General features: G+C 43.3%; 1 protein-coding gene across 2 annotated transcripts; it reads left to right on the top strand.

The window, feature by feature from the left end:
• Positions 1-6,961: 6,961 nt before the first annotated feature.
• foxp4 (forkhead box P4) lies at positions 6,962-112,756 on the top strand. 2 transcript variants are annotated; one of them, XM_050037173.1, is made up of 18 exons: positions 6,962-7,597; positions 41,429-41,608; positions 60,713-60,802; positions 75,663-75,785; positions 78,789-78,920; positions 84,106-84,244; positions 88,027-88,228; positions 89,222-89,320; positions 90,739-90,837; positions 94,899-94,986; positions 96,176-96,259; positions 98,575-98,800; positions 99,414-99,490; positions 99,584-99,685; positions 103,601-103,722; positions 104,324-104,390; positions 105,333-105,505; positions 107,173-112,756. In XM_050037173.1, exons 2-18 carry the CDS (start codon positions 41,438-41,440, stop codon positions 107,318-107,320), a joined length of 2,142 nt encoding a protein of 713 aa, XP_049893130.1. In that variant the 5' UTR covers positions 6,962-7,597; positions 41,429-41,437; the 3' UTR covers positions 107,321-112,756. The 2 variants fall into 2 exon arrangements, with proteins under 2 accessions (XP_049893130.1, XP_049893131.1); XM_050037174.1 differs by having other exon boundaries at positions 6,963-7,597; positions 84,109-84,244.
• The last annotated feature ends 6,998 nt before the right edge of the window (positions 112,757-119,754 follow it).

The raw sequence follows: 119,754 nt of genomic DNA on the forward strand, positions 1-119,754 counted from the left end.
GAGCAGATGTGGCGATAGGGTTTCAGGGATATTTCTTAAATGTCTTGTATTAAGTTACACCTAAATGGCCAGAGACACATAAAGACAGGCACAGGTCTATCATGTCTGGCTTTGGAGCTCTTCAACCTGCATGAGGCATCGTGGAGGCTTTGTCACAGACTGTCACATGCTAAGAATCAGTAGCTCAAAACCGACCCAGCTTGGATGAATATTGTACAGACGCAGAGCTGTGTTAACTTGACCCAATGCCAGGGTTATTTTCATCAGTGGTGGAGGAGTTATTCAGATCTTTTACTTAAGTAAAAGTACCAATACCACAGTTTAAAAATACTCTGTTAAAATTAATAGTCCTGCTTAGTATCAAAATATACTTTGAGTACCAAAAGTAAAAGCACTCATTATGCAGAATAGTTCATTTTGATACTGATTGATACACTGATGCATTAATATGTAAGCATCACCTATGTTGCAGCTGATAAAAGTGGAGCTAATTTTAACTACTTAATACATTATACTGCTGGGTAGCCGATGCATCATAATTTTTTTCATCGACAAATCGTGTTTGTTATTATTAATTTGAATTTGCAAATAAAGCAATACATCAAATACATGTAGTGTAGTAAAAAAAAAAAAATATCAGCTTCCAGTGTGTAGTGGAGTAGAAGTGTGAGGTAGCATTAAAAAAATAAATAAATCAAGTAAAGTCAGCCCAATCGTCAGAATAAACTGTTGGCAGCGTATGTTTCTGAGAATACAAGTTATGTTACAAATACCTAAACCTGGTATTTTTAACAAGAGGTTGGGACATTTCCAACTGTGTTTTTGGCAACAAAGTGGGTATTTTTTAACGAGAGATTGGGACATTTCCAGCTGTGTTTGTAGCGAATAAACCTGGTATTTTTAACAAGAGGTTGGGACATTTCCAGCTGTGTTTTTGGCAACAAAGTGGGTATTTTTTAACGAGAGATTGGGACATTTCCAGCTATGTTTGTAACAACTAAACCTGGTATTTTTTTTTTTTTTTTTTTTAAAGATATGTTTTTGGGCATTTTGCCTTTCATGGATAGGACAGCCAAGTGTTGGGGGGGGGTGACATGCAGCAAAGGGCCACAGGCTGGACTCGATCCCAGGCCGCTGCGGCAACAGCCTTGTACATGGGGCGCCTGCTCTATCCACTAAGCCACCGACGCCCCTAAACCTGGTATTTTTAACAAGAGGTTGGGACATTTCCAGCTGTGTTTTTGGCGACAAAGTGGGTATTTTCTAACAAGAGGTTGTGATATTTCCAGCTGTGTTTTTGGCAACAAAGTGGGTATTTTTTAACAAGAGATTGGGACATTTCCAGCTGTGTTTGTAGCGAATAAACCTGGTATTTTTAACAAGAGGTTGGGACATTTCCAGCTGTGTTTGTAGCGACTAAACCTGGTATTTTTAACAAGAGGTTAGGACATTTCCAGCTGTGTTTGTAGCGACTAAACCTGGTATTTTTAACAAAAGGTTAGCTGTGTTTGTAGCGACTAAACCTGGTATTTTTAACAAAAGGTTGGGACATTTCCAGCTGTGTTTGTAGCGACTAAACCTGGTATTTTTAACAAAAGGTTGGGACATTTCCAGCTGTGTTTTTGGCAACAAAGTGGGTATTTTTTAACAAGAGGTTGGGACATTTACAGCTGTGTTTTAGCAATAAAGTGGCTATTTTTCAACAAGAGTTTGGGACATTTCCAGCATGTTTGTGGCAACTAAAGCATGTATTTTTTAATGAGAGGTCATGACATTAAAAGGTGTTTCTGTGGCAACTAAACCAGGTATTTTCCAGGACATTTCCAGCCATGTCTGTAGTGACTAAACCCGGCATATTTTAATGATGGGTTGGGACATTTACAGCTGTGTGTGTAGTGACCAAAGTGGGTATTTTCAACCAAAACATCATTTAATTTTCCTAGCCTTAACCAAGTTTTTTTTGTGCTGAAACTTAACCACAGTGTTGTCCCAACATAAAATTAAAACCTTTTAAGTTTCAACATAGCTGCAAATATGAAATGCACAAATTTAATCTATCTGTGGTTTGCAACAAAGGTAGAATTTCAACATTTACTCTGCTGATTGGGTCGTTGAAGTACAAGTACCTCAAAAATGTACGTAAGTACATAACTTGAATAAATGTTCTTAGGTAAATTCCTATATTGGCTTTGACCCAGTGTTTGTGTTATCTTTATATTACTCCTATTTGTCCAAACTAAAATATGGTTATTTTAACCAATTGTTAGACACAATAAGCTCAAATTTCACCTTAAAACAGTCACAAATGTATTGTTAATTGTACAAAACGTTACACATATGACTTTCAAAGCTTTGAAAGATACACTGATCATTAAAGATCAAAAGTAACGAATAGTTACATGTAAGTTTAAAAAGAGTAGATTATAACTCATCTCATCCATCCTCACAAATACGCTTCTTTGATTTGAATCCCAAATTCCTCACTGCATAGAAATGCTAATAATTTGCATATTAAACATTAGTCAGCCATTTTCTCCCTTCCCCTTCCTCCTTCACATGTCAGTGTGTAATGTAGTGTATGATGAAGTGTGTGTGTGGGAATGCATGCATGTGTTTGTACGTTCATGGCATCAGATGTGGTATAATTAAATGACTTTACAGCCAAAAACATCAGAAAACAGGCACAGATTTGCAGACATGAATTTTCATTGCTGTCTGATGCATCGTTGCATATGAGCTGGCATCTTATGTTATTTCCCCCAACTCCAAGTGTCTTCCACGAAAATGTTGAAACCATTTGATTACAGCAACACTGACTTTCATAAGAAGGTTAAAAAAGTGCATTACAACCAAAATCGTTCTCTATCTTTGATTCAAGAATTATTTAATGTTTAATTCTTCATCCATAAGGACTCATTCTTAAGTAAAGGAAGTCAGTGGGGTTTAATATGGTGATAGTTTTCTTTGAAAGAGAAGGATGTTTTGGAGTTTAACTCACTTATTTCATTAACCCTTCATGAACAGCCTTGACGGGTTTTTTTGGTTTGGAGCCTTGCTGATGTATGCGAGTGTGCGCCTGTCACATTCACACACCAAAAACAAAGCCCTGTTCCTGGACTCAACTTCTGGGTCACAAGTGCTTTAAAATGAAGTGAGTCCTTGAGGCATGGAACGAGATTCTCTCGTGCTCTCTCCAGGCTGTCCCTGCATATGGGAAGAAGTGTGTGAGTGTGTGTTAAAACAGCTTGTTAACACATACACCACTGCCTTGGCCGGGACTCCCTAATTATTCCCCTTCCAACGAAAGGCCAAGAAAAGGAGAGAGGAGTGATAAACACACTCTTAGTATGTCTCTCTTTCGCTTCAGTGTGTGTGTGGTTGTGTGATGCGGAGCAGCTGTGACAGTAAACATGTTTATGAAACACCTGCTAATAGAAAGCAGGTGTTGATTGGCTGTGACCCTCTGAGCAATCAGAGTATATTCAGAGACTGATGCAGATGCTACTGTCTGCACTGATGAGACACGTACACACACACTAACACACACACACTCCTCACATTGTTTACAGGTACTGTACTAGATGAGATAAAGAGATGCTTTGTGTTGATGCACGCAGTCATTTATTATCGTAATACACCCAGCCCTGAGATAGCAGTGGTGTTTTTGAGCCACAGTTTTCTGTTGCCTTTGCATAACCACAGAGTTGGCAGTGGTATGCTTGTTTGTGTGTGTGTGAGTGAGTGTGTGTGTGTGTGTGTATGTTTGTTTATGTGAGTGTGTGTATGCAGCCTTCCCACTTTGTCTTTATTTGTAAACATGCACACTCGTATGTGTACCAAAGTGGGTGTGGGCGAATATGAGCGTGTTTGTGAATGTTTGGATAATTTGGTCTCTGCTCTGCTTTCCCGCTCTGGGTCTGTTTATTTGTATATGTGTGTGTGTGTGTGTGGGTTTGAGGCCTCTCTTTGCCTCTCAAGGCATTGTGGGGTTGATTTTTTTTGTGGGGGGTTGTTTGTAAACATCAACAGCAGTACGTTTTATTTTATTGTGGATTTATTTTTACGACATTATTCCCAGATGGCTGCTAAAGCTCGCAGTTCTTTAATGCGTCTACCACACATTCTGCGCTCCCCTCGCCTCACGCTCACCGCCACACATGTGCTTTTGCTCTCGTACGCAAACAAACAACAGAGTCTGCGTGGCTGATTCGTTCAGGAATGAGCAGCAGAGATGAATTTTCTCCCACGTATGCACACAGGCCAGAATCAGCTCTTTTTTTTTAAATTTGAATCAATCCAAAATCCTGCGTTTAAAGCATCAGATTGAGTTATTCAAGTTAGTAGCAGCAGCTTTTTTCCCTTCTTTTTTCCAGCTCTGTGACACTGTGGGTGAGCTCTCCCATATTTCTCTTTAATTAAGCCTGGGAAAACCTTGTAGTACAGCCAACCCAGCTCATGTAGCCACTTATGTTTTAATTTAATTACCTGTCCACTTTGATAATTATTCCCCCTGATTAACAGGGAGAGAAGGGTTCCTAAATGGGAATAGGAGATGGGTGAGAGGGCCAAACAGCGCTTTTTTTCTCCTTTCACCAGGAACGAGAATGAGGGTGTTGACTTAAGATGTCCAAGCCAGCTCTTATTTTGCTCTGGTTTCATACTTGGCCTGCTTCAGCCCGGCCTGGCTCGGCTTTCTTCGGGGCCGTGCAGAACACAGAGTCATGCTGAGCTTCCTGTGCTCCATTTAATCTTGTTATTTTATGCAACCATGAGCCAAAAACAGACAAACAACAAATTCTCCAAACAGGCGGGGGTGATTGATATCTTTAGTCAAAATGTCAACAGTTACACAACAATAAGCTCATGGATGATTCAGTCTCTTTGCTCGCTATGGAGCTTCTCTGCAGCCATAGGAGTCAGGTTGTTTGTCGCTGTAAGGATTTTAAGTTACCACACACACAGCCGCTGGGGTTCGGTTATAAACTTTCCTTTAATAATACCGTCTCATTTTGTCGATCAAACTTGAAAGTGCACCTTCATGATAACAGCCCACTTAAAAAAGCATCACTCATCACCATCCAGTTGCTCACATTAGCACCCGCCACTTCTCAGGAGATTTATTGGAGATATATAACAAAGTGTTCCGGGCAAAAAAATTTGTCAGGCCCTGAGGAGAGGTGAGTAAGTAAAAAAAAAATATGGGTGCTCACACACACACGCACACACAAACACACAACACTTGCACACATACACACACATATTTTTTTAGTGGTATTGATCGTGCTAAATGAACGTGTTGTGATTTACTGCAGCCGTGGCCCATTGTTGGGTGGTGCTGTGATGGACTGCCATCATTTTCCAATGGTAAAAGCTTAGATAGAGAAAAGGCAGGAGGGCAGAATCCCATTTAATGGCCAAAGCAAAATTATTCCAAGATCTTCTCATGAGTTATGGTGCTCTTTTTTTCTTCACCGCCTCACTTTTTTTCTCTTGCAGCGACAGGTATGATGTAATTTCCAAATTTCATCAGAGACAGTAATCTCAACACTGATTATGCTGTCAATTAGTAAATGAATGTGGTGGTGAGGGGGGGGGGGGGGGGGGGAGGTGGTAATAACTCTGCAAAAGGAGTTGTCAAGCTTCCAAAATACATAAAGGACATAGCGAGGTAGGCAGACAGTAAAATGTGTCCAATCACAATATAACTGTCTATTTGCAAGGTAAGTGTACTACAAGAGTGAACCCACTTAAACTGATTTTACACTTCTTTTTTTTTTATTTGTGGAATACAGCTTTTCTTAGGTTCACGTAAATCTTTTTGGCATAAATCGATATAAAGGCTTCCATGCAGTGTACGAGATGAAAGTTGTATCACAATCAGGTCTGCCAAGGGCAAAAAGATGGAAAAAATAAGTTATTTTAATTTTTTTTTTTTTTTTTAAATACCACCACACATGTAAGGTCTGCCAAGAGTGAAAATGGTAGAAAAAAATAAGTTAATAATTCATTTTTTTTTTAAAAAATACTGATACCACACATGTGAGGTCTGTCAAAAACAAAAAGAAAAAAAAAATGTTTTTTATATTTATTTTAAAAAATACCAATGCCACACATGTAAGGTCAGTCAAGAGCTAAACGGGTAGAAAAAAAAATGTTATTTATGGTTATTTAAAAACTTACCAATACCACACATGTAAGGTCTGTCAAAGGCAAAAAGGGTAGGAAAAAAAAGTTATTTATTTATTTTTAAATCTCAATACCACACATGTGAGGTCTGTCAAGAGCAAAAAGGAAAAACATTTAATTTATATTTATTTTAAAAAAAATGCCAATACCACACATGTAAGATCTGTTAAGACCAAAAAGTTAAAAAAAAAAAAGTAAAATATTTTTTAAAAACATGACCAGTATCACCCATGTAAAGTCTGTCCAGAGCAAATATGATTTAAAAAAAAACATGTTATGTATATTTACTTAAAAATAAATGAAATTAAATTTTAAAAAAAATATATTAAAAAAAACAGCACCACACATGTAAGGTCTGTCGTGAGCAAAAAAAAGTGGAAAAATATAAGTTACTCATATTTATTTTTTAAAAATCTACCAATGCCACACATGTAAAACTGTCTATGAAAATAAGAAGTGTGGAAAATCAAAGTGTTTAATATTCGGCCAGCTCAGTTTGGGTGATCCTGCTTTGTTTCGGACTGTTTCTGAGCTCAAACTCTGTGCAGGCTAACATCTGTTCCTCTCTGCCTCTACAATAGCACAACTCAGCCGGGATGCAAAGAGAGGTCAAAAGATCAGTGCCTTCCCCTCTCACACACACACACACACACACACACACACACACACACTGAGAGTGAGAGAGAGAGGGAGAGAGGGAGAGATACCTCTCACCGGCTGCTGTTTTCCTATTGTGCGCCAGGGCTCTGCGAGGATAGGGCAAGCGATGAAAACGCGCACCTGCTTTAGAGGCATTACGGTAGCGCAGCAAACTGTCCCCCTTGCAACACACACACTCTCCCACACTCGTACACTCACACAGCCCTAGTGATTCAACCCTGATTTCCAGCGAACGAGCGAGCAACAGACGGGATGCCAAAAAAGTGAGGACCGGTGGAGAGGTCGTTGGCGCTGAATGAGCCTCATGAAGAGATAGCGGGGGGAAACGCAGACGCAACAAAACAAGACGAGAAGCTGCGCGCTTTCTCCGCGGCAACTTGCGCACAGTGCCAGAGTTTTAGCGGCAGTATTGTTCTGACTTCACTCCAGAGGGGCCACTCCGAGGAGAGAGGACGCACACAAAAGGGAAAAAAGGAAAAGGACTAACGAGCACGCTTTGTCGTTTAAAGTAATGGTCCTGCGGTCTTAGATCCTACATTTCTCTGTCTCTCTCTCCCCTCTTGTTTCTTTCCGTTTTTCTTTTTTTTCTTTTTTTTTTTTTTTTTTTGTAAATCGTCCCGTCGGTTTGTGTCCCCCTTTGTCGCCGCGAGAGAGAGTGGACACGCCGGGGGTTTGAGGAGCAGAAGCGGGGCTGTCCACATGGTCCAACCACTGGCGTGAAAGTTGACTTCTTCAGAAAACAAGAGAACAGGTTGATGCATTATCTACACTTTTCCTTCCCCCCCTTGTTCTGTTACCTTCCTCACTCTTTTCCTCGCTTTTCTGTGCTTCCATTGAAACTCTCTGATGCGCACATTAAAGCCAAAAACACATCAACTTTTTCATCGCACATTGTTTGTGAAACTCCTCCAAGTCAGCCTAATAATATCACAGGGTGTTATAGAGTGTTACACAGCTTGGCACACTCGGAGATCACACTTCCCTCCGTGTATGTTTCATTTGAACTTTGCTTTTGTTGAACGCTAAACTTATCAGCCACGTTTTAAAACCTCTCTTTGAAGTTTCCATCTTTTTCAATTTCTATAGACAGAAGTTAATTTCGATCTCATCGCCACTTTCACACACGTGTCATACCCAAACTGTGCTTTATTTAACCCGACCTTTTATTTTATTGGACAATTTATTATTCCAGCTCTTAAAATTTATCAGAGCATACTTTGGTGGAGTGAAAGGACCGGTGCTTTGGAGAAAGTGTCATTGTCCGAAGTCCTCGCTCATGAGGCAACAAAAAAGTTTGTCTAAACTAAGATGTCGGATTCTAATGGAGGCAACAAACTTCACTTGGCGTCCCCTCGGTTAATAAGCCTTGTTAAGGGATTTGATAATAAACACCGACGTGGGTTATGTGGTGATAATTTTACACAGCCGTGTGAGCATCGTGTGAATGCTTTGTCATCGCTTTATACCTGTTTAACTCCCAGCCGCTTAACTCTGCCTCCAAGTTTAATACTGTCATTTTGTTTGTGATAAATAAACAATAAGGTTTATTAAATTAAAAGACGGAGCCCCTCAGTGGAGATAACAGAGCCCTTGTTTTATCTTTCTTGTGGACATATCAATAGGTCAGGGAACAATGCTTTCTTTTCAAAGCATTTTGACTTTTGAAATTGGAACCGCGTTTTGTGACCTCACTGAGTTTTGCTGTATTTTCTATAGCTGTGCACCGGATTAATTAAATAACATAAAGATGGTTTTACGCAGCAGGGCGTGGAGGAAAGCTGTGCAGTGAAACTTTAACTAAGAAAATTAGGGGTTAGATTGTGATAATTCATGCATTATAACATGCGTAAAAGCTGTTTTTATATTTCACAAAGCAGACTTATTGCGTGGAATAAAACGCACGTGTTATACTTTTAATTATAAAATATAAAACTATTCCCGCACATTAAAAGCTGGCTTTGACGATTTTATAAATTTAGAAATTGAGGGGGTTGAAGTCTGCACCAGAACCTCTGCATGACCCATGTTTTTCCTTTCTTTTTGCAGTCATAAACCGCCTGAAAGTAGGCCCACACCACAGAGGAAAATTATCTTTTCCTCCTAGAGCAAAGAAAAAACTTTTCTACCGGGACGATAATTTTTTAAAATAACATATTATAATGAGGTTAACAGTTTAAATTTGACTTAATTTTGCGCAATAACACAACAAGTGCTGTGAAAATGAAGTTGCTGCTCCTGGGGGAAAAAAAACCATTAATCAAATCAAAGATGAAACATCAGCCACATCATGTCAGATGGACTCAGGTCTCGCGTGATGGAAAGCTGTAGACACACACACAAAAAAAAAAAAAAAAAAAAAGAGGGAGAGATGAAACGACAATTAATTGCTGTTAGTTGTCTGTCATTGAGAGAAAAGCATACAGGCCGTGTGGGTGCACACCCTGACACGGGCATTATTGCCCCGTGATTGATGGGCGCCGGGGCATTTGGCATAATTAATTTTATTTACTGTGTCCCTCTCTCTCCTGTTGTGTCCCCCCCACACCACCACCACCACCCCTCACTCCATACCCACCCCCCCACACCCCCCCTCCTGTCCTCTGTGGTGGCATTTCCGCGACGCGATGACACACTTTTAATTGCACTTTAATAGAAGATCCAGCGGGAATGAAAAAGCTCTTCATCACGTTTTATGACCTTGTCACATTTCTGGTGTCAGACAGGAAAGCAGGTATTTTGTGGCAGCTTGGAGCCTCTGGTGTAAAGCTGATGCAGAATTAGATATTTAAAAAAAAAAGAAGTTTATTTCATGTAGATGAATTACACATGGAGTTNTCACATTTCTGGTGTCAGACAGGAAAGCAGGTATTTTGTGGCAGCTTGGAGCCTCTGGTGTAAAGCTGATGCAGAATTAGATATTTTAAAAAAAAAAAAGAAGTTTATTTCATGTAGATGAATTACACATGGAGTTGCATAGAAATCTGCACAGTAATATTTTTAGTGTTCACAGTTTCATGCTGTGCTTTATTTAAAACTGCAAAATTAGACCAGAATTTTTAAGAATTTGTTAATTTTGAAACAGATTAAAAAAACATATATTTTTTTTGTTATTGCACATCAGCTCGCCTGAAACAAATCCAGCAATGTGACAATAATTTGACCGCAACCCTTCGTGCATCTCACGTAATTCTTTTCTACATGCTAAATTTGCTAAAATGATTTCCCATAAATATGGGACAAAATTGTTCGCACAGTTTTGACTGCTTTTTTAAAAATTCTTGCATTCTTGCTACATGTTGGTCAGCTGCTTCATTTCTCCCTGGCACAGTGAAGCCTCAGCAGCTGAGACGTCTCAGTTACCCTAAAAGAATAATGTTTTGAGTTGCAGGTGAGATTTACAAGAAAATGCACATCACTGAACAATTTAGTTATTTGTACATTTTTTATTAAAATGGCCTGGCTGATAATCACTCGCAAATCTTGAAAATAAAACCCACAATGGAGCTGAGGGAGAACAGTGAGACGCTGCTAAAAGATAGAGGATCTTTTTTGTTATTTCTTTTTCTTTTTAAACACTGCAGCATTTAGCAACAGTGTAAACCCACTGTAAAGTTCTCCTTTCTATGATGTGCTTTGCTCATTGATCACACCAGTGGCAGGCTTTTCATGGAAATATAATAGGAGACAATGATACAAAAGAGTATTTGAGAGGCAGAAGTAGTTATTTGGGTAAAAAAGAGTGTACGTGTGCAGGAAACCAGAGGTGTCAGAGACAGATTGACTCTTTCTGCTCTCTGTCGGCTATTGTGCGTCCGTGTCTGTGTGTTTGCCTCAGCATTGCCACCTTTTTTCATCTGACTTGCCTCAACACTTTTCCCTCTTTGCTTTTTTTCCCCCCTCTCCTCTTGACAGCTGTGTCTTTTCCATGTCCTGTTTTGTTTCATTGTTTGTAAGAGTCGCTCACATGCTGCTGATTTTTATCACTTTCAGACTCTGTTCTCCACCAGACAATTGTTTCTGTTATGCTTACTGACACATTACTTAAATGATGATTTTTCAGCCTCGGTCCTGTGTGTGTGACTGAGTGCCGGTGTGTGACTCCAGCACATGTGTGAGACCGTCTAGAGACGGGCAATAATGGCTATGAATCTCATGCGCTTGAAAACCCCTTCAAGCAGGATTAAAAGCCAGCAACATGATTGTGTTAGTCCATAAACTCACTCAGAGAGTCCTTACCTCCAGCATGAGCGCGTGCAGATGTATGTGTGGAAGAGTGTATATATCTGAGTGCGGGAGTGTGTGTGTGCACAAGAGTGCTTTTTTCTCAATTCACCTGTCCTGCTTGAGTGAAAATGGACAGTATTTGAAGTTTTAAATGTCCTGTGCGTCGGTAGCGTTGATGGCTCGCCTGTCCGTCTCTCCATCTCTCGCGCTCTCCTCATTAAAGCCCTCCTGCTATCCCAAGCCCACAAGTCTGAGTGGGCTTTTGGCTCCAAAGTGATGTTGAAGAGCACCCGTATACGACTCTGCTATACATGTAGGATTTGACCCGTGATAGATACTCGCAGGTTTACTTCTATTGCAGCACTTAGTGCATTACCTGCTCAAAAAGCTGAAATGGTTAAATTTTCAATATCCTTTAGATGGGGTTTGAGGAAAGCAAAAATGTTGCCGTGCAGGGAGCGAAAGCATAAATGGAATTATTTCAAGTGTTGGTCCTGAAGCTGCTGTTATTGCAGGGTGTGTGTGCGCATTTGAGCTGAACATGTTTTGGGGCTTTTAAATGTGGAAACAGTGTAGGGTAAGATTTTATACAGACTGCAACAATTATGTGTTAAAATAAAACATACTTTAATTTAGTATCTCTGAATTTTATAGCTAAAAAATGTCCTTTTCATGTGCTGCAAAAAGATTTAAAAAAAGAAAACGTCTCCATATGTAATCACTGAGTACCATTACATTAGCAATTACGGCTTGTTACGTATTTAGAAATATGTTAATGAAATATAATTGACAAATTAATGGATTAAATGAAGGTGTTATTCTTCATGGGCAGCCAGTATTTAGGGGGGGAGTGTTCTGGTTGTGTATTGAAGTGATTGACTGCACAGTGAAAGTGCCGCCACATTGCTGTAGACTGAGGCCTGATTATACATGTGGTTCTAATTGAACCTGCTATTTAGGAGAAGTTGAGGGCTGAATACATGTGTGTGTGTGTGTGTGTGTGTTTGTCTGTCAGTGTGCGTATATAATAAATCCCACACATTTTTCAAAGATGAGACGTGTTTTTCGTGACGGGTCAGAAGGCGGCGGCGTGCAGGAAAGTTGCAGGATGGCGGAGGAAAGCGAGAAGATGCCTTTAGGAAGCTGACCACCTGTGAGAGAGAGTGTTGTCCTTTGTCGCCTTTTCTTTTGCCTTTTGTGCCTTTTGAAAGAGCTGTCATCGCGTCTGTGGTGACAGCGGCAGTGCTCGCAGTCCCAACTTCATTCCTTCAAATGTACGCACTTTTCTCCCTCTGATTGATAAGGTAATCATTTCGCTTGACACAGTGGTTTAGCCTGTGGTCATTAACATGTCCATGCGTTTCAGATGAGCTTTTCTGATGTGTGTGTGGGGTGGCTGGGAGGTAGGCCGGCTCAGAGATGTTGCTCCAGCTCCACAGAGCACTGGCCCATTAACAGCTGATGGATGTGGGAAGGAGTGACCCAACAGCTCAGAGCGGAAGAGACTGTTTCCTATGGGCACAGGGGGGGGAAAGGGAAGCAAGAGAGGGACGGACAGAAAGATACAGCATATGAGTGAAAGGCTGGTCGAAAAAGAGGGAAACGACAGTGCGAGTGGTTTTTTAAGGCGTGGGTCATTATAGCTGAGGAAGCATTAGATCAGCCTCTCCAGAGTGGCGCTTGGCACCTGAGGCTGGAGCTGAGGGAGAGGGCTGTGGCTGTGGAGTCTGGGGGAATGAGAGCACAGATTGTGAAGTAAGGCTATCAAGTTTGAGTCCACACACAGAGAAAGAGGATCATTAGGTCAGCAGCACAGCCCGGTAGAGGCCACAAGATGGTCAGCGGAAGCAGAAAAAACACCCGAGCGGCGTTGTGTGTTGAAAGTGAGAGAACGCCTGTTGTGTTTGAGCAGAGCGTCTTCATGAAAGAAAAAAAAAAGCTCTCATCGGTCGTTGTGTCCCCTGCTAACTCTGCATTGCTTCTGACAGCTGTATTTGTGTTATGGATTTTCCTTCACTCCGTCCCGTCTCCCTTTCCTTTTCCCCTGCCTCCCTCTCCCTCAGTAGTCGGCTCCCCTCCTCTCCATCGCCTCCACCCTATGACCTTTTTGTAAGCACTTCATCAGAGAGCCGTTGGTGTTTTCTAAAGTGCCGCGACAAACTGACAGGGCAGCCGTCAATCGAGCGGGGGGGAACCGAGGGAGCAGATCAGTGGAAAGCTTCGCTCAGAACAACAATGTGACTAAACTTTCTGCAGCACTGCTTTAATGTGTATTGAAAGGATGGCTGTGAAGGGTAGGTGACAGCTGTGAAGCGCAAGACTCTGAATGTTATGGATACACACACACACACACACACACACACACTCACAGAGACGCGCACATGCATTTTGCACATTTCATAAACCATCTGACTGTAAAGAAGCGTTACACAGCTCTTGAGTACTCGTCTGTCCGTGGTGCTGTGGCGGTAAAAATCTGCCGAGCGCACGAATGCGCGCTCCGATAAAACGCTGAGATTCACAGAAGAGGAGGAGCGCACAGGGATTCATATCCAGGTCCATAAACTCAACTACAAACTGATTGAACTCTCATCACTTTTACGAGTTCTTGGCAAATAACAACACTTCCTCTTTAGATTTCTTCGCTCATTTCATTTTTTGTTTGATTCCTGAGATGTCTGTTTGACTGCAGTTATCAGATCTACCATTAATCTGATTTCTTTTACATTCTGATGTGCATCAGAGTGAATTGCTTCAGCCAGGATGACTTTACATTAACATACAAAGATAGGAAATTAGCAATGCAGTATTTCCCCTTGTCCCTGTTCCTTGCCGTCCTGGACCGGGGAGGTAATAACCATTTAAATGCATCTCATTATGTTTTCTAATCCGTAAAGTATCGGGATGTTGGCTAACGCAGGCGAAAGTGAGGCTGGAGCGTTGGCGTGCACCGCTCTTTTATGGTATTAGTATTTATGGTATTAGTTCCGGGGGACATGGGATGCCTACTTAAGCTATTAGCATGTGAGGCGCCGTGGGATGATCCATCCCCTGACAGGACGAGCTGTTAACCAGTGTTAAACTGAATCACAATAGGCTGCCTGGGTTGACAGATTGACAGAGCTCGCTCTCAACGCTCACTCGGGCCGCCCTTCCATCCACCTCCGCCGCGCGTAACCCCACATGGAGATTTGTTCACTTGGGAGTTAAGTTTTCCAAAAACTTCTGGAAGAAACATCCAGAGATCATTTTCAGAGTAAATATGATGAATGTGATGTGGCCCTTAGAAAAAGGCTACATGCTCTCTTTGTCTCTCGTCTCGTCAACTTCTGTCCTCCGTCTCTTTTCTTCCTCTGTTTCCTCCTGCTGTGGCTCTCAAGGTGAAGAGACTGTACAGGCTCGGCCCAGTGGGGTGCGGACTCTATGGCTTCTATAGTGGCCTTTTCACAGAGGAGAGAGGGAGGGGGAGGATGGTGCCTGCTAGAGCCACTATCGGGAGTCTTGGAGATCGCTCACAGACGAGAGGGATGCTGTTCTGCATGTGTGTACACTTGTGTGTGTGTGTGTGTGTGTGTGTGTGTGTGTGCGACTACAATTAACTGTCAATCATCCGGTGACCCTCCACCTCTCTCCTCCTCGGACAGAATTCCTCAGGTTTTAGGTTTTGTTTTTCAGACGGCTGTCGGAGGAGAAGAAAAGCAAACAGGTCGTCACTTTCCCAACTTGTGTGTATTTTTTAGACGTAGAAAACACTCACTCTGTCATTATTTTTATAGATTGTTTCACCCGTGTCAGACGCTGATTTATAATAAAAAACATTGTTCCCAGACAGAGCGATAGAGAGCTGTGTTGTTAAGTAGTTGGTGCTTGTTCATCAGCGGCCGTTTATTCACTCTGTGGCTGCTCGCTGGGCATTGAAACTCTGTTAGTGTGTATGCGCACACACATGCACGCCTGTGTGTGGTGGGCATTGTTGACCGAGAGACATCTGCCACTAGATTATACCCAGCTGTTATCTGAATAATTGTGTAATCCCCCCCTCCCTCCCCGCTCCCTCCCTCCCTCCTACTCCCTCCCTCTTACTCCCTCCTTCCTTCCCTCACTCCTCCTCCTCCTCTGCTCCCTTCTTGCCCCCACATCCCTTCTTCCTCCGACTGATGAGACGGAGAGTGATGAGTCTTTTCTCCGGGTGGCACTTTGGGCTTTTTCACGAGTGTTTATGAGTGTGTGAGCTTGCATGTGTGTGTGTATCTCCGCAGCCCCTGGTCACCGGTCGTTGTCTGACATTTGTAGAAGGATTTTAGTCCCCCCCCACCCCACTCCTCACACACACACACACACACACCTCCCTCCCCTCTCCACCCCTCCCCGTGGCTCTCGGGGAAATAAAAGTAGCCTAATCCTGCCAGATCAAGATTGCTGTCCACCACAGCTTTACCAGCCTGTGAATTAGAGCCAGCTCTCATGTTCCTGAGGAGACAGAAGGCAGAGTGTGTGTGTGTGTGTGTGTGTGTGTGTGTGTGTGTGTGTGTGTTTGCGTTGTGGGCTGTTGGCCTTTGAAGCAGCGTTAGCTGTTTGCCGGCAGAATGCTGGTCAGGGGGTGAGAGGAAAGGAAGGTAGAGAGCACCGAAAAACAAGAATTAAAGAGCTGTTCAAAAGTAGAGAAGACTTTGAGTTTTTAGATTTTGGGCTCATTGTTCAAGCCAAGGTAATTATTAAAATAATTTTAATAGGCTGCATATGATACTGTTAAAATATATTTACTGTTATCAGATTCCATGTTAATTAAAGAAAAGTTTTCTTATTGTTTTTGTTTTTTTGTTTTTTTTAACGTGTGCCGTAGTTTTTCATTTTCAACTTCAATACATCAATTCAAGTTTTAAATAAATGCCTTTATTTTTTCTTTCAACAATTAATTAAAACATTTTTTTCCTGGATTAAAAGAGAGAAAACATCATTGAAATATTCTGCTGTCACACTCTCACTGTTCCACTGTATCTACAAAGGCACAAAGCAATGTTTTAAACACAGACATTTTCCCCACTTCCACAGACAATTTTGGTCAACTCATGACGAGACATACAAAAAGAAAATGTTGTCCATTTTTAAAAATTATTACTTTTTTTTATGCATCGGGAAGGATGCTTCTGTGTCACTCTTGAGGCTGCACACACACACACACACACACACATACACACACACACACACTCACAGCATGCGTGCCTGCATTTGCCAGGGCTGCCTTCGTTTCTGGTCGGTGGTTGGTCGGAAAGTGTTCTTTTCCCTTTCGGAGCTCCGATAGTCGCTCACTGTGAAGGACTCAACACTCGCTGTCTCTCTTTTCTCCTCCTCGCCTCTCATTCTGTTGCACTTTCTCCTGTCCATCTCCTCTTTCCCCCCGTCTGTGCTCTCCCTTTCTCCCTCTCCTCTCCTCTCCTCTCCTCTCCTCCCTCTCCTCTCCTCTCCTCTCCTCTCCTCTCCTCTCCTCTCCTCTCCTCTCCTCTCCTCCTCTCCCTGTCATGCCTGTTGTCCCTAATTATCACGGCTCTGTGTTTCCTCAGCCTCTTCATTACATCCAAGCTGTCATCACAGTTTACCTCCAACATTTGCTACCTCTCCTCAGGCCCCATTTCAATAGGAATCATTTATTCTATATGACTGAAATGACAAGACTCAATGCAAGGTCAATCACAAGCTCAGTCTCTCAGCAGTCCCTGAGAAGCTGTTTTTTTTTCGTGCGTGTTTTTGTAAAGCATTTAAAAAAAAAACCATTTTCTTTTTAATATCTGTTTGTTGAAGTATTTTGCAAGCAAACTTCATGTAAGAGAAGCAAGGCATTATCACTGTAGTGCATTCACACATATTCCAAATAATTCTGGTTTGTAAACTTTGGCCTATAGGTGCTGTTACTCTTTCAAAGACTTATATTCAGTGTGAGAAGTCTTTATTTAGTCTATTTTGTGATTGTAGTGAGACGTGAATGTAGTGTTTTGTCAGCACACCTACTTGTCCCTGGACAAGGAGAACATGGGAGAAAACAGAGATCTTAGCCAGATTCTCTGACAAAAACAACTAATGACAAGGGACAAAAAAATAGACTTCTACTTTTTCCATTATGAGACTTTTTTGAAGCACAATCACAGGAATATTTTCTTCAAGGACTGAGGGCATTTGTTACCAGGTTGAAAGGCAGCCTTTGGGGTGCTGGATTAGCAGACACCACAATGCCCATTTGCTGAGTGAAGGTCAGCGCTGCCGTATGCAACCTGTAGCCCTAATCGGCAACTTCTGCTGTTGCAGGTTTCCATTGTCTAAAGGTCAGTCACACAGTGCGTTAGCCTCGGAAAATAGTCAGCGTAAACGAGGGAGGGGACTGCGGGAGGAACGAAGGACTAAAGTACAAAAAAAAGAGGACAGGAGGGAGGGGGAGTGGCAGTGAAACCCTGCCATGCTCCGTGGTGTCAGGCAAGCGTACGGCTTCTGGGGGCTTTGTGAAAAGTTTGCCTGCAAAACTTTGCTGAAGGCTGGGTTTGGTTTGAGTGGCTCCCCCAGGGGTTCGCTCAGAGAGTGGGTGGAGGGGAGAGGAGGAGGAGGAGGTGGGAAGGGGAAGTTTGAAAGCAAAGGAGAGGAGGAGAGGGGAGCAGAGCACAGAGAGCAGGCATGCCGTCACAGTTGTCCGTTGTTGCGGCGCGCAGGCCCTTAGTCGCTGATCTAAGAAACACAACTCCTGAGCTCACGCCCCCTCCTAATCCCTCCCCTTCTCCCCTTCACCCCTTTTTCTCTCCCCTGTCTTCCCCTCCATCCTCCTCCTCGCTGCCCTGCCTCTTCGTCTATCTCTCTCTTAGCTTTCGACAGCTCTGTGCTGTGATTTCAGTGCTGGTTATTAACACACAGTCTGCATTAGTGGAGCAGTGGCTGGGCCTATTTGCTGGTAATGAGGATAGGGGGCCTGTGCTGTATAGTAACTTGTTTGACCTCCAGTGGCGGGGTCAAGTTCATCCCGAGGAGGTGTAATTCTCTCCCTCCTCAGCCCAAACACATGACTGCACCCTGGGGGGAGGACATGAGGGAGGAAGGAGGAGGAGGAGGAGGAGGAACGGAGCGAGGTGGCCCTCTTCATCCCAAATTTGAATCTCTCATCCCCTTCTCGGCTCTCTCCTTCCTCTCCCTCGTCCCCTCTCTTCCCACAGGGTTAATTGAAGGGGAAATTGATAGTTCTGTGCGGTAATTGTGGCTTTGAGAATTCTCTGTCTCCCACGGAGAAAGATGAGGGCAGCTGTACCAAAGACAGGATGACGTGTTGTAAGAGAAAGAGAGAGAGAGAGAGGAATATGGGGAGAGAGGCAGATGGGAGAGCAAATAGAACCCCCCCCCACCTCACACACACACACACACACACACATACACATACACACATACTTTCCCCGCCGCACCCCTCAGGGTGGGGGTTTGATTGGTTGATGAGGGAGCGTGTTGATTGGCTGATGACGAGCGGAGATTTCTGCATAACTTTACTAGCCGGGCTCTTACAATCATTCAATTCATTATCCAATCAGAGGGACTCACCATACTGCTCTGTATCCTCACCGACTCTCCTTTTAATTCTCCTTTTGAACCCCCCTCCCTCCCTCTCTCTCCGTTCCTCCCATACCTCCCCGAGGAGTCGGGGATGGACAGATGAGTGGAGCGCGCTGTATCTGTTCGGTTCTGCTCTGCTGCCTGCTGAAGTAGAGAGAGACAAACTTATATTCCACTGATGCCAGTGCTGAATGGACTCTCTGCCTCCCTCTCTCCTTCAAGAGGGGCTTTTCTTTCCCAGGGGCAGAGCTTTATAATTAGTCTTCTTCCAGAAATAGAAAACTAGTTTTCTGAGGTGAAGTCACCCGCTGATGTGTAGTTTTTAAAGCTGCGAATTTGAATTCATACAGAACAAAGTCAAATCTATTATATATATCGGGAAAATCAATTTTCGCCAGCACCCACCTGCCACGTGCTGTTTTCAAGTTTAATTTGACAAAATAAAGACGTTTATGTGGCAGAAAGTATCGCCAAAATTAAATGACTGAGGTAGTAGAAGGTTTGGGTTCCTGTAGTAACAGCAGGTCTTGTTTTAGCTCCTGGCTTAGTTGTTTAGTCTCAGCTCAGACCACCCCAAGGCTGTCACCCAGCAACGTTGTATGTGTGCGCCCGTGTTGTCTTTATATTTAATTTTCTTCATTGTGTGCTAAAATTTGTCAGTGTATTCATTTCTCCCGTTGACTTTATCTCTGCCATTGGTTCCGTTTTTTTTTTTCCTGCCCTGTTTTTCCCACCTCTTGCCCCCCCCCCACTCTTCCTCCCTCCCTCCTCCTCCCCCTCACTCCCCTCTGCCTCTCCTTACCGCTCTCCTCCTCTCTTCCCCTCCCCTCTCCTTTCGCTTTCTCTGTCCGTTAATGAGAATGTGTTAACGAGAAAGAAAGATCTATTGGGTAAAGCACAATTTATCAGAAAGGCAGAGGTTTGGAAGAGAGAGAGAAAAAAAAAGGCGGCGGGCCCTTCAAAGAAGTCCTATTCTTGTGGTTGTGAATGTTTGATGAGACAGTGAAAAGTTCCCCCTCTAACGTCATGGTGTCTGAACAGAAGAGAACAGAACCGTTCTAATCATGCCGCGCAGAAAAAATGACTTCCAACCCGATTTAATTAACTGATAAGAAACGGCTTCAAATTAATTTTTCAAGGATGTAAGATTTTGATTAAGAAACTCCTAAAAGAAATAGACGAATAATCAATTTTTTAATCAACTTACTCAAATGGTAACTGGTTAATATGATAATTCTAGCAATTAGGGCAAATATTGTCGAGCAGCAGTTTCTATGCATCCTGTTAAAGGAATTATAATATCTTTACATCTAATTATCATGGTTATTTAATTTTTTTGTATGGCTACCTCTCAATTTTACCATTCGTTTTTTTTTTTTTTTCTCATCTGCCATTATAGGGATAATGAAATGAGAAGTTGGAAAGTGTAATAAGATGAAACTTTTATAAGGGCCAACCTGAATGGGGCTTTTCACACACCCTGATTGGATAGATATTTAGGAAAAGGGAAAGGAGAGTTGTTCAGAATGACATTATTTTCGCTGGTTTTACATGCAGAGCTGAGATGGATCTTTAGATGTGTGATTCTTTTATTTCGTCAGCAGATTAAAGTAGCTAATAGCTCCTGGCTTCTCTGTGTGTCTCCTCTCTGATTCATAAGCGAGTAGGCCCGGGCCATGAATATGCTCACCATTTCTAATCCACAAAGTTTCAAATCATCTATTCAGTTAGAGGAGAGGGGGAGAGAAAAAAATCAGCTTTGATTGAAGGAAAGATTGGGCTGTTCACCTGCTAGCAGCCATAAATGTGGATGTATGTGTGTGTGTATGTTTCCCTAATTGGACAGGTATTGTAGCGGAGGTGAAGAGGGGCCAGAGAAAAAGGCTGGCGGGGGGTCCGGGGCTTTAGGAGAGCAGCAGAGAGACAGAGTTCCTTACTTCAAAGAAGGCTTGGACAAACGCTAACCCCCGCTCACATACCACTGCAACACACACACACACACACACACACACACACACACACACACACACTCCATATTCACATACAGTGGCTCTTTTGCCTCTCATGAGATGAATATCCATCCCCTCTCACACTCCTTTCTCTCTGAGTCTCTGCTGTATCCCCTCGCTCCCTGCTCGCTGAACATCAGTGGAGTCGTGCGTTCAGAGGGAAATATTGACAAAGCGTTTGGAGAGATGGAACGGTTCCTTTAATTATATGCTGCTCTTATGATGCATGGTGTTTCTGTGCGGCTGCTTACACACACACACATACACACACGTACACAAAAATGCACGCTGATCAGCTGAATAGGTATTCCTGGCACAAACCCCCTGTATTGAGCGCACATATTCAATTAGCAAAACGCATTAGCAAAACTTGGCATTTGTTGTTGTTTTTTTTCCTCCCCTCCTTGCTCAGAATTAATGGTTTTGATATGCTAATTAGCGGGTAATTTAATTTCAAAAGGCCTCAATTAACAGCAGCGTTGTGGACACGAGGAAGTTAAGCAGCGTAATCTAATTTGCATTAGTAACGAGCAGGGAGTAATTAGTCTCTAATTAGCCACTTCAGACAGCACTTGTGTTTACTTTCCTAATGAAGTGGAGGGGCTTTTTTTTTTTTTTTTTTTTATACACACAGGGAAGCCTGTGTGTGTGTGTGTGTGTACGTGTACAAGTGTGTTTATGAGTGCACGTGTGTGTGTGTGTGTGTGTGTGTGTGTGTGTGGTTTGGCGAGGGGGGTGGTTGGCTGGCACCAGAGGGAGAATGGCATATGGCTTACAGTTTGGCTCCAGTTCCACACATGGGCACCCCCTCACACACACAAACAAACAAACAAACACAAATGAACACACACAGAGGTCAGACCCCGCTGTCTTATGTGATTGGGCGCGTGATAGTTTTCAATCCATTGAAGCATCTCTATGAGCTCACTTACACACGCCACGAGGGATTGATTGTGTGTGTCTGAGGGGTTTTATCTTCATAGTGTTTCCCCTGGTGTTATTTTTTTGTGCTGCAATAGCTTGTAATATTTTCATATTTCTTCCTTTTTTTCTTTTTTCTTTTTTTCTTGTATATCCAGGCGCTTGTTTTCCAAATTACATTTTTTGCATTGTGGAGAGTATAAACTGTTGTGTGTGTGTGTGAGTGATGACGTTACAAATCGTGGTTGCTGGCCGGCCTGGTGCGGGGTTTATTTCTGGGATACAGTCGCCTGTGTTGACAACGTAGCAAAACAGAGAGGGGAAGACAGACAGCTAGATAGATGGATAGATGGATAAACAGACAGCCTCATGGCACACTGTGTTTTATTCCTTTCATTGCTATCATTTAAATTATCTGGAAATATGTCCAAAGCAACACTCAAGGAAAAAAAAGTGGACAAATTAAATGAGCGTTCCAACAGTTGGAACTTTTCCATTCACAGCCGCGTCAAAAACAAGTTGAAAACAACAGGCTTCCCTTCTGGGCTTTTTTTTTTAGGGAAGGGAGATGGGGTGGAAGGGTTGCAAGGGGAACAGCATAGCGGGCTTTAGGGGAGGTGGGGAGGGGGGACAAGCAGCTGCCCTATTAGCCCAAATCTGTTGTTCAGAGGAGGTGGGAGGAGGGTGGAGCAACACCACTGAATTTCCACAAAGGAAAGCACACAATGTTTTCCTCACTTTGTGTGCAAAGAAGCCTAAATTCTCAGATTATGCCACAAATTGACGCACGTTTAACCCCCAACACCTCTTCGGGTGTAGATCTAGTCTTATTTTTTTACCCATAATCCAGTGCAAAGGACAGAGGAGATCACGGGGACCCCATTAACTGACAGCCACTCTGATGGGAAGGCCCTTTTCGAAAGGCTTTTCCCCAACCTTCCCTGGGAATAATAAGAGAGGTCAGAAAGTTGGGTGACTTCCTGCTGCAGCGAGCAGGGGTCAGAGCGCCGGTTGGCAGAAGTAGTCAGCACTCAGCGGACACGACTTGGAACACACACACAAACACACACACAACCCATAGCATAGAACTTGTGTGATTTACACACACCGAGAACAGAAGCTGGAAAGAATTCAATAAATATAATGAATGAAGGCGCTACAGTGATTATGAGCCTGTTTCCAACACTGACCTCTACCCATGCGCACACACACACACACACACAGATTTATAGGCACAGCACACAGCCACAACAGCCACAGATATGCGCACACACACACACACACACACACACACACACACACACACAAACACTCACACGTACACATCCATAAATAGGCAACTGATTTACAAATGAGCTGACCTGTGTGTTGGCCTTGCTCTCAGATAGGCTCACACCCCCGCCAGGATGCATAAATCACAATGGACATGCATATGCATGAGCATCTGAGGAGGTGGGATAAGTGTGTGTCTGCATGTGTGTGTGTGTGTGTATGTGTGTGTGTGTGTGTGTGTGTGTGTGTGTGGTGTGTGTGAGCACCAGCCAGCAGCAGTGTTTGTATCGATCATTGAGGCTTAGTTAAGTGCCTTTTATTTCATTGAGTTAAAGTTAAGGACCGTGGACAGGCCTCTCTCCAGTGTGTGTTGCTTTTGAATGGAGAGACAGCAAGAAAGAAAGAAAAAAGGAGGAGAAAGGACTCTTAACTGTTCTTTTTTTTCCTCTTTTTTCTTTTTTTTAGTGGCATCCAGGGATAGCACATCACATTAATGGAACCTAGATGACGTTTCGCGTCTCTTCTCTCTCTGGAAGAAGTGGTTTTGGCGTTGGACCTTTGCCTGATGTGTGTGTGTATGATGTGAGCTGCTTTAACCTCCTCTTGTTTTATGGACTTATACATGGCTCTGGATCTCACTGCTGCTAGATTAATTTACACACCACTCACACATGCTTGCCAAATCTCCCTCTGTCTCTCTCTCTCTCCCTCTCTTCGTCTTCCCTCTCTCCCTCTCTCTGAAGACAGAGCAGAAATTGCCTAGTGAGGTAAATAAATTACTTCCATCGATTGCTGTAGTTGAAGAGTGACTTTATCACAGTTTGACTTGTCCAGATACACATCAGCGTGTGACAGCGTGTGTTTTTTATAATGAGCCACTGCGTCTGTGTGTGTAGTTTACATGTGTTTGTGTGTGTGTGTGTGGGCTGCAAAAATCAGTGTAAAATCTACCTGATGGGTATCTCAATATATTAAAAGCTACTGCTAGAGCTACAGTACTGTCCATAAGCTGTGTGTGTGTGTGTGTGTGTGTGTGTGTGTGTGTGTGTGTGTGTGTGTGTCTGTGTGTGTTAGAGGTCTAATTGAAACAGGCCACCATGCACATATTGAAAAGCAGATGAATTAGGCTGGTATTATTAGAGTTGGATCTTACAGCCCACCTTGTGGCCAGGTGGGTTGTCGGCTGATTGAGTTTATCTCTGTGTTGTTATCCATCAGCACTGGTCACTGATAGGAGCCGCAGATAGATGACTCTGTGATACCCGCCTCTGATTGTATACGTTTTATCTTCATCACCGTCGGCAACGTGTGTGAAAACCTTCGGCACACCTCAACCCCCATGCCCCTGATGTCACTTCATGGAAAGAGGTTAAAAGTTCACCAAAAAAAAAGCGTCCAACTGCAGAGTGTATGTGTGTTTCTAAGTGTGTGTGTGTGTGTGTGTGTGTGTATAACAGTCTGGGACACATGCTGTTTTAATAGACGCTGTGCTGACGTTACTGCCGAGGCCAAGAAGCCACCGTTAAAAAAGAAAGGATTTGGAAAAAGAGCGAGAAAAGGCCTCATCTGTTTGCATTAAACAGTGGAAGAACTGACCAGTGAAGGAGCAAATGAGCGGCAGACGGCTAAAAGATATCTGCTTTTCTGGCTCCGGCCCTTGCTTCACATTTCCCTCCCTCATTCTCTTCATTTTATTCGGCCCAGATCGCTCAGTATGCTGCTTCCTTTGTTTTTTATCTCTTATTTTATCTCACTTATTTAACTTTTTGTTTCCCTCAGTGAGGTAAATGAATGGCATATGCTTTTGTTAGTGACTTAATGCGTCTTCTGATTAGCTTAACTAGTATTTTTCTCTTTTAAAATATAGAGACAGTTCCATAGAAAAGTAATGTTGCAAAGATCATGAGGAACAAAAAATGCTGAGCTCACAAGCAGGCACAGTTTTTTTTTTGTTTTGTGTTCATTTACACTTAAACACTCGTCCCCGTGGTTTTATTCTGACCAGTCTGTCTGTCATCTACACTATCAGGTTCCTTTCTGCATCAGATGCTCCTGATTTGAGAATTAATTAGGCAGCGCGGTGGCGTCAGGGTTGGGATTTTGGGTTTGTTCGCTAGCTATTTTAGTAGCTAATTACTGAGGGGGAGAGTGTTAATTGGAATTCTCTTAGATAATGTGAACTCCTCTTCCCCTTTTCTCCCCCGCCTCCACTAGAGTTTAATAGAAAACCACAGCACTTAATAGACCTCTCCCTCTCAGTCTCCTTGTATTTTTATTTTTTTATATCGAGATGTTTCGGACAGTAGCTGAGCTGGTGCTTTTGGGCACAGGAGATGTTTATGGGCAATTTGGCTGTGTGGTGTGAGCTGTACTCAGAGGAAGTGATATACAGTAATCCTCAGTCTTCATCAGGATCTTGACTCCTCCTCCTTGACAAGCGTCCTGTATCTCTCCCTGGGCACAAACTTACACACAAAGAAACAAGCAGAAAAGAGCTGTAGTTCAAAGAAAGATCCCCACAAATGCATGATTAATGTTGCGTTGCATTTATATTCTGTGAAAAATAAGTAATGAAAAACATAATTTTGATAAAACTGCTCTTAAGGGCTTGCTTAATCTTTTTATTCATGTATTTTATGCTTAACTCATGTTGCACCGATAATGAACAAAACTGGCCTAACCTGCATTTTGACTTCGCACTTTCTCCATAGCCTGAAGCGCCGGAATGCTAATGCAGCGGTGCGTAAGTACAGAGAGGGAGGGATAAAAACACAAAAAAAGTGATTTTAATTTTAAAGAATGTTTGAAATGAAACAATAGTTGCATTTGGATGTTGTTCTAATTGGAGCGAATGGCTGACTAGATAAACAGACTCCAGTTGCCGGGCGTAGGAGCACACACTTGGGGGTCTTTCCATATCTGCGCTCTGTTTAAAAATTAAAACCCGGCATAAAGCGAGAGAGGGAACAAAATTAATATACAGCGAGAGAAGACTAATCAGATATCTGTAGTTTCATTGTAATTCCTCCGTCGTCCTAAACTGTGACAAAAACATTATTTAACATCTTTACCTCTGCTTCAGCCACTCAGAAAGCCTCGGCGCACGCACACACACACACACACATAAGACCTTACAGTATTTTAATATCACTGCTTGTATATTCTAATCCTGACACCACTTGAAATATAATTCCTTCCCCTATTTTAAATCGCGGATGTGAAATTGCATTAAGGCAAGAGTGTGTGGGCATGAAAGCAGGGATGTTAAATGGACATATGAATGCAGGGGTGAATCCTAACCTATTAAGTACTTTCCTTATTATTTCTGAAAGTGGAGCGTGATAATTAGTTTGGTAGAAATCCTATAGCGGGGTGGAGGTATGGGTCTCAATAGTTGAGCCAAATTAATTTCTTCTGTCACCTTGAACATATGTTCCTCTTAATAGGTTTAATTTATTTCACGGTGATTATCTTTTTTTTTTTTCTTTTTTCTTTAACCACTTGACTGTGATGCACACATTCACGGCAAAAACCACTTCAGCCCCACACACGTGAATGGTATATTCATACCTAAATATGATAGAGCTGCAGAGCGTCATTACTGCTTGGCTTCCTGAGTCTGTGTGATCTGAGAGATGGCACTGTGCCGTTTTCCCAGGGGTCCCTGCTGCTGCGGCCCAGTTGTCATGTGATCCATTTGTCTGGCTAAGAGCTCTGTTTTTCTCAGGAGTCACTCCAAGTCTTTTTAGTCCTAAAAGTTAACAATCATTCCTGATGTTAAATCCATCAGGAACCTCCATGTGCCACGAGGTCGCTTTAATAATCTCCCCTGTGTGTGTGTGTGTGTGTGTGTGTGTGTGTGTGTGTGTGTGTTGAGGTTAGGTTGGACCATGGGAAAGTGGCATACCTGAGCGGATTAGCATGATCCCAAGGACACTTTGCGTGGGACAATATTCAAATACTAATTTCTTGTAAAGCACATCGCCATTTTGTAACACCTCAGGCAACCTGGGCCTTCTTTTCTCTTTCCGAAAGTCACTGTGAGTGTGTTAGTTTCCAGCATACCTTGAGTGTAAGCCTGTGCATGTGTGTGTGTGTGTTGCCCCTCACCCCAATATGTATGGTTTGTTTTTGATCTAGCAGGGATCACTCTAGTTGCCCTGTCTGGTTTCAACTTACACTGGTAAATTACACCCAATCACTGAAATTGCATCCCAAAGATTCTGTGTGTGTGTGTGTGTGTGTGTGTGTGTGTGTGTGTGTGTGTGTGTGTGTGTCTGTTTGTGTGTGCGTCTCCTCATCGTTGACGTCACCTCGCAGAGATGTACTGGATGTCAGCTTTGATTAGGCGGTATGAAGTCCAACTGTTTTTGTGTTTTCGTCATTTAGGGGAAGCAAAATGGAAATGCAGCTGTTTTGTGTATGTGTGTGCGCCTGTAGTCATGCATCTGCACGAGCGAGTGCACAGACATTGCTGTGTTGTGTGTGTGTGGCGGTGAGTGCGTAAGAGTGGTTGTCAGCTGGTAAGCAGTAAAGACATGGCGCGTTGTGAAGCCGATACGCAAAGTCTTTGTTTTCATTTGAGCGGCTACAGTAAGGGAAGCTTGATGGGACAAAACTCAGACGGAGAAGCTGTAGTCTGCCAATTAGTGCACCAGATGTCAGTTATTGTTGGACCGGGATTATGGCAATAACTGCAATTGGCCAACGGTTATGAGCGTGTGTGTGTGTGTGTGTGTGTGTGTGTGTGTATGTGTGTGTGTGTGTGTGTGAGTGAACTAACTGTGCTGTGATAGATTTTAAACAATCTTCTTTTGGGACTTGCTCCTTTCTTTATTACTCTTCTGGCACCTGCAATGTTTTTCAGAATCCTGTCTCTCTCTTTCTGTGTAGTTTTTCAGCATTTTGGAAATGTAAACACTTCTAAAATACATCCAGATGTTACCAGCTGTGCTCCGCCACCACAAACACTGGGCAGGGAGTGTGTGTGTGTGTGTGTGTGTGTGTGTGTGTGTGTGTGTGTGTGTGTGTGTGTGTGTGTGTCAGCCTCAAAGACTCCCTTCCCAACTATTCACTCACAGACAGACAAAATGATTGCCTGATTTTTTTGTCATATATCTCTGCTTCTTTGTCAGAGTGTGAGCAGGTTTTCAAATATTGTGCAAGTGTGTGTGTGTGTGTGTGTGTCTGTGTGTGTGCTGAATAAGACTATTGTAGCTGTTAAAAGCTGCTGCAGGCTAACATTGGCTGAATTAAAGGCGCTATTAAATGCAGAAAAGTCAGAACTGATGCAGTGTGACAAAGACGACGATTTCATAAAAACACTGACCTTATGTATGCCCCATTATCTCTCTCCCAGTCTCCTCCTCTCTCACTCTGACACACATGCATACAGGCTCACACACACACGCAACCTCACATAAAGCAAGACTAGTGTTTTATGGCAAAGCTCCATTTAAATTTGTCATTACGAGAGACTGGACTCAGTTCAACCACTCTGTGTAGGCGAAGTTGAGAAGGGTCTAATTGTGAGGTGAATGGTGTTAATGTTTGTTTATTCACTTTCATACATGCGCACACACGCACACACATACATACACACACACATTTATTTTTAGGGTTCTAATTAGCAGATGTCCTTACCTTCCATAATGATATGATTATTATCACTGATATTATTCTCTCATTCACTTTTACACGTGCTCCCATACACACGCACGCACACACACTTTTCAACAGGTGAACACATTTTAAATGTCAGCCTCATTCTGTTTCAGATGCATCAGCATTCTGTACATGTGTGTGTGGGTGTGTGTGTGTGAGCATGTATTTGTTTATGCACCATGGCCATGCTGAAACCTGGCTCCTTGGGGAGTAATTACAGAAGAGGTTTTCTGGCCGTTTTCTCTCATTAGTGTGAATATGGAGAAAAATCGTGGAACCCCAGTTAGCATATGCACACACACACAAAACACACACAGAGGCTGTGTGTGAGGCAGAAGTCCAGACATGTGCGTAGGGCTGATGCCATGACTTTAGTCTGGAGGTACGTGGTGCACTTCTTTTGCCACAAGTCTATTTCAGCCCCTGCCTTACTGTATACATACACGCTGTGTGTTTCGAGTGTTTGTGTGTGTTTCTCCCGTTCGACAGCATCTGGCCTGAGAGCCTCAGTCCTTCAATTCAAACTGCAGGTTGTTTGTTTGGGTTCGCCCTTACAAACACACCATTAGGCCTGCCCTCTGTACTGAGGACTATTCCGGGCTCTGGCCTCAGTTTAGCTCAGGCCTGCTGCCTGGCTCACTGGAGGTCCCTGCAGGCAAACCTCAGTCCTACCAGAACCCAGGAAGATCCGAACCACAGCGCACCGCCCAGCCACCACAGTGAAACTCTAGCCTGCTTCAACCCGGCTCGCCCCACAGCAAGCCTTAAATGTCAGCTGGAGGGTTTTAGTGTGTGTGTGTGTGTGTGTGTGTGTGTGTGTGTGTGTCCAATAGCTTTTACTCATCATGATGCAACAAGTCCATCTTTCCTGCAAACAAACAGGTACGGACAAGAAAAAAAAGGCCCAAGTCTTTCTGACTCGCGCTCATAGCCAGTGAAAAAGGATTGGGGATTGAGAGATAAAAAGAAAGAGAGAGTCAGAGGCGTACAGGGAGAGAAAGAAAACAACAAAGGTGGTTAGGACAAAAGCAGTATTGTATCATTGAAATGACTTGTGAGTTGAAAGCCTTAAAAGTCCTCCCCAGAGCCAGGTCATAAAGCCCAGAGACGGGGCTTGGCAGCCGAGGCCAGAGCCAGACAGGCCTGGCAGTCGAGCTCAGAGAGCTTCCAGTAACAGGAGATGTAAAAATCAATTTGCCGTGAAAAAGGTAAACAATCGGAAATGACAAATATGCAGGTTCTTTCCATCGCTCTTTTTTCATCTCTTGCTATTTTCACTGTTATTAAAGAAGACAAATGAAGGGGTGAGGAGAATGACTAGTCAGGAGTCATGTGGTGAGGGATCCCAGCAACGTTCAGGGGGAGGGGGGGAGCAGGAGGAAAAATTTTTTTCTCTCTCTCTCTTTTTTTCACTACCTGAAACAAGTCAAGCTGGACTTTTACAGTCAGCAGTTGAAACACACACTATGCATTAGTATGGATGTTGTACACACATGCAAAATGCCCACATGAGGACAAGTCAGCACTTCTGATTAAAGAGGCGGATGTCAATACAGCCGTGCGGATGGAGAAACGATTGAAGGATAGGGGGATGTCAGAGAGTGAGATTGAGGAGAGAAGGGGGAGTGAATCCTTAGGGGCCTGTTTGGTGGTTAGGGGCCCTCGGGGGCCCCAGCGGAGACCTCCATTAGTGGAACGATCCAAGCCTGGGGGAGCCGGTGCAGTGACGGCCCTTCGAGGCAGGGGCCAGTCTGTTTAGCAGCGGTTTGTCTGCATTGCTCATAACATTGATCCAGTGTTGAGCTGCAGCCATAGGAAGGCTCTTTGCTGCTGAATAGGCCGAGCAGCAGCGTATTGATAAGGCAGAGTGGACCAATGGAGAGCCCTGTGCACCCTGTTGGTCATTTGGTGAAGACAGACAGATCTTGTTCAATACACACCCCCAACGGCTGCCTTATGGTATGTTAAATCTGTCGCGTACGTGTCCGCGTGAGTGCAGTCGCACATCTATACGTGCACGCAATGATCTGTGTCTTACAGAACCTAATCCTCTTTGCTTTCTCCGCTCGTCCTCCTCAGGTGAACAGATCTGCTGTGACTAGCTGGGAAAAAAAATGAAAGAGGGGAAAAAAGAACAAGCGAGAAAACAAACATGTTTCCCAGGCCCCAATTAGCCCACTTTTATTGCCCCTAGATATGCTCTCCCACCCTCCTCACTCCCCCCCTCCGCTCTCTGAAGTCTGCTTACACAAAATGCTTCACATCACTGAGAGTGCTTAAACATCAGCAAAAAAAAAAGGTGGCAAAGGGACACAGTGACAGGAGAGCGAGGCAGGGATGAAGAGGGAGAAGTGCCACTTTTGTCCATCGATGTATTTTCTTAAATCTGTGTTTGGAGGTGAACACTAATTGTCTGGGATTTTGTTAAATAAGTGCATTGAAGCGGCGAGAGTTTTGCAACCGTATTCTCGTATCCGTGTGCGTCAGCCGCACTGTGGGATATGTGTGTTTTGCGGTTGTTGTGTTTGTACAACATCAGTCGTTGAACGCGCACAAACAAAACAGTTTGAACTCTCTGTTCAGAAGCCATCAATTCTTAATGAGATAATGACATGCTAACATACTCACAGCAGCAGCTCTGTTTACAGATGAAGACAAACCACAAACAAGACACAGACATGCTGAGCGCTTTAGCTCTCCCCTCCTATACACTTTCTTCTCGCTTCTTTTTCCTGCCTTTATGACTTAATGCGGCGGCCAAAACTTAGCGAGAATAACAGGTGGGGAACATCTTGATGCTGTGTGTGTGTGTGTGTGTGTGTGTGTGTGTGTGTGTGTGTGTGTGTGTGCAATGTGTGTGTGCAATGTGTGTCTGCCTAATAGACACACACATACACAGTAATGAGTCAGGCGCTATAATGTGGCTGCAGACCAGATTCCCTAATAAGAGAAGAATGTTGTCCATGGCATCCAGAGTTTTCCACTGGAATCACACATTCATCCAGCCTGTTTCCTGCCCCGGGGTCTTCCTCTCGGCATGAACACACGAGGAGAGGGAACCCTCTGTCTCCCTCTTCTTCTGCCCGGCTCTCGCCATTGTCCCCCGTCCCCCCTCTTCCCCTCCCTTCCCCTCCTCACCACATCCTTTTTCTCATCCTTTTCATCACTTTTTCTTTCTTCCCATCACTCAGGGTCAGTTAATGTGTGCTGTTGGAGCGCCGTCTTTTCTTTCTCTCTGTTGGATTGTGCTAGTCTGGTTCTGGAGTGACACAAGCACATGACTCACAAAGTGAGTCAGACCAATTCAGGCTTATTGCTGAGGAAATGGTGGTGGATTAGGAGGAGAGGTGTCTTTCTCGGACTGGTACAGGAAAAAAAAACACACACTCGCCCTCACACACATACACACACATGTGCACGCATAAAGCTGAGTAAGAAAAAAAAACATCTGTGGTTCGCCGAATCTCTAAATTAATGGGACTCTTAGTCTAGCTGTGGAGCAACTTTAAACAAACCAAGACAGAAGTTTAAAAATTCACATTCAAATACTTTAACCTTGAAATCTCCCCTTGCCAAGGCACCAGCTCCCTCTTTTTTTCATCTGTTAAATGTTTGAGTGTTTGATAGTTTGAGGTCTATAGCAGAACCCGCCCGGGAATTAATGTCATTCATATGCCCTGCGGAAATTACTTTTGAAATGCATATAATCTAAAACATGCAAATGAGGCTGACTTTGTGCACCCTGTTTAATATGAATTATCATTTTCTGAATACCTATTATTACTGCGTACATTTCTCCAATTATATTGTTCTTTTTTTGTCACTTTTGCATAAGGACGCACATGTGCACATCAGGAACGCCAGAGAGCGCACCCGCACGCGCACACTCACTCGGTTACACGCGTGCAGGCGCACACACACGCAGCAGAATGTCTTTGTGATGGGTGTATTTTAATGAGGAGTAATAAGGATGGTAATGACCCAGTCCACTTCTCCCTCTCTCTCTGTCTTTGTTACTCTCTCTTTCCATCTTTTCCTCTGCGTCTCTCACCCGCTGCCTGGCACACAGCTGTTAGTTTACATGAAGCCAATGAGAGGAGTAAGAGGCATCTCATTTAAAGGAAAAAAAATGCCGACTTTTGCAGATAATGCACAAATTTACCAGTCCAAAAGTCCTTAAACAGCAAATGAAAATAACAAGGCCGCAAATACAAGTGTTACTCATCCAGTTTTCATTAGCTGACTGAAATATTGATGCGTTTTAAAAGTGAACAGTGCATGTTTAGTTTGTCTCTTCCTCTTCTCTTTTGGTGATAAAGCCCTGTTATTAATGTCCTTGTCCAAGAGGCAGACATTTTTTTCCAGCTCTTTTCTCCTAAATTGAAATGAAGGCATCCCTTTTTCAAACGAAATACTCTATTAATTTATTTATACTGCGCCATAAATTATTCTATTAATATTAGCATGTTCCAAATTAGTATGACTTCTCTCAATGTTCCTTCTACTTCTATTAATTAGCATGCTTGTCACTATAACAAAGATTTTTCTTTCTCTGATAAATTATAAAGGAGACATTTTTTAATACAATGAGAACCGCCTGAGAAATTATTAATATTTTAGTTGTGGCCTGTAAGACAAAAGTAAGGAGAAAAGAGCAAGAAGAACAGAAAACTAACAATTGCATGGAATACATTATAGACTGTCACTGCTGTGCAACACTGTTGATTTTTATTTAGCTTTTTTCTCAAAGAAAAACTGTGTGTGTGTGTGTGCGTGTGCGTGTGTGTGTGCGTGCGTGTGCACTCGCACTGAATGCTCAGGGATATCATCTTGTTTTAGCACTTTTGGATAGGATGTGAATTAATTACCTCTGTAACAGCTTGGACCAAGTTCAAAAGTACTAAAATTCAATTAATTTGAAAAGTGGACATGCTATCATTTTCTCTGCATGTCTCCTTTAAAGTCTGGCCTGTTTTTACTGTGGACTTATTCAATTATATTTGATTAAACTCGCTCTGATCCAATCTATTAATTAACTAGGAAATGCAAAGTGCCCGACTTGAAAGCCGATGTATAAAATTATATCATGTCCACTTTGATATTTATTTATTTATATATATATATATATAGTTTTTTTTATGCCACTATTTTGAAAATCCATTGTAACTCTTTTACTATTGTAAGTCACTGTTGCTCATTTTCAGGTATTATTAAATCTATTCGCTTTATCTTGTAATGCAAATTTTGATCACAAATGAAATTATGTCTCACCTAAAGTCGACTACAACAAAGCTACCTCTGCAGAAAATACACTTCCTCTTTATATTCCTTCCACAATTTTGTCTTTTCACGCAATAAAATATAAATCATCCCTTGTAATTAAAGTTAGGAAGTTAGTAATTTAGTTGCCGAAGGTGGAGAATATCAGGAATGAAGCATTTTCTTGTTTAAATGACAGCTTCTCTCCATATGAATTAAAGGGTAGTCCACTTTTTATATGGTTAATAGGACTGAGCATTCATTTATTATTGACAGGTCACATGCACCCACACACACTGTCTATCAGACTTGCAAAGGCTCTGAGACTGAAACTGTGTTTGCTGTGTGTGCATGTGTCACCCATGTCAACCTGGTTTTTGGTACATGGTGGACTGAGGGTCAAACAGATCAGATTCACCGCACACCCTCTTCATGTAGCGCAAATACGACAAATTCAATCTCAATGTACTTAAGTCTCAGTTTACTCTTCTGTTTCACCTTCATGTCATTTGTCCATCTCCCTGCTGACGCCTTTTCATGTGTCTCTCTCAAAATTTCTCTTCTTCTCCCTTCCTCTCTCTGTCTGTGTCGCCCCCCCCCCCCCCCCCCTCACAGTGAAGGTCATTCTAATAAAGAGCTCTCGTAGGACAGAGCTGCTAATTGCTCCGCGGTGCTCTAGCTGGTTTCAGATCCAAATAAAGGCACGTCGCCTTTTTTTTTTTTCAAGCTCCTCTCCCTCTTGCCCTCCATTCCTCCACCTCCCCTCTTCACCTCCGTTCCACCATGTTAAATACAATCTGAGCATTAGCCGTGCGGACTGTCATAACCTGACCTCAGCCTCCATTACCTCTCCGGACAGAAGGGAGAGATGAAGGGGAAAGCGGGGATTTTTCATCCTCATGATCACAGGATGATTTCCAACTGGCACACGGGAGCGCGCACACGCACAAGCTTTACCTCTTTAGGAATGTACAACCCGTGATTTTAGGCTCAGATAAATGAGGTGTGCATGAAGTCCGCTCCTTCTACAAATATTTGTGTGCGCGGTGCGAGCGTATGTGTGTGTATCTTTGTGTCTGTCTCCAGTATTTCGAACAGACAGCAGTCTGCAAGCTGGTAAATCACTTACTGCACTCTAAAGGAAGGGTCGAGGTGAAGGCAGGAGTGTATGTTTGCCCCGGTCATACACACATACGGAGCGATCTCATCGGTGCGGAATGTGCTGTGTGTTTACCTATGGCTCCAGAACCCACCTGACCGAGGGAGGCTAATCTTTATGGGCTCTGTAAACAGGGACTTTGTCTTCAGAGAACTGCAGGCGGGCGAGCAGACACACAATTCACACATGGAAGCGCACACGGACATACACGCCAGAGAGGAGAGGAAGAACATATACGGCAGGTTACGTACTGTACAGCTAAAAGCACACATGCACATACAGAGGCTACATGCACACACAAACACTCTCTTAAATGCTCAGCAAACTGAGCTCCATATGGCAGACAGTCCCGCCGAAGTATAGAAGAATTCCCCATGTTTATATAACAGGGGATTTTCTTATCATCTGCACTCTGAGCCCCTCTCTTCTCCTCTCCACTCCCCAACATCAGCACTGGCTTCGTCATTAGCCAGCTGCACAGCACGCTGGAGGTCAGACTCCAGGCCAGTGCTGCTAGCTTTCCCTCTCCGGGTTGATGATGCTCTTTAAAGGCAGCCAGTGAGCGAGCTAGCCGGTAGTAGATATTGGCCCACATCTGACTGACTATCTGTCTGTGGGATAATGGAGTTCACCTGTTAGCACTGGAGCAGGGCCAGGGCAGCCGCAGACATCTAGCATTAGCCCTTTACTGTTAGCCAACCTGTTAGCGCTGGCCGGCAGCCAGGGTAGCCTGGAGCAGTGCTGTTAGCTGCTAGCTTTAGCTCAGTGTGGAAGACTACCTGGCTGCTCCAGTCTGGTATCCTGATGCAAAGCTGGCTAGCGTGTAGCAACGGCCAGCTGCTGAGGAAACAACCAAACTTGGACAGGGAAGTGATGGAAAAAGAATTTGTGCAGTATGTTTTGATGTGTGTGTGTGTGTGTGTGTGTGTGTGTGTGTGTGTGTGTGTGTGTGTGCTGGCTTGTGTGAGAATATGTGTGTGTTATTTCTTCAGCTTTCCCCTGACCTCATTCTCTTTTATTGAAGCTAATACACGTCAGCTCAGAAATGCCACGCAGATATCCCTCCTATCCCTCTTCCTCTCCTTCTCCCTTCTGTCATTCTTCTAGAGTCAGGAGAGCAGATTGCAGAAGACGTCTGAAACATGGCACTATAGTTGTTGGTTATGAAAATATGTGTTTTAAGCCCCAAGATCAACAAATGTTTTAATACATTTATATTGAACACAAAGATTATAAACTTCAAATGTATTGAGACTGAATTAAATGCATATTTTTTCTTAGCAGTTCTCTGAGAAAATGTTCAAGTCTTCAAAGAGAGCTAGTACAAACTTGTGTCTCAATTAGCAAATTGAAAAACTGAAAGAAAAAAAATCCTTTTGCAACGGCTGAATTGCAGCGATGCGGCAGTTCAGATTTGCTTTAAAAAAAATCATGAACTCTTTGACTGTATGTCATTGAATTGCAATTAGGGTGATGCTGTTTTAAGCGTCAACATGTCTTGACACGCACAGTCTCATTAGTTAGATATCTGAATATCTGCTCGCATGGAAAGATAAAGACGAAGGTGCTTTAGTAGCAGGATATATAGGAGGTGCAGGGCTGTGGTGGAAACTCTGCCCTGAAACTATGCTTATAAAAGAACACCTTGTCTCTCCAATAGTCGCTGCTGCAGTATCACTGCTGGAACGTTGATAACGAAACCCATGTTTACTTCTTCCTTTCTTTGTACACACAACACCTCACCGTACCAGGCAGTTCATTTTTATAATTGCATTTCATTTTGCTCTGTGTTGCATCTGTCACACGAGAACCTAAGGAGTGATTAATGGAGACATAAGAGCCCAGACCTGATAGTTGGGTTTGTTCTGGGGTTTGGGGTTAAAGCAGATTCCCTCGGGGCCAGTGTCACGCTTTATTTAGTGGAGGAGTCTTTGCCAGCTCGCAAGGTGAGTGTGTGAGAACATGGGCGTGTATGTCAGTGTTCATGCTCCTGTCAAAGCAGAAAAATAAAACAGCTTACACTCTTTGTGATACTTTTAAGAGACGAATCCTGGAGGCGCTCCGCTGACAGTAAATAGGACATTTTGTGGACACAATGACAGCAACCCGGGTAATTTTTTTCATCTGTGTTTTTTAGTTCGTGACTGTCAATTATAATGAAATAAAGCCCCTTCGGGTATAACAGCTAAACCAAATATTTTATGAATCCACACAGCCACTCATTGTCAACAGAGGCTCCTCCAAATTCTGTTTCCTGATTACAAAACAGGTTCGAGCTCCAATTCCTCAGATTCCTGTCTCCGGGAAGAGTGTTTCTCTTGCTCACAAATATTGATTGAACTATCAGAGATCATAGAAATAACCTATGTGGATTCTATTTCAGGGTGAAAAACTTTAATGTTTTCCAGGGTTGAACCTGCCACTAGTTACCAGGCATAACCAGAGGGAGAAAGACAGCATGCAGAGAGTAGGACAAAGACAGATAATTCAAGAGTCAGATGAAAGCAGATAGATGATGGAGTGTAGATACTGGTACAGACAATTTTTTTTCCCTCACCCCCCCTCCCCTCCCTCCTCCTCCTTCCTCCCCCTCCTCTCCCTCCCACCCTTATTCCCTCAGTTCTTTGCCTAATAAGCAGCGTTCCTGTGAGCTGATGCAAGGCGGAGGAAACAGAACAGGCGTTCTGGGACTGCTGGAAATATTCCCACATGAGGCATAACATGATAAAGACTTATTATCTCACTAAGCTGCTGTAAACACAGATGCACACATAAATACACACTGTACACAACTCTCTCTCTCTCTCTCTCTCTCTCTCTCTCTCTCTCTCTCTCTCTCTCTCTCTCTCTCTCTCACACACACACACATTCACAGAAAGTAAAACTGGTCCAGCTTTACGGTTCTGACGAGCTGTGACCAGGAGGAATCTGACAGAGCCAATCCCTCCGACAAAGCCTGAGAGTCAGCCGTTGTGAGCCAGCTCACTGGGCATTTGGCTCGGCTCGTTTGAACTCCACACACACACACACACACACACACATACGCACAAACACACACCCAGGGCAGTGGGAAGGAACAGAGGGAGAGTTCTGATTATTATTAGTACTAAATTTTTGGGGAACATCTGAACGAGCTTACGTGTCGAAACAGGATTCATCCCGACTCCTCTCCACTCATCAATCACACCAAGACACACACATAAACACACGCACCTAGCACTTGCTGTGAGCTAATCCATGAAAGTACAAAGGTAGGTGTCAGCCTCTTAGACAAACACACACGTACACACGTATACACCAGAGTCATCAGAAACATGTTGAGTCCCATTTCCCCTCCTCTCTTCTCCATCCCAATTAAAAGGCAAAGGAGGCCTTTTATTTCCCTCTCCTCCAAACACATTCTTTATCTCTCTGATCTGCACCCCTCCCTCCCTCGCTCGGTCCCCTCAGGGTAGTGGGAATGTCTCTCCCAACACACTCTCAGGTCAGGGGTTCAGCTGGAGGGGGTCTGAGCATGTAGAGAGAGCGAGTGAGAGACACAGAAAGAGTGAGTAGCGGGTTGAGGCAGGCCTCTGCACGGGCAGCTCCTCTTCACTGCCAGAAACACTTAAACTTAAAGCAGTGTGTGTGTGTATGTGTGTGTGTGTATCATAGCCCTAATCAGAGACTTCAGGGTAGATTTATGCCCCTGCCTTTTCCCCGACCTCCATTACACCAGCTTATATACACCCATTACAGGATATGACAGAGTACACACCCTTTAGACGAGCATACCACACTGCCTGTGTGTGTGAAAGAGAGGGCATGCGCTCACGTCTTTACGCACTCCCCACTTTCCCATTAGGTCCTTGTCCACCTGCGAGCTCTATCTCTCCGTCTGTCTTTATCTCTCTTCCCTTCATTGCTAATAAGGTCAATGAGGAAGAGTTAGAAGCAGATGGGTGTACAGTACATTACAGCACAGCGCAGTATAGCGTGGGCTAGATAGCAGGCCGGTGATTCATGCTTAGTGAGACGTGTGATGATGCGAGGAGTTTCTACTGCAGTGCAAAGTCAGTGGACTGTGCGGCGGGATCTGTTGATCACTCAGCACTATGCCTTGCTTCATAATATTACCTCAGGGAGCAGTTTGACCTAGCAGAGGTCTGGACGAAGGCGTGTGGAAACGGAAGGAATGGGAATGAAGAAGCGGAGGAAGTGTTGGGAAGAGGGATGAGGTTGGAGATTAAATGACTACCTTTAAATGTCACAATAACGCTCGACTTCTCAGTCTTAACTTAACAGGCGGATGGGTGCCAGGAGGGAGACAGGAGAGAGTCAATGGGGAGGGAAATACCGCAGTGTGATTTGCGGTTGGTTTTCAAATGGTGCTGCTTGTTAAGGTGAAATAGGGAAGTCTGTCTGTAGGTTGCGTTCAAGCAAATAAAACAAAAGTACACCTGACAAAAGCGATCTCAACAATTTTTTTTGCTACCTGCTGTTTCCAGGGTTAATAATGAACTTTAAGTCTCTTTTCAGTCTTTCGCTCTCATGTACCCTCAGTGGTATTAAGCAATCTTCTGTTTTACGGGCCTTAAAAATTTGCGTCTTTCCTAATACAATTATAGTGAATAAAATTTTGAACTGAACTAAAAGAAAATTTTAGGATAGGACATAGGAGACCTCACTAATTTCAGAGTAAAGGCCTTTACACACTGGGGGCTTTTTGTGTGTGTGATCAATTTCTATTTCAATATACTGTATTTTTCTGAATTCTTGTTACCGTCATGATTACTTCCACACCACAAGTGGTGAAAAAGATTTGTAATTTTTTTTTTTTTTTTCCTGGAACAAGGTTAATTTTTCTTATCTTTCATACCACAAATAAAGGCATTGATCAGTCTCATTGTGTGGAACGGACATCATGTCACAACAAACGCAGACTTGTTGCAACTGCCACAAATTTGCATCGCTGCCAGTAAGAAGCCAAGAGTTTGCACGTGGGTATTTTGCATTTTCGTGTCGTGTATTCATCACACCCCCACTGTGTAAAGGCCTTAACTGAGGTATTTTTTTGCCATAGACAACTCGCTGAAGAATCTTCAAGGTATCATTTTTCCAATGCATTGAGTAGCACAGAAAACATTCCATTCATCTCTACTGTATTGAGGAACCGGCAGAACATTCAGTAGCAGGTATACTGAAACCTTGGAAAATCAAACTGTCTGCATGGCTAGATGCCACTTGAGGGAGAATATATTTTGGGGGGATTTGAGTGAACTGACCCTTTATCTAGTGCACCCACCAGCCCATCCACCTGCACACACTTGTATCCCACACACAAACACGCTCAGGTCCCTGTCCCTCTGCAAGCACCTGGCAGCATTCCATTAACAGAGCCAACAGTGCTCTCTCACACCCTCACCTGCTGTCAGAGTCTCACAGAAAAAATATATATGCGCACGCACACACACACACCGACACACACAGAGCTTCACCTGCTCTTGCCTCAGAGGAAAAGAAAAGTTAGATTCTCTCATGAAATGCCTTTTATTGTTTCCCCAGAAGGCATGGGTTGTACGCTTCTGAAAAAAACGCACGCATATACACACACAGTCGCAACACAGACAGCGGGTACAATGCCTCGATGGCGTTTTGTGTACCCACCCTGGGTTGCTGAAATAAAAGCATTAGAACTTTCCCCTTAAAAACTATGCGCTTGTGTGTGTTAATTTCTAAAACTGGATGAGGCAGAAAGGCGAGATTGAGCTTGTCATTAGGAGTTCACAGCCTGCGTGCTTGTATGAAGGTTTGTTTTGTTTTGTGTCAGCTGCCTTGTGTGTGTTCTGCGCACGTATGTGTGTGTCTCTGCGTCTCCTCTCTCCCACGCTCCGGCTCCTAACGATGGCAAATGCGCCTGTGTGTTTGCGAGGCGTTGTTTCTCAAAAACAACAACACATCCAGGAACGGCTCGTTTTGTCAGGGTTTTGTGGAAGGAACACGCTCTAATTAGAGAGGCCCTATGAAGGTGCATCAAACGGATCTTTCTCAAAGACCAACCTGCTCATGGCTCTCACACAGCGCACACATGCCACCTCTGATTATTGGAGAAATGTCTGTGTTATTTAACTATATAGCAGAGTATTAACAGCCTTGTCAGTTTAGATTTGCTGCACGTCTGATCCTAATCCATGCGTACGCTCCTAGACACACATTTACATACAGACAAAAAAAGTGTCTGCTTCAGGTGTTGCTTTGTGGCCATTTGGGCATGTTTGTGTGTTCGGGGTGGTTCATGACCAAAAGCTCTTTTCACAAAGTACACGTGCACCCCCACACACGCACACACAAACACACACACAATTCACTTCTCTATCTCTGCGTGTGTTTACTTTACTTTCCTGCCTTGTTTGTTCACTCAGATGGGAGCAGGCTTTCTGCTCAAACTGCCCAGGTCACTTTTGTTCAATCTGTGTGTTGTCTTGCTCCTCCACCCCTCCCTCCTCTGTGCTCTCAGGTGCCAGTGATGATGGTGGAATCAGCCTCTGAGACCATTCGAACGACACCGTCCAACCAGAACGGAGTCAGCAGCCTCAGCAGCCAATCAGATGGAGGGGGAGGTAGAGAGGGCGGGTCTAACGGAGACACCAACGGAGAGATCAGCCCAGTCGACTTACTGCACCTGCAACAGCAACAGGTGTGTGTGTGTGTGTGTGTGTGTGCACGTGTGAGCATGTTTTTAGGCCTGCGTGTGCTTCCTTGTACCTGTCATGCATGCATCTGACATTATGTTTACATATCTACCTGTGTATATATGTGCTTGCGAGACTTGTTTTGCAGCAACCTCCCACTTGTGCAACTTGTGTGCATATGTACAGTACATTGTCTGGAACAGCATGTACACACCAGGCCGTTACATAATGTACAGATGTGACAACACGTAGTCTGCCAGACTCTGGTAATTGTCAGGCTTGCGTGTGCGAACAGTGAAAAGCTTTGACAGGTTGGCTCGTAGGTGCTTTAATTATCCACTGTTCATAATGTGCCAACTAATTCCACCAGGACAAAGTCCACCATAATAATTCACACGCTGGAGATTCCCACTGATATATTATTACATGTTACTGGTTGAGAAAATATTAGGAGACGAGCCTACTGTTTAAGCTCTGTAGGTGAGAGAAGCCATTTTGTCCTGTTGTGGGGATCAGACACACACATTCTCACAATGTAAACACACGCACACACACACACACACGATACAAGTCTGTCAGGGAGTGTGTGTGTGTGTGTGTGGGAGAGTCTGCTTTATTTTTTTTTCACTGATCCATGAAGTGGTGTTTGTGTGTGTTTGACACGTCAGCGTGTAGTGTCTCCAGTTATGCTGTTTATCTTGCCTCCTGTGCGTCAGTCCTCTATACACACACACACACACACACACACACACACACACACTGGCCACTATGTCAAATGGAATTTCCAAACTTCCCGGAACTTCTTGGATGAAATTCTACATTTTTATTTCTCATTCCCCCAAAAATCCACATAGCTCTGTTCTGATTGCTCTCTGAGGCCTTCACACACACACACACACACACACACAAACACACACATCCAGATCATTTCAAAAAGGTTCTTAATCCAGAGGTCTCTACATTAGTCATCTGTCCATAACCGCACAAGAATGTCCGCCGAGTGTTGTCATCTCATGATGGAAACTCACTGATTCATGTTTTTCAGTCACTGATGTGGCATTTGCTTCAATCGATGAAGAGATTAGAAGACAAATAAAGTCTCCCATTTATGTACTGGCTGCATGATGTTTAACTCTCTCGCTCTGTATGTGTGTGTGTGTGTGTGTGTGTGTGTGTGTGTGTGTGTCGTGTCCGCCCATCACAGAGGGTCAGTGTGAGTTCTGGGCTCTCCGACACCAGCTGAGTTTCTAGTTGAGGAAACCCAGGGGGAGAAAAAATCAGGGTTTCCTCCCTGCTGCTAAAATTATTCCCCCTAATTATAATGATGGAGCCTTAGGTGAATGAAGAACACTCAAGGCCCTTCACTTCTGTCCTGCACTCCCTCCTCCTCCTCCTGACTGTATCCTCACCCTGCTTCCTCAGCAACCTTCATCCTAGGACACACACACACACACACACACACACACACACACACACGGCCACGCACAAATGCACACGCATAAACACCAAACCTGTAGCTCATACAAAGCAGGTCTTTATTCTCTCGGACGTGTCTCTGCTCTCTATGTTTTTGCACCTGTGTGTGTGTATATGTGAGTGTGTGTGTGTGTGTGTGCGCACGCTGGTATTTCCTCTCTTGAGCGGGTTACCAACCACAAACATACCTCCCTCTCTCTTTCCATCTTTTTCTCTTCCTCTCCCTCACTGTACTTCTTTTTCCTTCTATCCGCTGTGGACCATGAAAGACAAGCACAACCTTTCCTCCAGATCCCAGCCCTCACCTCACGAGAAAAAAATGTTACATCCACATATGTAGCTGTAAATACACAGCAATTTATTGTAGCAGTCCTCTATTTAGAGCTTTCTGTTAAGCTCAATTTGCACAGATTGGAAAGATCTGAGTCGTCACGAGGCAGAGGTGTGTCCTTCCTGTACTGCCGATATTTTTTCTGGAACTGTTGTGCTTTCCGCCACAATGGCCTGTTGCTAGTTTAAGGCTGTTTTACTGTGCAGTTGAGTTGTAAGTTCGTGTAAAGTAAGAAGGCAGAATTCATGAGTGAACTTTTATTTTCTCCTGTTGTTTGAGTTAATCTATATTTGTGTGGGTGTCCCTGTCACCTCGGCACAGTATCACGAGCCTTTGGTTACCATCATACACCTTTCTAATCCGCCCCCCACCCCCTGGATAAGATGGGAGTTCTGTGCCACTGAGCACTGTTGAGTGGCTGCTCTGATATCACAACCAGCTGATTTCTTTCTTTGTTAATCTCTTTCTCGCTCTTGCTCCGTCTTTCCTCAATTCACACCATTTCAATAAAAAAATAGTCTTTATTTATTCATTTTAAATTCACAACCTTGAAGAAGTATGGAAATTGTAACATTTATTGAAGTAGAGGTGTTATTTCTTCAGTGTGCTGCATGTCCAATTGTAAATTAATACAGACCAGGATTTAGTTTTCATCACATCAACAACATAAAAGCAAAATTGTCTCCTAACAATTTATTTCCTGTTTATCGTACTGACAATTCCTGTTTCAGCACTTTCATTAATGACCATTACTAAATCAGGCAGTCGTGCCGTGTTACCTTGAATTCAATAATAAAGTTTTGTTTTTCTCACATGCCTCCATAGAAAATGGGCAAGCAAATTGATTTCTTGATTGATTGGGGACCCCGTTTAACAATAGCAAACTACATCAAAACATCTATTTACAACCAGTCACACAACTTATGCAATATAATCCAAGTCTTATTCATTTAGTCATATGCACAGTACTTCCCAAACACATGCATTGTGGCTAAAAAATCTTTAGATAAGTATAGATAAGTTTCTCTTTCAGTTCAGTTTTAAATAGCTTGGTTTCAGCAAAAAGGCATGTGTTAAACGTGGAGGCATGCGAGAGAAGTTTTCTTCAGGATTTCAGGGTAACATCACGTGACAAACTGGTATACAAACTGTCATATTGTGGGTAAAGTATTCCTTTAAATTTATCGGAGACTTACCACTTTACTTTTCTGTCCCTTATTCCATCACACTACTTGGTTAAATTAAGTTCTGGTGTAGTTATGCGGGGTGACCATTGAGGCTGTATTTTCACCTTGTGCCCACCACTCATAAAAATCAATATTGTCTGACACAGACGGCCCCTATACTGACACTGGTCACCTGACAACACTGTATAAGAACCTGCTCTCATGCCTCAACCTTAAAGTCTTGGATATACCTCCTCCTCCTCCTCCTCCTCCTCCTCCTCCTCCTCCTCCTCCTCCTCTTCTTGTTCCTTTCTCCTCCACGCTTGAGTTTCTCACCTGAAGGTGTAGTGCAGACCAGTGTTGGTGCTTAAACACCATGCCAGTGCGCACTGGAGCAAAAAAGACACACACAGAACTCCTGACAGCGCGGTGTTGTCAGAACACAAAGCCGTCTTTTCCTTGGGCCCCTTGGGAACCTGAGAGAAATCACAGCCATCTCCAGACGTCAAATCCCTCCACTGGCCTCCCTCTGTCTTCTGTCTCCCTCTCAGGGTCTCCATCTTTCTCTGACTCTGTCCCTTTCTTTCTCTCTAATGATAGATAGATAGATAGATAGATAGATGGATAGATGGATAGATGGATAGATGGATAGATAGATGGATAGATGGATAGATAGATGGATGGATGCAGGATAGGACATAGGTGATGTAGGTGGTCAGATGAGGAAGTGGGTATAGGAGGTATTTGGGAGATGGGACATTCAGCCGGAGGGAATTGAGGTAAAAGGAGGGGCAAAGCGGCAGCACATTTTGGGGGAAGAGGGGTAGGGGGGCATTGGTGGGCTGTAGAGGAGGAATAGAGGGATGAGGGAGGGGTGTAACGCTGAGACGTGTCAGAAAAGGGCGCCTGGGCCTCCCTGTGGAATGTGGCCTGTCTGCCTCCCCAGAAAGAACAGAGCAAGAGAGAGGGAAGAGAGAGGGAAGAAAGGGAAGAGGGGGCGAAGACCAGTTCTGCCCCATCATCGAGGGGGAGAGAGGAGGGAGGAGAGGGAGGGAAAACAAAGAGCGGAGTTATGGGGCGAGAGGAAGGAGAGGTGGAAAAGTGAGAGTGCGGTGGAGAGTGTATGGCACTTTGTTGAGGTGCCGGGCACGGGTGTAGACATGAAATGATGCATAGCAGAGGAGAAATGTAAGCAGGATAAATCCTAACAAACCTCAAAGTGTGTGTGTGTGTGTGTGTGTGTGTGTGGCTGGGAGGAGGGTGCTCTGACGAGAACCAGGTGTCTTCAATTCTTTCCTTTTCTTTACGTCTCTCACCCCCCCCTCTTCTCTTTTTTTTTTTTTTTTTTTTTTTTTTTTTTGCAGATGTGAGTCCACACTTTGAGCGCCGTCACTTCCCCTCACCCCTCCATACTCACCCATTTCATGTCTCCTCCTTTTCCCTCGCCATCAATGAATCGCTTCCAGCAGCTACAGTAGTAGCAGCCGGTGATGCCGGGAAGAGAGCAGGGGGAAAGTAGGAGGGAGAGGAAAGAGAGAGGGATGGTGACAAAAAGGTGCCGTTTCCTCTTAGGAGTGCCACTCATCGGTCAGCTTAAACAACCAAGGAGAGCTTTTTTCTCCCTTTTCCTCTCTTCCTTCTCTCGCTCTCTTGCCCTTAACTTGCTCTTACGCGCAAATAGAAAGTGAGAGGCAGATTGTAGCGGTGGTCTCCCTTCCCCAGGGGTTTAAAGAGAACATTGGCTGAGAAAAAGGCAGTTTTAGAAATTGGTTCGGAGCTTCGATCCCCTCTCCCATTTGTCATAATCTATTTTTTCGCCAGCACTTCCCTCTTCTTTTTTTTTTTTTTGCTCTCTCAAATGCGCATACACATCTTTGTTTCTCTCCCTTTTCTCTCGCATACTCACACAGGCAGTTACACACATGCACAGAGCTGATGTGAGTTAATGAAGGGTGTAATTAAGGAGCCACAGTGATGACTGGAGATCAGGGGGAACCAATACAGATCTCAGATATACACAAACACTGATGAAAGATAGCTGTTTTTTTCGTGTGCGCATGTGCAAGAGTGTGCATATGGGTTCGATGGTGGGAGCGCTTTGCGGACAGATGTACGAGATTGGTGTGTGCGTTAACAGATGAGGGGAGATGCTGGATGATTCAGATAACGTATGGCTTCCTGTTAGATTGGCTAGACTCAGTAATTATGGCCTGTGTAGATGGAGGCAGGGAGGTTTTGAGACGCATGTGACTCCATAGCTCCGGCCACTCTGGCCTTTGCTAAATTATGGGAGGTGAATTTTGGTCACTGGGACAGTTATGTCCTGTTTGACCTCCAGCTCTCCGCCAGAGTTCACTTTCAGGTCAGGGGTGCAGAGGAGACGGAGGTGAAGGGGTGGCTAAAGGCGGCGAGGAGGTGACGAAAGTAGACATTTTCAGACACATTTTCTACTTTGTCAGTGCAGTGGGATTTAATTTAATTACATTATACTCGCGTATTGTGCATCTGCATGACAGGTTGAATCCCATGTGCATCTGTCTGTCTGTGTCTGTCTGCATGTGTGTGCATGTGTATGTGTGTGCATGTGTCCGTCCATCGTGTGTGCGGGCCAGTAAATCAGTCCCAGGCCTCTCTCTGAGTGCTGTCACCTCCTAAAAGCTTTCCCTCGGTCTGGGCCAGGCCTTCCTCTTTATGTTTGAGGTCAGTATAGTTCGCAGGTCACCAGAGGTCATGCTGAGACAGAGGAGGGGCCAGTTGGGTTGCCTAGCATCATAGAACACCCACTGCTGTTACCGCGGCGATACAATGAGACCTATAGAACACCAACTTCCTCTAGGAGTCTTAAAGGCACCGGCAGGTCCCTTTATCCATCTTCTTTGACTTTAACTTCCCTTTTTTCTTGTGCTGCTGATCTTTCTACACATGAATCTGCCTGTATGGAGTGATCAAAACTACTGCATGCTGAATATTTAGATCTGAGACATCCATTCATACTCTAACTGCTTGTATTGTTCAGGGTGGCACTCCCATGCACTGCAAACACTTTTGCATTCCTGCACTCCAGACATAAACAAAACACCACAAACACACCTGCAGATCTCATGGTGATATATTTCCCATGACTCCCCTTCCTCATATTTCTCATTCAGTGATTTTTTTTTTCACACATTGAGACCTAATTCCAAGATGCAGAGATGTTGTATTTATGAGCGCCCATAAAAATTGTTTTATAGCTTTTTCCAGCCAGGCCACTGAATGTCAGAGAATCCACTGAGTGTGATTTTTGTTCTCACTATTGACGTCCTTTCAGATTCTTTTCTTTTGTATTTCTCTGCTCTGTGACCTCCATATACACTTTCACTCTCTAATTACAGAGTAATGTCTTGAGGAAAAGCCACCGTTTGACAAGTTCTTAAAACCATAGCCAGGGGTGCCCACAACGGGGGGGCCAGTTGCTGGCCCCCCCACTGGCCCCCTCTGGCGAAAATAATTAGAGGCTGACACTACTGTCTTTAAGAGGCTGTGGTGCACTCATTGTTAAAACTAAAATTAAGGTAGTGGTATCTTGCATAGCTTGTTGGCAGGAGGGCTAAATAACACTCCGAAGTTAGTCTAATATTGGCAAGGAAACATCTGGCACGGCCGTTTTCAAAGGAGTTTTTTGAACTCTCACCTCAACTTATCTGAATGATAATGGGTTCTATGGGTACCCAGGAGTTTTACCTAAACTTGAGTAGACTTCCATCCATCCATTCGTAATTAACCTAGCCTACATGTCTTTGGACTGTGGGAGGAAGCTGGAGTACCCGGAATCACCTAACTTATGCATATATAGATACATAACACATTAAAACAGGATTGTTGCGGATCTCAAAGTGTCAGATGTACTGGTATCAGTCTGTGCACATCAGATAACTAGTGGCATTAACTGGAACTTAAAGGAAACCAAAGTTTATCACTATGCGATTCCTTAACTCACTATATTTTCAACTAGCCTATATACTTCAGCAGCATTATTGAATCACAGAAATTTAGATATGGCTTTTGCATCTTGGTGAGCTGCCCCGCCCTTTTCAGTGTCCCCATCCGGCCACCCCTATGAAAGATTTCTGGTGGCGCCACTGATCATAGCCAATGGATACATCATAATTGTCACATTGAATGAAGTGGAACTGTAAAATCAACTTAATGTGTGAAGTTTAAATAAAGTTTATTATCCAAGCTGCTCTGGAGAAGCATGCTTCAATGCTACAGGTCTTGTGGATAAAGAGTAGACGGACAGTAGACATGGTCCACCAGGCCAGATCAGCCAGCATGGACACAGTCACGGTTGGTTGACCCAACCAGCCAAGAGGCTCAGAGACAAGAATAGACAGATACCAACAGAAGGATGTGTGTGTGTGTGTGTGTGTGTGTGTGTGTGTGTGTGTGTGTGTGTGTGTGTGTGTGTGTGTGTGTGTGTGTGTGTTTGTCCTGTCTTTGTTGTGGAGACTGAGTTATACACACATCCCCGGGCACCTGAAGGGGTTTGGTTGGGTTTGGTTGCCATGGGAGTGTTTGGAAGCACTTACACCAGGCAGACCTAGCTGTGCTGTCAGGTAAATAACACACACACGCACACACACACACACACACACATAAGCGGGGAGGGACACTCTTCATGGAGAAGTTTCTGAGGGTGAAAAAGTTGATTGTTGAACCTCGCTCTTAAGAGGGTATCGCCATGGTGACTGAGACCTTTTTAGGAGGTCGTAGGTCAGCGAGCAAAGCTGCATGACCTCATTACTACTTCTAGTCAGTGACACTGGGGTGTGACTGTGAGTGTGTGTTTGTGCATGGATGTCTGTTCACATTGGTCACCGTCTTCTGCTTTCTCGTTCACAAAGCAGTAGCTGTAATTGGTTTTAATTGACGTGTGCTCGGATGCAGTGTTTCAGAGTTCATTAAGGGGCAAAGCATTCAAAAAGGGAAAGAATTAGTTTACAGCCTACACCCTCACAGGTCAGACAAACCTCATTTCTTGGTTTGAGTCTCATCTCTTCTCTTAAAGCCCCTCACTCCCTCCCTCATTCCCCCACTCCGGACTCACAGAAAGTGATGGACGCCGAGAGGGGAAGGAGGGAAAGCGAAGAGTAAAGACAAAATGTGCAACGCTTACAAGGCTGCTAGGCAAGTAGTTACCCTGGAAACAGTCGAGAGCCCGGCGGTGCACACAATGAACGCACACACATACACACCACGCACACAATAGGTGCAGAGGGCTAAAGTGTTGCTAATTAGCTAGTCTGCGCTGGTTCTTTGTGTGAGCCATTTTAAAGGAGAGATTAGAGTCAACAGGGAGGAGGAGAGGAATGTAGCTCTCTCTCTCTTTGCTTTCTTCTTGAGCTCTGGGACAGTGTGTGACGGCCATGTTTTTTTTCACCTGAGAGACAGAGTGCATTTGTTGTCCTGTCGGTTAAGTTTTCCATAACTAAAAACATCTGAAAAACAGCTAGTGTAGTGGAACTTAACTTGAGTTGATGTCTTCTCATTAAGACAATCCTAAAAAGTCAAATCGGCAAATACCAAACTCCTAGATTTCCTTTTCTTGCTGCTATTTAATATTCAGTATATGAATATGGGTATTCATGAAAACTTCATGAGAAGCTTTTTTTCTGTTGTCACTCAACTTAATTAAATTAAGATCATAATTAAAGCCATAAATACTGCTCTAAATTTATGCTCATTCAAGGACAGATTTTCCAAAGAAAGAACTCGTGTTTTATATGATAACATTTTACTCACCATTTTCATTGCTTTATAATTAATATCAGACACGGCAACACTTAATTTAACTCTGTTTAGCTAGGGATGCACCATTTTATCAGCCAAACGTAGGTATCTAATTTCACCTTGTCGACTGATGACAATCACCAGTGTTAATCTGTTGTGTCGCATCAGTTTTGTGCAGGCTTAAAAGTAGGGCTAGAGACTAATGTCGTCCCATCATCCCATCATCCCGGTGACCATAGAAAATGCATTAAGAGGGGACAGAGATCTTCACTGGGAAGCCATCGGGACGAAAGGGCGCAGTAAACTCACTATGAATGCATCTGGAGATGTACTATGTGTCCTGTGATGAAATTAGCAGGAGGAGAGATAGTTAGCATTAGCTGTTAGCAGCAGGTGGCTGGAACTAACAGCTGGTCGAGGTTGCATTGAGTTACATTATGATGCATTCAAGCTCTGTTTCAGTAAAAATGAGTATTAGGTAACGGTAAATTTTATCGTTATCATGATGTTTTCAAATGTTATCCTGTAAAATGTAGCTTTTGGTGAGAAACTTGAATACATACAGCTGTTTGAAGGAGAAATTTGATGATGTTTTTATAGCAATATAAAATCGTTATTAGAGAAGGAAGTAGGAAATATGTAACAAGGCTTTTTAAGCACTTTTTATGTTTTATATGTGAAAGATTATATTAAAGGATGTTTCAGAAATTTATATGACTTATATGTGCTCATTTCAAAGATAGTGTAATAAAGGACTGAATGACTTTAAAACAGTTCAGTTATTTCTTTGTTTCCCTGGCACAAAAGAGGCAATAAATAACAACAAAAACAAAATAAACTACAACAACAGAAAAAAACATCGGTATTAGCTTATTTTAAACACTGGTATCGACTCAGAATTTCCCAATTGCATCCCGATATTGCGCCAATTATTGTAGGAGACAATGAAGATGAAAAACTGTGTGTACACACAACTACATTAGGTACAGTAGGTCAAAGTTGAACCAGCTGTATTGTGGGTTTCCTCACCATAAAAAAAAGTTTAGGTAAAAACATTTCGTGTCTTTGTCTTTGCTCTTTTTACTTGTCCTGATGGACTCCTAACAGTTGTCGAGCAGAGTTCCCACTTTCTCAGAATCTCTGAACAAAATTGTTAATTTAAGAAATTTAATAATGGTGATATAAAGATAACCGCATGAACAAAAATAAGACCCTGTCAAAAAAACGTTATAAAATAATAGAGGTTGGACCGGGCTTTGAGGTATTTTAAATTGAAAAATGTGCCCGCTCACATCTGGTTGTATTGACCCTCTTACTAAATCACACAGTCCAGCGCACGCACACACTTCCCCATTTCCCCTTTTTGGAACGCACCCCACCCCTGCTTCTCATTTGGGGAAGTTAAAGATTTTGTTCTTGTTCAGACCTTCTAACTTCTTGTACAGCAGCCAGCCTTTGTTGTGCCTGCCCACTTCCGGTGTTTGTATGTGTCTGTGTGGCAAGGGTGGGTGCGAGGGTGTGTCCATCTCCATCTCTGCAGCCGCAACCAGGTGTAAAAACCCTCTGAACCGAAAACATGAAAGAGTTTTATTTCCATCGAAGCGGGCAGCCAGGCTAATACTTTTACAGGCCACTGACTAGGAGCGTGTTTTTCTGTTTAACCAATAGGCGTCTGTGTGTGTACATTTGTCTTTATGTGTGTAATATGTGTCTGTGTATGCATGTGCACATGGCAGACAGTCTGTGTTTGTGTATGTATGTGTTTTCCCTCTGTCTCCTGAGCGGAGTCTTGGCAGTGTCTTGCATGTGTTATTAGTTTGATTTTTTTTTTTTTTTTTTGGATATTAATAATAACAGTTAAACGGTTTCCATATGTGAGGCCTGGTTGCCAGGCTAGTGCTATCCTCATCATGGGCTGGCCTCGCACAGTCTAGCCTCACAGGAGTTGCTCTGGTTGGGCAGGAGAAGCAGCTTAAACTCTAGAGGTCACCCAGCTAAGACCCAACACCTAAGTGGCCTTGTCTTCCCAGGAGCATGACCAAACTACTTAACTGTCCTACCTTATACAAGATGAGGGCTAAATATTACAAGGTACACTGTGTGTTTATGTGTGTGTGCGGGCGTGTGTGTGTGTTTTCCGCTGTGGGCTGGGTCTGTCTGGAGTGAGACCTTCCTCCCCTGCCAAACGAGCTGTGTTGAAAACCGCAGGGAAACTGCATATGTGTATATAATGTATGACGTGTATTTGTGTGTGTGTGTGTGTGTGTGTGTGTGTGTGTGTGTGTGTGTGGAAGGAAACTGCTGTAGAGCTATTTGCCATCAATTAGCCGCCTGGACTGAGATGAGGCCTACAGTACAGAGGGAGCTGCTTTTATATTCTCAGGAAGGGAGTTCCTCTCTCTTTCTGTCCCTGCTCACCTCATCATTATCTTTAATTGTCTATCTCTTTATGCCCTTTTCCCTTCACTTGACAGGGAAAAAAGCTGACAACATCTCCTTAGGAAGATGGGTAGATTTCTTTCTGCGTGTGTGTGTCTTAAAGATGTATGATGATGAATTGTGTAATGATATAAAGCAGTCCTGGGTATTCAGTCAGCTCCTTTTTATGACTGTGCGTATACCCCTGTGAATCAATAGAAACATTAGATGAGTGTAGGGACATAGTTGAAGGGGAGAGGTTTTCTCGTTTCACAAAACAGTTTTGAACTGAAGAGAACCATCTGGAAAACGGCAGGGTCCCCGGAGTTTAGAACAGGTCCCTTTTGTGAAAAATAGGATGTGAAAAAAACTCTAAAATCGGCCAGGGTTTTCAAACATTACGGCATATTTTGAAGTTCTTTTGGAGTTTGTGAGTTTTTATTGCGTTGGCTCTTGGACGCGGTCTTTCCTCTCTTTAATGGTCAGTCTGGGCCCAGAGAAGCTTGCTTCAGCCGTTTTAAAACCTCAGCTCTCGAACGGTGCCTTTATATTGCGGAAACATTACATTAAATAGCTGAACGGGATTGCGGCTGGCTGGTGTTTCTGAAGGTGTCCCAGATAGTTCCAGCTCGGCGGCGGCAGCGGCGGCCTAAACAGATTGAGGTATTCAGTGTCGTTTGAGCTCAGTTATATTGGTGGACAACTGGTTTGAAGCCCCCGTTGCTATGAGCGAAAACAAATGGCAGGAAAGCTGGTGAAGGGAGGCCGGAAAGACCTGATTAATACCAGAGAAGGAGAAAGAGTACGTGAGGAAGAGTCAGGGGTAAGGGGCAAAGTCTTGGCAGAACATAGTTTATTTGTAACCCACCGTGAAATTGAGCGGCTTTAGCAGGCTTTGGTTCAGGCTGCCCCTTACCCCTGTATGTTTACCCCTGGAAACCCCTGATCTGCCCCAAATATATACACCACTCCCTGTTCCCTTACACCTTTGACCTGTAGTCAAATTACATCTAACTTTGAAGGCTTTGACTGTGTCGTGAAATCAGTGTATTTTTGCCTTTGTATATAGTTGTAATTATTATAAACAAGTTTTCTCACAACAGTGTTGCTAGTGCTTGAGTTTCTCCAGTTGCTTTAAGACAGTGTTCACTTATTATTATTTTACCTGCTCAGCAGACCTGCTCCCTTTCTTGTGCTACAGAATAAGTTATATTTTTGACCTAACATAATCCTACAAATTTCCCATTAAATTTAACATCCTGTGGAAAACATGAGCATCAGTGAAATTACCTCCTGTTATATTTAGTGGGCATAAAAACTTCCAGACGTTGGCCTTGATGGTTGCATGGTTAACAACTACAACAAGCTACAGTATGAGACTGTCAATCTTCCCAGCAATTGAAACAAAAACTGTATGTGGTTTTTATTGTTAGACCATTTTATCGATGATGTATTCCTTTAAAATGCAACATGCGACAAAGCTATTGTAACTGTCCCTTAAATATTGATGTACTAATCCTACATACGGCTTTACCTTTAACTACCTATCTCAGTCCCACAGCTGCCGTCAAAGCAGTGTGTCTTTGTCTGACAGTCAAGGGGAGGCGGGGGTCCTCTCATAAGGCCAACAGCTGCATTCACAAGCCTTGGTTTCCATTGGCCTGGACAATCTATTTTAGGCCTCCGTCTAACCCATATCTGCTCTCAGAATTTACTGTGGCGAATAAGGGTATGGGTAACAGATTTCGAGAGACGAGAGGGGAGGGGGGCAGGGCACAAGAAAGACAGAATACTTGGAGAAGTGCCAGCCAAACTTTTGCGAGTTATACATTATATAGAGAGAGAGGCAGAGCGAAGGCAAGAGACAGATCGGGTGATATAGACGGGGAGCAAGAGAGTAGGAGTGATCTGGGAAAGCAATCTGGTTTTTGTGGTGAGTGACAGTGATGCATTTGATACGTGAGATTCCACCGCGGCTGTAACCAAGCCTTCACTCACATATGCCCCAAAGTCATATAGCAATCCCGCTAACTGTCACCTCCCCAGTAATCCCTACTTTGTGTACAGCGTGTGTGGGTGTAACTACTCGGCCAGTTTGTGAACACCGGTGAGCTGCTGGTACTGTAGTATCATCATCCTTTTAACAAATAGATTGCGTTACATCTGTTCTGTCTTGTTTCATCCTCTTCTCTGATCATGATTCCCTCTGAGCAACCGGAGAAAGAGAAGGAATCACAGATAAGAGAGACTTAGAGGCAGAGAAACTAGCAGAGAGTAGCAAAGACCAAGAAGGAGAGAGTAAATTAAAGTAGGAGAGGGGTTTATTGGAGTTTGGAGGTGTTTTTTTAGTGTTAAAGTGAGGAAGCTCAGTGCAAACAGATACAAGGGATCACAGGAGGGTGACCCAGGAGGACGGCAGCATCGACGCAGCTTTAGCTTGGCTTTCAGCTTCAATGACAGCACTCAAGAAAGGAGATAGAGAGAAAGAGGGAAGTAAGTGCGGAAAAAAAATAGAAGATCCACCGCTCCTTTCTGAACCCGGTCTCTCTCACTGATCCAAAAATCAGAAAGCGTGCAGGCCTGTAGAGAAGCAGCTGGGTGTGACGGGCTCTTTTCTACGTCTTCACCCTGTATCTATCTACCACTCTCGCCATCTCTCAGTCTCTCCTGGGGAAGAGAAGGGGCTTTAGGAGTGGAGGAGCGGTGCATTACTGGCCTCTCTTCCCAGGCTGCTGAGCTGGTGAGGCTGGAGAGGGGATGCTTGTGTGGCGCTGGAGAGATCTGTTGCGTCCGACGCTGCCCGAAACATCTGAATCACTTGCTTCGTCTGGCCTGGTGTGGCTGTGTCGTGGACAGATGCTCCTTTCTTCTTTTTTTTTGTACTCTCTTCTTCTTGGTCTAAGAGCAAAGAAATGTGATACCACCTGCCTCCCCCTTGCCCTTCCTAACTCCCTTCCCCTCCTCCTCCTCCTCCCTCAAGGACAGCCCACTGTCTGCCCCGGGGCCTGTTTATCTACGGGGGGGAGATGAGGAGGAGAGGGTAGGAGGGGGACCGGTTTGTTTCGTTTCGGCCGTCAACAATGGACCTCAGTCTGTGCTGACGGACTACTCCAACATATGGTACCCACCTGTCTCTCTCCCTCTCTCTCTCTCTCTCTCTCCCTCCCTCTCTCCCTGCCTCCCCCTCCTCCTCTGCTACGTCTTTCTGTTTAGATTTCTTTGCTTATTCCTGCGTTCCCTCTCCCTGTCTCACCCAAACACACTGGGCGGATTAGAGGCCAGATTCATCACATACACAGACCTGTTTGCTTTAGCAACCTGAGCCAGGCCCAGGCACAGGCACACACACACACACACACACACGCACACACACACACACACACACACACACACACACTTTCACATAGAGTATGGATATAGGCATGTACACACACACTCACATACACACATCAAGATCATCACACACACGCAGCAAAATGAAATTTGTATCCTTTTCTTCTAATGGATCCTATAACTGCCCCACCAACCCCCCCTCCTCTCAGAGAAACAGAGTTGTCAGCCATTTTTCGGAATCCTGTTAAGGAGAGAAAGTAGCCTTTACTGTGTGTGTGTGTGCGTGTGCGTGTGCGTGTGCATGTGCATGTGTGACCCTGCTGAATTAAAAAATGCACTGTTATTAAAGGCTGTGTCAGAGGCGATGATTTACAGAGGGGAGCGATGACAAGTCAGAAGAACTCACACACACCGAGCTGACACACTCACACACACACACACACACACACACACACACACACACACACACACACACACGCTCACACTGTGCTCTCAGGCCTCCAAGCTGAGCAGTGACCTCCTCACCCCTCCTTCCCCTTCCTCCTCCTCCCTCCCTCTCTCACTCTAATAAAACCTGTCTGACACCACTGATGTGTGTATGTGTGTGAGTGTGTTTGTGTGCGTGTGTGTGCTCCGCGGCAGCACAAAGACTCTGTTGTTGGGCCTCCCTCTTAGGCCTCCCTCATATTTTCTTTAAAGGTGCAGTGCGCCCCCAAGAATGCCACAGGGGGAGCGGGGAGTTGGGGTTGGGGGAGTCTAGGAGGTGTGTGTGTGAGTGTGTGAGTGTGTGTGGGTGGGTGGAGGCGGGTGGGGGGGAGCTGTAGCATGCTTTACAATGCTACAGCTCACACAGGTCACAGGGAGAAAAAGGCAAAGAGTGAGTGTGAAGAGGAGAAATGAAAGAGAAGGGTCAAAGCAGAGGAGTGCGTCTTGACAAGGTAGATATGAGAGAGTTTGGCTCTGCCCCTTTATGTGTGTGTGTGTGTGTGTGTGTGTGTGTGTGTGTGTGTGTGCGTGTGCGTGCATGCATGCACCAAACCTGTTGTCCTTTTCTCACTTCATAGGTTGAAAGTTCAAGTTTCAAGGTGGAATTTATTTACCTATAAAATCTGTGAAACTTAAAGTCCTCCCATCCCAATCAACCAGTGCTGATTAGAGAAGACATAAATACCCATAAAATAAAAGTATAGATTCAGTTAAAGCCAACTTTTGCATTTGAGTCAGTGAGCCAACATTACTCCAATAACTTGTAGACAATTTAATGTGAGACAAATAAAGCAGTTTTAAATATGTGTTAAATGTATTATAATATATAAGGTTTACTAGCTGTAGTGCAAAACAAGACATCATGATATAAGAATATAAAGGTGGTGGTGGATGAAGACATATCTGTAGCTGAGTCAGTTATTGTATATATTGGAACGCTTCATAGAGTAGTATCACTCATATAGTGCTGCCCTTATCAAAGGAAAAAAATCCAACTATTTAAAGGTCTGTTTGAAGTCTGTTTAAGTAAGTTTCACCTCTGGTATCGGAAGAACTGTTGCTATGGTTACCTGCAATTTCCTATGCCTTACATACTGATTTAAAACAGTGACTAATCAAATCCTGATCATATGATCACATCACATTATATCTTTACAAAAATCTGCCATACAGTTAAAGGAGTTCTTTGTGACATCCAGAGCATATCTATGATTTAGAGTTGTCTCCACATGGTTCTCAACATGGAGGTGGCTGAGCCACTGGCTAGCAGCTAGCGGTGCTAACAGCACAAACAGTGGTAATAATGACAACAGCGCTGACAGAGCTGATGGTGTTAATGGTTACAGAGGGTGGGTTTTAAACTTCTATGACAGCGCCGTCTGGATATCAGCTGTAACTTCCATATGAGCACATTGCAGAGTGGCTAGCCAGTGGGATTCACATGCACCAACATGCACATGCAACTGGGCCGTCTACCGCAACACATAACAGAGAAACTTGAATTACAACACACACAGAGGTAGTATAACTTCATTTTCTGCTCAGGATGCTATTTTTCCACCATGTCTTTACATAGCAAGTTGTTTGCTGCTATATTAATGCTCTGAACGCTGTATACAGCTCCTTTAATTATTCCAAGAAAATGATCAGTGTAGAAGAGTGAGTTTTGTGTGATGTTTTGTGTGTCCATAGTGACACAGATTCAATGCATTACTTTTAGAAAATTTGTAGTTATGTTTCTATATACTGTGTATTTATATCAGCCTATAATAAACATATGTTCCTGTAGTTATGCTATAAAACTACCCTTAAAAAATACCATCTTTACAGTATGTAATTTCAGCGTTGTTTTTTTTCTATTAGCTGTGGCACATCTGAATAAACCAGGATTTAAACCCACGATACAAACTTGGTCGAAATATCTGAAGAGCTTTGTTGGTAGTTGTCTCTCAGTACACCCACGTCCATGCATACAGGCAGAGGAGAGGAGACAGGCATCACCTCTGCTTGGTTGTAGCGTTTATGAAAGCCATAAATGGCTCTTTAATATAGTGGTAATCAGGGTGGTAATTTGGGTGGAATTGTCCCTTATTGTTGCCAGACATGCCTCCCCGACTCCTGCCAACACACACGCATACGCACACACACAGACAAACACATACACTCACTCTTGGGCAGACAGGGTGTTCAAGGAGTAATTCACACCACATGCCAACAAACTGGGCGGTTGTGTGTTTTTTTTGGGGGGGGGGGGTTCTATGTGTGTGTGTGTGTGTATATGTCTGTGCCTGCTTTAATGCTGAGGTCAAACCAGTAAATGGGAGGGGGTTCCCAAGATTTTTGTTAAAGTGTTAAAATACTGTGTGTGTGTGTGTGTGTGTGTATAGGCACGTCCACAGCCACGTCCGTGTGTGTGTTTTAATTGCGGTCTCAGCAAAAGTAGCAAGTGTGCTCGATACAGATGGTTTTCATCACTCTGACTGCACGGTGGACTTCTCTCTCTCTCTCTCTCTCTCTCTCTCTCTCTCTCTCTCTCTCTCTCTCTCTCTCTGCCTCCCTCTAATCTCCCCTCTCTGTTTTTGTAATTAAACGTTACTTAATGTACCCCGAGCTTCTAATTTGACAATTCATTAAATACGTGACAATATACAGTAAGTGTGTGCCGCGCCGTTTCACAGCGTTACAATTTTCTGCGGTTGTGAAATGATGCAGGAGAACAGATTTCTGGTGCTGCATGATTGAGTAAGAGCTTCCATGGTAAAGAACGTCCCTTATTCTGGCCGTTAATTTGCGGTGTCCGCGCACACACACATGCACACACAGGCACAGGCACAGGCACACACACACACACACACACACACACACACACACACACAGACTTTCATAAATCAATATTTACTGAGGAACCTTTCCCCTTTGAGTCAGAGGAAGCAAATGTGCATCCTGCTGTCTCCCCTCTCTAACCCTCTGTCAGGAGTTTGTGCTGGTGTGTGTGTGAGTGTATGTGTGTGAGTGTGCGCTTACAGTAAGTGCAAGGCAGCTCTCGTGTTTTGAGATGGGTGTTTTCTTGTTTTGTTTTAGGAGCAGTTCAGACATTCCAACAAAAATGCCCTTTCCTCAGGGACTGATTTGTCTTAGTGATAGAGAGCTTGAGTCTTTAACGCTACAATAAGCGACACAGAAAAGAGAAATATAAAGATACAAAGAAAGACAGTTTTAGTTTTTAATACAGTTAAGGGTGAGGAGGACAGTAGCTGGGGAGAAAAAGGAGATATGAGAGGCAGTGGGAGGGATGAGGTCTCGTTGTCAGAAGGATGAATCGGCAACACTCAAGGGCAGAGTGAAGGAATGGAGACAGAGAGCTCGAGAGTGATGGTGTCACTGGTTTGAATGGACAGCACTGGAGGGGAGAAAGGGGAGAAATGGGAGGGGGAGGAGGAGGCGGAGGAATGAAGAGGTGGGTGGTGGTTAGTCATAGCTCTTTAGGGCACATCATGGCAAACGGCCCCCTTACATCACTCTGACACACACAAACACAGTGCAACTGACACACATGAAGATATGCTGACACACTTCTGCCTCAGAGGATGTGGAAAACCCTCTTTGCACCTTCCCCGGAAACAGGAGGAGGAGGAAAGGGGTGTGGAAGAGAGAGGGTGAATCAGAGAATCAGAGTATCAAAGGGAAGGGCAGGGAAGCAAAGAATGGAAAGGAGGAGATGGTCAGAGTTTGGAGAAGAGGTTCTGAATGAGCTGGTATGAATTCAGAGACGTAGACACGCGTACAAACACAGATACACACACTCGAGTGTGCTGTGTGTGCGCCAGGTGGACCTCTCAGGTTGAGGAAATCCAACCTGACAGCTTGGCAGAGGGAGAGAGTGCAGAGAGTGGCCAGTAGGAGAGTTTTTGTGCTTCTCCTTTCTCTAATTTGAAGAAAAAAATGTGGCTGAATGGGTGTTTGAAACTCAACGTAAACACATGCATTTTAAAAAACGAATTAACTTTTGTAACTTTTGAAAGGTGTTTCACTTTTATGAGTGGGTTGTTGTTTAATACTGCTAATATTTCACCCCATGACCATGTGTGCATGATGAACATCTGATCATCTCTATTTCTCCCTCGTAGGCGCTCCAGGCAGCCAGACAGTTCCTCCTCCAGCAGGCCTCTGGACTCAACTCCCCTGGCAGCAACGAGGTCAAACAGAGCCCTGTGCAGGTCAGAGCGCACACACACAAATGCACACATGCACACACACAGATGCACAACCCGAGTGTTGCTTTGTCAGAGTCTGTATAATATTAAGCCCCTGGCTGCTGCAGTTTTGCCTTCACCAACCTGCCACGTCAACTACACAGTGTGATATAGGCGCATACTTTTCTCTCTCTCTCTCTTTCTCTTTCTCTGTCTCCATCTCTCTCTCTCTCTCTCTCTCTCTCTCTCTCTCTCTCTCTCTCTCTGTGTGAGTGCATGTGTGTGTGATTGTTAATGTGTGTGTGTGAATGAGGTCTTTGTAGTGATTGGGTAGTGAGCTGTTTTCAGAGTTGAATTCCACAGTAAGCAGAGAGAGTGGGGTTAGCTGGAGTGCAGGATCCCCACTGAAAGACACTTGAGGAGGGCAGGCACACACACACACATACACACACACCGACAGCACGCACACACATTATTACTATCAGTGCACGTTGATTAATATCACACATGACATTACTTCTGGCAGTTCTTTACAATTATGTGATGTGCAGAGTACATGCAGAAGTGTGATTTGTAGCCATGTCTCATATCAATAAAGTGGGGCCATGGGTCTACTAGAGCAGCGAGCAGTCTGGCTATTGCACTGCTCTTCTCATTAACGTGCCACATGATAAACAGACAGCTGGACTATCACTGTATGGGAAATGAAGGAAGAGATGGAAGGAAGGGAAAAGACAGATGTGAGTCAGAAGTAAGGATTAGGTCAAATTTCATTTGCAGTGTCTGAAGCCAGTAAGGTGCTTGTGGACAAAAAAAATCCTTTTGATATTCAAAGATGGTGATATAGTGAAGGCTATCTAGATAAAAGGCAAATGTTTTATAAACTGTAGGGGTGGGCGATATATCCATTAAACTTGATGTATCGCAGCTTGTTCCACATGGGATGTATAAAATGACTTAATCGCAAACATTGCAAACAGCTTTGGCGTTTCGGTTCTCTCAAGTTGCCCTCTTCAGTGGCCATCTCCCTTTCACAGACATACACACAAAAACAAGACTTACATATAATACGTCACACGCACTATCCTGCCCCTCTGGTTGCTTTTTCCTGGAAGATAGTGTGTGAGCAGGCAGGCATGGGTTTCTGTATGTGCGGAGCTCCAGGCCGCTATCAATTTAGTCGCATTTTGTAACCATGGAGCACCAGTGCTACTTGCAAATATAAATATAAAAATTGGAGAGCTGTTAGTTTGTTTGCTGCTCACAGTGAATTAAATCTTTTGTGTAACGGCACCGTTTTAATGGTTTGACTTCTTGCTAACTGCTAACTGTTGAGTAAAAGCTTCAAGTTCACAGCTAAATCATCACCTCTGGCACGAGAGGGCGCTTCAAAAGTAAAGCACCAGTGGTTCAGCTTTGTTTTATTTCATAATTACAATACTTAATTTAACTTTATTTTAACAATACTTACATTTTATTATAACAGTACTTTATTCAACTTTATTATAGCAGTACTTTTTTTTAAACTTTATTAGATCAATACTTTATTTAACTTTATTATAACTGCTTTATTTAATTTTATTATAACAGTACTTCATTTAACTGTGCTATAATTGTACTTTATTTAACTTTATTATAAGTGTACTTTATTAAACTTTAATGTAACAATACTGTATCAAACTTTATTATAACAGTGCCTTATTTAATTTTATTATTGCAGTACTTAATTTAACTTTATTATCATTATTATTTATTCAGTGTCATTGTAACAGTACTTTATTTAACTTTATTATAACTGTGCTTGATTAAACTTTAATATAACAATACTTTATCTAACTTTATTATAACAGTACTACATTTAACCTAATCATAACATTTTCTTTAACATTATTGTAATAATACTTTGTCACTTTACCCTATTTAATGTTTTTTTTACCAGTGTTTTATGTACGTTTATTATAACAGCACTTTATCAAACTATATTATAACAGTATTTTAGTTAGTAGTGTAGTATTTTAGTAGTCTACAGTAGCTTAGAGGAGATTTTTAAATATTGAGATATATATCATGCATTACACTATAGCCTAAAAATATTGTAATATTATTCATTGGCCGTTATACCCAGCCTTAATATGTTGCAACATTTACCTGTAAGTGTTAGAACATAAAATGGAACTGCTTCATGGATGCTTGTACTCATAAATGTTTAGTGTTTGCTCCTGTTTTTCCGGGAAAATTCCTCTGTTGCAAAGAAGCTGCCTTTTATATGACCAGCAGCAGGAAGAGGGTTTTGTTTGAAATAAACAGAGGAAGAGCTGGGTGTTTAGTAGGAACAGGGGTGGCCTCCATGACAGAACAGCAAAAGGAAAAAAACAACAACAGTCACCTAGAACTCAAAACGTCATCAACAGAAAGACCAAAGAAAAAGATTTTGCAGTGTCGGCCACACAGTTTAATTGCCGAGTGACCTCTGGGAAGTGTAAAAATGCCACAGAATTAATGACTGCTTATTACTGGAGATGTCAGAAATGAAAGAACATTTAAAAAAGGGGGATCTTGCGGATTACACTTTAATCAAAACCCGAATTGGAATCAGAATCACTTTATTTACTTTGGATAGAGACTGGCAGTTAGAGAAATTACACAGTGACTTTAACGGGTAAGAGAATAAAAAAGAAACAGTTTAATTTCAAAGACTGAAATTACATTTATACCTGGAATGAACACAAAATGGTTGCACATGTCGCCTAAATTAATATAAAACCACATGTCACAGTAGTTCAGGCATTCACCTAAAAGTGTGGTCTCCTCTGTCTCTGGCCTGCCTTCCTACAATCTTATCAGACCCGCACACATGGTTTAAATCCACACGGCAGTCGATCCAAAGGGGTCAGTTTGTGTCATCGGAGCCTCCCTCTGACTGGGGTCAAACACATATCGGACACTACTCTGTTTTGACGTAAGATGGGAATTTCAACAACTGTTGCTGATGTGTAAACAGTTTTTCTCTCACTGACTCATCTTTAAAAGAACAAAAAGAGATAGAGAGTGGGGAAGTAAGAGGAAGCGAACATGCAGAGGGAAGTGATACTGAAAGTTAGAATGTGATGTAAATCTGTTGTTTAGCAATGAAGTGTAAAGAACTACTGTTGATCCTCTGTGTGAACACTGACAAGGGATTAAGCTGTGACAGTACGCTCACATGAACGAGATCAAATGCAGGTTCAGCTGCCTCATACACAGTCTTTATATGAAAGGAGTGTTACCTACCACTGCCTTCTCTCTTTTTCTGTCTTGAACACTCACACACACACTCACACACACACACACACACACACACACTCCCACACCACGCTACCCCTCCTCTGTTCTCTCCATATCTGTCTTGTTTGTCTTGTTTGTTGGTGCCTGGCCTGGCTAGCCTCTCTGTACTCTCCAGGGCATCCACGCTACATCTCTGTTGTCTGAGCTGTCAGCTCACATGGCCCCACGTACCCTGCCAACACACACACACTTGGATTTACATTCGTGTGTGTGTTTGTACTTGGAGCCTCGCAGTCAGAAACACAGGCACAAACAACACAGCACAAAGCGTTTGTTTGCGCGCAGCAGCAGCACTGAAGTTGTTTACTAGACCTCGTAACAAACCTTACAACTAAGGTGGCGCGCAGAAATCTCTTAATTACTGTCATTTGCAGCTTTATGATCGTTTTTAAAATGGCAGCAACTGCACTCGGTCGCTGTAATTGAAGCAATCATCCCGTCGGCCACAGGGAGGGTGAGTGAGCGATGGAGCGAGTGAAGCCAGACATTTAATCTGGTCATTTCTAAAGGTGGCAGTAAGCAACTGTACAGTGACACAGTGGCTCACATCAGGCACAAAATGGCCGTCCTCAGGTTGGTTCCTGCTGGGCTGCTCTCACACATGCAAATGAGCCTCAGCCAATAATGAGATCTTTAGGAGCTCGATAATTAGATTTTTCCCTTCTCTCTGAGGGAGAACGACAGAGGCAGACAGGGAGAGCGGGAAGACTTCTATTCGTGTCTTGACTTCTCTGGAGAAGCCTTGGTCTGCGCTGACAACCCCCCACCCCCACCCACACCCCTGTTCTCCTCTCATGCCCCCCCCACCCCTCCTTCCCCATCATATTTCTCTTCTTTTCTTTATTTATAATAGAGGGGAGGATCTGAGCTGAGAGCTAAAGAAACTCTGAGATTATATCTGCTTTTTGATTGGTTGTTCAGAGATGGTCTCTGTGTTTGGCTGGCTGTGTGAGATGGTATCAATCCACTCTGTGTGTGTGTGTGTGTGTGTGTGTGTGTGTGTGTGTGTGTGTGTGTGTGTGTGTGTGTGTGCGTGTCACTGTCATGTGTCACATTCAGGAGAAACTCGACAATAGCTCAAGTCTCTAGACAGGCAATTGCGGGAAAAATTTATTGTGTGCAACAAAATTGTAGCTACAGTTGCTGAAAAGCACAATAATCAGAAGAGTGTGAGGGATTATTTGGGAGTTTGACGATTCAAAACTAAAGAGGCGTTTTAATATGACATTAGAAACAAATATTACACAGACAGAAATAATACTCAGTAATGTCGGTAGATAATGATAAGAAAATTGCCATTTTGGATGGATATGTTAAAAAGACCGTTAAGCTCATGGTTGTTGACTCAAGACAAAACAAATTGGGAATTGTTAATAAAGAGGTTAGAAAATCACAGGTTTGAATCCAGTATTAAAGTCGACAGCAGTAATATTTCTTTTGAACTATTTCCTTATTCAGCAACTACTGCTGATGTGCCCTTAAGCAAGGCATGAAACTTGTGGCTGAACCAAAAAGCTTCCATGTAAATCACTTGTTTTGGCATTGTGGAAAACAAGGCAGTACTTGTATTTATATATCTGGGCGGAGACAATCCCCCAATATTCAAATATGCTAACCACCCCCCACAAGTAATGATAAAATACATACTTTAAAAAATGGCTGGTCTATGACAAGCAACTGAGCACCATCGTGTTGTCTGCAGTCCTCATTAGCAACTGTAATCAAAGTCATAAATAAACTGAACAAATTGCCATTATTGCTGCTTGTTCTAGTTTGATGGTGTACTGCAGTTCTGCTTGTGGTTTGTCCAGGTGGTGATACCGTACCCCGCCAGAACACGGCTCATTGGCATACTCAAATAACATTATACTTTCCATTATATTCGTCAAATAGCTGATAATAATAAGTCTGAGAAAAGTGTCAAACATGTTGCACTGCATGTAGCTTTGATTTATTGCGTATTCGCATAGTATTCTGTATAGCTGCACTTGCTAATGATCAATTATATAATATAGCAGGAAATATGTTTTCACACTCAGAGGGGAGGGGGGTGGGGACTAGACAGGGGGAGGTCTAGCCCCAGTGTTGACTCACTGGCTACAGCATTGGTGGAAAAAGAGCATGCAAGCTCAGTCAGTCCTTCCTGAATAAGTCTAAGTGAAAAAGGCCGTTCCTTTGTAAGAGATTACCCTTGAAAGATATCCATACCCTCTGTGGTATTTGGATCATTTCCCTCTTTAGGTGTGTGTTTGTAGTTGGTATCAGACATAATTGGCCACAGTTACCGTAATTGGATGTGGCACGCGTGCAACTGAGTGAATTGGTAGGCACTCAGTTGGCAGCGAGAGTGCCAATTGGCGGATTACCCAGCATGATGCGTAGCATGCCTCCACGACCTGCCACACGTTCCCTACAATGGACACACTTGGCACGCGCTCATACAGTGGGTGGGCACAAGCAGACACATATACACCCACTTGGCAGACGCACGACTGGCACACTTAACACACTGCCACTTGGCATGCACACATACAGATTAACGCACGTGCTTGGCTGTGGCCCATACGTATGTAATTGAATAGCGCGGTGTCCTGTTTTCATGTATTATTGAGGAGCTCGTTTAATTAGGAAAAAAATGAAAAGACTCATTAGAGATATGTTAATTAGCTTGCCTCTCTGCTCTCTGGAGAGGGCTGGCACCAGCACAGTGGGATGGAGGGAGAGAGGGAGGAAAGACGTGAGGAAGAAACTGAGTCATGTCAGTCTTAAAACAGAGTTTATTTCAGTGAAAATACATTTAATCAATGTTACAGCCATAATTCACCACTTTTCTATATGTCGCTAGATAATTTTCTGCCTTCCCCGAGCTGCCCTGTTTGAGCCACTACAGGTTTGTGAAAAACTACTGAACATAAGGATTCGGAGGCAGGGTTCAAAGTCTTTTAACTAATCAACAAAAGTATGTGGAAAGATGAGTGTTTAGCCCCCCAGAGTCTGCGGTACTGAAGCGGTTCCTTCTCTCCTTCTCTTTTATTTCCTTTCAAAGTGTTTTTCCCAAAGCACTCCTTTTGTCCACTCAATGAAAGTGCTTAGTTGGCAGTTTCTCTTATTTGATGTGGAGGGAATTGGGGCTGCATGTGCACGTGTGTGTGTGTGTGTGTGTGTGTGTGTGTGTTGGGGGCTAGTATGGGGTCCTGACAGTTTGTGAAGGGTGTACGGGAGGAGGTTGAGCAGCCAGTGGAATGGGTTTGGCTCTGGGCAGAGGGGTGGACAGACAGAGGGGAAGGATGGAGAGGAGAGGTTTGGGTCTGGCCACTGAAGTGTGAAACTCTTATTTTGTGATTTGAAACATGAGTGAAATCAGTAATGAAATATGGTCGATAACGGCCTCTCACACTTCCCAATGAAATGCCCCGACTGTGTGTGTGTGTGTCTGTGTGTGTGTGTTTCTGGAAATGTGTTGTCATTTTTATTCTGAAGCACTGGGGCGTTAGATGGAGGGAGGCGGCGGACGAGGGGTGGAGAAGGGAGGGTGAGAGGGGGGGAAGAGGAGGAGGAGGATTTTCCACTTGAACTTACTGGTCTTTCACTGTCCTCTCTGAAGTTTTTTTTTTTTTCTTTTTTTTTTCATTTGTCTGGCCCCTGTCAGCGAGAGCTGAGTGTTATGCTCGTCCACTTGCATAGTGTATGTGTATGAGTATGTGCCTATGTGAGCATAGAACAAGGCCCAGCTCAGCGATAGGCCTGCTGAGATCCCTACAGCCTGCATTCCTCTGTGGGCTCAGGTCTCTCTACTGTCCACACACCTCTATCATTTCATCTGTTCATCCATCCCTACACTCATGCATCCAAACAACCAGTCATCCATCCTCTAACCTTCATCTCAGCCTCTTTGATCTTTGATCTCACCTTATCTCCAAAAGACAAACTTTTACACCTGTCTATGGTGAATATAGCCAGATACATATCTCTATATATGATATTATATTTGATATTCTAAATATTATTATTATAAATATGTGAAAACTACCCTATCACTTAAAGTATGCGCTTGTGAGCTGCGAGTAACTTGGCAAACAATTCGATCAACTGCAGTAGAAGCTCAAAAAAACAAGAGAATAGTGCTGCGTTCACATGGAATCAGGAAGACGGTAGACAGACAAACCAGATATCATTTTAGTGGGCAAGAGCAGGACAGTAAAATATGGTGAGGCCAGCAGAGAGTACTGGCAACGAGATAGCATTGCTGTTAACTTTTTGTCATCCTTGACAACAGGATTTACAACTGGATATTGCTTAGCTTATTTACACAAGGTGACAAAAACACAAGTGATGTGAACATTACTAGAATTATTTCATAAAATAATAAACACTAAATAATTTTATTAAATATATTACATTCTGCACTTTCTAAACAACTTTACGTCACCATTGCACCATATTGTCATACAGGTTTCGCTTTACCGTCGTGTCATTCCATTGGACTGTCACTGGACGTCCAGAAGGTGTTGTCGGTGTGCTGTCTACCATCTCTCTGATTCCATGTGAATGCAGCATAAATGTCAAGAAGTACTCAGAAAATTTCTTAAGTAAAAGTAGCAATAACACAGTGTAGAAATACTCTATTACAAGTAAAAGTCAAGTTAACAAAAGTTTATATAAGTTTACTTAAAGTGCCAAAAGTAAAAGTACTTATTATGCAGAGTGACCCATGTCTGAATAATGTACTTTATATGACTGGATTATAGTTATTGATGCATTAATATGTACATCTTGCAGTTGGTAAAAGTGGAGCTCATTTTAATTACTGCTGAGTAGCTTGTGAATTTTCGCCCGAGGATCAATACACACTTATCTTAACCTATTTGTTGATATATTTATTTATTTGTATTAATAATCTGAATCTGTAAAGTAACTAGTTAATAAAGGTATCAGATAGATGTGGAGGAATAAAAAGTACAATATTTTCCTCCGAATTGTACAAAGTAGCATAAAATGGAAGTACCTCGAAAATTGTACTTAAGTGTGGTTTGTGAGTAAATGTACTTAGTTACATTCCACCACAGCCAAAATGTCAACTTTGCACGAGCTAAGAAAAACAACCCCGTTTTCAACTTTGCGGCATTGCTTTTTCCAGACAATCCAGTGGTTTTTAAATGCTTTATTCAGTTTGAGAAGTTGAGGAACCCATAAAGAAAAACTCAAAATCACCACATTTGGCGATACATTGTTTTTACTGAGTAGCGATACTATCAGCTACATAAAGCTTGTGTGAAGAATGATGTGCAGTTCACCAAATAATTAATAAAATACATCAGTCTGTCACTAACACAACACATACTGCATTTGCTTGCACTTGTGGCTTGCACACACACACACACACACACACACACACACACACACACACACACACACACACACACACACACACACACACAAAACTGTGAAGTAAAGGCAATTGGTAAAAGACAGAAACATGCACACAAAGATTCAATAAACCTCCTTTGGCACATTGGGATTTTTTTTGGCACCAGCTTACACACTCACATTGTTCGTAGACACAGACAGAAACATTACTCAGCAAAAAGTCTGAGGCGGTAAGATGCCTGTATCATCCCCAACCCCACCTGGCTTCGCTCATCAGTTCCCCCCAGAGTAATGTGGCCCCTGGCCCCGCTGCAGATTAGCTGGAGGAGGGGTACTCACCACACACAATGGGGCCCTTTTACTTCCAGTGGAGGCCTGGCCCTGAGCTCCAAACAACGCTCTCAGCACAGTGGGCGCTCCTTCTATTTCTCTTCTTCACTCAAATGCTTTCCTCCTTCACTCCTATGCTTTTCTCTTTCTAGCCCCCTTGCTCTCTCCCCTCAGCGCCTCCACCTCCCCCACCCCATGCTCTCCTCTCATTTCTTGGCGTGATGAGCACAGACAGGCTGTTTACCTGGAGGGACTGAAAGAGGGGAAGGAGCGATAGTGATGATAGCTGGTGAATAAACAACCAAAAAGAAGGAGGGGAGTTCACCACACATCATTAAAGCCTTTACACACCGAGACACAGCGCAGTGCTGACTGTATTCTAAACGGGAGGCTCTCATTTACCCCCCAGCCTGCAGGCAGCTACGGTGGCAGAAGAGGGTCACGCAGTTGCCATGTGCATGAATAAGCACAGATTTCTCCCTTTGCTACCGCTGCTGCTAATGTGTCAAACGTTTGCCAACATCCAATCAGAGGAAGACAAGTTTGTGGCGATGGTGACATCCAAGAAGGATTTAAATGTTTCTGAAAAAGGATGCCAGAAAAACATTGTGTCCGTTTATTACAGAGTGAACCAAAGACTTTAAGACCCTGTTTGTACTTGTTTTTTTTCCGAGACACATCACCGTTCACACCTGCGTCTATAATGTGTCTCCAGCTCACTACTTCTGTTCAGATTTCATCAACGCCTACATCACTTCCGCTGGAAGGTCAAAGGGCCCCGTGCACAGTTATTATGTCCAAACTCTCACCAGTCACATCAGCGGTTGTGTTATTACAGCTGGAGATATCACTGTCAACAGAATCCTACATATCTCCTTCCACAGGGCAAAACAATAGACGGTCACACAACACTTTGTCCAAGTTGTCGTAATATGGGCAAGTTAAAGGGCATTGGTGGCAGGGGCGGAGCTGGTGGAGGCTTCTGGGGCCTCGAATGTTTTCTCAAAAGGCCTGAATCAAAGCTTCTTCCTTAAGAACTCAAATATGATTGAGTAAATGTTCCTCTGTTGGCCTAATATTCAGTTCAGAGTATTAAAGACCACATTTACTTGGCATTGTTGGGGATCCTTCATTTAAATTTAAGGCAGCTCAGATTATTATGTGATAGATTCAAATGTAGCCCATTGTCAGATTAACATTTGTTCTGTGAACTCTACTCCAGCATAGTAGAACAAAAGTACGCTCAGAGATTAGTAATCACGTTTTACTCTAAATTCGTACCTTGAAAATATTATCATCAGACAGATTGTGCCTCTCTTTAGGTGGCAGGAGTAAAACTTAGTCAACTTCAGCATTCGTTGTATTATGGTTGCAGAATGATGAAGACAGTTGGAGAAACAAAACAGGATGTAGGCTCCACATGATGTTTTTTTTTCCTTGGCAACTATCATGTTTTCCCAAATAATGTACAGATTGTTTGGCATTCTATTATCTGGTATGATTTGAAAACAGTGCATATAGCTGCCCTATGAGAAAAAAAAATCTTCCCAGGGGAGGATGCCCCTGGACCGTTTGGGCTGAGCCCTAAATGTTTTCAACATCTGGCTCCACCTCTGGTTGGTGTGCCATCACCAAAGCTATCACCACGTCCTGCGTTGATGGCGTATTTTCTGGTAATGTCCTTGCGTCATCAGGACACATTAGTGTTCATACTAAAAGTGATATGTGGTCAAATGTGTCCCAGAACACCTCAGCAAGATCACAGTGAATCTTGGTTGGTTGGCGTTTACACTTTTATTTAACAGTGTCCACTTGTGATCCGATCACCCAAGATGTATGCGTGCGTGTATGTGCGTGCGTGTGTGTGTGTGTGTGTGTGTGAGACAAGAAGAAAGGGAGGCATCCCATCCAGTTTGAGGTGGTAATGCTCAGTGACAAGGATAAACAGCGCTGGGGTTTGCTCCTACCAGGAGAGGGGGATGAGGAGGAGGAGTAGAAGGAGGAGGAGGAGGAGGAGGGGAGGAGGTCTGTGTCAACCTCTCTCTCCTCCTCCTGCTTTCTCCTCTGTCATTTTTTCAATTATCCCTCTCTCCTGCGTGTCCCCATAGACCCAGAGGCAGGGCCCGCATCATTTAGACTGAGAGCCTGTTTAGATTCTGATTATAGCCTCCTTTCTTCTCACCACTCACGGCCGTCTCACACACACACAGACACACACACACACAGTTACACACCACATACTGGCAGCACATTTTTGAGCCAGCATGAGGTGAATAACTGAAGCAGTAAATCTATCTGTTGAGGGCACACAGGATGCTGCTTTGTGTGTTTTATCATCTTTATTTTAAATGTGATAATTGGTGTACATTAAGTGCTGCTTAGGGAAGCTCTGTTTGTGGGTGTGTTCTTGTAGTCAGACACCTCAATTAAAAGACAGGTAAGGGTGTTGAATCCAAAGTTAGCACCTAAATAAGAGAAGATTCAGCCATTTAACCAGCCTGTCTCAATATAAACACGGTGCTGAGCTGCACCGAGCTTATTTCCCCGGCTGCGTGCCGGTTTAATATCAGATAGCCCTCCTTCCTCTCTTCCCGAGGTTTCATCTGAAATGGAAAGTGGGGCTTTCCTCCTCGTTAGAATGAAAAGTCATCAAGGGAGGAGAGGAGAGAGGGATGGAGGCTCATTGAAATGCAAGTTACATCCCCCTTCTTTCTCTCTCTCTGCTCCTTTGGGACTCCATGCCTTTCTCCTCCTTCTCCTTCACATCTTTAGGGCACTCCCTCACTCCCTCTCTTCCTTTGTTAATCAGTTAAACTCCCTCTTCAAACAACCCCTCTAATTACTCCTCCACTCTCTGTAAACGACAAGGCTGTCTCTCGCTTCTCTTCTCCTTCCCTCCTTCCCTCCCTGCCCCCCCCTGGCTCCCTCACTCCAAGACAGGGGTTGACCTCTGTCAGCCGCCAACCCCTCAGCAGTGTGTGCAAGTGTGTGTGTGTTTGTGTGTGTGTACGTATGACTGATTCTTGCATGTTAATGATAGGAGTGACATCTTCGGGTTTAAAATCCTACTTTTATTAGTGGTGCAACTTTCACATTTATCAAACACCTACTGTACAGGATTGTGTGATTGTTCACCTGCATCTGTGTGTGTGTGTGTGTGTGTCCACGATCATCTCAAGCTCTAGGCCGCACTTTCTCCTTCAGCAAACCTGCTCCGTAGGGTTGCTTTCTCATTCTGTATGACTCTTCTCACACATCTCTCTGTTTTTCAACCAAGTATTTCCTCTCTTACTCCCCATCTCCCTCCCCTTCACCACCTCCTTCTTTCCTTTCTTCCACTGTGTGGATGGTATCCTTCCTTCTCCCCTGTCTCTGCTCACCCCTCCACTCACTCCCCCCCCAAGCTTCACCTCTCTCCCACTAATCTACCACGCATCTCTCTCTTTTAAATTAACATGCAACATGAAAAAAATGGGACGACAGCGGGGGGAAAAAAAATTAAATGCATTTAATAAATGGCTGACTTCAAATCGCCCGGCTTTTCAGACTCTCCCTATTCACAGTCCAATGAAAGGGGAGAAATCATTCACCGGGAGAGACAAAGCCGAATGAAAATATAATTCCGCATTGTGAAGCGCTTTTGTCCTGGCCCGTCAAATCGCTAATGGCGAGGCTTTTGTTTTGTGGCGGCGCTCTCAGGCTGGCGGTGTCGTATGGCGGTGGCAACGCATGCCCCATAATCACCACGCTTTGTGATATTAGATTATAGGGGCAATTAATGGCGTCAAACCTTAACTACTCAGCATTCAGCCTGCCACACACACACACACACACACACACACACTCAGCCTTACACACATGCATACGTGCACATGTACACACAGACACACATGCGTTAGAGTATATCAGCGCTTGCACACATGGACGCGCGTTCGATTCTGGCGTCAGAGCGTCAGCCAACACACAGAAAGGTGCTATAACTCCAGTAATTATTACGCCCGTGACTTGAAAATGTCAATGGCGGTGTGTATAAAATAGAATGTATGAGTTGTCAAGGAGGAAGAATGGGATGCACAAGAGCAATTAATTACAGCTTTTCATTTGGCAGCTTAGACTGACAAGGCCCGGCGGCGGGGGCAAGCTGGCATGACGCCAAGCGGCACCCATCACCGCCCCCACCTTACTCACTGCACCCCACCATCCCATCCCCTCTGCCTGCTCCTTTACCAACTGCCACGACGCCACCCTTCCCCTGCCTCACCCCCGCTCTGACTCTGTCTTTTCTTCTTCTACTTCTCCCTCAGCTCAAAAAGCACACACTCCTGCGCTACAACCCATTCATCTACATACCCTATTCTCCATCCCGTTGCCGATACATGTGGCAGGGAGTGTGTTTAGTTAGGGGAGCCTGCTTTGATAAAGGCAGGGTGTGGGGCCGCTGACAGACACACAGAGAGAAAAAGAGACAGAGAGGGATGGAAGGAGGGAGGTTAGGAGAAGGGGAGGGGGGGAGACAGAGGCCAGGTGGGAAAGAGGGTGTTAGTATTTATGGCCAATCTTGTTTACAAAGTCAAATCAGCTCTTTACAGATTTAATTTACCAGTGACAGCTCGTCTCCTCTGGTGCTCTCTACTGCACAATTCCCTCTCCCATCACCCTCCCTACCTGCCATCCCCTCAGGTGGTGAGTAGATAGACTGCTCTGGAGAGAGGCTCCGCACACACTGGCACTTGTGCGTGCCCACACACACACACAAGCCCACACACAGTTTGACCATGAGATAGATTGATATTTCACCACAGCGTGAATATGGATAAATGGGCAATTTCAAAGGTGATAACTCATCCTTGTATTCCTCAGTAAAACAGCCATCCCCACTTAACAGGCAGGATTATTTGTATTGAAAAGGCTGTATAGTTTATTGATGTGTAGGGAGGGAGGGAAGACTCAGCCTGTAAACACAGAGTTAATATCAGCTCTCGATCCCGATCTTAGTCCCCCTAAATATCTCAGTGTCTGAACTGCTCTGTCTCTTTATCCCCTTTATTGTTTTCTCAGACCTTAATTCGGTTAATAAATACAAAAGCACTTTGTCAGCAGGATTGTCTGCATTTATGCATGCGTGTGAGCGTCTCAGTTTTTGATTTACGCGGTTAGTTTGTCTCCAGTTTTGCGGTGTTTGTCATCAGATTAGCATCTCTGCCCGTCTCTGTGTACAATGCATGTGCATTAAGAGTGCTTGCACAACACATCTGTGAGAATCACTATGTTCCTCTCTCAGTCCTCTCACTCTCTCTGTCTCTCTCTCTCCGTCTTTGCCTGCCTGCAGCTCTATCTGATGAGATAGACATCTCATCAGATAGCCACTTTGTTGTTCCTTTCTTCTTAGCCAGGCTTGACTGTGTGGAAAAGAGAATCGGAGGCAGTCCTAATCATGTGTTTATAAAAGCAGATAAGATTTTATATTTTATAGGGAGATTGCATATCTGTCCTTTTATCTGCCTGCAGAAATTGCCACTTTTTGTTGTTTTTTTCCCCACCACAATTCCATCCTTGTGGAGGAAAGTGTCAACAATACGTGTCTTTGTCTGATGTTGCCAGCTCTTCTTAGCGGTGACTGACAACGGAGAATAAGAGACAACACACCTCTCTAACTTAACCTGTCCATACCAGCATACTGTACAGCCGCCATTCACACTGTTTGTTTTGAGTTGAGCATTCAGTTGCAGGCACAGTCATGCTTAAAGCTCGCTGTGCCGGCTGGGTCTTCTCACACAAAGCTTAACCCATTGATTGAGTTGTCCTACTTTTGCAAGCTAGTGCGAATAATCTAACAAATTTCTGTGTGCCGTGTTGCCTTCAGGTGCCTGTGTCCATGGCTATGATGAGTCCGCAGATGATCACTCCTCAGCAGATGCAACAGATCCTGTCTCCCCCTCAGCTCCAGGCCCTACTGCAGCAACAGCAGGCTCTAATGCTACAGCAGGTAAGACACACACACACACTCTTGTTGGACCCGGTCCCAGGCTGACATGTTTGGATGTGTCTGTTTTAGTAGGCGCTGACACATACTGGGCGTGATTGTATCTTATTCAATGCTCGGAGATCTTTGAAGATAAATACACATCCACATATCCACTTATACACACATTGTCATTTTCGAGTACCTCCTCTTTAGCATTGTTGCTAGGAAAATGTGCATGCTCCTGCAGGCACACATACACACACACATACACACACACGTGCGCTTTTCAGCATCACCCAGTGAATCATAGTGATTCAGAAGTGTGTGTTGATGCCCGGCAGGTGAGAGAGGGGTTGTCATGTCGACACAAACCAATAAACACTCTTCATCTGCAACAGATCTGTCAAATACTCAGCTGCGCCAACCTGTGACCTCCTACCTACACACGCAACCTTGTAAAAGGCTGTGAAGAGGACTATTAACAGAGCGGGGACAGAGAAGTAATTACGGCGTAGGGGATGCCGAGAAAATACATACATACAAACGCCAGGCAAGGCCGGAGCAGACAGTAGATTTAATAAGGAGCGGTAGCTTTAGGCAAGTATAAATTGCAGTGGGAAGATCTGACAACATGTATCATAATGGAAATGTGAAATGTGCTGGCTTTCTGGAAACAGACATGCAGATGGCTAAGAACCTCTTCACCAGCTCTTTTTTTCTCTAACGAGGAAAAAGGAGGTGGGGGGAAAAGGGGGTTGATAATGCACACACACACACACATACACTTACATGCACACACACACATTACACTCCCACTATTAAAACCACTGAGTTTAACATTGCTCTCCCACTTAATTAACCACAGTATGGACTTGCTCTTAGTGTATATCTGCAAATCAGGCACTTTTACACACACACACACACACACACACACACACACGCGCGCGTGCGCACACACGAAACAATCAACCAACATATCACTCACTGAAGCATTAAATTTCATATCCCCATGGCAATACAGCATTGTGTAAGAGTGTGTAAGTAAGGTTTACGGCCCACTGCTGCAGTTGTGTGTTTGTGCGGGCATTCATTTGTGCACTTGCATGTGTGTCTGCGTGTGTGTGTTTTAACCTTTAAGTTTCCTCTAACCTTTACTTATGCTACAGCTGCTCTGCCTTTCTTTCTGAGTGTGTTCACTAAAGTCAAGGTCATGGTAATAGGCTGGAGAGGTGAGTGCCTCACTTACACATACTCTTAATGCACAGAGCCACTGAATCAAATCATTAAAAAGACCTTAATTATCACTTAATTATTCCCTCAACTCACCACTCTCCAGCCAAGTGTGTGTGTGTGTGTGTGTGTGGACGACGTGTGTGTGCTTGCATACGCATTTGTCTGTGTGATGAGGAGGCGATCGGGGCTAGTGACGCGGAAAAGAGAGATTAACTCGGCCTAAGGAGCGATAAAAGAGAGGAGAGACAGATGGAAAAGAAGGAGCAGCAAGAAGGAATGAGTCCTGCGTTTAAAATAAATTAAGGACAAGAGATGAGGGAACTTCATCCTACAAAAGCACAGTAAATTATGCGAAATTGAAGCAATGGCTGGGATAAGATTGAAAGTGGAAATGTAAAACACAGAAGGAGCAGGACCATCACGTTACACAGGGTGTGTGTGTGTGGTGAGGATGGGCAGTGGTGTGTAGTGCGCTCACTGTAGGGTCAGACGGATGAGAGACCGAAACAACTGCTGCGCTGTGAAGTCATTCTCTGCTGAAAAGCCTCTTTGAACATTTGACGCACCATGAAACAAAGACAAACTGCAGACGGACACATGTACAGGCTGTTCTCAAGAGGATAGCCCCCCCCTCGCACACACACAAACACACACTGCGGTCAGTGTGAGGTTTTTTTCTCCCTGTCCGCCTTGCTCTCCTCTCAGCAAGATTAGAATCTTAATGGAGCTTCCTGAGTAAATTAGTGATTAGTAAGTCAAACAAACAGACAAGCTGTGGCCAGTCAGAGGAGACTGTGTGTGTGTGTGTGTTTGTATGAGTATGTGTGAATCATTAATAAATGTGTGTGTGTGTGTTTCCATAAATTAGACTGCAATGCAAAATGCTGTAGTTTTAAATTTATTCCATTTAGTATTTGCACCCTAGTTCTTTGCAGCAAAGAAAATGCTATAGGTGAAGAACAAATAGGAGTGTAGAAAACTTCAGTCACTCTCATGCACACACACACACACACACACACACAAGCACGCACAGTCCTAGCAGGTGTTTTATGACAGCAGTACAGTAAATACAGTAAGAGCTTCAAGTATTTCACAGAAGAAAATATCCATATGTATTTTTCCCTGTAGGCTAAGAACGGTCTTGTTCAGTCATAGAGACTGTGCGAGTGTGTGTGTGTGTGTGTGTGTGTGTGTGTGTGTGTGTGTGTGTGTGTGTGTGTGTGTGTCTGCACCAGGACTCATCTTCCAATCCTCACATTTATCTTTTTCTATATTCTCCAATTATGTTAGCTTCTCCTTTGCAATGCCGCGATGCAGTGCGTGCGTGCAGGTGTATTTCTGTCATATCATATCCATTACATATACAGCATATGGACTCTATGTGAATAATCCAAGGAGGTTTCAGCATTATATATATACAGTAGCTTTGACACACACAATCACCTTACAACACAACTTGACACAGTCTAATGGCTCCATGATATTCTCCAGCGGTCGTCTTTGACAGGTCTGCGTTTGCTTGTTGTGTGCGGTTTCTCAATAAACCGCACACACCGCCACAACAATAAGCCGCAGCCTTCACCGAGAGAAGTAGAAAGCAACTGCATTCCTTCAGACTCCCATTCAAGTTACGGTGTCTGACTATAGTCGGGGCGTCTCACTGTTGGACGGCTGCGGCATTGTTGAGGTTGATACAAAGTGTGTTGTGACTCACTCGCCTCATATTTCTCCATCTCCTCTCCCCCACCTCTCTCCCCCTCCTTGCCTCCCCCTTTCCGTGCCTGTCTCTAGTTACAGGAGTACTACAAGAAGCAGCAGGAGCAGTTGCATCTCCAGCTTCTGACTCAGCAGCAGCAGCAGCAGCAGCAGCAACAGCAGCAGCAACAGCAGCAGCAGCAGGCCGGGAAGCAGGCGGCAAAAGAGGTGAACTTCACCAAGTACACACTCACTCAGCTCAAGTACACTCTGAAGTACACGAGTACCCTTAAACGCAGTAAAAGCGGTTGACATGGGAGTCAGCAGAAGGGAAAAAATCACATGGAGGATTTAATGTATAGGATTTATAAATACAATATGTTAGCTCTATTTTCCCTTCTCTCCTCTCATCCTCCTTTTCTCTGGTTTATTGTTGTGTGTACAAGCTTGTCTCAATACAGGGATTAGTAAATATGGATTTTCATTTCTTCTACTGGCGTGCCATGTCGAGCCAGTGAAGGAGCGCTGCGCTAAGCCATACGCTACCCTGCCAAAGTATTCATTTGCATGCCTTCAGCTCTAAGCCCGAGGTGAAATCTCTCTGTAGGAGGGGTCTGCCACTCTTTTAATTGTCAATTAACCCCGCCAGCATTAGGAGCCTCCCTTGCTCTCTTTTCTCCCTCACACACACACAAATATGCATTAACACACACACCCTGTACCAGGTTTAACTACAGCTGTGGTGTAGTAGGCTATCAGAGGATCAACTAGGATCAAAAAAAGAGGATCTCAATCGATGAGACAAGATTACTGTCATAACCTGCGTGTACGGGAGTGTGTGTGTGCCTGTTTGTGCATGTGTATAACAGTTCCATGAATGCTCATTCACCAGAATTACAGAGCACACAGAGGAACGCGCCGGAGACAGACTTAGGGAGAGGGGCCTCATGAGACTTTTCTGATAAACGCATGAGGAGACACATCCTAGATTTCTCCTCCTCTTCCTCATCCCCTCCTCTCCCAGTGGGCAGACCTCCCCCCACACACACCCACACACCCCGCCCCACAAACTCCTCGCCGACAGCGGTCAACCAACTCGACCGTGACCAAAGCAAACCAGTTGTGGTTGACTCGCATGTTGAGAGGGTGTCTGAATCGCTTTCCCTTTTTCTCCCTCCTCTCTGCCGCTGTCCCAGTTTTCAGGTTTGTTGTCCTGTAACAACTAGACAAGTGCAAACACCGGTCACACGGCTACACATACACGCAGAGAGGGAGAGGCTTTGATGTGTGACGGTTCACCGCACAAACACATACACTTGAGGGAATATGCCTCCCCGCAGAGCTGCATACAGCTGATATGACTAAGGCCATTTCCAGCAGTCAGTGTTTTTCAGTTGCCGTGAGACGTCAATCAAAACAAAAATGCCTTTTTAGTGGACTCCTGTTTCTCTCCTGGTCGAGCAGGTGCTGTCAGATATTGAGGCAGGAGGTGTGTTTCATTTACGTACAGCTTGGAGTTTTTGTAAACCTGCAATCAGCCAAGAACTCTTACCCTATAAACTTCTCCTGGTCAGAGTAGTGTTAGGCGGATCAAGTGTGGAAGATGATTTGAGATTCCAGCATGCCTTTAACACACCCACAAAACAAGAGAAGAGGTAGAGACAAAGACGACAGTGGAGGACAGAGGGAGAATGAAACAGAAAATCTCTCCTTTGCCTTTTGGAGTGTTTGTGCTCGAGTGGCTGTGACTTTTTGCCCTTTTCCCTCCTTTTCTTGCAATTCCTCTTCACTTTCTTGTCTGCGTGGAAGTGATGCATTGAAAGAAGGAGTATGTATGTGTGTGTAGAGTCGATGTTTGTGTGTGTCACCGGTGCATTTGGGACTGGTCAGGAGTCAGCTTAATGAAGTGGCTCTGACCATCGCTAGAGATGTGTGCCTGTGTGTGTCTGTCTGCGAGTGTCCATCTACAGTGTGTGTGTGTGTGTGTGTGTGTGTGTGTGTGTGTGTGTGTGCGCACGTGTCTGTCTGTGAGTGTCCTTCTATATGTATGTGTGTGTGCGTCTGTGTGACTGGCAGGCTCAGACAGTGTGTGATGTGCTCATAAATCACATTGACAGCCTGTTACTGCGCTAGCTTTGGCCACTCAGCCACAGCTAATGTAAACAGAACACAGGCACACACACACACACACACACACACACAATGTGTGTTTTAAAGAACCATAGCCATATCTCAGGAGGGAATGAGAGACAGAGGGGGGAGTGGAAGAAATAAAATGGACAGACAAGTAGAAAAGGAGGGGTGGGGAGGGGAGTGAGAGAAAAAAGAGGAAGACGGTAGGAAACTGTTCAGTCAGGATATTCTGATCATGATAGACCGTTTATTGCAACAAATGGGAATTTGGCAGTTTCCTTCAAAGGTCTTAATTATGTAAGCATGGCAGATTTTGTCTGTGTTCTCAACACCCCTTGTGTAGTACTCAGTTTGCACTTTGTTACTAAAGGAGTACACAAATTTTAACAAATTATTTGGGTCTGTGTGAAAAAAGCAAAGCCGACGTAATGGAGGGTCACTGTCGCAACAGTGTTATGGGTTCTCTGTGTACATGGGCCTAAAAATTCTGGGCGCCCTGAGTAGAGATTCCTAGAATTTTCACCACTTCTCGCTTATTGTCGCGTTACTCCTCGTTTCTTAGAATCCTCAGAATTGCCTTTGTGAGCCCAGTGGAGATATAATTGCCTTTACAACACTCTTAGCAAGAAGAAGGCTATTACTGTCCTCCTTTTCAATCTGGTTGAATGATGTGATGGTTTTTTTAAGCTTGGAGAAAAAGTAAAATTCTCTCAAAGGAGAGCCACTGTTGTTTTCTTTAAGCTCTAGAGACCATTTATTGAGTATTTCAATAACCTGTCAACCAATCCTCCAGACTAAGGGACTGTCCCAATACCCACACTTCTCCTAGAAATACACACTTGCACTTGGTTGTGCACGTTCATTTTTAGGCTAGTGGTGTCCCAAAACAGAGTTGAGGTAGTGGAAGTGGTTTCCAACACTTAAAATCCGCCCAGGATTCCAAGGGAGCCCCAACCCACACTTACAATGAGGTGGAAGATGAAATTTCCCAGAACACCTTGCAAAGTCAGCAACTTCAGCAAGTTTTGGAAAACAATTTGTGACTGTACGATCGGAATGTAGGCTATACAAACAACAGATAGTTGGACTAGCGTAAACTCAACAGCAACTCGGTTGAACACAGTGTCAAAATATTTAAAGAAATCGACTTACCAGAACAAAATCGATCAGAACTAGAAGACGTCATAGGCGCCTCCTGTTTTCAGCATTTCTTCTCCGTTGATTCATCAGACGGAGAAGAGTAAACATAGCACATGCCACAACACAAGTGCTGGAACTGGCATTTTCAAACCTGAATGACTAGCGGTATCTTGCGTCGCTACTATGTGTGACGTATGCCTGCACGTCGGCCACGGCAATTTGCATGAAGTGGTGTCTCATTTCTCAGGGAAAGATCTCTACCCTAATACTTCTCACTTCCCTCATCAAGGGTTATCTCACAAACGAGAGCACTCAATACTCAAACTCAAATAAGTGGAAGATATAAGGGGTAGAAATGGGACTGGGCCTAAGAATCAAATCTCTGGCCTGTTCACTTCATGTATTATCTGTCTTTCCTAACTTGATCTGTTAAAGGAACAGTAATCAGCAGAGGTCTCTTCTTTTCTGAAACAGATGGACCAGGTGATTTAAACCAGCAAAAAGACGAAATAAAGCAGCTTCTCATTGCGGAGGGGCTGCGATTGGCCCTATCTAGAGCCAGTGTTTGGTTTGTCCGTTATGGGCTACTGTAGAAACATGGAGGTACAACATGGAGATCTCTGTGGACATGACCCGCTCCCTATGTAGATATAAATGGCTCATTTAAAGGTAACAAAAACTCTTATTTTCAGGTGATTATACACTAAAGAAGACATACTTATTATATTATATTCTATTTATGCTAATATATCCCCCTAAATCCTACACACTGGGCCTTTTAGTACGCTGATGGATCTATAACTTGTACATCTCCACTATATAACAACAGTCTTCTCTTTTTTTGTCTTATTTTGTTGTTTTGTTTTGCCTTTGTCTTTATTTTTGTCTCACAACTTCTTGATTTGTGAGTTATAGTTACAGTTTAAGTAAAATCTGGTGATATGTAAATATATTTGAATGTTGTACCTGTCCTACTGTACTTTCATTACAAAACAGTAGCTGTCAAAACAAGCAAATAATATAATACAAATACTAAAATATTTTCAATTAGCCTGAGAACTTGCAACCTGAAACTAAACTCTATTGAAGCATTGTATGGTAAAAAGGTGTTTTCCCCTCCTCTGTTTCTCTTCTGTAAAGAATAGTTGTTGTGCTTTCTCCTCTACGCCCCCTCCCACACACAAACACACTGCCATCACACTTCTTCTCCCCAGGCACCAAGTCTGAAAGGAAGTGACCTATCTGCCCTTCCTGTGAGATCCTCTCTGTTCAAAGAGTTCCAGCTTGCCACTCTCTCTCTCTCTCTCTCACACACACACACACACACACACACACACACACACAATGCGCAGTTCCTCAAGTTGTATTTATTTATTTTTCCTCTCCACTAGTTATCTGTGAGAGATAAAGTCCATCTCTCTGGGGGGTTGGTCGGAGGGGACTTCAAAAAGCGCAGCGCAGGCCAGGTTTGCCTCAGACTGGGAGGGCAGGAAAGGGGACATTTATCACCGCAACACACACCGACACTATCGCCACGCGCCGCGTAGTCTCTCCCACTCTCCCCTCAAGCTCCCTCATTCCCTTACCTCCTTCTCTTCATCCTCAGGGTCCTCACAGCATCAGGATTTTCTTCATTCTAATACAGGACTATTTATTTTTATGGTGTTAGTGACTTTTTACTTGAATTTGTTGAGACTGAATGATGTAATGGGACAAGCAGATCATTCAGATCATAATAACAGAACAGGGAGGGGCTTCTTTGTAGATATAAAATTTAAAAAACCAAAGGGCAACTGTTGTTAAAATCTGGCATTTTGTTCAAAACTACCATTGAAAAATGTGACACTTTTACAAAATTTGATTGTTTTCAGAGTTTGTTGTGGTTGCAAGAAGATTTTTGCAGACCTGCATTAGTTTAGTTTACATGGTTTGACTTTTTTGTGTGTGCCAAAATGAGAAGAGAGCTTATTAGTACATACTTCAGCATTTTGAACAAGGACTACTGGGTGCTGCATTTTATAAATATTAGTTATTGGTGTTAATGTTTTTTTTAAAGTGGGAAAATAACTGGATGTACATGGAAGTAATATGTAACTTGATAACTTTTCTACCGTCTGTTCTTCTGTCCTCTGTCCCTCAGCAGTTAGGCAGTAAGCAGTTGGCCTTCCAGCAGCAGCTGATCCAGATGCAGCAGCTTCAGCAGCAGCACATCCTCAACCTCCAGAGACAAGGCCTGGTCCCACTGCAGCCCACCGCTGCCATGCAGTCTCTGCAGCAAGGTACGTGCACACACACACACACATATGCATCCATATACACTCAGTGGCACAAACACATCCTTAACAAATATGCATACAGACATGGTCGTAACTGAGCACACACACACATACAGGCCTGTACCCAGTGCCGCATGTGATGCCTGTTAAGTTAAACAGCCTATAAAAGATAAAAGGGAACCTGATTGGTGGGTTTGTGGAAGGTACTCATTTGGATAATAGGTAAAATATGCCACTAAGCCCCCTGCTTGGAGGTGTGTGCATGTGCTTGCGGGAGTGTGTGTGTGTGCGTACTTGAGATTAGCCAGACACAAGAACATCATCGTTTTGCTATTGCTGTGCCCACTGGATTTTTTTTGTTCCTATATGTAACGTCTCCCACAGTCCTTCATTTTGTCAGCGTGGCTTTAGAGCGATAAATGTTGACTGTTGACTGGCCCGCCCTTCGCGAGTGTGTGTGTATATGTGTGACTTCGTCCACTTTTGTCTGTACACAGTAATGTCTAATACGCACACACACACTGCCTCACGCAAAGAAAATGCTTTAGGGGCTCTAAAGTGGCCGTAACATTGCTAAAGCGCTGACTGAGTTGACCAAACAGAGCAGTTTCCTTCCCTCCGTGTGTCTGATCTCTCTCCTTCTCTCACACACACACTCTCATAGTCACTCTGTAATCTGAATCTGATAAAAGCTACTCAGTCTAATCAATTTAATTTCTAAAAAGTTCATTTCAAATAAGCTTCACACAGCACCCAAGAATTGAGGAGAAACTTCAGTGTGATTAGTGCATGTGTTTGTTTAAGTGCTCAGGGGCAGGGTGTGTGTGTGTGTCTAATGAAGGGTACGTGGAATAACCAGTTTACAGAGAGGGTGAAAAAAAATAGTTATATTCAAATTGAAAACAAACGAAAAGGATAGGAGTGTTACTTTTTAGATAGCTGCAAAGATTCGGCTTTGGCATCTCCTTCTCTTTCTCCCTCTCTCCCTCTGTATCAGAGTGGAATTTCCCTGCAGTGTGAAAGAGCCGGTCCATTGTGACGGCTCAGCCAGGCGTGAGCCAGAGCATTCCTCTGACCAGCCATGCCACACAAACACACAAACACACATGCATAAACACTCGCACTTACACACACAAGTGCACACACTACTGCCCTGCCTCAAAAGGCTGTTGTGTCCGGTGGGTAGTTGGTGGTGGTGGTTGTGGGGGGGGTGACATGAGGGGGGGTCCTGCTGCTGTGGTTTTTGTTTATTTCTCTTACTGCAGTAATGGTGGCACCTCGTAGATATCTCATCACTGCAAAGTTCGTGGCAAAAAATAAAACAGAGAGAGGATTAAACGTATCTGAATGAGAATCAAACAGTTTTTCTAAGCACAGACGAAGCATTGTGAGAGTGTTTCAGCAGTTTTTTCACTCTCATACAAAAAAAAATCCATTAGTTTTGACTTTATCCTGTTAGACCCCACCTTCTGAGTAACTTAAAGCTACTTCCTAGCGTGTCTCACGTCTACAGACATCAATGTGAAAGAAATACGACCCTCGCAGCCAGATGTGGGTGTGTACGTTACAACAGTTAGCAACAAAAGCACTCTTATCCAAGCAAATAATTTGTATGTGTCAACACTAGCTGGGGGAATTTGTGCTTTTTCACCTGAAAGCACACAAAATCAAGATTTATTTTTGTTTAGAAATCTGTTCTGCTCTCAGCCTGTTTACAGTTTGACTTTGCTTGCTTTTCACACATCAGTAAACTGTTGACTTTCACCAAAATCTGTTTCATTCTCTAAAGTTGCATTTGTCTTTCTTATTTATAATTTAATGCATGTGGTATGAGCCAGTCTGATAAGTCAGAAGAGGAAACAGTTTATCTAACAATCCTTTAACTACTTTACACTTTCACTCTCTGGGCGTGTCCACAGATTGGTCGGGTTTCTTGGATAACACACACACACACACACACACACAGACGTACAGAAATCTGTGCACACACCGCCTCATTCCTCCAGAGTGAGAACTTTTGTTTTGGCGGGACCACAGAAGAATGCAGACAAAGCAGACATAATATTTGGATTGCTGCGAGATCTGTGTATGTGTGTATGTGTATGCGCAGATGTGTGTGTGGGGCTGTGTGCGTGCGTACGAGCATGGTAAGATCCATCGGAGTAGGCTGTGGCATTTTAGGCGTCTCTCTCACTGTGAAATTGGAGCAGAAATAACAAAGCTGCGACTAGAAAGAACTCGAAGTGTGCACCCACCCTGCTCAGACAAGTAGTGGTCGTGACAGGAGCAGTGGTGCTGGTGGACGGTAGCAATTGCCAGCAGAGATTAGGAAAGAGTTGGGGAATAGTGGATATCTGGAAAGATAACAAAAACATGCAGAAATTAACTTTTGCTCTGTTTTAGTTTGGCCTATTTTCCTCTCTTAACCACTCCCAGGGGGCTGTAATAGTTGCATGTGTGTTTTATGTGGATTAGAATAGTTTGCCGCAGCTCTCTGTGACATCAGTTTATTTACAGTGTGTCTGTTTGTGGCTGATTCTGTTGATATTTTGTCTCATCTGATTTATTGTTAACCACATTTCTTCTTAGCTTTGTTTGAATGAGCTTAAATTAAGGGTATACTGTGCAGGATTTGTTGGTCCGTTTGTAATCACAACATTCAAACTGGGTCCCTCCTCCCTACACTGCTTGTACATACTAGAGATGTTACAATACCAGTTTTTTCTTTGGAATACTGATCCTGATATCTGAACCTGAAACCTGCATGCTACTAACCCTGTATGGGTGTGAAATGATTGCTGTTGTTCAATGGCATGGCTTTGGCTAAACTAAAACATGAACATATACATACAGAGATTGAATGCCATAGAAACTAGCAAATTGTTGGCATTTTGCTAATGTTATACAAAATCAGAAATCAGCTCTAAAACAGTAGTGGCTGAACAGCGTAACTTGCTTTGTAGACTATCATTTTAGAGTGGCAGAAAAGCTGCTGGCTTATCTATGTGTTAATATGCGGTTGTGTCCGATGGGTGCATGGACTTGCATACCTGCCGATACCCGATCCAGCATTGTAGGCCGAATCCAAGGCAATGCCGATAGTAGTATCGCAACAACTCTAGTATGTACACTACAAGCTACTGTTGTAGGCACGTTGCATTTGTTGCATGGAAAAGCCGATACTTTAGCAAGCTAATTAAGCTAACTACTGGCACCTACCTGTCCAACAGGAAAAAAAAGCTACCTTTACATCACTCTTTATCCCCATCATCTTTTTCGGTGCTCGCCAGAAAAAGTGAAAGCCAACCCCGGATTCACTCTTATTTGGAACAAGCTTCTTCTGCCTTGTGTTCACCCTGCTATATTTGCGTTTTTTCGGCTCTGGGTCTGCGATTTTCCTAGCTTCTTTGTGGATGTGTGCTGCTCACAGTCCAACGTCTGGTCACTACCTTTTTAGAAAGTCTCGACCTCACCTGTGCACTGCTATTGGCTAGGTGCTACAGGCCCAGGAACATCCAGGATACAGCAAACCAAGAAGAAAATAAGAAAACACAGGTAGAGGGCAGAGTCTCTGGAGATTAATACACAGCCTCACACTTCTAGTGGGTCATAAGGGAGCTCACTGAGAGGGATTACTTTTATATGACCATATACTTTGTTTTTCAGGAAAATCCTGCACAGTATATCTTTAACTTTAATATCCTATAATCATATTCACACTGAACATGTGAAACTAATCAACAAAGTTAGGCTGCCAAGGATAACAGTGCATTCCTTCTCTGCAGCAATGTGTCCGTCGGACCTCCAACAGCTGTGGAAGGAGGTGTCGGGGGTGCCGAGCAGTGAGGAGGCCCTGAAACAGGCCGAGGGCCTGGACTTGAGCACCAACAGCTCCAATTCTACCTCAGCCTTCCCCAAAGCTGCCAGCGCTCACATCCCACTGCACAGCCTGGCCAACGGACAGAGCCACACCCCAAAGAGAGACAGGTACAGTTATGTTCACTATGTCAAAAATACTTAAAGGAGCTGTATGAGACATTCAGAGCATGTCTATGATTTAAAATCTAGTCTGCACATGGTTCTCAACATGGAGGCTAGCTGTGAATGGTGCTAACTCAATAAACAGTGCTAACAATGGCAACAGTGCTGTCAGAGCTAACATTGTTAATCAGAGGGAAACCAGAGGGTGGGTGCTATGCTTCAGTGATGACACCGTCCAAATGTCAGCAGTAACGGCATGAGTGCAGTGTAAAGTGGCAGCAATGAGCTAGCCAGTGGAATATACTTAGAGGGACTCATGTGCACCAACACTGACGTGTGACCAGACCATCTACCACAACGATAAACAGAGAAGCTCGGATTACAGCACACAGACAGTGAGCAAGAACTCATTCTCTCCTCAGGACGTCATCACTCCTCTGTATGTTTACGGAGCAAACAGTGGTTTGTTGCCATATTGATGTTCTGAATGCTGCATACAGCTCCTTTAAAACATCCACACTATAATAGTGCGTCCGTCCTCTGTGTGACCTGCAGTCTATCTAACTCACACACTCTTGCCATGTCATTTTCGGACTTTTAACTTTTAGCTTTTAGCTGTTCCTCCATACCTACGCACGTAAACACAAAACACGCACATGCAGCATATCACACATCACCAGGGTGTAAACGTCTCTCAGCTCATTTGATAGGAGGTGTTTTGGGTTCAGTATGTTCTGCCAGTATGCTGTCAACCACATGCAAGTATAGTATGGAGGAGAGGAGAGGATGGTGGATGCAGGCCATCTGGTAGAAATCTGGAGCTATTTGTTCGAGTCATCTATATTTGTAGATGTGAGTTTGCTGTAGAGATGATTGCCTTGTTAGCCTGTTGACATACTGGGGATGCATGTGCTAGGAGTGCTCGCACTACACAGAGTGCGAGGGCTGTGTTGTCCCATGGCTTTGTTGGCTGCTCATGGGCTTGTCTTCGTCTTTAAGAGCCAGACTGTTTGAGTGGATATCCTCCTTCACCAAGGCAGACAGCGGAGATGATCATGTCCCCCTTTACTCCAAAGGCGGCCAACCCCCCAGCAGCCAGTGAGTAGCACATACACACTCACACATACATGCACATGAGTGGACATCACGGAAAGACACATTACTGGAGGGTGGACTGCAGTGTCCTTTAGCACTGACTCACAGTTTGCTCCAGGGGCATTGCTGACCTTGACCTCTGACTTAAATCTGGAGGGGGTCTTGGTGGGAGTATCAATAAAAAAGGAGCTTCTATTAGTCGATCAAATATGTCACATACTGTCATACTGCAGCTACAGGGTGCTGCTGGTGTCCCCACAGAGTTGGCTTCAGTAGAGTCGAAGAGGGTAGCATTACTAGTGTGTTAGCCTGCTAAGCTAATGCATGGCTGATGTGGAGGAGAATGTGGTTGCCAGCAGTTTGTCATGTCTGCTGTCTGAGCTGCTTCTGAGTTGACTCAACCACAGCCAGCACACACACACACACACGTGCAGACACACACACACACACGCACACACGCTCCAACCTCAGCCAGCACATATGATCAGGAAGAGGCGAAGAGGCAAGGGGAGAGGGAGAGAGACATGTTTCCATCTGCGAGACAAATGGTTTTTGTTAGACAACCTTCTGATGTTGATTTGGGAGAATCCCCATCCCAGTCCCCACACACACACACGTGCACACACACACACACACACACACACACACACACACATACACAGTCATGTAAATATATGTGGAGACAGCAGTCGCCGGCGAAGGTCCAGGTCTGAACCACATCTGCTACTGGACCTGCCACACACACACACACATACACACACACACATGTGCACGGACACAGTTATTTTACCCTGGGCCCAAACCAAACCTGGCCTAGTCTTTCATCGCCACACATACAAATACACAAAAGCTCATAAATATGCACAGATGCGCTGCGCACAAAAACACACGCACACATGCACACACACACATAAGCTCACCACAAAAGAACAACCAGCACATGACGGCAGCCGCCGCCAATCAGTCATGGCTGGTTGGTCCTGTGCCGACTCTGTGTCAACTCCTGAAACATAAGAACACACACCAACACTAACACACACAACACATGCGCCAAGGACAGAAAGACAGGTCATGGACTTAAGAATGTGCCTCTGAGGTTGCTGGACCAATTCCCTTATTTGCCTGGCTTCTGTAACTGACCCCACTCTGCTCTATCCTCCTCTCTCTGCACTTGGCTTCGTGAACTGTACAAACTAATGACTGCTAACCAGACTCAGATGGCTGTATTGATGCTTCTGCTGCTACAGTTAGTTTTGCATGTGTGTGTGCGAGGGAGAGTGTGGCATATTAAGGCTTTGCTTCGTATTATGAGGAAAAACTTTACTTTTATTTGCTGTATATTTTATGCACATAACAACATATGAAATATGTAACATCTGTTTTACTACCTAACTCTTTTCATGTGTCTCTCCCCCTTACAGTCATGAGGAGCATGCCGGCTCCCATCCTCTCTACGGCCATGGAGAGTGTAAGTGGCCTGGCTGTGAAGCACTGTGTGAGGACATGGGACAGTTCATCAAGTAAGTTGAAATAAACAAAAATATGACATATGATGCAGAAGTTGGGGTTACAGATAAAATAATACACAACACAATGAAAACATATACTGGTGCTTCATGGGGATAATTACTTCAAAACTAAAGTGCTTTGAGTTTCTGCATACTTCATACTGCAAATGGAAAAAGACAGCAGCAGTGGAGGTTCTGATACTTCAACCACAAAATTATCATTTGTATCTCAATTACTAACCGTGTTATGTTGAAATTGTGTTTTTCTCACATCCCTCCATGATGAACGAAGAATCCAAAAAAGGCGAACATTCTTCGTGAATATAAGTAAAAGAAGTCACGCTTACTTTCACACAACTTGTGCAGTATAAACCAAGTCTCATCTATCCAGTCATATGCTCAGTACTTACCAAACACATGCATTTTTGCTAAAACATTACTATTTAAAACACTTCTGCATACACAGTTTCGGACAAGTAGCGTGCCTGGCCGAGATGGATGGCGCTAGCGTTAGCTGGTGTGCTAACTAATAAAAACCTTACCGTGGCTGGTAGGCTGTTGATACTCCAGTCTATGGTGAAGACCAGAGGGTGAAGCGTATTGGAGGCAGCTAGCGCCCGGCGTCGGAGCTGTTAGCTTATGGCTCCAAAAGTGGACAGTTAAGCTAGCTAGCCTATGCTACAGGTTGAGATATGCTCTGAAGTGAGAAGAGGTGTCGTAGCGCAGGCTATTTAATAGTAGGTGGATCCACCTAACGCTGACGTCGCAATCACCAGCCAGTCAGAATTGGCGTAATGAGATAAATGCTTCTGAGGAATACAGAGGGAGGCATATCCCACAGTGAGACATCGAAACGAATGCTATGAATGAGAACCGGGTTACGTAAGTAACCTAAAGTTTTCAATTGTAAGGTTTCAGTAAAAATGCCAGTGTTTGGAAGTACTGAGCATACGACTGGATAAATGAGACTTGGATTATACTGCACGAGTTGTGTGAGAGATTGTAAATAGATGTTCTGATTTAGTTTTGCTGTTCTTGAGTATGGCCCCCTTTTACATGAATTCATAAAGAACTTTCTCCGCTTTTGGATTCTTTGTTCACCTTTAAGGCATTAGACAAAAACAAAGTTTGCTTAATGAATTCCGTGTAACTCGGGGTGAGTAATTTTATACACATAATACCATTTTATGGGTGAAGTATTCTTTTTAAGTGTCCATTTTCAGCTTCAAGGGCTCTTGGATGTGTCTCTAGTTACCTTGGAGAAGGACAATGTGACTTCTCTTCAAACTTTTGTCCAAGTGTTTTTATTTTCAAAACACCACACAGATAAAGATCAGCAAAATCTTCTTACTTCAGCTTTGTTTTCAATTTCAGGTGCAAATGTGCAGACGTCTTGGCTGCAAACCCAAACTTTTGTAGTCACACACTTGACTCACATTGACCACAAATCAGGTTTAAGACCACATCAAAACTTTCCCACATTTATCACTAATTGGTAACAAACATGGCTGAATTTTTTTTTTTTTTTAATAAAAGGCTCAACCATGCCTCGCAGCAGGAAAAAGACACAAGACCCTCTCTGATTCAGATAAAGCAGAGCAAAGTGAAGCTACCGTTTGTGGTAAATGTGAAGTGTCAGTCACGTACATCACTGGTGATTCGCACTGGTTCACTGATTCATCAGTTGCAATCTGTTACATCACATTTGCTCTGAGGCACATTCATGCATACACACACATACACACACACAGGTACACACACAAACTCAACATGTGTGTAAATACTCTGTTTTTCGAGGAATTCTTTGGGCTCCCCCTAAAACTGTTTCTTCTTCCTCTTTGTTCCCGTGTTAATATGTGTCACCCAGTCATTGCTTCATTTGGGTAGTGTTTTTATCTAATTGTCTGCATGTTTGTATCTTGTACGCTTTCCCTCTAAAGGGTCAGACACATTGTTTCTTTGCTTAAATAGAAAATTACTCTTAATTAGCTCATCCACATGCACATCTTTTGTTTCCTCGACAAAAGTAAAGACATCAAACAAACTTCTCTCTCACTCACTCCCACTCTGCCTCCATCACGTTATTTGCCACTTTTGGAGTCAGTGGGGGGATGTGGATGCAGTCACCGGCCTTGACATTCTGCTGCCTCCTCCTCTGTCACACACACAGTACAGCGGACTTCCCCGTGGCACTGCTGCTGCTAACGAAGGCTTCACAAGCCTTTAATGAAGCCCTAAACAAACTCACACTCTCATTATCGGCGTGGAACTCTTAGCTATTTGAGCAATGGCGATATTAATAAGCCGGGGTGATGAAATACGTACTCATACACACACACATACACACACGCATAATCACAGAAGTGTGCGTGGTGATTGTGATGGCATCGGACAGTCAGATCAAAGCGTGCAGGCAGGCTGGGAAAGTTTGGAGAGGAAAGCTGTTGTTTGGTGTCTCATTTCACGTAGCCCCGGGGCAGATGGAAGGAGAAAGAGAGATAGAGTGAAAGAGTGTGTGTATGTGTGTGTGTGTGTAAGAGAGGGGGAGATGAAAAAAAAATAGAGGCAGTGACAGATAATGCCGTCAGTCCGACAGTGCGCTCCCTTCCAGCCAGCCTTAGTCATCGCCCCAGGAGGGAGAAGGGTAGAGCAGAAGAACAGAGGAGGGAGACACTCCACTATTTCAGGCCTTTCTTCTCCTCTCCTCTCTTCTCGTCTCTCTTCCTACCTCCCCTCCCTCCCCGTCCTCTGGTATAATACTCTGGCTGTGGTCGGTGGAGCTGGGTGTAATGTGGGTTAAAGCCTTGTCTGCCAGCACTCAGAGGAGTAAACAGAGCCTCATTGTCGGGACACATCGAAAAAAAAAACTGCTACTGTTTATGGCCCGACTATAGAGAGAGGGGAGGGTTTTTGGGGGCAGATTTGGTTGGAATGAGTGTGAATCATAGGCATTTGGGGAGTTGCGGGGGAAGACGAGTGGGAAGGGGAGAGTGGACAGAAGTGAGTGCGAGGAAGAGAGGGGGAGAGCGAGCTTAACAGAGAGTGAAAGAGTGAGGGAGAGGGGTGAGATCATGTTTTTGTTATTATTATCGTGCACTTGTGTTGAGCCGTCTATCTGACTGGATTAGCCACGCCATGACATCATTGTTTTTGTTTCATTTCTAGACTTCGCCTGATATTGCCTAACTTTTTGCTTTCTTAAAGACACACACACACACACACACACACCCTTAAACAGACACACACACACACCCTTAAACAGACACACACACACACACACACACACCCTTAAACAGACACACACAGACACACACACACACACACATCGTGTAACATTTCCCTATAAACAAGTCAGAAAAATGGTTTTATGAAGATTATATGGATTAGAATTTAACAGCACAGGATATCGCAAAATTCACTCTAATACACCGGCACACACACACACCCACACACACACACACCAAGCAGGCAGCAGCAACCTGTGAATAACCTTGGCGATGAAAGAGCAGAGAGAAAGGGATGGAGGAAGGGAGACAGGGAGGGGTGGGCTGGGAAAGATCAGAAGGTCCCGGGTCCTCCCACATTGGAGGAAACAAACAGCGCCACCATTCACACATACACACACACACACACGTCCATGCACACACACACACACATATGTGAACCAATGTTAATATGTGGAGTGGAGTTTAGCTAACAGAAAGTCTTCAGATAAGGCTTTGTGCGATAACACATGAGCTCATATTCAGGTGGTTGTCTTGGATCATGGCTCACTGAGCACCAATGAAGTATACACACACAAAACACAGCTGCTGCGTCCTTCACTAGACAAAATAAACCTCTAAGATTATGATTTATTTTTATAGTGCCGAACAGCTCATAACTCAGTTTAAATAAAAGTGAAAGAGCTGGAATTTCATTATTCAGGACCTGTGAAGAGATTTAACAAGGACTTTGTTGACTCAGCCTCACTTTGAAATCATCATTAAATTGGGACTATCATTTCTTTGAGTTTTTTTTTCTTTTAATTTGTAGATGTGCATTTATCCTCTCCCATTTCCCCTCACCCCTAGGCACTTGAACAATGAGCATGCCCTAGATGACCGCAGCACTGCTCAGTGCCGAGTCCAGATGCAGGTGGTTCAGCAACTGGAGATACAGGTGAGTCACACACACACACACACACACACACACACACACACACACACACTCGCTTCATTTTCATCCGCTCACAAACAAAGTCACGGAGACTGTTTCAGCCAGTCAATGGCAGTAACTTGTCTGAGGCAGGGCAGAGTTTATGGAGAGCAGTGGAGCTTGTAATTTAAAAGGAGCAGTCGGCAGGGAAGCTGCCATCGCTGCTCCAATTATAAAGCTGCTCTGGTCACCAGCAAGAGAGAGCGAGGCTGAGAGGGGAGAAGAGAGAGAAAGAAGAGAAAAGGGAGAGAGACATGAGCTAGAAAGGCTGAGGACCAGGCTGCACAGTCTCTCTTGTTCTCAAAGTGCTTCATGCACGCAATGCTCTTGAAACATCTGAATGCTTCGGCAAAAGCAAAATACCAACACTGGGCAAGAAGTAAAACGCTGTTCTCAAACAGTACGTAAGAAAAGTGAAAACACAAAGGCTGCCTCTTCACACACGTCTTGACGTAGTTTCCAAAACACTTCAGAATACTGTTCACATCACTGCGTATGTGTGTGTGTGCTGTCCGACATTAGGGTAAGCATTGTGTTTGGTGGTGGTGGTGGTGGTAAACAGCGTTTAGCTGAGCCCCTGAAGCCACCACCAGGGAACACAAAGTGACAGAGAGGCAGCTGGTGTCACATCACATCAGGACGGCCGTCTCTCTCCCTCTGACATGTCACTTCATCCCTCAGCAGTCTACAGGCAGCCCACCACTCTACACTCCGACAGCACACACACACACACACACACACACAGCAGCACTTGCACTGTTTAAATGTCTCATATTTGCGCATCTCTGCAGTGTGTGAGTATGTTAATAGTGCTATCAGTCTTAGTGTCGATCCGTTGTTTCTGGAGGCTACACGTGTGTACGCTTGTAGTCATACACAAACACACACGCAGGATGCAGCGTTTCCACAGGCTGTAGCAGTACCCATTAAACAGCAGTTAACAATGTCAAACGGGGACGAGTGTGTCTGCAGGCTAGTGTAAGTGTGTGAGAGAGCTCCGGGTGCTGAGGCGGCTGACTTTCATATTCATCTCTGCGCCTGAGGTGTAATTGTAATTGTAATTCTGTGTCAATACCACATTATATCAATCTAAGCATTACGAAATGAGATAGAGTGTTTTTCATGGCGATAACCACCCTTGTTTGTTTCACAGCTGGCGAAAGAAAGCGAGCGACTCCAGGCCATGATGACCCACCTGCACATGCGCCCTTCAGAGCCAAAGCCTTTTAACCAACCTGTGAGTACACACTGGCACCCCAAAACCCAAATTACATCAGCTTTTCTTCTGCCCTCTGACCTCCTATTATTCACCTACAAACTCCTCTTAATTGAACAGTTTCTTTATCCCTAAACCTTCTTGGGATTCCACGCTCCCCTCTTACTGTCTAGCTTGGTATCTACGCCCCCTATTGACCAGTGAGGGTGTATGTGTTGTTTAGAAATCATAGACTTTCTGTCTGTTTTGTTCTTCTCCACACACCTTTCTGTCCTCGTTTCCTTCTCTCCCTCTTCCTCTGTCTTAAACTTCTCATGATGCCATGCACTTTCCCAGAAAACTACGGTTTCACAATGTCCTCATTCCACAGAGAAACTCGTAAATTCCAACTATTCACACATTCAAACTGTGTCTGGGCTGAACTTTAGTTTTGTATGCGATTCAGCATTTCAAAAATATCTCAGCTTGTCAGAGCGGGAGAACAGCCAAAGCACTCTCTCACAGTATTTTCAGTGTGCGCCCACAAAAGGGATAGAAATTTGATGTGATGTGTGTGTGTAAGTGTCTGTGTTTGTGTGTGTGTGTGTGTCCACACTGGTTGGTGAGGTTGTTATTAGGTATCTAATGAATATTTCATTATTCAGATTGACGAGGAGTCTTATTAAAATATGAAGATGTTGAAATTAATTGTCAATTAGAGGTAGAGTGTCTTAATTTGAGGGGATATAAATGGGTGCAGCCGAGTGGCAACGTGTGTGTGTGAGTGTGTGTGTGTGTGTGTGTGTGTGTGTGTGTTTGTGTGTCTGGATGATGCGTTGATCGCTGGGGGATCAGCTGCTATTAACATCTAATGGGAAATCAGGAAGAGGCGTGTTCTGTCACCACCGGAGACGAGCCTCGGGGTCAGGGATTGGAGGAGGAGGGGCAGGGGAGGAGCGTCAGGAATGGAAACAAAGCTTGGCCTCAATTAACAGGGTTCGACTGTTGCCGTGGTGATGTGGCAGGGTTGCAGCGTTAATGAAGTACCTGTTAAACAGCCCCGCCCCCTCCAGTCTACTTAAAATGGTACAGAGAGGGGGCCAAGTAAAGAGCAGGCGAGTCACACATTTATATACATATAGACAACACATACACACACACACACAGACACACACACACACACACAGAGTGGTTATAATTAGTCCTAAACTAGCAGCCCTGCAACGGCTGTCCCAGAGAGACTGGGAGTACTGGTTCTGTTTGTACTGTTTGTGTGTGTGTGTGTGTGTGCGAGGCTCTGCCTAATTGGGCCGTATTGGTCCGTGAAGACTTCGCCACCGCAGAGTGCATGTGTGTGTTCCCTTCTTACAAACATGCTGTCGTGTGGTTTTGTATTTGTAAGCGCAGGGTTAATTGCAGCCAGCGCTGTGTGTATAAATACAGTATATGTGCATGCTCAGTGTGTGTGAGTGTGTGTGGCTCTGCACAAGTATGCAGTTGGTAAAGTTGTGGGGACACAAATTCATAGGGAGTGTTGGAGGCTTTATTTTTTATGTAATGTGACTTAACATTAGGAGTGCTTCCTGGATATAGCTTACTGTACTGCTATAAGTTAAATCATTTCACAGTGAAGGTAGTAGTAGGTGTTCTGATATTTTAGGGGACTTTTTATGCAGGTATCTGTCTGTACTATGTATTTTTATTAATTTCTAACAACCAGTTAATAAGCTTCTTTTTTGACAAATTCAGTGTTTTCATCTCAGTGACGTTTGACACATTGTTCTATCAGTTGTTTGCTTCATACCCTTCTAATGCAGGACAAGGCTATTGAGCAAAGAGTGAAGGTTCAGTGACTGTAGCTTGTGTTCAGGTCCTTACTGTGACCTTATCCTGTGAGATTTTTATATTTTAATAATGATTGAAACTTCAAAAATGACAATTTTTATGTAGTGTTTTTCACAGAAGTTAATGAAATGCTGACATAAAAGCCTACTGTATACATTTTTGAAAAGTTTCTTACAGCCTTTAAAAACAAGAAGGTCTTGCGACTTCATTGAAGCTTTGACGACCTGTAGTTGGGGTCGGGACCCTAAGATTGGGAACCAGTGTGGTCTAATACATGAATATCACCTGATCCTGATCCTTGCTTGTGTAGATGATGCTTCTCTATAAACAGCAGCAGAATTCAGCAGATGGTGAAGCTTTAAAGTAAACTTTTGATTTACATATTAAAAATGGATACGCCCAGCTAAAGTTAGTTTACCAGCTTTTATTTGTCAAGTTAAGCTTGTCACTTTTACAGTCTGGTATCAGTTTGTATATGTAACTCCCCTCTGTGTCTGTGTGTCTGTCTCTAGCTGAACCTGGCTTCCAGTGGCTCTCTGTTAAAGCGGGACAGCGAGGTCTACCCAGAGGGTCTTCCTCACCCCCCCACCTCAGCTGCCGCCCCCATCACCCCACTGCGCCAGGGACCCTCAGTCATCAGCTCCTCCAGCCTGCACACACACTCCCACTCCCACACGCACGGCGTTGGGCCCATACGTAGGCGCAACTCCGACAAGTACTGCACCCCCATCGCCTCAGGTAGACCTTACTGAGTATCTGCCTTTTTTTATGTTATTATTAATCTTTATCTAAGATTGATTTATATTGGATTTGATTTGTATGTTTTTCCCCCACAAATTTCCCTGCAAGAGCAATATTCAGAAAATCACTCTCATTCATGGCTCAAAGAAAGATGCATCTCTTGGCTCCTCTTGCAAGAGAAAATTACTGTGGCCTTAGTTTAATTCCAGGTATCCAAGCAATGCTTTTTAAGTATATGGCTTAGAATGAAGTCACATTCATTTACATTCACACGTAAGAGAATGTAAAGAAAGGAATATATGATTGGCTTCTACAGGAGAATATTAGTAAGGATGAAGCATCTTTACAAAGCGGTGCTCAACACATTTTCCCATTAACGTGCATTTAATTCTTGAACAGTGAATAGTAAGCGTTTAGATACACACGGCTAAGATACTCATTTTTAGACGGATGTAAAAATTTTCCATCCTTTTTCTCACATGCATCTATGTATCTAAAATACCATCGAGACTGCTTTTGAATTAATTTAAATTTAAATTTAGAATGTATTTGACTTGTGTTACACCACACGCATCAGCTAATTTAAAATGGTTATGCTTCCTTTTTTCAGAGCTGGCTCAGAACTGTGAGTTCTACAAGAACGCTGATGTCAGGCCTCCCTTTACCTACGCCTCTCTTATACGTCATGTAAGTCTCTCCTATGGTCAGGTTTCACTGTTTCACACTCTGTCTGTGTTGTCCTCCTCTAAATCTCATTTTGTCTCCTCTCCCCGTCCTCAGGCCATTCTGGAGTCCCCAGACAGACAGTTGACTCTCAATGAGATCTACAACTGGTTTACACGAAAGTTTGCCTATTTCAGGAGAAACACAGCCACATGGAAGGTAAAAGCTTACGATACACACTCTCTCCCCTGTACTTCATCCATCTCAGGACATCCTATTGGCTAGATCTAACCAGGGACATACTTGTAGCACCAAATTCTGGGCCCTATGCATTAGCAGTCTCTATGGGCCCCCCGCTATTCTTATCTTGAGCCATGTTTTTTATTTTCATGAAGTCAGTTTGCTATGTTTCCCTTTATTTTGTCTCTTTCTTTTCTTTTTGCAACCCTGATTTCCATTTTTTGGGGAGAGACATGGCATGACAGTGTACGTTGGTGCTTCAGCAGCATAAGCAGCCATTCACTTGGCTCTAGCTGCATTTAGAGACACATCCGAGTGCAGGGGTGTACTAAAACTTTTCATTTCAGGCTTTTCGATGTTTAGATGATGATGAGGCACCAGATTTAGAAAATAAAACTTTCAACTCTCTCTGGTTAAAAGTCAATTCAATCAAAGCACAATATTTTGACTCAGACTAGAATGTTGTATACAAGTCTTAATGGATAAAAGCTGATCAAACTGACTGCAAAGTAACAGTGGTTTCTGCCCACTGATGAAGCCCCCAATCCGAGCAGTAACCAGCTGAGACCACAACGACAGAAACAAAATTTGCAGTCAGGTTTTGCAGTGTTATTTGAAACATTTAGGCTGGCCAAAATGACCTCACTTTGCCAAAAATGGATTCACTTTGAAGGCCTAAATTTAGCACTTACACTCAGAATTATACAAGTACAATAACACACACACATACACACTGGCACACAAGTTTAAAAGCTGACTTTGCTCAGCTCCTAAAGATATGACCGATTTGACAGTTATTGGCTCTTTCTGTCCTTTATGAGACACTTCCCCACTGCTCTCACTCTCTCCTCCTCCCTCACTGTCTTGTTTCCTCTCTCTCCGTCTCTCTCCCTCTCAGCCCTAAACAATTCTCTCACCTCCAACGTGGCGCATGGAGAGCCGGCCCCACTTAGCCCGACAGATCCACATCTAGCCGTTATACTGCCTCATTACAGAGATGCACATAAAAAGCTGACACACACACACACACACTGCTCATGATCACACACACTGAATTCTCTCTCTCTTCGCCCTCTCTCTCACACACACACACACACACCTGGCCTGATCCCACCATTGTAGGTGCTGACCCATTTCTACAGAAACCTCGCACTAATTTGAGTGTCAGTTCCTCCAGAGAGGGAAAGTGAGAGGATGAGCAAAGACAGTGGGAGGAGGGGGTGAGGAGAGACCCCGTCCTTCCTCTAATAGCCCTAAACCAAGGAGGGAGGGATGGGATGGGATGATGATGGAGGGATGGAGGGAGGGAGGGGAGGGGGTTAAGAGACAGGGGCAGCCAGGAATATCTTTACCTCCTCATCTGACTTTTATGAATTTTAACTATTAATGTCTGGTGTCTGCTTCCTGTGCCGTTGGCCTCGCAGACCTTTAAATATAGCTCGGCATGGCCTTTTGTATTTATATAGCAGCCCGGCGAGTCAAATAGGGCCGTAGAGATGTATGTCCTTTAATAAGCCGTTATATTTCATGAGGAGAGCAGCGGTGTCAGGGAGTGGAAGTCATTGATCATGGAAACGAAAGGGACGGAGAATGAGGACGGGACAAGAGAGAGGAAAAGAAAGGGATGATTGAGAGAGGAGGAGAGATGAGTGTTGAGTGTTATTTCAAGGTGCTGCATGACGGGTCAGAGGCCATAAAAAGAAGGTTTTATTTGCTGTTTAACTTACCAGAAAAGCAGCGTCCCATTTGTTTTTCACAGTTTGATTTTCAGAAGCAACTCACTTTTTGGGCGAAATTGCTCCCACATATAAAGAAAATTAGAATGAAATAGAATAGAAAATGCAATCAGATTTACTCTCAGCTCCCTAACAGTGTATGAACAAGTAAAAATTAGCTCCACCTTTACCATCTCCAACAGTAAAATGCTGCTTACACATTAATGAATCATTAATAATTATCTGATATAATAATATATAATAGCATAACATGTACAGGGGCCTTTTTCTACATCATGAGTACTTTTACTTTACATTTTTCTAATAAGAAATACCTGCTTTTACTAGAATAAATTGTCAGTGCAGCATTTATAATATTTTAGTAGTATTTTACAGTGCTGTATTGCAACTTCTGTATACTTCATCCACCATCATTTAACGCTATTTTGGCTGCAAAGTCATCACAAATAAAATGCTTATGCCGTTTATTCACTGCCTGCTCACATATATTCCTATTTAGGATGATAATGGGAGTAGCCTATCCCAGCCAGCCAGCAGCAAAAGGCTCAACATTTACAGTATGAAGACGTTTACACTTATATTAACACCTGACAACCTGCTTTATTGCTTTTCTTTTTCTGGTACACAATTCATTCTTTCTTCCCAAATTTCTGCCTCCAGTTGCCCCCCCTCCCACTCCCACCCAGCCGGAGGGAGTGGAGATGAGTGGCACATGTGCTGTGACCCACTGTAAATGACTGCTAATGTTTTAACTGGGAGAATTAGGCTTTCATCACGGAGACGAATGCAAATAGCACTGCAATAGCACTGGTGTCTGGCGTGTGTGTCTGTGTCTGTGTGTGTGAGTGTGTGTGAGTGTGTGTGTGTGTGTGTGTGTGTGTGTGTGTGTGTGTGTGTGTGTGTGTGTGTTTGCACTGTCAGGGTGGCGGGCGCAGATTGGGGTCAGACTCATTTACAAAACTTAGCATCACGGCTCGGGGGTTGAGGGGATGCGGGGGAGAAAGGGTTCCTCCGCTGATTATGGCTTGTGTAATTACGTGTGTGTGTGTTTGTATGTGTGTGTGTGTGCGTGCGCCTGTGTGTGTCTCTGCGTGTGTAATTACGGCGAGGAGTGATGCATGCCTGGCCTGTCCCTCCCTCTCGGCTTAGAACAACGTGTCAGAGAGAATATGCAGGATTTAATTATAGACGAATTAAAATTGGTAATGAAATTGGGCATGAACAAACTACAAATAGCAGATGAAAAGGAAGGCCTGTCCCTGGGGGGGTGAGACGAAGATAGCGGTGTGCCCGCCTGCGTGCCTGTCTGAGTGCCTGTGGATGTGAGTGTGTGTGTTTCTGTGTATGTGTGTGCTGATGGTGACTGATTAGAAAAAATTCGGAGATAAAATAACGCTACTAGAGGACTGCTCCCCTGTATTAGCACTGTACATGGAGATACAGTGTGTGTGTGTGTGTGTGTGTGTGTGTGTGTGTGTGTGTGTGTATAAATAAGGATCCTCAGGTCACACTGCTTAAAAGGTAACTTAACGCCGAGCTGGAAAGCGTTGTTTGTACTGAACACACCCTGAGTGAGTGTTCTTACCTCCAGCCAAGTGAGAACTTGAAGTGAAGGAACAAAAATAACAATTTTAGCTGGTGTCAAGTTTCTGCTCAAGGACACGTTTCCTGCTGGAAAATTATGGAAGTCTTAGAGTATTGTGTAGCTCACACTATTTAAGATAGGGAATATCTGAAATTAAGAAGAGACATAAGAGAATATTGGTGAGTAAACTAAACGTCACTTTATGGACAAAGGTCAGAATGCACTTACAGTTATTTCATGCATTCCTTTAGGGCTGCGTGATGTGAAGAAAATGTAATATCACAATATTCCGACATAATAAGTTTTGAGGAACATCCCCAGTCTCATATTACGATCACCATAAAATATCAATGTACTGCCCGGCCTAACATTCCGAGCATTGCGGTTTTTAGGTTGTGAAAGAAATGGAAAAAGAAACTAATTTTAAGGCAAAGATCTATGGAGTCAACATAAAATGCAGGAAAGAAACAAATTAAATATCAGTTAATACTGAAAATAAAATCCTCATGTTACAGACCTGTTATCCTCAGTCATGTTAAACCTCTTCCCTTTTTCCTCTGTCTCTCTTCCCAGAATGCTGTGCGCCACAACCTGAGTCTGCACAAGTGTTTTGTTCGCGTTGAGAACGTGAAGGGGGCCGTGTGGACTGTGGATGAAGTTGAATACCAAAAGAGGAGACCACCAAAGATGACCGGGTAACTGCACACACACACACATGCTGCATCTCACACTTGTGTTTTCTTGGTGCACAGTTGAGGTTGATGTGAATGTGAGCTTATGGGTGCTGGCACTATGATTGCCTAAATGGACCCTCTATTATTGCCAAGAGGCCAACTCAGCAATCACAAAAAAAAGAAAAAAAACAGGGCTTCTAGCTTATCGTGTACACACTGTACTGTGTGTGTGTGTGTGTGTTTTTCCCTGTTTGTCGACACCATTAGTAAGCAGCTGTGTGAGATGCAGGAGAGGAAAAAAACCTTGTTAGCGTATGTAAACAGATGTTCTCTCCAATCGCCAGAGAAACCAGGGATAATTATACACACACACACACACACACACATACACACGCACACCTGCACGCCAGATATTAGACACTTTCATATGTGTGTGTGTTTTAGCATCTGTTTACAGTCTGTGAGTGTTTCTACTTGTAACAAACATATTTGTGAGATCTGTCAGAGTGCTTTGGCAGCGGTGACATCTTTTCACATATGCGCTCAATCTGTGATTCTCACCCGCTCTTGTTCTGTTTCTGTGTGTGTGTGTGTGTGTGTGTGTGCGTGTGTATGTGTGCAGAAGTCCCACTCTGGTGAAAAACATGATTTCAGGCCTGGGCTTTGGATCCCTAAACGCCAGCTACCAGGTAAGGAATGCCCTCTGCTTCCCCCATTTCTCTGTCGTTCTCTCTCTCACACACACACACACACACACNACCTCTGCATGCACGCGCACACACACACATAAACACACACTAGACCCATCTCTTCACTCCTACGCAGACACACACACACCGAACCCACGCACACATGCAATTTTGCCACTGAGATGATTTATAGCGTCAAGTAGTTGTCAATTAAGGTTACTGCATAAAATTATCGCCTGTCCCAGAAAATCCATCTCTGAGCCAGTGAGATTCCCCCTCCTTTTGTCTTTTTTTATTTCCTGTGTAAGAGGAGAGGTGGGGTGAGTCTCTCAGCTAGTGTCCGACCTGTCTCATCTGCAAACAGCTGGATGTGAGCGGTGGGAGCGCTGACAGAAGCTGCCCCTGTTTGCTTCAGCTGCTTTTTCTTGATGTTTCACTGTATCTGCGTTTATGTTGAGGCTGCGGCTCAGTCCCGCTCAACGTTCCTGTTGAGATCTTAACGTGAACACACACACTTGTGACAGGGACTTAAATGTACAAGCACAAGCCGTGATGGGGGGAAAGCACTGTATATAAGTGCCCCCTAGTGGTTTGTTAAGTTCACTAGCAAGTTAGTGGATTGAAATGTGCTCCATATGGAGGAGCTCTCATCAGTATATAAAGAATCTGTCATTCATTGTGGCTGTGACTGTTTACTATACTGTGTTTTATACTTTAGATAAATTAAGGTCAAGTAGAGTTAGATGTCACTTATCAGTTCGACATATCTGGTCGTGGTGGACAGGATCATTTCCAGACAGCATGTTATTACATCATACACCCCTTTTGCTATTACTTAACTTCCTCTAATTAGATAAATTGTGTTTTCATAAAATGTAACCCAGTTTCTATTTAAAGTGACTGGACAACTGTGTGTGTGTGTGTGTGTGTGTGTGTATGTAGGCGGCTCTGGCAGAAAGCAGTCTGTCCCTGCTGAACAGCCCTTCCCTGGTAAGCCCTCCGTCTGCGGCCAGCCTCAACATGCTGCATGTGGGCCACGATGATGTCAGCTCCACTGTGGAGCAGGTCAACAGCAACGGCAGCTGCAGCCCCACGCTCAGCCCTCAACAGTACAGGTACACATGGACAATACACACACAAACGTGAAGGCGTGCAAGAAGACAACACAAAACTGATTCACTTAAATTTTTTTCCATTTTTTCGTGTCCATATGGGCTAATGTGCTGTCTACCATCTATATAATGGAGCTGTAATGCCAACACTGACATAAATATTATGGATATATATTAAGAAACATTTTTTAAGTTTAGTGTGAGAGAATTTAACATAACTGGACAGTCTAAAACATCAAAGGAAACCTTTTTCTCCTTGCTCCTGAATCAGCTGACTCAGAATATGAGAACGATGATACAGGTTTCATTGAAGTGTGTAAGTTCTAACATAATCCAAGTGTTTTTTTGGGGGGTTTTTTAGGCTTTCCCATTCAAAGTACAGATATAAAATTTGGGGACCAGTTTTCATAAACTAATAGTTACATTTTAGATGATTAACTGTTGATTTGGGGCACTCTGATAGCTCACCTGTTAAAGCATGGGCCCATTTACTAAGACTGCATCCTTATCGCAGCAGTCTGGTTTTAACTCCAACGTGGGGTTGCTGCTTGTCACCCCCTTCTATTTTCTCCCTCAGTTCCTGTCACTCTTTGTCTGTACTGTCAATTAAGTAAGAAAATGCCGAAACAAACTACCAATTCAGCCAAAAGAAAAAAGTAAAACTGGTTTCCTACTGTATTACCTTTTATTACTGAAAGAATAACAGACCATATTGTTCGGTTTACAGTATTTTTTTTCATACCATGGTTGCCTTAAACTTGAATTGTAGAAAGTGTCAATTGTACTAATGTGTCATGATTTCCAGAAATAACACCAAAACTAACCGGATAGCACTGCAGATCAGTGTTTATTTTGTTACAGAAAACTGTGACTAAATACTTTTGTCAACAACCTTTTTTCATGACTAAGATGAGACAATGACGAGACAGCAGTGATGTCATTAAACAGTGCGACTATATTAACATACATTACTGAAGGAAAAAAACGAGACTAAAATGCAGTTTAAAAAACAAAAACTTAACTAAAACCTCGTTACTCTTCATTAACAAAAAAGAGGTGACAAAATGTTACAGTGCATTGCTTTTTTAGGGGGGAACCAATGTGGCCATAAAATAGCTGGTATGAATACCACAAACCTAAAGACACAGTCGGCTCAGAATATGTTCAGTGTGTGAATATATTCCTGAAATGATACCATCAGACCACGAGACCAGACACTTTCTGCAAAGCTGCGCTCTTATCATTCAACCTTTATTTTTTTTCATCAGATAATGATAAGATAAAATCTAATGTTAAATAAGTTTGACTAAAATAACAAAATTATTGGTTTTGGCCAGCCTGGATCGACTGAAATGTTCAATGTAATCTGATGACTGAAAAAAACTAAAATGTCAAGAGTTTTCATTGTTTAAAACTAAACGAAAAAAGCAAGTTTTATTTGATTAAGATGAGGCTAAAATGTTCCGACTTTTAGTGAACTCAAACTTGACTTTAAAAGATAAATTGCATGAGGTTGACTTAAATTGATAAAAACTAAGAAGGACATTTGTCACAGCACCAAAACTAATACAAAAACAATAGCTGACAAAATGAACACTCTAAATAAGGAATAAGATAAGAGATTTTTGTCAGTAAAAATTCTGCTAACAGCTGTTTGCCCTCTCCCTCAGCCACCCGGTGCATGTGAAGGAGGAGCCCACCGAGGTGGAGGAGGACAGTCGGTCAGTATCCCTTCTGGCCGGCGTCACACACAGCCTGCCATTGCCGAGCGACGAGCGCGACCTGGAGGAGGATCTTCCCACCGAGGAGCTGGAGTAGGACAGATCCCGGATGGACCAGAGGGACGAGACATAGCGAGATTAATCCCTGAGCCCTCTCGTCAGCGTGAAGAGGAAAAGATAGCTACAGTACACTTAAAGAGAAAAGAGAGAAAAAAGAGAATGTGTTTTTTTTGTTGTTTTTAAGAAAATGCAAGCAACCAAGGACAACATTGAGAAACTCCAAACAGGGTTCGATGACCTCCGTTAACTTTCAGACGCAAAAACAAGACTTTGGAGCACTGCTTTACCTCCATGTGTTTCTTTTCCAACACTTGGCTCAGAGGTGTAACACCACTCGATGCATACACAACACACACACACACACACACACACTCATTCACTTGTCAGACCATGTCTCATCATCCTCCCTGGTCAAATCAGCCTCTGTGTAGAGACCCTTAGAGGTTTGGACACTCTCCTCCTTGCCCAACCACTCTGCATACGCCCTCCTCGCTGTTGTCTCGGGCTGCCTGGCTAGCCGTTTTTTATCTCTACGTCAGTTGAGAAGACACACAGGTGTGTGTGTGTGTGTGTGTGAAAGAGAAAGACACACACAGGATCATGTGTATATAGATATGGAGCAGTCACCAGGGGCTGTGCAGTATACCTCTCCTCCCCCCCCCCCTCTTTGAGTCAATCACTTGCTTTTTCATTTTCTTTGATTTGATTGAAATGAAACTGTCGGGCTTCAAGATGGGAAGGAAGGAAGAGCGCTTTCAAAGATTTACCTCCAACAGTGCTCCAACACTTCTGCAGAGCAGGCTCCCGTCTGCGCGTCCGTGTGTGCGAGCCCACGGCGAGGCTGTGGTCCTGGTCCCTGTCCAAACTTCTGCCCACCCCCCTCCCCCGCAAGACACTTAGTGACGGACATCTTTTAAACTCTTTGCTTCTGAGTGAGAAAAAAAAGACATTTTCCTACCCCCTCTCCACCTCCACCTCCATCCCTTCCCATCCCCACCCAGAAAAGACTGCAGGAATAGGACCATTTGGTGCTGTCCTTCTCCTCTCCTCCGTCTGCGGACGGAGCGACGAGCATGGAACACTTTGAGAAGAGGGGAAGCAGAGAGAAATGAGGGAGGAAGCGTCTACAGAAATATTGTGACTAAAAAAAAAAAGAAAAAGAAAACTGTTCATGATTATGGAATATAACAAGAAAAAAACGTGTGGTAGCTTTTGTCATTTCCTTTTTTTTATTTGATGTTATTATCATTGTTTATTTTGGAGGATCAATATTTCCACGGTGGCGTTCTGTTTCGACGTACCTTTTCTAAGGATGCTGTTTTTGTTTTTTGTATTGTAAATTGTTTGATTTACTCTGGCTGTTCACACCATTCCAAATGAGTATTGGCAGAAAAAAATAAGAAAAAGAGACAAAAAAAAAAGAAAGCGCAGTATTGTCCCGACTTGTGATACCCGACCCCCACTCCTGCCCCTCTCCCTTTCTGTCCCAAGTGTAGCAGGCAAGAAATTTGGAAATAGCACTTAAAGTTGCCATTATCCAGACAGATTATTTAACAGCTGATCTTTTTTTTTTAATTCTCTCTCATTCACTTGTTTTTTGGTTGTGTATTTAGTTGAGAAATATCAGTAATGCTTTAAAAATATATATATTATTACTGCAGTCAGAGAATACCTCATCCCACAAAGGTTCTGCCTGGAACTGTGTCCAAATTGATAAACAAACGAGGGGGAATTCTTACCGTGGGACACCAAATGTGGCAACTCTGCTCAGTTTCGATTCAAAGCTCTATGGTTGTAATAGTTACTGTGTAGAAGCTATCTGCAATTCACTGTGTGAGTTTGTGTTAAAGGAATAGCACGTGAGATTTTATTTTTTTTGTTTATTGTTTTCCGTGAACATAAAAAGCATTACTTTTCTCTACAGTGCCATACCAAATTTAACATTTATTTTAATCTATTATCTGCTTATTCCCATTTTATTTTTGTTACAGGTAACCAAAGAAATATGTAGAAAACCAAAAACCCTGTAGTTTATTTTGCCCTTTTTGAGTTTCCCTTTTATTTGTCTTCTTAAAGAATTGGCCAAAAGACAACAAACCAGGAGTTTGAATTCTTATTATTGTATTCATATAACTATTGTGTTGAAATTATACATGACTTACAGTGCTGACCATTCCGAAAACCAAAGTGTGTAAAGCAAACTAGAATTTGGAAAACATCAAAGCTTTTACATGATAAGCGGTTACGAATGACTCACATTAGGTATGAGGCCAAAAAACTAGTATTAACGAACCTCGCACAGTTCCTCTGAAAACCTAAAAGAAAGAGAAAAGGAAAAAAATAATAAGCACTTAGAGGTGAAACCCTGTCTCTCCCACGCTCAGGCTAAACTGTGTTCCAAACACAATGCTAGCACCGGCCCTACTGCTGTATGAGCAGGCCTAATAAAAAGAGGCACTCGTGAGGCATTCGAACACTTTTCGCTTTACAGGATACTTTTTCTGGTGCTGTCGTTACATTGGACTTTTTCCAACCTAGGGAACAAACATGCCCTCTTTGATCTGTACGGAGTATTTGCAGGAAGAGGAAGTGTACTGTAATGTGGTTACAAAAGTCACATCTTTGGACAGGGAGGAGTTATTCCAAAAAAAAAAAAAATACAATAAAGAGGGAACAACTAAAAAAAATAATGATATACCAATGTAAGAGGAAAACAACCAAGGGACATCATGTAATTGAAAATTTGGGTTCATATTTTCATACTTTTTTGTCGAACTATCTCTTGCACTTCAGACGATTTTTCTTATTTAATGAAAGAACCTTTCTGATGACTTTGTGTTCAAACAGGACTGTTTCCTGTCACATTAGAGACTGATTTCTAACAAAGTACAAAGTGGCAGACAGACATCTTGAAACGAGATAAAAACCAAAAATAACACTACCTCCTTTTCAAAACGGTTCAACACATAGCCAATGGGAGACTGAGCTCTCTTAAATATTTTTTTTTCTCCATTCTTCCTTGATGATAATAACAAATGCCAAAATTGTTGTTACACTTACTGTATGACTGACGAAAAAAAAAGAAGAAAAAAAAAAAAGCTATTCGGCGATCCGGACTCCCTAACACATCTGCTCGAGCCCAAAAACAGAGACGTTTCACTTTCCATGGAATTAAAAATGACTACCTCTCCTTAAACCACATCTAAAGCACTCTCTACGTCTCAAAGTGTGTTGTGAAGTGCTCACTCTACATGAAAAGTTTTCTATCAGCTGTGTGAAAAAACAAAATCCTGCACCCGATGAGCACTGAGCTATGAGAACAGCCTCTGACTATACGTGTGCATATTCACCATCTCAGCCAATGTGGTCGTTAATGGCTATGTGGTGGTGCAGAGAGCTGTAATGATAGACAGACTCACACACAAACACACACACACACACACAGGGGTGTAACAGAAGCATAGAAGCAGGGCTATGAGTTAGTGCAACAGAGGCTCTGACCATCCAGATATCCAAAGACCCACAACACAGCAGCACCCGCTTCGCTGAAACACTCGCAGAGACGCTGAGAGGACTAACACACACTTAACGAAACTCATCACTACTACTAGTAATATCCAAACCAAGAGGAACTGCTGCATACAGTACATAGATGATCTCTGACTTGTGCTTTAAGGTACACCTGTAAACAAAGCTGTTTTATAAAGATGTAGATTGTTCACAGGTCGCCATGTAACACTTCTGTTCTTTCTCCAGCTTGGCATAACATGATGTATTCTTGTATATTAATGCTTGACTTATCTCTCCAGGGCATTCTTTCCCATTTTGTCCTTTAATTTTCTCCTCTCTTTTGTTTCTTTTGCACCTGTTTAGCTATTGTAAAGCTTTCAGCTCTGATTCCTATACTGTACTGCTAATGCTGAAGTATATGTATTTATCATATTAAGTGCTGCAGGTATCTCGGTTTATTAGTTTTGTTTTGTTTCCATTTTTTTTTTCAGTTCTTCATAAAACGTCTGGGACGCTGATTTTTTAAGTGTATTATCTCTAAAAAAAAAAAATTAAAAGAATAAAAGTTAGATCAGTGGTTTAGGTAACACCTGTTTGTATATTTATCTTAGCTAGGTCTATTTTGATACTTTTTTGTCTCTGTACTGCATTTATGCATTTTTAAGGAAAGAAAAAAAAAACAAATGGAAAACAAACTAAAAAGTAACTTCATTATGTATTGATACCTCAGAAGGACTTTTTCTCAAAGACAGGACCAAAACCTCTGAAAAGAAAAAGAGAAAGAGGAAAAAATGTAAGAATATGTAGCCCCTCTCTTGCTTTAAGAAAAAAGAAAAAAAAAAGAAATGCGGAGCTCTAGAAAGATATTGCTGTTGGTCCTCTCAGGTGCCAATATGTGTCCCAGCTCCCTGTGACCCCTCCCTCTGACCCCTGACCCCTGTCATTCCTGTGCTGAACTCCGACCCGCAGAGCTGTCAATCATCTGCAGGCACCGTGGGGGTGTCACTGAGTCGCACACCTGGCTGGTGGTGACCAGTCGCAAACCTCATCTCCCAGTCCCACAGAGGCAGATCAAAGCCTGACGCTGTTGCATTTTTGATACTCCTCCTCTTGTGTAGTCTCAATACCAAAATGTGGAGTGGCTCTCAGAGATGCAGCTCATCCTCTGACTACCAAAGGCATTGAAAGCAACCATTTGCTTAGTCCAAACTCCTGAACTGTAACCAAACTGTAACCAAACCAATGCCACAACCTTAACCAAACAAAAACCAAGCTACTTCCAAAACTCGCCATCGACTTCACTGATCACCTTTACCGATAGCTGTTATCTCTCCTTCATCCACGTAATGGTGTTGTAGCACCAGCCTGCATCCTATTGGCTGGTGACTGACTCAAAGGACACAGGGGGCCCAAATCCTGACTTGTGATTGGACAGTTCTGAGGTGTCACGTGAGGGGGAAGGGACTCTCAAAGTGGAGCATTGCCTGACGGTATTATCAAGTAGACAGCCAGAATCCGATGGAACTACCACTTCAGCTCTCCTCTGGTTAAACCTAAGGAATGTGTGTACATTTTCAGCAGTGACTCTCTGTATTGTTTCTTAGTTTCAGTTTACCTGTTTACCTCTCTTTATCCTTTTGGTTTTTTTTGTTCTGTTTTCTTGTTATTTGAAAGTGTGGCCCGAGGAAGAGGCGGGGACAGGGACTGGGTGGTGGCTTTAGACAGACAGTGGAGCCCAGCCCTCTGACCCTCCACCCCGGGTAGCCATGTAATGCCAGTCACTGCCCTTTCCTTCATGCTGTATAAAAAACACACACATATATCTGTGTATTTGTAACCTGAATCTTCTTGTGTCTGTCCATGCAGACAATAAAAAACTGTACAGTAGGTCTAGTTGCATGTAATCTGTACTAATTATTGACAATGGCATTATAAAATGCAATAAAATACTTATTACACTGTCCTACGCTGCGTCATTGTTTCTTCTTCAGAGGTATACAGCAGTAGTGTTGTCAAATATATCAATGTATCGATAAATATCGATTTTGAATATTTAAAATGATTTCATTATTCATTTATTGATAATGTTTGCTACAGTCATTCTGCTTATCTCTGCTACTAACCAAGAAACGTGTTATTTTCATGTTAAAGCCTTTTCATATTTATCTTTAAATTTCAAAAAATGTATGCCTTCAATGTCAGTTTTTCCCTTTGGCATTGAATGGTATTGAATATGAATATTTTTCAAGGTGTTGTATCGAAATTAGAAATTCCAGTATTGTGACAACACAACTCTCAACTTGTGGAACACCCAAAATGGTCACAAGATGATTTCTGAGGCCACAAAATGATACATACAGGTTTTTTTAATCAATCTGCAAAGGAAAAATCATTTGTGTCAAATAACCACAAGTGCTTTGCATAATGCAACTTATGACATCAACAAAAAGTGCTTTGTTTTAAGAGATGATAAAGCTAAAAGGTTGGGAGCCACTTGAAACCAGTTACTGCAGCCGAATACTTTCTTTTTTGTTATAGAACCTAAGAAAGAATGAGCCTGTCCTGCAGCAAGATGAGAGTACACAAATACAAAGCAGTGATATATCTGCAAAAAACAGGGCTACAACTAACAAATATTTTCATTATTGATTAATCTGCAAATTATTTTCTCAATTTGCTCGATTGTTTAGTTTATTTAAGAAGGGACAGTGCAAATTAGTAAATACACATAGTATAAAAATGCCAGAATTAGCCAAATGTATATTATTCATCTGTAGTTTCGTGGCCAAGATGTTACACAAGGCTACCTAAAATACAACAAAGCACAAAAACAAACAAAACAACAAAAAACAAAACAAAAAAACAAACAAAAATTGTCAATAAAATGTCAGGAAATAGTGAAAGAGGCCTTGTGTAATTTCCCCAAGCCCAAGGTGACGTTTTCAACAACAATCCAAAAATCCAAAGCCACTCATCATGTATGACAAAGAAAAGCATCAGATTCTCACATTTAAGAAGCAAGTAAGTAACCAGCAAATGTTTGGCTTTATTGCTTAAAAAATGACTAAAATTATTATTCAGTGATCAAAATAGTTGCCAATAGTTCATTTTCTGTCAATCATCTAATCAATTAATCAACTACTTGTTGCAGCTCCATCAAAAAATTTACAGTATTAAATGCAGCTACTCCAGTTTTTACTGTGACCACTGCCAGACTGCCTGTCACATAAACGCTCGGCTCCTTCAGCCTCTAACTACTATAATTAAGAAAAACAAATCAAGCCAACAATGACGGAGGGCTGAATGTTTTGAACAGAGTTCCTCTCAGCATCCTCTTGAGTCATAATGTACAGGTGAAACTACTAATGACTCACTTTGACCTCATGAGTAAGGCTGCACCGAATGTCCACGTTAAAATCATGTTTACCTGGAACACATTTAACGCTAGCCTTTTATTTGAGAAAAACACAAAAACTTAACAATTTACACCTCAAACCTGATAGCTATGATCCAAAGCTGTTTATATAGAAAATACACTTCTTTTAGTTAATAGTCTTCAAATAGGAAGACATTACATAAACATGTGTAGCCTTTAAAGGATGTATCCAATCATTCACTGTATAGTGGTTATTGCATTGCATTATCCCGACTTTTAGTATCTTATTACTTGATTTGTGTGTGTATGTCTGTTTTGTCTTTTTTCTGGCATTGTTGTTTGTCTATTTTGTCATATTTTGTACTGTTATTGATTATTCTGTTGATTTTGTTTCTTGTTAAATGTTTTGTCTGATTGTTTTTCTATGTACAATTTAGGCTGAGGACCCCCCCCCCCCAAAAAAAAGACGGTACATCTCGAGAGGTTATTTCCAATAAAGAATTATTAATCAAGCCTACCTGACATGTTTCCTCAAGTTACAAATCGTCATACAAGGCCTTCAGAGAGGTCACCATGTGCTGTGATTCAGAGAGTGGCCACCAGGAGGAGTAAACAAACCGGACAACACAAGCAGCATCTCATAAACACAAACCCAGCAACAAACATCACTGTGGTCCACTGACATGGTCCGACCAACAGGGTGGGCCAGAGAGTGCAGAACAGACACTGAGTCAACTACCTGTGGTGTGTGTGTGTGTGACTGAGTGAAATTACATGAATGCAGGTGGCTGAAATCTTGTGAGATTATAGAATAGATGCTGAATATTGTGTTTAGTTTCTCCACTTCTTCACTTCTTTTCACTCACCTTCTCCATCTTCCCTTCTCTCCCCTACCTGTGTCTCTCTACCTCGCAGGTTTGGCGCATGCCCTACAGCTTCTCTTTAAACCTGTGCGCTGCATGGTGGATGTGTTGCCACAGGGAGAAAAAATGGAAACTGGCTGGATGTTTTTTTGGAAAGTTGAAACTTTGTTTAATCTTGTGCTTTTAGTGAACTTCTCCGTTAGTCAGCTGGGAGGAAACTCACTCTTGACGCTTAAATCCCTGTGACATTTGGTTTTGGGAGAGACCCCATCTTAAGCCTATTACAGGCACACATGCACACAGGCACACGCACACAGAAACACACACTCACTGGCGTGCACACATCATGAATACTAAGCAGAAACTTAGTACTATATACTTGTACAAGGTGAGCCAGGGTGCAGAGCAACACACAAAGAGGTTATTCTTGGCGTGGCACAGTAGTGTTTGGCTTAAAGCGCCGAATATATTTTTTAATGCTCATCTGGACAGGGTGAGCAGTAGGTGTGTGCGCATGAGTGTGTGTAGTGTGCGTTTGCAAACCTGGATTTCTGTACATGTTTATGCATCTGCTTGTCTGTGCATGTGCAGAAACTTGCAATGCTGAATCAATATGAATATGTGTGTGTGTGTGTGTGTGTGTGTGTGTGTGTGTGTTGATTGTGTGTGTGATTGGGTGTGTGGGAGGGTGTGGAGGCCTGCTAGTCCCAGCAGCATGGAGAGCACTGAGGTCCAGGCAGACCCTGTGAGTCACAAAATAAATTTACTGAGAGCCATGCTAACATCTCTCTCCGTCTCTCTCCCCCGTTCACTCACACTGTCATCCTCTCTCGCCATTCTCCGTGTCTGTGGCTGAGGGAGTGGGCTGTCCCCCAAACAGTATATTGACTCACTCAAAACAACACAACATACTGTGTATCTGCTGCTGTGTGCATCGACATGGTTCTGCTTATTCGATCTAATGAGCTGAGACTCTTTCTTGTATCTACATTATTTTATTTTATTTATGGACTGATAACATGTGCAATTGCAACCTTGTGTTTTGCTGAGATTGGCTTTACTTCCTCATTGCCGGGACCCCACTGCTGTATGTACACAGATAACATCAATAACTGCAAAATCTTCAAACCTTATTAACATCAAATATGTCGAATCATATTGCAGTGGTAACCCTTCATTTCGGCATAAACTGGGCCGCATGTTTGATGAAGGTGATAAAACACGGCAATTACCATGAAGCATTAACACCACCTAATAAGCAAATATTTCTTGTTTTAAATGTTATATGGGCTATGCATGAACAAATATATATCATTTTACTATGCCAAATAAGAACAGGCAAAGGAATGATACACTTCATTATTTTTTACAGTGATGTTAGAGAAGTTTTAGTGCTGTTAGACTTCTCTGGGGTCTAACTGACCCAAGCAATGAGTCATATTTTGAAGGGGAATTCTGAAACATGTTGTCTGTTCACAATCTTGTTTAAAAGTGATTCTGATAAAGTGAGAGGAGTTATGAAATACCAGTGTGATAAAATAATGTTAAGTGTATTTAAAGAGCTTTTTAAAGTGGACTCAAGGTCTCCTGGACCCTGTAATCTCATGTACCTGGCATTAACATGTGTCTTGGGTGATCCAATCACAAGCTGACAGCACTAAATACAAGTGTAAACGTCCACCAGGACGCATTGTGATCCATTCACTCAAACCACTTGCCTAAGTGGTCTGGACATATCTTTTGTAGTGTAAACACTAATGCGTCTTGATACATCCCAGACAAGGAGAGATGTGTTGAGAGGTGTAGTATCTGACATGCCATGTTATTTGATGTCCGGGGTCTTTTATGATCAGTTAGGGGCCCAGGTCAAGACTACACAAAATGTCAAAATTCCTCCTTTTTAAATTGGTCTGGAGTGCTATATGTGGTCGCCTAAGGCAGAGGGGCCGTGAGAGAATTTTTCCTGTCTAGATTGTTTGACGGACATTTCAGGAAAGATAGCTGCCTGACAGGTTTTCGCTCTCGCACTCTATAAAGTTGCTATATTGCTAAGGTTATGCTGTAGGCAGCACTGTAGGAGGAACTGTTATTTTATCACAACTCCAAGTATGTATGTATTACTCTTTTATTTTTCGAGACTCTGTGTAGTCTCGAAGGGGGGAAATATGTAGTATCTGACATGCCATGTTATTTGATGTCTGGGGTCTTTTATGATCAGTTAGGGGCCCAGGTCAAGACTTTATTATGGCCCAGGTCAAGGATTGATAAGCTAGGATGAAAGGTTGGATTCCATCTAGATTGTCTCTCTGTCACCTGTCACATTTTGTCTCAAAGTTCACAAAAACAACCAACCTATATAGGCAGGGTAGTTGGAGCTGTTATTCAGAGCAGTTCATATTGGCTTCGAACCATCTCACAAGCAATTCTAGGTGCTTGATTTGATGCTGTACTTATTGTAATAAACCTTTGTATATACAAGCAAGACGGTGTCAGCGGAGTCTCCTTCATCACCTTCACATCATCGCTATTTAATAAACAACAGAGGTGGAACGTTTTGTCTAATATGCAGTCTTTGCAATGACCAATATATCAGGACATACACTGTCGCAAACGGATATCTGGCCCAAGACTTCTTCTTCCTTTTGCATTTCATTTCAGCTAATCTCTAAAAACATGTATCTGCTTCTGAATTCAGAAACAACAACAAATAAAACAAAACTAAAATATAAAGTTTTATATACATATATATGTAAATAATCAATTATTAATACAAGTATTTGGAAATTGTTTTGTGAAAAAATGTAAGGAAAAAAGAAAAAAGAGAGAGAGAGAGCAAAAACGTCCCTTCCAATTTCTCACAGCCAAAATAGTTTAAAAATACAAACATATTGAATCACATATATTAGAATGTTATAAAACACAGAAAAACAGCAAATCATGAAGCTATAAATAATGGATATTTAGCATTTATGCTTAAAAAAAAGTTTTAATTACTTTTTGATTATCAAAGTTTAAAAAAGGCAGCTGACTAAATGATTAATCTTGTAATTGTTTTAACACTAATTGCATTGGTACACTGTGTATAAACATCAGTACTTCTTTGATCTATGAAAATTCAACAATAATCAGTCAAATCACATGCTTTAAATCAAATTAAAATCTTTTATAAAAAAAGACTTGAAATGAAGCTACATACTCAACTCATCATCTCATCAACATAGAATCATAATTTCACAAACATGGCAGACAAAGAGAGTGAAGGAGCTTTTCAATACTTTCCCTGACTAAAAGGTACACAAAATAATATTGAGTTTATGGGATTGAAGTGTGTGAGCAACATCAAAAATGTGCAATTTTCAAAAGTGATCAGCCTCACATTCAGTGTCTGAGCCAGGACTGTCTGCACATGGCTCTCAACATGGAGGTGGCTAAGCCGCAAGCTAGCAGGCTAGCAGCTGCTTAGAGCATGAATGGTGCTAACAACAGCAACAGTGCTGACAGAGCACTGTCGTTTGGGATGACATTATCAGCTGTAACTGTTGTAGTGTTAGAGTGCAGTGCAGTGCAGTGCAGCAGAAATGACCCTTCGCTAAGTCCCGCCCCTCTAACAGACTCTCATGCAATCTTTTTTAGATTTCCTTCATTTTCAGGCTGGTTTTGTGGATTTCGAGCCAAATGTTGTGGTTGGAAGGAGATACATGTTTTTTTCCCCAAAATCAAGACTTGAAAAGCGTAGGGCTAACAAGCTAGCTACTGAAGATATAGCCAACTGAATGTATACACATGCTACTTTTGCTTTTTAATGATTATAACACTGAATAAAGAGCCACACTGCTTTACAGGAGCCAGTTAGAGGAAATAGGGAAACTTGCCAATATACAGCTGTGTGTCATAGTGGTAGTTGTTTAGCTACCCTTGGAGCTCCCCACCCATTCCCCTAAGGGGAAGGTAAACACCGTTCATCTGAACACTGTGATGACACACAGCTGGTTGAATATTGGCAAAGTTTCCCTTTAATATCATTGTCTTCTGTCTTGATCATCAGGCGACGTGGTGGTTCACTTTTACACTTTTTAACCCATTTTTGCTGCTGAGTAAGTTTGACAGGCTGAATATATCCTTCAAACATATAGTGTAGACCCCTCTGTTTGATCCTCCCTGAAATTACTTTTTCATTTTTTCAAAAATGTGATAATATTTCTTATCAGAGTGCAGTTAAGCCCTGTTTCCACCAAACACTTTCAGTATGGTACCTTTGGAACCAAAGTAAACCCTTCAGACATGGTACCTAGACCCTAGCGTTTCCATCACAAAAAGTACTCTTAAATGTGGGCGGGGTTATTGTCACTCACTGCTCCATCGGCGGGTTTGTGCATTTAGTCCCTCTGAGGCAAGCTCAGGGGTTTAGTGTTGCTGGAGCCCACAGGAACTATGCTCCGCGATGCTTTTTTCCCCTCCGAGCGAGGATTAGAATATGTGCAGTTCACATAACCCAGTCGAAAGTAATATATATAAATGCTTGAAGATCCACTCATTACTAAAAGTGTATGTTGTGTAAAAACTAAAGTAATGGTCAGAGTTGTCACAGTGTGTTGTCATCAGTCGGCCCAGTGAATTATGTTTCTTTTCTCCGACTCCAGCTGCTGCAAGAGGCAGAAGACATCTTTTCATTTTATAGTTACAATCTACAAATTAAACTCTCCACAGTATGAACAGTGGTTA

Source organism: Epinephelus moara, chromosome 24 (genome assembly GCF_006386435.1).
Source record: "Epinephelus moara isolate mb chromosome 24, YSFRI_EMoa_1.0, whole genome shotgun sequence".
Taxonomy (NCBI): domain Eukaryota; kingdom Metazoa; phylum Chordata; class Actinopteri; order Perciformes; family Serranidae; genus Epinephelus; species Epinephelus moara.

Coding starts and splice junctions, on each gene's coding strand:
- foxp4 (XM_050037173.1), top strand. CDS start 41,438: ATGATGGTGGAATCAGCCTCTGAGACCATTCGAACGACACCGTCCAAC. Junction 75,786..78,788: donor AGGCTCTAATGCTACAGCAG/GTAAGACACACA, acceptor GCCTGTCTCTAG/TTACAGGAGTACTACAAGAA. Junction 84,245..88,026: donor CATGCAGTCTCTGCAGCAAG/GTACGTGCACAC, acceptor CCTTCTCTGCAG/CAATGTGTCCGTCGGACCTC.